Source organism: Phoenix dactylifera, unplaced genomic scaffold (assembly GCF_009389715.1).
Source record: "Phoenix dactylifera cultivar Barhee BC4 unplaced genomic scaffold, palm_55x_up_171113_PBpolish2nd_filt_p 001271F, whole genome shotgun sequence".
Classification (NCBI taxonomy): Eukaryota; Viridiplantae; Streptophyta; class Magnoliopsida; order Arecales; family Arecaceae; genus Phoenix; species Phoenix dactylifera.
The window spans coordinates 1-120,428 of NW_024068604.1; the positions used below are offsets into that span (position 1 = coordinate 1).

General features: G+C 37.7%; 8 protein-coding genes and 2 long non-coding RNA genes across 13 annotated transcripts; 4 read left to right on the plus strand and 6 right to left on the minus strand.

Moving 5' to 3' along the window:
* Nucleotides 1-7,724: 7,724 nt before the first annotated feature.
* On the minus strand, nt 7,725-16,268 carry LOC103720987 (26S proteasome non-ATPase regulatory subunit 13 homolog B-like). The gene is made up of 6 exons (XM_008810989.4): nt 15,937-16,268; nt 11,958-12,404; nt 11,406-11,486; nt 8,777-8,973; nt 8,556-8,655; nt 7,725-8,189 (listed from the first exon to the last, which is right to left on the minus strand). The coding sequence occupies exons 1-6, from the start codon at nt 16,087-16,089 to the stop codon at nt 8,004-8,006; spliced, it is 1,164 nt and encodes a 387-aa protein (XP_008809211.2). The 5' UTR covers nt 16,090-16,268; the 3' UTR covers nt 7,725-8,003.
* A 3,239-nt stretch (nt 16,269-19,507) lies between these two features.
* LOC103720988 (ATPase family AAA domain-containing protein 3-like) lies at nt 19,508-29,951 on the plus strand. Its single transcript, XM_008810990.4, has 8 exons — nt 19,508-19,942; nt 20,030-20,125; nt 21,021-21,131; nt 21,217-21,526; nt 23,095-23,185; nt 28,079-28,415; nt 28,508-28,656; nt 29,196-29,951. Exons 1-8 carry the CDS (start codon nt 19,634-19,636, stop codon nt 29,701-29,703), a joined length of 1,911 nt encoding a protein of 636 aa, XP_008809212.1. The 5' UTR covers nt 19,508-19,633; the 3' UTR covers nt 29,704-29,951.
* Nucleotides 29,952-30,642: 691 nt separating this feature from the next.
* On the minus strand, nt 30,643-35,726 carry LOC103720989. Its single transcript, XM_008810993.4, has 3 exons — nt 35,076-35,726; nt 33,734-33,904; nt 30,643-31,085 (listed from the first exon to the last, which is right to left on the minus strand). The coding sequence occupies exons 1-3, from the start codon at nt 35,139-35,141 to the stop codon at nt 30,858-30,860; spliced, it is 465 nt and encodes a 154-aa protein (XP_008809215.1). The 5' UTR covers nt 35,142-35,726; the 3' UTR covers nt 30,643-30,857.
* Nucleotides 35,727-38,990: 3,264 nt separating this feature from the next.
* Nucleotides 38,991-41,122, minus strand: LOC120108318. The gene has a single exon (XM_039121906.1). The coding sequence runs from the start codon at nt 40,567-40,569 to the stop codon at nt 39,373-39,375; it is 1,197 nt and encodes a 398-aa protein (XP_038977834.1). The 5' UTR covers nt 40,570-41,122; the 3' UTR covers nt 38,991-39,372.
* Nucleotides 41,123-47,463: 6,341 nt separating this feature from the next.
* Nucleotides 47,464-60,784, plus strand: LOC120108319 (secretory carrier-associated membrane protein 4-like). Its single transcript, XM_039121907.1, has 12 exons — nt 47,464-47,597; nt 48,400-48,510; nt 48,595-48,657; nt 48,912-48,945; nt 49,060-49,182; nt 50,562-50,624; nt 50,703-50,796; nt 51,160-51,205; nt 51,289-51,356; nt 55,498-55,546; nt 55,874-55,939; nt 59,856-60,784. Exons 1-12 carry the CDS (start codon nt 47,538-47,540, stop codon nt 59,886-59,888), a joined length of 810 nt encoding a protein of 269 aa, XP_038977835.1. The 5' UTR covers nt 47,464-47,537; the 3' UTR covers nt 59,889-60,784.
* Nucleotides 60,785-62,147: 1,363 nt separating this feature from the next.
* On the plus strand, nt 62,148-66,348 carry LOC103720990 (phosphoribulokinase, chloroplastic-like). Its single transcript, XM_008810994.4, has 5 exons — nt 62,148-62,857; nt 64,258-64,342; nt 64,431-64,515; nt 64,910-65,154; nt 65,853-66,348. Exons 1-5 carry the CDS (start codon nt 62,295-62,297, stop codon nt 66,102-66,104), a joined length of 1,230 nt encoding a protein of 409 aa, XP_008809216.1. The 5' UTR covers nt 62,148-62,294; the 3' UTR covers nt 66,105-66,348.
* Nucleotides 66,349-67,202: 854 nt separating this feature from the next.
* Nucleotides 67,203-75,879, minus strand: LOC120103789 (plastidal glycolate/glycerate translocator 1, chloroplastic-like). Its single transcript, XM_039121908.1, is given in 9 exon segments — nt 67,203-68,102; nt 70,447-70,576; nt 70,745-70,922; nt 71,096-71,205; nt 72,652-72,767; nt 72,862-72,986; nt 72,988-73,124; nt 75,127-75,442; nt 75,525-75,879. Coding segments are annotated over 9 exon segments (1,563 nt in total). The 5' UTR covers nt 75,825-75,879; the 3' UTR covers nt 67,203-67,951.
* Nucleotides 75,880-81,192: 5,313 nt separating this feature from the next.
* LOC103720992 (D-xylose-proton symporter-like 2) lies at nt 81,193-96,929 on the minus strand. Its single transcript, XM_039121905.1, has 15 exons — nt 96,731-96,929; nt 96,575-96,632; nt 96,319-96,410; nt 94,062-94,140; nt 93,395-93,454; nt 93,221-93,287; nt 93,006-93,130; nt 90,513-90,614; nt 90,056-90,424; nt 89,473-89,520; nt 89,319-89,381; nt 88,237-88,317; nt 86,846-86,944; nt 83,170-83,307; nt 81,193-81,695 (listed from the first exon to the last, which is right to left on the minus strand). Exons 2-15 carry the CDS (start codon nt 96,623-96,625, stop codon nt 81,564-81,566), a joined length of 1,506 nt encoding a protein of 501 aa, XP_038977833.1. The 5' UTR covers nt 96,626-96,632; nt 96,731-96,929; the 3' UTR covers nt 81,193-81,563.
* Nucleotides 96,930-99,662: 2,733 nt separating this feature from the next.
* LOC120108317 lies at nt 99,663-102,929 on the minus strand. Of its 4 annotated transcripts, XR_005509718.1 has the most exons (5): nt 101,780-102,929; nt 101,618-101,644; nt 100,911-100,993; nt 100,421-100,538; nt 99,663-100,033 (listed from the first exon to the last, which is right to left on the minus strand). It is a non-coding gene; the product is annotated as an uncharacterized LOC120108317 (long non-coding RNA). The 4 variants fall into 4 exon arrangements; XR_005509717.1 differs by having other exon boundaries at nt 101,618-102,927; XR_005509716.1 differs by lacking the exon at nt 100,911-100,993 and having other exon boundaries at nt 101,780-102,922.
* A 1,555-nt stretch (nt 102,930-104,484) lies between these two features.
* On the plus strand, nt 104,485-110,425 carry LOC120108320. Its single transcript, XR_005509719.1, has 3 exons — nt 104,485-104,556; nt 104,656-104,705; nt 110,366-110,425. It is a non-coding gene; the product is annotated as an uncharacterized LOC120108320 (long non-coding RNA).
* Nucleotides 110,426-120,428: the final 10,003 nt, after the last annotated feature.

Genomic DNA, 120,428 nt, shown 5'->3' on the forward strand with positions numbered 1-120,428 from the left:
AATTTTATCTAAAATGACTTAGTCGAAAGATATTTTTTAAATTTTTTAGTCTTATATAAATATTCAAAATTTTCTTGGTGAATAATCATTGTGGAACTAAATATACGCGGATACGCCCACAAGAATTCTTATATATTCTCCCTTATTTAAGCTCTAACGTTCTCGTTAGGCTAAATGTTCAAATCTATTTAAATTTAATTATAAGCACCGCTTTATGATCAGCTTCAACGAGCTTGTGCTGTAGTGTTTCTTAATTCATATGGGTTAAGGCCAAATTCGCTCTGATACCATTTATGATCTCATCCAAAAATACTAGTTATAAAGTATTATTTAAATTTTTTGATCCTGCATAAATATTCAAGATCTGCCAAATGAATAACTAATGTGGGATTAAACACACGTCTGCATAGGGTCATCGCAGTAATAGATTTGAAATTTTTTGTTTCTTGATCTTCAATGATACGTTTACCCGAAAAGAATATTTAGAAGTAGGTTTTACTGCAGTTCTCATTAAAAAAGTCCTATTAAGACATTAAACATCTTGAAAGAAAGGTGGAATCAAAGCTAATCACTACTATTCGGCAAATGAATATTACTGATATAGAAAAAAAGAAGGAAGAAAGAAAGGCTAGTAGCAGCAGAAACAGATTAGAGAAGAAGTGCCTAAACAACAAAATTACTTGAAATAGCTTGCAAGCTTTTTCTGATTTAGCTAGACCTGGAGAGGCCTCCTCCAGCGAATCCACCAAAGCATAAAATATGTAATAAGAGAGGGGTATTGAGAATATTAAGAAGACGTTCCAAAAGAAAAAGTCAAGAACAGATGATTGATGTCATCCTCTGTTTGAGCACCATGAATGCACACTACAGCTTGGGGGAGACCGGTTCCTTTTTTATTTGTTTTTTGCGATTCTCGACCATAAGAATCCTCTTTTTGGTGAGGATCGGCAATATTTGATCTTCTCCCGCAGAGACACCTCCAAAGTTCAAAGCTCTTTAACAGTTATTCACATTAAAAATCGAGATTATCTTTAGACCATCTCCAAACAGCAAAATCTTCTCTATTAAACCATCTTTAGACTATCTCCAAATAGCAGAGTCTCCTCTCAAGACATAACATATGTCATCCTAGGCCACTTGTTAGTCATATTACCTCTTTTAAATTTAGATGATTACAAAATTATATTTTAATTTTGTAATGACATTATCTTATGTTATTTTTAAAATATTATGCTAGAAAAGGCTTTTACGCAAATAAAATGACATGCATGTTACTCCCAATAAGAGGAAATAAGGTTTCACTATTAGATATATATTAGTTAAAAAAGATTTCCTTTATTCACACTAATTATTGACTTTCCTATTAAACTCGTATCTTTTAAGCATTTTCGCATGCAGTTCTAGCGTGGTAAAAAAATATCAAAGTTCTTGCTACATGGAGGTTCAGTTGTGTGGCGATTTAACTATACCTCAAACTCCTTTTTATGACTCTCGAGTTCTACAAGCAAGCGGACTGGCAACACTAGTACAAAAAAAAAAAAAACCTAACAGTGACGAGGCAAGTGAAAGCGTGCAACCAAAAACATACAGAACTGGAAATATTGGAATCCACTAAAACATGACAAAGTCAGGCAACAATTCAAAGAAGTGCAGGAATCTACTCTTGTATTAATCGTAGTCCTGCCACTTTTACAGCTACAAAGCATTTAAGTTTTCATGACTAAAAAATTAACCACCAGACCAGTAGATCAACAAAACCAGTATAAACCCAAGATAGTTCCATTAGATCCTAAGTTTGACAAAAAAAAAGAAGAAGACGACATCATTGATTCCAATCAAAAAGAGCCTTTGTTCCTCCAACCCACCCTCCCATGTCCCTCTCTCAACTAACCCCACACCCCAAAGATCTTCACCCTTTTCTACTCCTGCTGCGCCTGCGTCATCCCGGACACTGCCATTGCCCCGGATATTACCTCCTCTTCCTTCACCTCTGTTTTATATCTGAGGCCTGAACCGACTGTCCCATTCCTATTTTCCAGGCCCTCCTCTTGCCTGCGGGGGACTGCTTTAATGATGAAGTATATTCTCTGCCGTCCCTCTCGCTCCTGGCACCGGTAGAAGGTGACGGAATCCTTGGCCCGAAGCCCCTTCTCCTTCACAAACTTATTCTAACAACCCTGGCTGCTCTTCCAGTAACGATACCGGAAGAACCATGACCGGCTCTCCGGGTCCTGGAACTCGAGGAAGAGCTCGTCCGCCGACGTCCGGAGACCACCTCGGGGAAGAACCGCGTCGCCATGTTTCTTCGGTATCAACAGCCTATTCATCTTCCCTCACGTCGCTCGGCGCCAGCTCCTTGGTGAACAACATTTCGCAGAATATGCCGCTGCCGCCGCCACTGCCAAGGAAGCCCCTGAGAGGGGCCGCCACGGAGGCCTGTGGCGACTGCATGAGCTGCAGGTACTCAGCGAACCTCGACTCGTAAGGCTCACTCTTAATCATCTTGAGGACCGCTTCGGTGGAGAACTGCTCCTGGACCGGGGTTCGCGAACCGTGACTTCATTCCACGGGAGGTTGCGGCGCGAGTCACCACGGTGCAGCTTGACGTCCGCGCTGTCGTAGGACGCGGCCGCTGCAGGCTCCGACTTGAAGGTGCCGAGCCATGCTCTGTTGTGGTGGGGAACAGAGCATCGAGGAGCCTGGCTCGTCTCGAGGGCGCTGCGTGATCAACGGGGCCGCGGCCTCCGGTGCTGGTCGAGCCCTCGCCCTCGCGTGCCGCCGCCGCCATGGCGGTCATGGACAGCATGCTTCCAGCCGTGCTCCTTGCACCAACCACGCTAGCGGCCATCGAACGATACATGTGGATGGAGCTCGCAACGGAGAACAATCGAAAGCCTCGGCAGTCCTTGTCCTTGCGGAGAAACCTGAAGAGAGGGTACCAATGGATCCCAATATTAAACCCAGAGAAGCAATAAAAAGTTGAAGAGGCAGGCATGGATCAAAACTATATACACCAATGAAGCGGAGAAAGTAGCCCTAGTAAAAGTTCGTATCTATATAGCCCATGATAAGAAAGCAAATAAGAAAGAAGGATGCTGTTACCTGGGAAAAAGAAGAGACGAAGGGGAGGTGGCAGAGAAAAGGAATTAATGGAGAGATTGGATGGAGGAAGAGGGTGCCTAGGTTGGGTTTTATAATGGGGAGAAGGAGAGAAGGTGGAAAGAAGACCCGGCAAAAGATAAGTTGGACCTGGGTTTGGAGAAGGATAGGAGGGGCCGATTATGGGAAGTGAGGACTACAAGGAAAGATAGACCTTTGGGGGATTAATATGTCCTTAACATTAGGCAATTTAGCACGAATCCTCTCATTACTAAAAACGGGTTTTAATGGGAACTTAAATGTGAGAAGATCCACGCGCATACTCTCTCATTAAGTGATGGTTTGGGTGTAAAGAAGGGAGTGCTCCCTGGAAACAGATGCAGTATATGTTTATGGGAGTTAAACATATAAAAAAGAATGTCTTGACTCCGTTGCAACTAAAACTCTCCCCTCTCCAAACAACCTTAACCCGCGGTGCGTGGTTTCTATATACGGCTCCTAACACAAAGCATAGTGAGGCAGTTCTTGGTTTGGCTAACATGGGTTTAGCTTAAGACATAGGTTTTAATATCGAAGCAGCTCATAAATTAAACTTACTTAGCTTTTCGAGGCTTGGTTTCTTTGACCCAACACAAATCCAAATTAATTGCCTAATCTTGTCTAAACTCGTATCTCTATCTGGTCTAATTTAATTCAAAACAAATATCTAATTAAGTATTCTAGTGTCGCACAAAGAATAGAATGTTTCCGATCTATTGTTCCTTGCAAGATAGATATATATACATGGTAGTTTTCTTTTTAAAAAAAGCACTTGAAAAGAAATCTTCTAGCCAACAATTGTTTTAGTGAGTTTCCACAATGAATTCATCTTACATCATGGTCTAATATTAAGAAGATGTAGTAGATATCAACAGACTCAGCCACAGTTGACCTGGAACCACAATGCTAGGCGAGGATGAGTGTGGATGGGTTCAATTCTTTGTTGGATCAAGGGGCCACCTAATTGGTCAAGGATGCTAACCCTTTTTCTTAACCGTGTTCATGAGAGATGGAAAGGATAGGGAGTAGAAGAAAATCTACTGGGATGTCTTGTGAAAGAGTCAGTGGCGGCTAACTTGGGAAAGATATTGTTGGAACAGTCAGGCAAAACTTGGATCAGATCATCCCATTCTGTACGGATAATACAGTTGGTATGAAGTTTTGGTAGTTACAAAAGAATATAGATAAAGAGCATGCATCAAGTTAATTACAAAAATAAAAAAGAACATGCATCAAGGTATGGTTTTCCATTTTTTTTTCATTTTTTTTCTTCTCTTTCATTATTATATTTTTAACTCTTTTGAAACTTATAGATATCTTCTAGTATAGTGTTGTATCCTAGATACACAACTTTGTATTGATTTATTTCCTAAAAATTTTGTAAAAAAAATACTTTGATGATCTCATAGAGGAGCAATTAACTATAAGTTTTGAGAAAATATATGTTCGGATATTAGGAAAGGCATTATTCAATTCAAGAGGGGAACACATGTAGAGTTATGTATTGGGCCGAGATCTATCTACTAACTTGGGAAATCGGGCATATAGAAAGTTTGGTTTTTTCACTACCGAGAAAGTTCGATAAAAGGGTGGAGATTTATGTTGGTGCAAAATGAAATGGAGTTTGCAAAGAAAGGGATAAGTAAATAGTAAATCAATGAGTCGAGAAGAAAAGATGTTATGCAAAGAATTTAGATCTAGAATTATGAGAGCAAAGAGAGAACACTCGCCAAAGAGACATAGATTTACATAGTTCAGTCTATGACCTATAAAAAATTGGAAGGGTATAAGACAGAGGAAGATCTTCAATACATAAGCTCTCAATCTCACCAGTAATTATAAGTCTCAAAGCAAGATATTATCTCCCAAACCCTAGACAGAAGCAGAGCAGAGCAGAGCAGGGGATAAGAAATATTGGCTTGGGATACTTGGTTCATAGCTCGCTAGGATTTAAGTAATGGAATTAGAGACGTTGGGTATTTGTGGAATGCATGTATAGGATTTTTAGTAAGCAACTTGTACTTCTTTTTTAGTTATGAAATCACAACGGAATCCTCTTTTCAATCACTGAGTGATCGCCGCCTCGAAAATATTTGGGAAACACCACAAAGGATTTGATTGACACAATTTTACTACTTCAATTAAGAAGCAATTGTCAACAAACAGTCGCCGAATCTATAATCTATAAATGGTAGGTAGTTATTCTCTGAAAAATCCTAGTTTTACCGGGCCAATTCAAACTCGGACACGTTTATGATAAGATATAGGAGCTGAGTTAGCCAGATGAAACTAGGACTTGTAATGGATCAGTTTGAGATCTGGAGGATGCTTGTTGAAGGTAGATTCAGTCAGATTGGTTCCGAATCTTCACAGGATCGGTTGTTTTCAGAGTTGGATAGTTCCTGGGCCCTAATTTGGAACCCGGCGGACCGTTGGCCCATGTTTTCTTGTTCGATGGCACGTGAACCCGTGTGGCCGGCGAGCATTGAAAGGACCTGGAGGTCTTCCTCTCCATTGCTTGGCTTTCTATGGACCGCCGGAAAGAAAGTTAGGAGCCATGGGTCCTAAGAAGACAAGGAATATGGTCATCAGACATGGAATATTATATGCATCACATTCCTATTCAGGAAAGGAATAAAATGTCATCACATGATGTCGAGCAACGTCTTCTTTCGTAGTTACTTCTTCTACTCTTATTCCTACCAAGATTAACAAGCATGAACACACTCCTGGTAGGGTTAGGACTTCAATCTATATAAACACCTCCAATCCTGTCCATCAGATAACGTATTCACAGAGAAAAAGAGAGAGAGAATGTCGTCGACGAGCACCATGGCGGCGAGACCCAAGAAGATGATAAGGCTGAGGAGCATGGACGGTAGAGATTTCGTTGTGGAAGCGAAAGCGGCCATGTCGTCGGAGACCATCAGGATGATGATGGAGGACGGGCACTCCCCCCCACTGCATTCCAGTCGCCGGCGTGAAAGCCCACACGCTGGCGAAGGTGGTGGAGTACTGGACCACCCGCCCAACCGCCACCTTGAAGGGGTCAGACCGCAAAGGCGACGACGGCGATGCGCTGAGGGAGCTCGCCAAGTGGGAGGAGAAGTTCGTCAGCATCGACCTCGAGGCTTTGTTCGAGCTTGAAGATGCGGCCTATTTGTTGGAGGACGGGCCTCTGATTGAGCTCACAGTAAGGGCCGCGCTCACGGGGATCAGGTACTAGCAGGAGGAAAGGCGGCTCATACGTACTGCCCCGCTCTGAACTTCTTGTTGCAGTAGTGCTAGGTGTGGGTTTGACTGGATATATTGTAAGCGGGTCAAGTTTGGAGATTGGTGTGGATTCCTCCATTGCTGCTGAAAAAAAAGAGAGTAAAGTATAGGTTAGGCCTCTTTAACTGATTGATTCTGATTAGTGTAGACTTTATGAGTCGGGTTGGGACTTTTGTTTAGATTAGGACTTACTAAAAGGAAGAGTGGCCGTTCGTCTGTAATTTTTCTTTACAAGTAATAATATTTTCTCCTCCTTGAGAGAAAATAAAGTAGTAATATTCTCAAGTTTTTGTTTTACCTTGCCGTGTTTTGGTTTTTGTTTGTACATACGAACCATGATGAGGTCCCGTACCATATAAAAACAGACATATTTGTAGGTGTATTGGTGTCTTTTTGCAAGATTAAAAATCTGGGCAGTAAGAATTTTACTCTAAAAAGAGTGCCCTTGATAATATATTTTAAACCGAAACCATTATGTTCGAATCAACCGTTCTTTATATTCGGCAAGATGAAAAATCAGAATATTACAACTTTTCTCCACTCCTTAACACATCAGGCCGTATAGATCTTATAAAAAGAGAAGAGGCCTATAAGTTGACTTATTTTAGTTATCCTGTCTTGAGGTAAAGAAGAGGTCTTCAGTAGATGTGACTCTATAACTTATTTTAGTTACTTTCTATGTGCCGAAAGCTACTTATAAATAATCAAGACAGAATAGTATTATTAAATTAAGAGGATTTCAACATTCTAAAAGACATTTTTCGGACAGTTAAAAGGTTTGGCAAGTCTAGATGTGTTTCACAAATGCTTGGACTGCCAACATCCATGGCCATGATCATGTAGCTTTAGCTTTCTTAACAGTCACATGGGACATCCCTTGGTGGCTTATTTGTTGGAGCAAATTCGGAATACTAGGAGTGTGGAGGTGTTTCAAGGGGAACAGAGCACAGCTGACTGGTTCATCTCTTTTGTGAGGTTTGCCATCAGTGTGGTATCATGCCTTCATATATCACCAATCTGGGCTCTCCCATCAATAGGTTGTATAAAATTAATTTTGTTGCTTTAATTTGATCAAAATAGTTGATCAAATAGTCTGGTTTTGTCATTCGTGTCACGAACAAAAAAATTTAGTTGCTGCATTTATCTCGTGTTTTGATGGTCCAATACCTCTCGTGGAACTTGACGCTATTTGCAGGGGTCTCGCAACAGCTGTTCGAGATTTGAATCCCTCAACGGTCATCACCTGGTCGTATGGTTATAGAGACTCCAATCATCCATTCATCGTCCTCAAACTATTTGTTGGCTCAAAACAGTTATGACCAACTTCCATTACCATAATCTTGCATAAATATCCAATAACCTGAAAAATATGGTCCTTTGTCCCTGTAAGCATATTTCAAGTTCGAAGACTAGTCTGAAAAATTCAAAGAATACAGGCCTCAGGTCAGCTTTCAGCCACCGCTCCTGGTGGACAAAAGATACTTCGAGGCATCAAAAGAATAGGACCCGGAGAAGGGCCGCAACAATGTTTCCTTTGCTTCTGTGACGTAAGCTGTTACAAAGAGCATGTAAAGGAGAGGCTACGGAACGCATCACGATGCCACTAGATCAGGTGTCTCTGCTTCGACTGACAACAAAGCTTCATACACCTTGCCTACCCATGTATCCAGTCGATCGTGCAAGGATTTGATCTGGGAAATCCCCAAAACCCTAGGCTGCACCCACGAGACGTGAACTGTGCCCTCAACTTGATCTATTATGCCTTCAATAAGATGAACCTGTACAGGATTTTGAAGCATTAATACAATGTGATGAAGTAGCAAGGGAAAAAAAATATACTCCTACTGGATTTTTCCATACTACGCAACCACAAGTGAGTTAGGATACATCTAAACATCAGACTGATGAAAATGCTCGATTTATAATTTAATGAGACTATATTTCCTTTGGCTCTTCGGCTAATATGTGCCTTAGAGTGAATATAGCACCCCTTGTCAAAAGTCATCTCCCCCACCCTTTGTCTAGACTCTTTCCTTGTCGAGAAGAATTTCGAAAGATTGATCCTTCATTTCATGAGTTTACAAAATGACCATTCGGGCACATCTCCCTGCCCCGTCAACAAAAATACAGAAAGTATAACTTACAGAGAGGCTTTTCATTAGAAGATATTCCACATCTTCAATAGAGAGTCTGGTTCGTTCGGCAATAATGCTTAATGGAATTGTTCGATCTTCAGATGACCGGCTGCAATGAACAAGATTGCACCATGTAAAAATGACAAACATGAGCATAAAACTTGAGGTCCCTGTACTGTACTGTAGAAAAACTGTATCGCACATATTTGGCACTGCCTAGCAGACCTTACCTAAAGATGATTTCCATCAAACAAAGAATATTGATTTTTTCAATCAGCTTCTTCTCATTCTCTACTAATGCAGGCTGTGCACTCAAAGCAGCATCATGGACCTGGCAGAGTTCTCGATAGCGTATCAGATTGCCAGTGTTGAATGCCTGAAGTATATGGTAAAGCCACTCCACTTTGGTTCCAAGAAGACTACTGATCTGCAGAACATATTGTAAGCTCAACCTATCTAACTGGAAGTGGTACATTTGAATTCAGAGTTATTTAGTGGGAGATCAAAAGCCAAAAGGCACATCAAAGACAAAGTGCATCAACTCATAAAACAAAGAACAGAATATCGCAAGCAATAAGCAAAGAAAGAAACGTACATTTTACAAAATATACACAAATCACGTATTGTCTTCGAAGAAACCCATTATTGTATTTCTTATCATAGAATAAAAATTAGGACACTGAAGACTTTCAGATGTTCCTTCCTTTGCATGTCATATTTGGAGTTTCTACCAAAATCCAGACTTACTGCTAAAATCCAAAAAAAATTAAAGGTAATCTGCTAAAGTTTATACTAGCGTAATTTTCTCTCTCCTCAGACTAAGTTTATACTGGCGGAATTTTCTCTCCCCGGACTCCATTGAAGAATAAAGAACAAATAAAATACAACAGTCTGGCAAGAGTTCCCATTTCACTTTGATCTTTTTCAATGCTTCGAGATAATTTCACCTTCTATAGCCATTCAATATTATAAGAAATTGTGTTTGCAGATTCAGACAGTGATGCATTCAAGGTGAAAATTTTAGATATTAGAACTTTAATATAAGCATAATAAAACAATGGCAAGGATCAAGAACATCACTACGTGGTAGCTGAATAATGGTACAGTGGAAAATAATGCACATTGGATCAACAAGGCACACCGAATCAAAAGATAGCCCAAGCATTAGGCTAAGACTTGGATGAGGAGAATAACAAATGAGTGTAATACATAACAAAACGGGTAAATATGTGGTCGATACAACGATCATTAGCAATATATGGCAGTGAATTATTTGTAAGGAAACCTAATCAGATCAATTATGCAATTTTGCTGAGGTATCAAATTACAGGAAACTAGAGTTGTGCTTGTCAGAAAGTATACAAACAGTCAAGATCATACACAATCATGGAACTTTCTTTTGATGGTGACACAAGGTTTGTATATTTACTCTCCTTTTAAAAGAACATCTTGTAACTATCTACACAGTGCTCAAGAGAAGAAAGAGAAACAGGTTTGGCCCCCCTCCTCCCAGATAAACTCTACTTCAAATTAAAATTTCAACAGAGCTTAATCTATTAGGTACTCCAATTAATCTAAACAAATCAAAGAGTTCCTTACCAAAAAAGAAAAATCAATAAGAAAGTTGCCAAGTACCAGTATTCAAGTAACCAGCCACGCATCATCCGGATAGCTTGGTTTTTGTACAGCTGAGGTCAATATGGTATATACCAATACCATACCGACCCGGTCACCGGCCGGAACGATGCCTGACACTAGTTCGGCAAACCTTAATTTATTCTCTATTATTATTTCTCCTCTCTATCCTTTGTCTCCTCTATTGAGCCATTCCTTCTCTTTTCTTCTACCATCTCACTGTTTTGACTGTAAAAAAGGACAAATATTCAGATCTAATCAGATCTAAAATTTCTTCCTTCTACTTTCTCACTGTTTTGGCTGTGAAAAAGGATAAATATTCAGATCTAATCAGATCTGAAATTTGTTTCTGTGCATTCCTATTATTTGCAGCCCTAGAAATGAGGGGCTGCATTAGAAAGTGATTTCAGAGTTTTGGAACAATTATTGAAAAATTATCACAAGCAAAAACAAAACACCTGGAAGCACTGGACCAAGGCTAGCCTAAACATGGTCCAAAACATTAATAAAAAAACCATCATATTTATGGAATATATATTTCTTACTACATGACATGCACTGCATGCATGTGTGCATAAATATCTGTGCATGCCTGAACGTATATATAAGTGTACTACCATTCAATATCCATGAGTAAAATCCACATGCTTGGTATTACAATTCTACCCATCCGTGATTAAAAAAGGATATAGTTTTATGTGTTTCGTAAACTATCGATCATATACTCCAGGCATATATGACTCTAAACTACATATATATAGAGAGAGAAAGTCCACATCAAGAAAGATAGGTACATAATTCTGAACCCAGTAAAATTCCTTCATGTCAATGCAGTATCCAGATAGAGTAAATTTTCTTCATTGTCAATGCAACACCCAGGTAGAACATTGATCTAAACACACTTTTTTGATAAAAGTAACATATAAGGAGAATAAATAAATGCAAACAAAAGGAAAAGTACAAATTAACATGGGACTATGAGATAAATTACGAATAAAATCCCTCTAAACCAAGAACAAAAACCCTCTTGCCCAAACAAAAATAATAAAAATGCAACTAAAAGCTTAAGAAGTCCAGATGTATCGCTTCATACAGCATTATCAAGTGAATTCTTTTTTTCTTTACAGCAAAGAATAAAACAAGTTTCTCTGACACAATACAAACAATTAAGTGTTCAAAACAAGCCATAAAAACATGTAATGTTTATGTAAAACTTCCACTTACAATTGGATGGGCAAGCAATTCCCCAAAGTTATATATGTTATCACCCAGCAAAGCAGAAAGGGAAAGGTCAAATGCCAAATCCTGAATATGCAAAATAGGTAAAAAAGTAGTTAAGGACCACAAGCATTACAAGATTAAACAATTTACTTTTCAGCAACTTCTAAGTGAAAAACTAAATCAAAATATAACAAGAAATTTTGGTTGACTAGATAATAAAAGCTTGTAAAGGGACTGTGAGCTTATTTCACAAGCAGCAAGTATGGTTAGAGTAAAAAAAAGTGAAAAAATCATAATAAACTTGATGTCTGTTAAAGTAAGGCTCCCTTTGGATGTCTGCACAAAATATCTTCTGGGTAAGATCATGCAGGTGTTAAGTGGGAAGAGAGGAAGGCGGAAAAAAGAAGAACAGGCCAATCCAAAAATCTTGTTAGGTTTGGGGTGCTCAGAAAAGGTTGAAAAAGAACAGCATGAAAGAAATTTCTACAAATTCAGGAAAACAGAGCATTTCCATTTTATTCAACATCTAAATTATCATAGAGACAAAAACCTAACCAGCTTGAATGATTCTGAAAGCGACTCCACTGTAATGTATGCAAGATAAAGAAGTGCACTCTTGTAAAACTCAGCAAATTCCTGGCAAGATTTATGATACTGAGAAGATATCCAGTAATAGCTAGCATGTACAGAAGGATCGACATCAGACATGCTATCTAGCGTGGCCTTCCCCTCTTCTAGAAGTTTCTTACACTCCCTTTGATTCCCTTTCTCAAGATCAAATGCAGCTATTTGCAACTTCACATATAGAATTGGCTCTTCGATTCGTAACTCCCTTGTAGCATGCAACTTTTCAATTACACCCTGAAGATAGCTAATTGCAGCTTCTTTTTCTGAATACCGACGTGAAACTATCACAGCAAAATGTGCAAGTTTCAGGAGATTGATTTTTGTCTCAAACTCCGTAATGAAGTTATGATAGAGCTGTATGAGAGCATCACCTGCCTGATAGGAATAAAAACAAATAAAGAATGTGAGCAGTACAAAGAAAAACATGTATTCAGAGTCAAACATGATTAGAACACAAATAAACTAAAATAGGGCATGCACACGGAAGCACACACGTGCACACACACACACACACAGAGGGGACAATGTATCAAATGCACAAGCACAATAAAGAGTTTGAGAATATCTCAACCAGATTTTCCAGGTATCTCAACAAGCATGGGAACAAAGTTTCATACACTTAAAACATTCATTTCCCTGTCCATCAAATGTATATGCTAACTAGAAGACTCGCAGACTTTTAAAAAATAATAATAATGGTTCATGCCCTAAAGAAGCGTTCCCCTATCTTACTTCAAAAGAGATAGGACTAATTACACAAGGTGTCCATATAATCTTGATGACCTTGTATTAAACATATAAGGAACACTTTGCTTAAAGTATCTAGCAAAACTTAAGAACACTGAAAGTGTTTGACACTGAAAAGTAAGAGTCTCCTACATGACACTCCAAAAAAAGTGCAAAATGTCGGACATTTTTTTGTTAATGTCAATAGGACCCTTCAAAGTGGAGTATCCAGCCATGTCATATTATGTCCTACCATGTCAAAGTATCCAAAAGTGTCAACACTTCTGGATAGCTGAAAATGATGTGTCCAGGTAACAATCATAAACTAGGTATGACAAATTGGAGAAAGTTTGTCTCAATTATGGTCTTTGTGCAAAGTGACGCACTTGCTGCCAGCACTTTTGATGTCGGATAACAAAGCTAGGTCACTTACAGCTTTTTTTAGTGAAGTTCTCAAAATGTTGAATACCTATATGTCGAGTTCAACTAGGATTATCCCACCTATAAGAGCTAGAGGCATTCAAGAATGCATGAGGCAAAATCTCTGCTGAGTTTTCATCAATGAAAAAAGGAGCATAACTTGTAGATCAAAACACAATGTACATGCCAAGGAACAAGATGCACTTTAATTCAAATAACTGTCAAGAATGCAAGAAAAACAAATAGTGAAGGTGGTGACAGCTTGTTCTAGTACCAAGTGTCCAAAGCAAGAACTAATAAAATGCATACATTTATTCTTGCAAACCACCAGGAAGTGGAAGAATAATGATAGTGTGTGATCTTAGAAAATTGATGCAATCTTAGGGTTAAGTCTGCTCAAAGAGTGATTTGGAGGCCCCTTTCACAAAGACTACAAGGGGGTCACCCTGAATTTTCTCCAGTGCTAAACCCCCGAAAGAGTGTTAAAAACCACTGGATTATTGTATTCTAGGATTACATAGTGCAACTGTAACTAAAAAAAGGTTTTACAGTTGTCCAGAAATTCCAGCACACATCAAAATAGAACTAACATGCAATAAATATGGAAGGAACCCTAAATTATGATATAGCAAACATAAGGATAGTAAATCATGCAAAGAAAATCAGCAAGTAAAAGACTTAAGAATTAAATAGCATTATAACATCTGACTAAAAGAGGATTCTCAGTAAGTTATGCAGTAAACAAGTAAATATGTTAGATTCAGATGTAAAGCAGCAAGGAAAATAGAGAAAAGATAGATGAGAGAAACAAAGAGAGGAAAAGAAGAAGAAGAGAGAATAAGGAGAACGCCAGATCTCTTGGAATAATGTATTTGACTTTCCAATCCTTAAAAAAAATGATTACATATAATTAAAAATAAATTTACATAGTGTACATCCGTAACCACCTTTCTGGAATGCCGAAACCACCCCCACATAGAAAGGCTTCTTCTCCTGAGAGATCATGTCTTCTTAGTTTTCCCTTTTCTTCCTCTTCTCTTCTAAGAGACACGACCTCTCAAGAAGTGACAAGCCCGAAAATGCGAGAAAGTAAGAAAGAGGGGAAGAGGCATCCCTCTTAGGGTATACAAACACTCAAGGGAAGAGGGACTAGAGGTCATGTGCCTCTTCTCTCTCTGTCTTTTTTTAGTGATTGGCCTAACTATGGGACCTCATTAATAACTAATTAGGGCTGATTTGGCCTTTCAATGGAAGTCAAGCCACATCATCCCCCGTCTAATCACAGATATGGCTCCACGAAGATCATCTGATCACCAAAATGACTATTAGATGTTTTAAAGTCAGTTATATAAACTCTGTAACCAACTAAAACAGAAAAAAAATAGATTTAAAAGAAAGATGTAACAGATCAATTATTAAAATCAACTCTAACAAAAACTCCCTAGACCTGCAGCCTCCAGTAAACCATTTGCTTCCATTATGAGCCTCTTGTTTTCTAGCTAGATTCAGAAGTAGATCAGAGATATCGCCTAACAAACCCCTTATATATTATGGATCTACACTAGGGAATCTTGCCATGAAAGAGAACTAACTATTAGACACTTTGTTTTGGCTTTGGCTTTAAAGGACATGGACAATATCAAAGCCCGTGGTTTTCAATGGTGTTTTTGTTGGTATCGACATGTGAAGTACAACTAAGGGAATTCAAAGAAAACATCACCAACATCCATGTTAACTGCACAGAAAAACAGAGTCCTAAACCTAACCTTAAAATTGAATCTATACACCATTTATCTTTATAACCATGGATCGTGTATATGTGACAAGCCAATTCAAGTGACAAAGCTTTTGAGGATAAGGCTGTCAATGGGCTGAGCCAGCCCAAGCAACCCAAGGACCAAGATATAAGGGGGGGGGGGGGAATGCTAGGCCCCATCTAAGATTTTAGGCCACAAAGTGCAGATGTTGTTTGTGGGGGGGGTGGCAACATTAGGTACCAATTCATATATTCATACCATCCACCACACAAAGAAGATGGAAAGCATAATGGATAGCACCTGGACAGCCAATGGTGCTCTTTATAAAACATTGTAAAGTAAATGTTGTTTAATCTTTAGCTCCATATTATCACATGTTAAATCTATTTAAAGTATGAAAAGGAAGATTCTCTTCAGCTTCTCATAGGTGAAGGATTCATGAGCAATTCAGGTAACCAAATCATGTCAAGCGAATATTTAAGGATTGCATATGTCATGCCTAGGCCATGTTCATAAGATTTATTTTCTTTTCAGCTATACGCAATTCCATAAGTAGCGCACAGGAAGCCTGCCATTCTATTGTAGTATTAGTGCTCGGATTATATGACGGATGAACTAAACTTCAAACAGCCAGGAGACAGATTGTCCTACTAGGATATGGAACAATAATTACAGACAGCCCCATAATAGAACTACATGTAGAAAAAACCAACAACTAATCTAGTACAGGATCCAAAAACTTATATAGAGTACCCTTCATCAAACAATCAGAACAGTATCAAATGATTCTCTGAGTTGAAACACGATTCAATGATTGAATTAGTCAGAGAGAATGGGATGTCTTTAGGAACTACAACACCTTGTCTACAAGATAGTTCTGTCCCCCACCATACCTTTGTAAGGTTTCCCGTGCCATTTGGACTCAAGACAACGAACGCAACTAAAGAATAATCCATAAACCCTATAAAAAAGAAAAAACAAGAAGTAAGGGAGAAGGAACAGGCCTGAACGACGGCTAGGGCAACGAACTGCTCGAGCTTGAGGGTGAGCTGGTGCCAGAGCTTCCGCTGGTACAAGTCGGCCAGGGAACTGTACCAGTCAGCGAGGTCCGGCTGGGCGTTCCGCTGCGATTCTAAGTACTGGAGTGCCCCCGCCATGGATGGATCGACCTCCGCCCCGCCCCAGAGAAGAGATCGAGACGATTCGGGACGAAATCTTTAAAACCTAGCTCAGCCTCCAGGCTTTTCCTCGCCTCTTTCCTTCGCCTTCCCCTTTTTTTCCCCTCGGCGAAGAAGCGAGGAAACCGTCGATCCCTCCGAACTACCGCCGGCTTTTTATTCCGGGGTCGTCTCAGGGGTTCACCATCCCGGGGGCTTGATTTAGCTGTTGGGGAGTAAACATCGGACAGCCCTTTCAGCGAAAGGATTGTCGCAACGTTGGAATGAATTGCATGGGACCCACTGCCATTGGATATGTGGCATAGTGCCAGGGACAGTATCTGCGTCGGTTCAGGCGGCCGAGCGAGGCCTTTTTTTTTTTTCCTTCTTTTTTTATATAAAAAAATCTTTCTAAAAATTTAATTTTACGTACACTCCTTAAAATTTATTTTTATTTTTATAAAATACTATTTTTTACAAATGCTTCGAATATAACGATTTTTCTAGCAACGTTAATAAAAAATATATTTATTTTAATTAAAAATAAAATAAATTTTGAAATTATTATTTATTTTTTCTTATGATTGCTTTATAAATATTTTTTTCACAACTATTAAAAGTATTTTAGGCATTCTAATTTGAGATCGTTAATTTTTTAACTTCATTGATGGTATAAATATATATAAAAAATAAAAATAATAAAATAAATATTTTATAAATATACATGTAAATAATGATTTTAAAAATATGCAAGCAAAATTGGATATTTAAGATCCGCAAATAATTTTTTTTTACCCTTTATGTTCTTATCTCTTCAACTACCGCTTCTGGGCGACCTAGACCTACACGCCAAGCGATGCTGTACCAACCGTGATTTGGGTAAGAACTAAGAACTATGCGTCATGTGCGATGCATGTGATTCAGAACGTAGGCTGTCTTTTTCTTGCACTCTTCTAAAGATGAAATATTAGCAAAGTTCACCAACAAAAAATTAAAAAATATTAGCCAAGATATTGCCTACAAAAGATTTTGCAGTGTGAATCCATAAGTTTATCTTTGCAAAGGAATTATATTTAGTTTCTAATTTAATTTCAGAATTACCATATGATGAAGTAATTTGAGGATTTTTTTTTAAAAAAAAAAGTCATTATGTCTGCAATTTTCATGCAGGTTGTTTACTTCAGTAAGCTGAGAGCTTTCAATTTGTCATCACCTTATGTTTTGCAACTATTTGAATATCATGTATGTAACTTGCGAGTTATATAACATGCTTACTTTAAAATGAATCAATGCTATTATACTGCAGAAGGATGAGAAAAAAAGAAGAAGAAAGAGAACAAAGATTATTTCCTTTTTCTTGTAAAAAGGATAAAAAAAGTCTCATTTCATTGCCATCTTTTCATGATGCCACGACACATATTCTTTTTCTTTCTCTTTCAATTTTTAAAACATAGTCTTACCATCTAAATTAAAATCTAATTTAATCTATTGAGCTAATCCATATCAATTCTTTATCTCGCCCTACAATACCTAATTATTGGACTCATAGATTGATAGACTCCCCTATCTCTCTCCCTCCCTCTCTAATTATCATATCAATCTCTTACTAATGACCGGATTAAGTTAACAAATATGCCAACTTAGATATCTCTCTCTCTCTCCCTTCCTCGGGCTGCATAGGGAAAGTAGGAAAAAGGTTAACAATATATTTTTACGAAAAAAGATAACTTGATTTCAACCATCAAATATGCCAATCAAATTGGATGAAACACCCTTGAGAGTCATTGGCGCACCAAATCAATCAAGCCGATTAGTGAAGTTGTGGACAATCAGGCTAAGTTGGTTTTATGCCTTGGTAGACAAATTTGAAATCTACCAATAAAAAGTCAACTAAATGACAAAGGCAGAATAATATAGATATAGGATCAAAAATGAAATGGTTTGAATAAATGTTTGAGAATAAGGCGCTAATTCTCCACAATAAATTGATTTCTGGTCTGGAGGAAGAATCCCAAGATACAGTGGGTGATGCAGCATGAGAAGTACTTTGTAACGGTACAAATGCGTGATAGAAGTTGGTTGGAATGTGCGTGTGAGAGAAGGAGGGGCCGTTTCTCTTTGCTTTTTTTCATGGAAGTGTTGGAACTGAACATCCTGTTGCATTTATGGACTAGAAAGCCTATTTGAGCATTGCTCGTATCAACCCAACACAATCTTAGCCAGGATCTTGTGAAGTGAAAAAAGAGCTTCACAAATCTTTGAAGTCTATGGGTTTAGGATTTAGGCTAGAATTTTGGCGGGCTTTTAGAACATATTAGTTGGGTGGGCTAGGCGCAATTCTTTCTAGATGTCCATGCAGGAATTTCTAAACAAGCTCTAAATCTGGTGTCAATATCATGCTTATATCCATGTCATTGTCTGTGCTAGAAAATGAATTTTTCAGGTAAATGTTATTAGAGGAATAGCCCTAAAAACCGGATGAAGACATGCAGCGTAGCTTAAACAGATGTGCTTTGATCTCTCCGATGAGCCCGTGCTATATTATAGTCCTGCTCATCGGGCGGGCCAGGCCGCGTTTAGGCCGGTCTCAACCCCATATAAGACCAAAATTGGCCAGGCCTGAACGTAGTATTTAGTCAGGCATCGGGCTTCTTTTTTTTTTTGGTACAGCGGCAACTCATACAGTTCGTGTGTAAGTACAGTAAGAAGAATGAAGCAAAAAAAAATGACCTAGTAAAATAGGGATGGCAACATCACTCATGCACAGGATTGCACCGGAGTGCTGAGTAATAAATGAGGCAACCTAGTCAGCAATCTTGTTCGCCTTCTGGAACATATGGACTGCCTGGAATAAACCTAGGCTCCTTACCAAATCATGAATGTCGCACAATCAGGTGCCCACACCCAAAGCAGTCCCTACCCAAAGTGTTGGGCTTCTTGATAGCCCACTTCTCTCCAGACCCGATCCATGATGCGGCGGCATAGTTGTTAGTGATGCGGTGGTGGTGGAGCAAGGGTGGAAGCTCTTTTAGAAGGCAGCGAGAAAGTTGGCAGTGGCGACGGAGGGAGGTGTGGAGCTGGAGAGGATAGAGAGATGGGGGTGGGGGTGGCGAGGATGAGACGGAGAGATGGAGGTGGGGGATGGGGGCCTAAACTCGGTGCTGCCAACGGCCGGCCATTCTCTAATCCACACTTTTTTCGTTGCTTAGATCTAAACCCAACCCAATAGCTAATGAACTTTTCTCTACATCCGGGCCGAGATTTTTGGGTCAGCTTAAGGTCCAGCTGTGGCGGCCTAGTGAAAGCCTAGCCCATCGCTCATGCTTGGGCGGCACGACGCATCAAACAGACAGCCGCCGCACGTAATTAAGATCGACGGCTATAATTCAACAACTCCCTTCCCTTGAACCCTACAGCCTCCCCTCCAATACCGTCCCCTTTTTTATTTCAAGAATTTGCTTCACCAAAACCCTCCAACTTAGGGTTTTCTCTTCCCCAAAGCCTTCGAATTCTCTGCTCTCCGCCTCGCTATCTCGGAAGAATAATGACTAGTGCTCGGGCGGTAGCGGCTGCCGGAGCCCTGGCAGCGGCGGCGATGGCGGCGGAGCACGTCTACGCCGACGGCTTCTTCCATTTCCCCGGCTTATCCTCGTCCTCCTCCTCCACTCCGGCGGCGCCTCCGCCGCAGGCGTCCCCTGGGACCGCCCCCCCTCTTCCCGAGGTCGCGCCGAAGGAGGAAACTAGGGTTCGGAATGACTACCCTCGTACAACGGCGGCGGGGTTTGATCCGGAAGCGCTGGAGAGGGGAGCGAAGGCCATTCGGGAGATCGAGAAGTCGTCTCAGGCGAAAAAGGTTCAATCCTGGTACCGATCTGCTGCTTTTTGCTGGTTCTGTATAACAGGAGATCTCAAATTGGCTTTCTTTTTCCCTTGGTTTTAGGTATTTGACTTATTAAAGCACCAAGAAGAAACGAGGAAGGCGGAGTTGGCTGCAAAGAAGGTGGAGTTTGAGGCAATTAAAGCTCAGCACGAGACCGTAAGATTTAGTCGTATCAGTGCTTTTCTTTTTATTTTTCTTTCCCAATTCTAAATTTCTTAAGGCCATTTGGTATTTCTTTTCGTTTCTGTTTTTGTTTTCAAAAAACTCAAGAAGAAAACGAACGAGACTGAGCATCATACCCTTTTATTTTTTATAATTGTTTGTAAAATCTTGAAAGCTTTCGGAGTCAAAGATTTATTTCTCTCCAAAAAGAGTGAAAATAAAAGCAAGGAACAGCGGAAGTTTTGTGGAAAAATGCTGTCTTCAGCATCAATCTCAATGTGGTATTGCACTAATTTGCAGAGACACAAAACACAAAAACTACATTGACGCGAATCAGGTTCTAAATTCTTTGTTTTCAATCACCTATTCCCCTCCTAATGACGTCATTTGAATTTTATAACATAAATCTCAGTTAATATTTATCAGACCAATTGAAGTTGTCATTCTTTCACCAGTTATAACTGTTTATAACATTGGTGGCTTTGGGATCCAATAAACCCCCCCCCAATCCCCTCCCCTTCCCCGTGGTGCGCGCATGTGCATGCTCACACCATTCCAAGTGAGAAGGAGAGTGCCATGCATGCATGTGCTCACTCCAACCCAGGGAAGAAGGAGAGCACAAATGTTTGAAATGGATGTTACACTGTCATTCCTGACTGTTGCAAGTAATTTGGTGGAAGCATTTTCAAGTTGGCCTGTTAATGGAGGTGATTGTTAAAGTAACAGTTAAATTTATTCTTTGCAAACTTGGAATGTTTCATTTGAATGCACCTGGAAACATATTTTGGCTGTTTCTTAACTTTGATGCTCAAATTGGAATGTATCACATGAAGATTTGGGATGATGTGGGCTATTAAGTGGCTAAATCTGATATTATACTATCTTGCAGGACAGGCAGCGTGTGATCTATGAAGAGCAGAAAAAACTTACTCAACACCAGGCACAAACGAAGGCGCAAATGGCTCGCTATGAGGATGAATTGGCTAGAAAAAGGATGCAGGTATACCTCATATCATTTCGACTATAGGTAGTTTCTTTTTTCCCTTCTTGTGTAAGTTAATTAGCTTCTTTTTGCTATTTTGCAGGCAGAGCATGAAAGTCAACGAGCAAGAAATCAAGAACTTGTGAAAATGCAAGAGGAATCCTCCATCAGGCTGGAACAAATACGGCGTGCTACTGAGGAAGATATTCAAGCCCAGCGAAGGCAGACAGAGAAGGAGAAGGCAGAGATAGAACGTGAAACAATCAGAGTTAAGGCTTTAGCAGAAGCAGAAGGAAGAGCACATGAAGCCAAATTGGCTGAAGAGGTAAATAGAAGGATGCTGGTCGAGCGAGCCAATGCAGAGAGGGAGAAATGGGTATCAGCAATTAACACAACGTTTGAACATATAGGAGGTGCTAACCTAGTAATACATTTATCCAATGCCAATTTTTTACTACAAGAAAATGTTCCATGTCTTTGTACCTGTCATAACAAGTTTATATTTATCAGTTACACTAATTCATTTCTAAATTTAGACGCAGTGGGAATTCATGATTAAAATTTGACATAATGATACCTATTTATGTGTTTTTTGTGGTTGCATATTCATGTTTCTGAATGCATGCCACTGAGCTGTCAGTTTTGTTAATTGAATTAGTGAAGAACCATCGATTTTTGTTGCAATGTAATAGACAAAGATGGGTGTTGTTTCATGGTATGGTTATAGTCATATGATTGACAACTTCCAAAACTTAAACAATGATTGCATACTGACGTACATGCTTATTCTCCCATTTATTTTTATGGAAACATGTCAATTGTTCTGGCCTATCAAAGTTCAAATCATCTTGTCAGATGGAAACTTTATGTAACTGATGATCTTTAATCAATATATAGTATGCTAAAGTAGGGGCTTGGCAAGATTGACCTTGTCAACATGATTAAAGCAAGCTTCAATAGTTTTTTATGTTTGTTTGTCTACCATATCTCTTCCTGATTACCATTGTTGGAGTCATGGATCACGGATTATTGAAGTGTTGTGTTATCATGCATGTAAAAAGCATATTCGATGGACGTAATTAGCTAATAACTGGCCCCAGCCAGCCTGATATCTGTTGGATCAGGCTGGGCCTAGGTAAAAGGGGCTTTGGGCCTGGATCAGGCCCCAGAATCCAGGCCTGAATTGAATTCCTGCTGGACTTGAGCTGCCTCTGGTGTACCTCCTACAACGACTCAAGAATATGATTGACACTGCAGAAACTACACAAAATCAGTTTAGTTTTTCATTTCATGCAAATAATCGCCAAAATATTTCCTGAGTTATGAAAGACACAATTCTTCTGTTTTTTCATTAAATATTTGATTGTAACATGTTGCACACTTATTTCTCTTTCTGTTTAAGAATGTAGCACAATGTTACTTGAGCACCAAACCAGAATAGTTAAGATGATTCTTGAATTCAATGAGTTGCTGATTGACTGGCTTTCATATATTGTTTATACAAGATAGGCGAAGCTGCACAAGAATGATTAGTAATATTTAGCTGTACTTAACTGTACACGATGCTTTCCCAAAAAGACCCAGTTTCATTTCTTGTCACATCTTCTATGTATGCAACAGCCTTTATTTAGCTAGTAGTAGCAGCAGATTAACATTCAGCTTCGATTCTTGGGAAGCTAGTGTGTTTTCTCTTCCCTGCTTACCTTTTCCTCTCCCGAGTTGATTAGAATCGTGCATTGCCAACTTTTACATGTTCAAGTCATATATGAGCAGGCTATCCTGTTGCCCCATGGTTTATTATTTGTACATATTTGAATGACTATTTCAATCGCAAGCTTCTGTTTGTGTGCATAAAAACCATGCTGTCTAGATTATTGCACTTTATGTGCTAGGATTCTGACTAACTCTAAGCTTTCAAAGTTCGTAATGATTTATTTATGGTTTCTCCTTCTTTTTCTTTTCTTTTCTTAATTTCTCGTAGGTGGTTTGCGAGCAATACTCACTGATCAAAACAAGTTGGTCGTAGCTGTTGGGGGTGTAACTGCACTTGCCGCAGGGATTTACACTACAAGGTATGGCACCGACAAAAATCTGGAAGGTTCTTCTCCATTTGTTGCTCTTATCCTTGCATCTGAATGCATTAAATGCATTTCTGGTGTTTATAAAGTAGGTATTCAAGATTTGTATCTGACTTAGTAGGTGCTTGTATGCTCCAATTAAGTAGAAGTTAGTTCAGCTAAGCCTTAATCCCAAACTAGTTAGGGTTAGCCACACGAATTCTTTTTCTACATTCCAATTTGTTTAGGTCCACACTTTCTGAAAGATGTAGCAGTATCAAGTTCCTTACCACTTCATTCCATGTGATTAATTTAGTAGAAGTTAAAAGATTGAAAACCTAAGGATACCAAACATCTCATCACGAATTGGATCACATCACACCGCAATAGGGCCAATAGTACCTTTTTTTAGGTACCATGGCCATGGTTTTGTCATGTCCAAAATGATCTCCAAATCCTCCAGAGTTGTTCTTGGATGATCTTCTTTCGCATGGAGTAATTTAGGATGCAAACTTAAGTTTCAAAGAAGAGAAAACCATCGGTAGAAGAGAAGTTAGGAGTACCTCCATGCTTGAAAGAAGACTAGATAGCTCCAAAATCTGCATCTTCCTTGTGCAGGTTATTAGTAGGTCAAAACCCACTACCTCAGTAGAGAGAGCATTAAGTAGAATATGTCGGCGCCTTAGTATGCCTGCAACTCGATTCATCACATCGGACTTACATGTAGATGAGGATGAGGAACCGGCTTTAGCTCAAGTGCCAGCAATTGCGGCAAAAGATCCAATTGAACTGATGCTTAAGGAACAATCCATTAACATGGATCACATCCTATGTTCAATACTTAGTCGGATGGAAGAACAAGCAAGCCACTAAAGATCTTGGATGCCAGAAGTTGAGTTGATGATGCTCTCCTTGCTTTGTTGGAGAAATACAAGGCTTTTGACTTGGGGTGAGTTTTCTCCAACCTAGTGGGAATGATTCACATTTTAATAACTTGGCTGATATGTACTTAAACTTATATATATCAAAGGGTGGCCAAAGGAACAAAAGGGTTCGATTCTGGGTTTGAGCCTAAGTTAGTTCTAGAAAGCTGTTACTGATTGCTTGGAGATCTTATCCAATCAAGCGATGTTAAGATGAATCAGAGATCTTATTTAATCAAAGGACGTCAAGATGAGTTAGAGATCTTATCCAATCAGTCGATGTCAATATGAGTCAGACATATTATCCAATCAATCAACGTCAAGATGAGTCATAGATCTTATCAAGAGGCATAATATGGCTAATATTCTTTTTTTTCTTATTTGCGATTAACTATGTGGACATATTTGTAGGAAGGTTTAAGGGGTCCTACAATTATAAACAAGGATGCCTAACGATTATAAAAAGCATCTTGAATTGAATAAAACTTTTAGTTTTATTTTCCTTTGTTCTTTGAGAGTTACTGCATGTTGCTTTTTGCTCATATTTGGCTACTCTATTGTTGGGTAGAACTTCTTCCTCAAGAAGAAAGATCATTGTGTGCACTACATGGACGTCATAATGAGCACCAACAACTAAATAAATGCTATATGATGGTTGATGGTAAACATCACAACTTGGTATATAAATATTAAGATATTTATTTTTCATGAAATATTTGCTCATGTACCCTTTAGTATTTGAAATGTTCATTGTAGTTCTTATCCTGCTGGAGTTTTATGTCCATGCCTTGAGTAGCTCTTGGTGGTTCTGTGATGTCTTCTTATAGCCATCATTACCCAATTTCAAGAAGGACGAGAAGTTTAAAGGTGTTGAGCCTCTAGACTTGGTCATAAATATACACAATTTAAAAAATCATTTTAATGGTGCTGAGACTGTTTATGCAATAATCAGAATGTGTTTGTTTGTCAGTGGCTTTTCCTCATCTATAGGGATTTATCATGTTTAATTATGATGCTAGAGGGTATTGGCAAATACTATGGCAACAAAGATTAAAAGAACTGATTTCTTTCTTAAGCGGGAAGCATAACCCTCAAAAGTTACATACCAAGAATAATAATGAAAAATTTAGGGGATATGAAATGCACTTTCTCATGGATTTTTAATGGCAGACATGTTTTTGGTTCAAGTTCATCTTCACTGTAGGATTGATCCATGCAGTACAATCCTAAGATTGAGCCAACCTTTAATTTTGTGGGGGGAAAAATGATCTTGACAATACTTAATTTACATGGTCATGGACATAGAAATCAAATTTTTGACATAGACTCGGCCAAGCCAAATAATTAGTATTTAGCCCCTCTTAAGTATAAAAGTACTTTTCAATAGGAAAAATGCTAAAACACATACTTTCTAATTTTTTAAAATAATCATCTTTGATTACTTTCTTGTAGATGGCTATCATTTCTATGTGCTTAGGTATGAATTAGAAGTTTAACATCTTTATCCTTTACATTTCTATCAATTTAAACGTTACGAACTTTATATTATAAAATTTCGATTAGGATACTTGTTCTGATTCGCCTTTTTTGTTTTATGGACCTGAGAATCAAGTTGACACCGGCAATGAACCTGTGTCACGCTCCACATTTAAATCCAATATATTCCCATAAGCCTAACTATTTTAGGTCAAACATTGGCTTTGGACTGCATTCTGTGAAGACAGATTGGCTGATGATTGTAGAAGTTATATTTAAAGGGCTCAGTATTGTTTCAACTCCCACCAGGTTGCTGAGCTTTCCCATGCAGCCTATAATTTTCGTCAACCTTTGGAGGGTATGTGATAAGCAACCTAAATATTCATGGTTGCTTAGAAGAAGGCTTCTCATTAGATCATATTTGAATAAGCGGCAAGAGGTGTGAGCTACTCATGGTGTGACATGCGAGCATAAGGTTGCAGTAGGGATACAGCATTAGTAAACTATAGGTCATCTTATAGATGACAGATCGGTTTATGAAATTAAGGCGACCATGATATATGCTTGGTTGATATTAGTTGTATCAAGAGAAGGTTGATAAGATGGATATGCACTTGTTAGATGTGTCATGCTGTATGTCTTTATGGGTCAAAGTTCTGGAAAATGCAGTTAGGCAGGTTATGTTGGATAGGTTGGACTTTAGGCGATAAGTAGGTGCATGATGTACTAGAAAAAAAGAAAAAAGATAAGAGAGATCATACGTGAGGTTGTTTTTGTATGTTTCATCATAACCAGGGAAAACTGAAGATGGCACTAAATAGAGAAATGCTGAGGGTGTTGAAGATTGTTTTAGGTGGAAGAGGAGCCATAAGTAAATTTGGATGGAAGAGGTGAGAGAAGATCTGGTGAATCTTTAATGGAAGAACTAGTTAACAGAGCCAACCCAAACAAATCTAATCAGGCTAGCTAGTTCTGCTTATGCTGTAGTAATTAAATGTTGATCTATACACTATTAAACTTTCTATTATATTTTGTAGTTTTCATTTTCGCATTAAGTTTAAAAATACCATACCACTATGAACGAATGTATTGTCTGCAGAAGATTAAATGGAAGAATCAGTTGGTGAATTACTAGACCAATATGTGAAGATCTGTTCAGGCTTATTGGTCTTGTTTATCATGCAGTTATATATGATTACTGGAGTGTCAGCAGACATTTATATTTACTTAGCAGTTACATTTTTAGTACATTTTTTGGCCAGTAAATTCAAGATGGTAATACCATCTTGAGACGTGATAATTGCCTTTATACACACCTTCCCCAATTTCTTAACACCTCTTTATATGCTTCACTTTGCCAGTTATCCAGAAAGTTCAGCTTAGTGCTGCCAAGATGTAGTGCTGGCAAAAATGAATGTATTGTATCGGTTGCGTTGTTGGGTGAAAGAAGAATCTGTACAAATCCAAAAGGTTTAAAAGGGGAAAAAAACTAATTAGGACTAATCTGTTGGTATATGTGCAACTTTGAATCCAATCATGCGTTGCTGCACTAATTTAATTACAATATCGAAGTTTCCCTGCTTGACTTGAAGATTCTATGGTTGTATTTATGTCCTTGATAGGAATTAGGGGAGAAGGGTTTTAAAGCTGACACTGATACAAGGGATTAGACTTATAAAATGGTATATCATCTGCCTGCTGACAATGCAACTCGGAAAAGCATGAGACATTTGTGTTGAGCTATGTATTGTTGTCTTGTCAGTCTTGATGTATTATCTAGATACCAGGTGTATCAGTAAGAAAAAATGAGTTCTAAATTTGCCTTGGTTGTTTATTGCTTATAGTTGGATTTAGCTGGGACATGGAAGAATCACAAGGGCTGATGCTGAAAGTGAGTCAGCAATCCTCATATTTTTTCTTCATTGTACATGGTACTCATACAGTATTCATATGAAATAATAGTAAATCTAGTGTAATGGATATACTATGAAGGTTTTAAGGAGTTGTTTGTCTGTGTGGAGGTAGAAACCAAACTAGTCTAAAAATTGACAGCCTTCTATTGGTCTCCAATGAGTGTAATAATTGTCTTTTTGTTTAGTTGGTGGCGGTAGATGAAGAGGGAAGCTTGAAACCTTAAAAGCATCTGAAACCAGGGCCAGTCATTAAATTCTGAAGCTGAGCCAGTACCTATTTATCTAATAATGTTTGGTGTGATTATATACCCTTGGTTATGATATGTACCTCTGATTATTAAAACGAAAAAACAGATGTATCCAGATGGTCGAATGACCTGCCTTTTCATTCAGAATGAGACATACAATCACAAGGTTAGATCCCGAAACATTGAGGTTAGACTGTAACCTCAACCCTTGTTACACAATCTGGCAGCATGTCTTAATAGTCTTATAGTGACAATTTATTCTTGTTTTTATTTGTTTAATCTCTCAGATGCCTTTCTATTTGCAGAAAATTATCTGATTGATGCTTTTCATGTCTTTTTCCTCACCAGAGAAGGTGCTAGAGTGGTTTGGGGATATGTTGATCGTATTTTGGGCCAACCATCTCTAATCAGAGAATCATCCAGGGGGAAGTATCCTTGGTCTGGTTTCTTCTCTCGTGCCATGAGCTCAGCATCACGCAAAATGATTAAAGGAAAGAATACAGGAACAAACGGAAATGCTTTTGGGGATGTTATTCTGAATCCCTCCCTTCAAAAAAGAATAGAACAGCTTGCCAGTGCAACTGCTAATACCAAAGCCCATCAGGCCCCATTTCGTAACATGCTCTTCTATGGCCCTCCTGGTACAGGAAAAACTATGGCTGCCAGAGAACTATCTCGTAAATCTGTAAGTGACTATCTGACGTTGTAATTATTAATTATGAAAGAAAGCAAAATATTAGTTACTGTGCTCTAACTGATTGTTCTGACGATTCTTAGGGTCTAGATTATGCACTGATGACTGGTGGAGATGTTGCACCATTGGGCTCACAGGCAGTGACCAAGATACATCAATTATTTGATTGGGCCAAGAAATCTAACAGGGGTTTGCTGCTTTTCATCGATGAAGCGGATGCATTTTTGTGCGAGTAAGTGATCTACATATTTGAACATTGCATGATCAAAATATGGCTAGATCAAAAAACTTACTGATTTCCTGATGTAAGCTAAAATATGTTGCCATTTGTCATTAGTCACAATTTTGCCTTTTATATGTTCAGATATGCCATTACATTGCAATAATCTGATACGACCTTGCAAAAACATCTTACAATGTCACTCCACCTTTTGAACCTTTATATTCTTGTTGGAAAAACGGAATAATTTATCCACTACCTGGTTGAATTGTAGTTTTTCTCAGTGTCTAAATTCTCACTTCTCATGACCTCTTGAGGCCACTTGCTCCCTTTTATGAGGAGCTTTGGACACAATTTTTTGTTTTGAAAATTTTGCGTACCAAAGTTTATGCTGCATGCATGGTGACCTTGCCCACTAAAATTTTCTACGACAGTCTGCATAGGATAACATTATTACTATATGGTAAATTCATATATGCTATTCTTTACATGTGCTGGTAGATGCCAGGAAAGGACAAACTGAGCTGTATAACATACCTTCATTTATCTAGGCGCAACAAGACATACATGAGTGAAGCCCAACGGAGTGCTCTTAATGCTCTCCTTTTCCGCACAGGGGACCAATCCAAGGACATCGTTCTTGCCCTGGCCACCAACCGGCCTGGTGACCTCGACTCCGCCGTTGCAGACCGTATAGATGAGGTCCTTGAATTCCCTCTGCCTGGGGAAGAGGAACGTTTTAAATTGCTCAAGCTTTATCTGGACAAATACATCGCAAAGGCTGGGGACAGCAAGCCTAGTTGGTTCAACTTGTTCCGGCGCCATCAGCAGAAAATAGAGATCAAAAACATAACTGATGATGTGATTAGGGAAGCAGCGGTTAAAACTGAGGGGTTCTCTGGCAGAGAAATTGCTAAACTGATGGCCAGCGTCCAGGCTGCCGTTTATGGAAGCACAGACTGTGAACTTAACCCAGGCCTGTTCCGGGAGGTGGTAGATTACAAAGTTGCAGAGCATCAGCAGAGGAGAAAGCTTGCTGCTGCTGAGGGAGGTGCTTGATTTATTTTTGTTCTTTTTAATGAGTTTTTTCGGCCACATCTTGTACTTGATTGCTATATCGAATAGTTGTTTTTTTTAAATCTGCCTCTCATTCATATATTTCTTTGTACCCCTTGGGGGATTTTGGCGAAAATGTCATCATTATGTACTCGGTAATTGCTCATCGGTTACCAATAGAGCAATTTAAACTGGTGTTACACTATAACCTCTGGGTTAGAAATAAACTTAGAGGTGCTAATTTTCTTTGATGCTTCTGCCAATATGAATCCTGCATCTGTTGTTTGGATACTCTGCCACTTGTTAGCCCTCTATGCCCCTCTCTTTCCCTCCCCCCCTCCTCTCTCTATCCTCTCAATAAAGCGGAGCGGCCAAGTCAATGGGGAGAAAGCATTCCTTAATCTGTGAACGGAATTCCTATCACCCATTTTGTTGGTACCCCGCTACGTTGTCTGGGCGAACACCGGGAGGATGTATGATATGTTCTTTTTTTATGTTCAAAAAAAAATAAAGGATTAATTGTGTTTTCAGTGCTTACAATCGAAAGTTTACGATGAACCGGTCTCATCCGATTACCCTCGCAACTCCAACCTCTCCCAGCCCGACGTCCTCCGGCATCAGGACCGGCACTACGGCGTTACCTGAGCCCAAGGTTCGTTTCCTTCTTGAAGTTAAACTAGGACTCGGTTATGAATTAGATTTTCCCCAGGCAGGCTAAGACCACAGGTTCTGCACGCTTTGGAACAGTCCCCGTGTCTTATCACAAGGCATTGCTGCAGTATGCAGTAATGATATCTACGGCAAATGGACTGTGTTTTTTATTTTTTTTCCCACAACAAATTCAGTATAATGCGCATATAAAGTATGTATTCTTGATAATATCACAATTCTCCATAGCACAAGAATCCTAAAATCTGGATTGCAGGAGCACCAAGACAAGAATCATGGAAATTTCTGCAGTCTATATACCTCGTATAGTTAATAACTTCAACAAGGCAACAGTATTACACATTTCTCATGTATTCAAATTTCACTATGATACAACTTATAGTCAAGTGAACACAGGAAGGAAGGGGAAATATAAAACAATGTCAAGAATAAGAGGGAAAGATGAAAGCATGCATGAAGAAATACAAGTTTTATTAGAGCTCGTATGCTTATTCGCCTGTAGTCCAATTTTCAGCTGCGTTGCATTCTTCCAGCAGAGTCAGGATGTTATGTTCAGGGGCACTTATGGATGGTAATATGGTCCGTTTAGGTGGGTTGGAGTGGGGTTTCGTTCCACCAGCTTCGGATTCAAGATGCGGTTGATCCTTCACAACAGGTAAGTTGGTTCTCACTCTTGCACTTGCGGACGACATTCGCTCCTTCCATATTCTTCCATCCTGATATCCGTCATCCATAAGACCATTTATATCCATTCTTAGCAAAGATGGTAAGTCCACAATTTATCCAATATCACAAGCATTGCAAATAATCAGCTAGGCAGAAAAGCAAGAATGCAGGGAACTTTCAAATTTTATCGGATTAGTAAAAGGCTTCAAGTTTGAAAATCTAATGTAAATCTCATGCAAGTCTTAATATCGACGAGGCTGCTTTTAGAATGCTAGTCTTCACACCAGATGAACTGATAGATACATAGAATTGTTCACCATCCCTGTTTCTATTAGTGTCTGCCAAATTGGTGAGCTCTGAGGTCCTTCAAAGGCTTCATGAGAGACTGAATTCGATGTGGCTCCAAAATAAGGACTATGAATCAAGATCATATTTAGCAAGGTATTGGATAATATCGTTTGGGGATTTTCACTGATTCTGAGAGATATCAGAGACCGGGATATCTACCTTTCCCAAAGATATTGTAATTTGAACATTTGTAAAGGAATTACTGACAAAACTTTGTGGGCTAAGTATTTGGAAGATGCAATGCAGGAACTCTGCAAGCCAATCCACCATAAGGATTATAATCATGTAATGCTATCTCCACTGAGATAGTATCTGATATTATAACCTTTTAGCATATGAAATGAGGGCATAAGTTTAGACACCGGGAGATAGATGATTAGCATTTATTTGTACAATATGAATAACATACAATTATTACTAAAAATAGAGTATTGTTTTTCATTACCAGTTTAGCATTAATATTAATATGTTCATCTGTGCAATCAAAGTGAGGAGCAGTTGATCACCAATTGTGAAACTCAAATCCTACATCTTGCTTGAAATGCCCAATTTCTATGGTCCGCTGAATCGAAAAGGGAAGCCCAATTTGGTAGTACATGTTCATGCTTATATTGGGAGAAAATGATCTTATTTCAATGAAATATACAGTACCAAACAAAGGTATTTGGTGTTGAACAACAATAGACTGCCTTGAACTAATTCTAATCAAGAATAAAGAATAAATGACATATAATTGGTAAATAAATAAGATAATGCAATAAGTACAAAAATGTTAGTATGCAGTAGCAGAAGGCAAAGAGACAATTATATAATTAACATGAGAGAGACCAAAATTTCCTGCTCTTATTAAATCAATAGGAAAAAGGATTTCTCAAACCATGCCGAACATTTATGGTGGCGTTCTGTAAAACATGATGTGATCCTGTATGAATCTGGCCAGAGAGCTTAGTCGACAAGAAAATTTATATGCATACTTTCACGCAAAAAAAATGCAGGAAAACAGGAACAGTTAACAATCAGTTTTATCATCCCACCTTTTATAAGTTTACATATGCTTGCTAACTCTAGCAAGAATTAAATGTTTAGATTTCTTGATTATAAATATAACTCCTGTGAACATAAATTCTATTTCTGCAAGGGCACAAATGGTTGTGTACTAGAACACTATTATATTGGATGCTCAGCAAGAAAAAAATATTTGGCGGGATACCAGAAGATGTCACCTAAGGCCTGACTGCAATTTACTGAAGCGAATAACTATCACGCAGGGACTACTACAAGTTACTCTTTTAAATTTCACAAGGAAACAAAGAGAAAAAAAGATCATGATCTAACTAGCTTGTTTTTGGTATGATGTTAAGAAGAGTATAGCAAAGTTGAGAATGATTAGGCGGATGAGTAATAGAAATGGAAGGATGTTGGACAGTATACTTCAGAATGTTCAGAGATTTTGTTATAGTCATATGCTTAACTGCAGCAAGGGCAGCGGAGGGCTTGGTGAGAAAACAATGCCAGATTTATGTGAAAGTAGAAGAAGAGGAGAGACTTCAGAAACATAAAGTTCGGCAAAGGATCAAGAAGAATTTTAATCGAGGATACAGCAATTGATTATAAGAAAGCAAGGAAGGATTTATAAAACAACCCTAGATAACTAGAGAATAGTAGTTTAAAAGAACCCTAGACTTCAGAATTGTTCGACAAAGGATCAATTTTTCCGATAAATGATTAGCTACAAATAAAATATATCAAGAGTAAAAAGTAGCCCCCAAAAAAACAACCGGAATGTAACACAAGTCCACAAAGAACAGTAGAAAGGAATACACTAAAAAATAGAAAAATAACAATGTCCAAGAGAAGCAATCACATCTGATGTTATACACGACAGCATCCAGAAAACTATAAGGTCATGTCATTAATTTTTAATCGATGCACTAATGTACAATAATGATGATATAGATCAACCGCATTTTTTAAACAAGCAGACATCAAAATTATCTAAATTTTGATGATCTTTAAAAATGGGCAGACAAAAAATAATAAACAACACAGGCCCCTGAACATGGTACACGGGACATTGATTTGTACGTGAGCCTGGTTGCAAATAACCAGATCTTTACATGCTCGAATCCTTTTAATTGGCGTGCAAGAGAGAGAGAGAGCATAAGAAAAGTGAGAAAAATTAAGGAATAATGAAATCTAATTGCGCAACAACAAGAATTGAATGACTACCACCACCATCCAATGATTAGAAAACCAAGCATAACCGATGTAAAATAAAAAAAAATCATGAACTAAACTAAGGGAGCTCAAAGGAATAATTACATAGCAGCAAAAGGGAGCAAACACTTACATTAAGTATTGAAGGTTCTGGTAGTGGGCATTTAACTGGTTGGTCATTGTTGAGAGGCTCAATTGGGTGCTCAACTGGCTTAAGCTCAACTGCTACTTGGACTCCATGGGCAGCAGTGGGGGGTGTTGGACCTGGTACCTCTGCAATAGGTGCCATCGTTTCCCCAACCTCCTGAAAATAGGGAGTTGAGAGAGAGAGAGAGAGAGAGAGAGAGAGAGAGAGAGCAAGCTAGTAAAGTCTAAGGACTCGTTCGGTTTGCAGAAAAAAAATATTGGAATATTTTTTTTAGAATCTAATTTCTAAAAATATGATGCCTAAAGAAATAATTTTGGCATGTTTGGTTGACTATGAAAAAGTGGTCATTCCAAAGTGGCTTATGTTTGGTTGAACATCTACTTTTCTACAAAAAATATGTAAAATATCTATTATACTCTTAATAAAAAGAAAAAACTTGTTCATGAATTTTAATGGTTTAAGAGTAGTTTTAAAAACAAAAAGCATCACAATTTTCAACGAGTGGGAAAGTAGCTTTCCCAGATCCCTCATGGTTTTTCTTTCCTATGAAACATGAAAATCTTATTTAATGCTACTTTTCCATCTCTCTACTTTAAAAACTCCAATCAAACAAGATGCCTTTCTTGATGACCACACTCTTCCTCCTCCTTTTCCCACAAACCAAACGTAGTCCTAAACGAGTGTATTGGTCAATCAAGTTTTTCTTTTTTTTTTTAAAAGAAAACAATTAGCAACTTAGTGCAGAAAACTTAGTCAACCAGATTACAGGGAAACGAAGTTATCAATAACAAATAAACTATTGTTGTTTTCTTCTGAAAAGAGAAAACGGTTGCAGTGGTAGGAGCGGGGAAATCTTGTAAAATTAAGATTTATAAAAATAGCAAACACCATAACATATTATAAGAATGCCCAAAACAAGGGAAATGAAACCAATATTACTGAAATGACCAAACTAGCGCAATAACATAATAGCTGAAATTAACTCCAATGGAAACATAGAGTTTTCCAAAAATGTAAAACAGACGACAAGGCCAAGAGACCCATAAAAAGGTCCAAAAAAGGGCAGTGAATTCAAGTAACAACAAAACCAAGTTGGGTTATTTCCAACTTGAATAAATTTTGAAAGGAAAAAAAAGAAAAGCATCAAACAAACGAGATAAATCTCGACTAAAAACACCGAGAAATCCACTGCAATCAACTGATCCAACACATCTATCATATCACATCCTGACATGAATTTCCATTTATAAGAAAACTACACATAGTCGTTCTGAAGTAACAATAGAAGTGGGAAAAAAGGTTGTTTTCTTAGGTTCGATGTGCTTACGATCGCGCTGTTCGCCCGCCGGTGGCGGCTCCGCCTGCCGGAGAATCGAGAGAAGATTCCCACCATCTCTGCCGCCGCCGCCTCCTCCTCTCCTCTGGAACTCTTCTTCTACCGAGGTTACTTCGCTAAATCACGACTTCAGCTCCACGTAGAGAGAGAAGCTGCGGGCGCGGAAAGGGAGGTGACCCGACTTGACTCAATAACAAGTGGGATTGTGGAAAAGGGAGCTCAGCTCATCGCTGGATGAACGGGCAGCGAGGGAAGAGGTGAGCGGTAACTCGGGCGGACCGCCGTTTCCTCGGTTGGAAGGGGTTTGCCTTCGAGTTCTTCCTAATGGCTAACTATAAATAGAGGTGGAATAGAGAGAAAATAAAAAATATTTTCAGGAGAGTGGATGACGCAATTGCCCACTTCCAAGCCGGGGAGAATCGGCATGGAGGACTGCCCTATGCGGAGATGGCAGAGCTTAGAGGAAGCCAGAAATGCACAGCAGAAGAGCTCTGGATGTAGAAATCTCGAATACAGTGGATCAAAAAAGAGAGGAGGAGAATACTAGATTCTTTCTATCAGCCGATAATCATCAGAAGATAGAGGAAAAGGATTCAAAGCATGAGGAACATCAGTAGCATTTGTAGTTTTTTAGATTTAGATGAACAGCCCGTCTTAGGTGTAGTGGGGTCACTCCAGACCTATGCCGACTAAGTGGATCTTGGACTTTGAAAATGCTATACTCATCAATCCGATAAACAGGAGGTATCACCTATAATGTCTCGATTTCTAAAACGGAATTGAGGGTTGTATGAAAGGATATCACTATATTAAGAGCTGATAATGCCAACTTGAGAGAAATCCAGCAATGGTGGTTCGCTGGATTCAGAACCCGATGAAAGCAAGTGACAAGCATCCGTTATTGCAGGATATCTACAAGTAGGTGATGGGTTGTGTTTCTTCCGGATCAATTATGTATATCGAAAAGTAAACAGGGCAGCTGACTAAGCCATCTTCTACATGACTTAGCATTTTGATGGTTGTTTCAAGGATGGGCTCGAGACTACCACATTTCCTTCTTATCTTATTGTATTTTTTTTTTTTTGTCTTATGTGGATGCACTGATATTAGACTTGCGTGATCCATCCGTATTATTAATATATATATATATATATATATATATATATATATATTCCAGCCAGTGTACTTTTTTAGAGATCTCCCGCGTGAATCTTCCCCCACCAAGAAAACCACAGTCGACTTTTGGAGCAGGCTCACTGGATGGACGGTGACACGTGGCTAGTTTGGGAAGTCGAGCCGGCGACCGACGAAAGAGACGGGAGCGAAGGACTGGGATCCGGGGGATGTTCTCAAACAGGGAACACCGGACCGTGCGCTGCCACAAAGGGATGATGTCACGGCTTCTTTTTTTTGGTTTTTGGGTCCCCTTGATCTTAAAACGTGTCGGCACGTGTCGGAACAGTGTCAAGGGATTCGAGTCACGCTTTATTTTATTTGAAAATTGTGACTGGGATGTGATGTGATTGGAAGTCATCCGGCGAGCACTCCACGGCACGTGCCTCTCCAGATGTGACGCTTGGCAAAGTGGCGCGCCTTTGTTCTCCTTTATTTGATTCGGGCGTGCCAATTATGAGGCTGATACGTACGGCCTCCTCACGCTTGAAAGATACGCCACAACATAGGATCCAATGCTGTGTCATCTCTTTTAGATCTCCTGCGATTCGCTCCGGTTCTCAACAATGTACCTCGAGAGGTCCCGTTTTCAAGCCTCCCTCAAGGCTCAGGCTGTGTGATGCACAGATGGCTAGTGATTGAGAATTTTGACATCTTTTAAGATACATTAGTTTGCAATAAAAATCAATATCAAAATTAGAATTCAAGATATATTAGAATAAAATTTGAAATGATGGCATCATCAAAAATGTTTGATTTATGAATGAAATCGAAATCAGAATGAAACTGAAATTTGAATACTTTTAAAAAATTAGGGCATTTCTATTTATTTTTATTTCTATTTTCATTCAAAATCTAACTTTCTTTGATCAAATATAGTCAAAAATTAATTGAGTGCAAACTAATTTAGGATCATAGGTGGGGTATCTACATTGCTCACCAGCCGACCTTCGATATACCATGCTATTAAGCTGCCTTCTTCGAGTAAAGCTGCATTTGGGATCCAATTAGTTGGAGCTGTTCATAAAATGTTTGAGGAATTTTATGGGGTAGAATATATTGGATAACCAGAATTTAGCACCCATAACATGCCTTTATGTGTCCAATAAATCTTCTCTATCTATTTAAAGTGTCTTTTTTTCCATTGGTGTTTTGGTGATGCTGGGATGTTTTTGGTGCCTTGAATTGATTTCCCTAGCAGTTCTCTAAATTGAACAGTACGGCCAACCATGAAGATTTTGTAAGATTTTTCAGTTAAGTTTATGGTTTCTATTGGAGGCTCTTAGGTCATTTGATTAAGAAGACATGTTGGTTAAATTTGAGCATCTTGACAGTCGTTATATATCCCAAAAAATTGGCTCTCAAAGCTAGAGTCTCCATGGCTAAAATAAATGGTCTTATCTTGAGTATATTTACATTGTAGGATATGTTGCAAATTCCAGGGATGTGCACCCCGGCTCCAGCTTGAAGTCTTGTTATTTTTTGAAGCAGAATGTGCTTTGCATTTCGTGAAATCTTAAGGGCCTGTTTGGTTGCACACACGATTTGTGCAATGAAAATTCCCTACAAGGGAGGTGCTTGGAAAATGTTACCATTGGAAAGAAAGGATATTTTTTAAATAAGAGAAGTTTTAGGACCATAGAATTCTTAAAAGATGAGGATGATATAAATTAGCTTTTAGATCGAATTAATAATCATGATTATTTGGATCGTGCGGTCATGAGCATTTCTGATCTCAACCTTTCATCATCTTGGGTGTTCATCTCCTTCCTCTTGGGTGTTCTCTTGTATGAGGCTTATCCCAAGTATAAGCTGCTCAGTCATCTAAACACCCTCTAAGAAAAATGACTACTCATATTATTCTTTCTTTACCACCTTTATGATGCTGTATCATTTCATGTTGGTTGTTTGCAACTCAAGATATCAATTATTGGGTTTACCTAGGTAACTGTTAACACTAACAAGAGATTGGTGAAGTCAATAACTTTGGCAACCAAATCTGGTTACTTTTTAGAACCATCACAAAGAATGACTTGATCATGGTTTGAACTGACTAATTTTGTTAAGGTGGGGTACAATGGGAACCTCACACATGCAGCACACATTGCTTAAGATGTGATTACTAAAATTCCTCAGACTATGGGGGACAATGATTACTTGATGTAATTTTGTATTTTTACGCAACTTTATCGTCATATTTTCTAATACAAATCATGAAAAAATCATCAAGTTTGATAACAAGGAGATTACAATATAAATATACTGTCCTGATTTGTGCCTCAATCATCTTAAATCTTTAGGGGTCGCATATGGCTAGAAATTAAGATTGGTGCTCAATATGTTAATCATGTTGCAAGTTTAGCTAAATTGGGCTTAAATCTTTTAAACTCCAGGATTTACGAACCCAGAGCCACTTGAAGGTTTAGGCTCCGTGGCCATCAAGAGAGTTGCAACATGACAAACTTGCAACCTTATGGCCTGTTTGGTAGTGCTTTTTTCTTGTACTACGAAAAAAATTGAACTACACTGAACTAGTATGCATCAAGAAACCCTTTTATCATTTAAATTATTTGTAAAATCTATAGAGCCTTTGCAAGCAAAAGTTTACGACCGGAGATTTCAACAGATGGCACGATAGTTTAGGCAATTATACGTTCTTATCATAGTCGTTCAATTTGGTACAACTACACAATGGAATGAGGAAACTATGACAATATCGAACAAAGCTATGAGTAATCAAAACATCACATCCAAATGACTAATCCTATACTGAAAAATTGGTTATAGTGATACATGGCTAGCATGAAGAATCAGCCACGTAGAACTTAGTTACACTGAATTAAGTGCAAGTGTACAGGAAACACCACTGGAATTTGAACACCATCTAAAAAAACTGAATTCAAGATTTATACTTATTTTTGCCCCAAATGCTCACCCTTAAATTAGATCGCAGAAAAGGGGTTCTTTGTCCCCTTTTTTAAAGTAGCAGTCAGTCGGTCGGTCATTTAAAGCGGTCCCAGCACCATCCGGTGTCTAAATGACTCCAGCCGATCACCTCTTCTTCCTCTGCTTCAGGTCTAGTCGTCGGCCGGAGTTTACAAGATCCGGCGTCTGATCACGCCTTGGCGGCAGCGGCGGGTAGTGGTTTCTGAAGGAGGGCGGTGAGGTAGACCTCGCCGTAGCGGAGGCCGCCGGCGTCGGTCTTGTTCCCCAACGCCCACTTGATGATCTTGTACCCCAGCCGCCCGATCATCGGCGCGTATACGGCGTCCAGATCCGACCCCTTGCAGAAGAAGTGGTCCACCCACAGGAACCCCCCGGCCCGCAGCACCCGGTCCGCGTCGTACAGCAGGAACTCCAGCGCGGGCGCCGGGATCCAGCGGTTCACGGCGTGGCCCGTTCGGACCAGGTCGAGCACGCCGTCCTGGACCGGGAACCGCTGCTGGAGCGGCGCGTGGACGGGGATGACGCCGCGGAGCGCCGCCGCTTCGCTGTAAGGGGCTCCCAGGTTCATGGTGGTGGTCAGGACGGTGGCGTTGGCGAGGAGGCGGAGGCGGGCAGCGAGGGTACCGGTGCCGCCGCCGACGTCAAGGGCGAGGCGGATCGGCGCGGCGCCAGCGGAGCGGGCCAGGGAGAGAAGCTGGGGAAGTGGGAGGTCGAGGGCGGACTTGGCGGAGAGGAAGCGGGAGGCTTCGGTCCTGGAGTCGAAGCCGAGGGAGGTGGGGAGGCAGGAGAAGGAACGGCAGGGGGCGGCGGGGGGCCAGAGGACAGCAGCGTCAGGGAGGGAAGGGGGAAAGGAATCGGAGGGGAGGGACGAGGGATTGAGGGGCTTGGGTGGGGTAGGGGAGAAGCAGCGGCGACGGGGGAGCGGGTGGCAGCCGCGGAGTAGGAGGGGCTCGGCGACGGAGTGGAGGTCGCGGGGGCAGGGGGCGAAGGGGGTGTAGTTCATGTAGCGGTGGAGGAGGTCGGGGTGGTCGGAACAGGCGGAGGCGATGGGGCCGATGTGGGAGTAGAGGAGGAGCTCCGGCGGGGCGGCGGTGGTGGAAGGGGAGGAGGAGGAGGAGGCGGAGGCGGTGGTGGAGGAGCGGAGGCGGGTGAGGTGGGTGATAGTGGCGCGGATGGTGTGGAGCTGCTGAAGGAGGTGGTCGGGGACGTCGGCGGCGGCGGGATCTAGGGTTTGGGGCGAACGAGGGGAGTTGTTGCGGATAGAGGAGAGGTGGTAGAGGGAGAGGATGTTGGTGGCGACCATGGCCACTAGGAGGAGAAGATTGAGGCCCATTCCGATCCCCATCCCCATTCTCTCCTTCCTCATCCACCGCCTTTCTTCCACTCACCCTCTCTCACTCTCTTTAGTTCGGTGTACAGACCGTGGAGGGTAGTGGGAGAAGTTGGGGATTCTTGCATACGGTACACCGCTTTAATTTATTGATAGTAAAATGAAAGGGTATCTGGGTATGGCATTATTGTAGCTGGTCTGGTTGGAAAGCTTATTAAGGTAAGCTTTTACTCAGACCCAGGGGTTAAGTGGATCTTAAGTAAGCAATCATTTTTCTTATGAGCCAGACTACTGTCTCATTGGAAAGTTTATTTAAAGTAAAAGGTCTTAGGCATTTCACACCTTATGAAGGTGTGAAGATTGCCTGACTCTTTTATCTTTTGAAGTTTGGGAAACAAACCAACAGTTGAGATATTATATTTCAGAAGACAAAGCCCCCTCATCTTTTTTTGGTATAAACAAAGCCCCCTCAGTTGAAGATAATGATGCAACTCGGGAATTATGGAAGATTTATTAAGTTCTAGAGAATGTGAGGCGCAGAACTTCGAGTGATCTCTATCAACTAAGACGTGCTCCGGAACTTATTATTTTTTGATTTTTTTGGTGTATTCGTATTCGCTATGTCTGATATATATGCTTTAGCGCAAAAAAAAAAAAAAAAAAAAAAAAAAAAATCCTAACATCCTGTTGTAAGATTATGTTGCTATTTCTTCTGAGTCACTTATTCGGGCTAAATTGTAACTCTTAAGTATATAGAGAGGCTGGAGGTAGCTGTAATTAGTGCACCAAGTGCTTTTCCCAATGCATGGCAATTCTTCTTTGGGGCAATTCGCAAACTTTACCACGTTTCAAAAGAAGTGAGACTAGGATCTTTATCACTAGCCTACCTATCTTCATTGTTACCTCCATCTCTTCCTTAATAAAATTTGGTTGTTTATGTAAGCCCATTTAACCCTGCATCACTTGATATGATTTAATTGCACCAAAATTGACTCAACCTGATCTCTTGTAGTGTCCCCAACTCAAACCAATTACCTACTCTTGTGTCATCGAACAAGCAAGATGTGTAGAAAACCTACTTTTTCAATATTTAATGTAGCATAGTTTAAGGGTGATGATAGAATGGAGATTCAAGGATGAGCTTATGATTCTTTAAATATATGCATTTTGGCAATGAAGATGTGTCTTGGAAGAACAAAACAATCCTAAATGCATGAGTCTTCGAAGCATAAAACAATCCGAAATACATGTATAGTGGTTGATGGATAGTTCGACCATCGGATTAGATCCAACGGTCAATTATATGCTAACCTATATCATGATATACTTCATCAATTTCCAGCTTCGTCAAGCCGGGTTGTCTTCAGAGTTTGTTTGAAAGTAATTTTGAGCCTGCAAAGCACATAATAGTTTGGCTCAAGTACACTCAAATGGAACTTGATTCAACATTGTTTCAGGTGAAGCTCAAACCCGATTCGAGCTCTTCAAATCAATTCACGTCCCTCTTAGAATACAAGAGCTTAGAATGGTACCAAAAGCAAACCACTCCAAGCATACCTGGGACTCGGAGTGCTGAAATCAATAAAGAGTTCTTCAGAAGCAATCACCAAAAACTGAGTGGCTCGCATGGGCCACATTTTAGGCAACGGTCTGCAACTGCTTCTTGAAAGAAGTCTTTATTGGTCTTTCTTGAAGTTAAATGAATGCATTTGGATGCAAATTTTAAACTAGGTATACGGTGCACATTTTTTTTTCTTTTTACAATTTTTAGCCTAAATTAATATGCGCTTGGTAAGCGCTTCGCTGTAGCCAAGCTTACTGCTAGCCTATCGGCTAGAGCCAATTTTTTGAAATGTTCCAAATTCCACTTGAGCATCCAAATCTGACTTGTGTTAGTTATCATGGGAACAAGTTCTCTCGAGGGCTTCAAAGAGCATAAAATAGTTGACTGCAAAATCGATATTGAATCCATAGAGATTTGGAGTTCAAAAAATAAAATTGACGAGGGTGATAACAGTTCGGGCGAAATAAACCTACCATCCTTTTTTTCTGTATAGATTAAACTTGAGTTAAACCAATATGGCATTTAGGTTATGTTGTCGTCCAAAATCTGACTCGACAGAGATAAACGATTTGATGAGCGGTGATTGGTCGGCTTGGACCGAGCTGATCTATACGGCGGGATCCGACCACATAAAAAAAACTATCAAAAGTTGTCAGAGCTGCATTGGTGGTGGACCTCCGATGCTTAAATCACACAGGGCTCGTTTGGTTCGCGGGAAAAGAAGGGGGAAAGTAATGAGATGCCTCTTGTTTGGTTGGAGTTTTCAAAGGAGAGAGAAGGGAAAGTTGTATTCCCATGAGAATATGATTCCTACATTTCATGGGAAAGTCTTTCCCATGAGAAATATGAGAAAGTTACTTTCCCATGAGACGGAAATCACTCTATTTTTATTTTTTCCTAAAAAGTTCCTTCAGCATTAAAAAAGCATTAAAGAGGAATTAAAAACCTAATTTTTATTAAGAACATAATAGGAATTATACATAACTTTCCTAGAAAAGTGGATGGCCAACCAAATATAAGCACTTTAAAAATTTGTCACTTTTCCATGGTCAACCAAACATGCCAAAAGTACTTTTCTAGGCATTCTCTTTATAGAAATTTGTTTTTCAGAAATTATATTTTTGGGAGAAAAAATGCTTTCCCCAAACCAAACGAGCCCACAGAGTTTTGGTGTGATAAAGGGGGTTAGAGAGTACAAGCAATAACTAAAAAGCATAGTCCTCTTACCTAAAAGCAATAAGCTATCCGTGATCCTCGGATGAGGTGCTATAATTTTTTCTTATCCGTCGTCTGAAACGGTTGTTTTTTATCATTTGATGCCCGCGCTATTTATTGAGAGATTTGCTTGGCCGTTGATTGCGTACACCACATGTCAGTCAGCCATTGGTCGGTTGGGTTGGCAGCCGTGAGCATTGAATCCGAGCCGTATCAGGTTATATAGTGAGCTTCACCATAAATTCTTTCAACTGATAATTAGGGTATAACCTATGATTCTCCTTTCACTGTCCAATATTTCTTCATCACAGATCATATACTATGTGAAGAATGTCGCTTAAGCACATTGACTAGACAATTTATACTTAATAAGTCAACATCTGTTAGAAGTGCAATGCCTGAATCTACATGCAGTTGGTATAAACCGACGTTTTCATTTTTCTCTGCTAACTATATATATTTGCATGTGAAATTAGACATTCAGGTCACCATATATATTTGTTTACATCACTCAAGATGATAATTGTTTGTATTTTTCCCCTATCAACATCAAAGGATCCATTTTTCCTCTGAGGTTATTGCAAAGTCATTAAAAATGGGATATTGCTGGGTATCAGAGAAATTTTACCCAAAGAGCTTCATGTCAGCAGTGCACCATACCAATCATATTTTCTATTCCTATGAACTCCATTCATCATGTGGCTCATCTCTGTTTGTCGCCCCTTCACCTTGTACCAAATTATTTTTAGGAGTAATTAATCACCGGTACATTTATTGACCGGTCTCTAATGTTTAATCCCTGTTGACTAGTTGTTTAACAATCAGTTCAGCCATATTTCAATACTTTATTATGAGACGAAAACGCCCCCTAAAAATATTTTAATTCCTATTGCTTTATCTTCCATCCCATCGGAGAAGAGAGAAAAAAGGGGGTCGGGCCCGCCACGGCCGGCGCTGGCCACGGCCCGACCCCTCTCGAGCTTCCTACCGCGGCCGCGCCGCCAGAAATACCCTTGCCCCGGCCCCCTGCCGCGGCTGTGCCGCCGAGGACGCCCCCGCCCCCGCCCCACGGTGGGGAGGCACCGAAGATGAGGAAGAAGGGCGGCCATAGCGTCCTATGGCCGTCGCTGGCCATGACCCGCCCTCCTCCCACGTCTGCCGCGACCCGGCCCCTTTCCAGCGCTGACGGCCTCGTGCGAGGAGAAGAATTCTCCGTGGGCCATATGTGGGCGGCCCGGCCCCCTCCTGCGTCTGACACGGCCCGGCCCCCTTCCGATGCCGGCGACATTACGAGAGGAGAAGAAAGAAGAAGGAGGGAAGAAGAGAAGAAAAAAAAGAAGAAGAGAAGAAAAAAGAAGGAAAAGGAAAGAAAAGGAAGAAAAAAAAGAAAGAAAGGATATATATATATATATAAATGAAAAGAAGAAAAAAAGAAAAGAAAAAAGAAGAGAAGGAAAGAAAAAGAAGAAGAAAAAAAAGAAGAAAAAGGAAAGACAAAGAAAAAAAGAAAAGAAAAAGGAAGAGAAGGAAAGAAAAAGAAGAAAAGGGAAAGAAAAAGGGAAAAAAGGAGAATAAAAAGGAAAGAAAAAGAAGAGAAGGAAAGAAAAAGAAGAAGAAAAAGAAAAAGGAAAGAAAAAAAGAAAAAGGAAAGAAAAAAAGACAAAAGAAGAAGAAAAAGAAAAGAAAAAGAGGAAAAAAAGAAAAAGAAGAAAAAGGAAATAAAAAGAAGAGAAGGAAAGAAAAAGAAGAAAAAAGAAAGAAAAAGGAAAAGGAAAGAAAAAGAAGGAAAAGGAAAGAAAAAGAAGAAAAGAAAAGAAAAAGGAAGAAAAGGAAAGAAAAAGAAGTGAAGAAAAGAAAAGGAAAAAAAGAAAAAAAGAAAAAAAAAGAAAAGAAAAAAAAGATAATTAAATATTCTCTGTACACAATTAAGTCTTCCCCGCATACATACTTAATTGTGTCTATAGAATATTTAAGTGTGTACAAATAACACTTAACTGTGTGCATCACACAGTTAAGTATTCTCTATACACAATTAAATCTTCTCTACACACAGTTAAGTATTCTCTGCATCACACAGTTAAGTGTATGTAGAGAAGACTTAATTGTGTACAGAGAATATTTAACTGTATGCATCACACAGTTAGGTGTTCTCTATACACAATTAAATCTTCTCTGCACACAGTTAAGTGCTCTTTGTATCACACAATTAAACATTATATACATCATACAGTTAAGTTAAATATTCTTTGTACATAATTAAGTCTTTTCTGCACAGACGCTTAAATCTTCTCTGCACACAGTTAACTGTTCAATGCATCACACAATTAAATATTATTTTTCTTTCCTTTTTTCGTCTTCTTTTTTTCTTTTTTTTCTTCTTTTTCTTTCCTTTTTTTCTTTTTTTCTTTCCTTCTTTTCTTTTTCTTTCCTTTTTCTTCTTCTTTTTTTTCATTTTCTTCTTTTTCGTTCCTTTTTTTTCTTTTTCTTTTCTTCTCTGCACACAGTTAAATATTCTTTGCATCACACAATTAAGTGTGTGCAGAGAAGACTTAATTGTATACATAGAATACTTAACTGTGTGCATCATACAGTTAAGTGTTCTCTGTACACAATTAAGTTTTCTCTACACATACTTAAATCTTCTTTTTCTTTCTTTTTCTTCTGTTTTTTCTTTTTTTTTCTATTTTCTCCTTTCGTGAGGCCGGCGACGCCAAAAGGGGGCTATGCCATGGCGGCAGCGGGAGGGGGCCCGGCCGCGGCCATTTTTTTATTATTTTTTATTATTTTATTACAATATATTATATATTTATTTATTTATTCGTTCATTCACATATATATAGTGTATTTATTTATTTATGAATTTATTTATTTATTTATTTTTCTTTTCTTTCTTTTTTTCTTTTTTATTTTCTTCTTTTTCTTCTTTCCTTTTCTTTTTTTTCTTTTCTTCTATTTTCTCCTCCCGTGAGGCCGGTGGCGCCAGAAGGAGGCTGGGCCATGGCGGCCGCAGGAGGGGGTCCAGCCGCGACAGCTTTCTTTATTTATAATTATTTTATTTTATTAAAATATATTATTTATTTATTCGTTCATTCATATATATATATATTGATGCATTTATTTATTTATTTATTTTTTCTTTTTTTTTCTTTTTTCTTTTCTTCTTTTTCTTTCCTTTCCTTCTTTTTTTTCTTTTCTTTTTCTTTTTTTTCTTCTCTTCTTCCCTTCTTTTTCTTTCTTCTCCTCCCGCGAGCCGGCGGCGCCGGAGGGGGGCCGGGCCGCGGCGGCCGCAGGAGAGGGCCGCGAGAGGGGGTGGGGCTGCCGATGGCAGCGGCGGCTGGCCAGCGGAGAACACCTCTCCTCCCGCGAAACCGGCGGCTCCGGAAAGAGGCCAGGCCATGGCGGACGCGGGAAGAGGGCGGGCTGCGGCTGGTGATGTCCACAGGAGGGGGCTCGTAAGGGGGCAGGGGCAATCCTGACGGCGCGGCCGCAGGAGAGGGCTCGGGAGGGGGCGGCGCCGCGGGAGGGGGCGGGGCCGCAGGAGGGGGCTCGAGAGGAGGCGAGCCGGGGCCGGCGGCGGCTGCAGGAGGGAGCTCGGGCGGGGGCGGGCCGTGGTCGGCGGGTGGCCTTTTTCTTCTTCTCCTTTTGGGAATGGGAGATAAGGAGGGCAGGAGCATTTTCGGCTTTTTCAAAAAAATTAAAAGGGGCTCAAGGACCGAAAATTAAACTTAATAAAGATATTGAACGAAAGATTTTAAGACTGATCAACCAAGACTTTTTGTTATAGCGCAGCCTTTTGGAGGATGGGAAATTAATTGCCCCTTATTTTTATGGTGCACGTGGTTGCAGGGTATAATTTCTCTTGGTATTGGGCTATTGGCATGCAATAACCTGCTCATATGATAAGAAACCCGCATAAACGTTTCGCATCCGAAAGAAATCTTTTTTTTTTTAATTTAGCGTCGATAGGATCAGCGAATAATTCGCCGCAATATCATTCCGAATTCCGATCCCGTCGGCATTTATATACCGTCGAGCGCGTGGAGTGGCAAAGACGTAAATTATCGGCGTCATGTTTCCTCGTTTCTTTTGACTCCCGTCGCCTTCACTATATAGCCTTCTTGTCGGGGTGAAAAGGCAAAGAGGAAGAGACAGAGAAGGGTTTGAAGTCCACTTCCCATCGGCTCTTCCCTCCGAAAACGTTTTGCGCGATTCGGTCAAAGAGACTATGGCGCGCCGCGACGATACCAACCCCTTCGACGAAGAAGAAGAAGTCAATCCCTTCTCCGTAACGTCACCATCCCCTTCTTTCTCCATATAAATAAATATCCATCTCCCTCTCTTTCTCTTTTGAATTTCTTCCCTGTTTTGCATGATCTTTCTTTGATTTTTTTAATCTAGAATTACCGATTTTCTTGCAGTCGAATTGATACAAACGGAAATGAATAGATAAAATATTCCTGGAAAAAAATATATCACTCCCATTTTATGGAATCTCGTATAGAATATAAAAAAACGATCCAATTTCTACCTATTATTATGATACTACGATCGGATTGTGTACCCAAAAAAAAAGGACTCAGGGTTACGTCTGCTCTTTATGAATGAGATAGAGACAGAATAATCAGGAGCAGTATAGAATTTCCTTTTTTTTATTGGTCTAAATTGGATCTTGACCTCTGTTTTCGACTCGGGAGATTGGATATTTACATTGAAAATTCTTGAAGGAAACCCTAGCGTAAATCGGAACATAAAACCCTAATCCTCACCGTACTTAAGGTGATTCTGCGGTTGCCATGCACTCTTGATCGGTGGAATGTGATGATGGGACTGGGATTCTAGATATTCTCTATGGAAGAGTTCTTGATTGATTTTAAATTATATGGTTGTTTAACTTGATTTTTTATTGTGGGTATTCTCCCGCAAGAAACCCATCCTAGTTTCCCCATTGTTCCGGAAATTTCTGCAGGAGTGTGTAAGCTAGTGTGCTTTTACTATTTAATGTTTAAAATCTTCTTTTTCATTGTCTGAGATAATTTTGTTGTTAATTTCAATTCTTGTAATGGGGAAGCTGATGTTTTGCATTGCAGAAGGGTGCAGGTCCTGGTTCAAAATTGCGTTTCCCTTCACTGTCATCTCTGCCTCTGGGTTTTGGCAATAAACATGATGCTACTGTTGACATACCACTGGAGACAATGAATGTATGAGATGCTGTTTCACAGGTTTTTGGGGTTAACTTAGCTCTTTGTCGAGCTGATTGTGGGATTTTGTGTTGGTCTGTGTAGGATACAAAGAAGAAGGCAAAAGAACTTGCAACATTGGAAGCGGATCTGAAAAGGAGAGAAACGGTCAGCCTATGACTAATTCATTACTAATTTCATTCAAAGTCATTTATTCCATTTTTGTTGCCATCAATCTTCGGCCATTTCCTTTTGCTTCATTTTTCTTGTTAAAATAAATCCCCTAAAAATCAGTGTTATACATAGCTGAAAATATCACATTGTCATCAAGCTTTTGATTTCTTTTTCCATTTTCTTTTTTATATAATTTGCAATACATTATCTTGGTTAAAAGTTAAAAGACATTCTGTGTGCTATTTCAGGCCATTAAACGCAGGGAGGATGCTTTATCAAGTGGTAGGTTTTGAAGTTTCTAACCAATTTATGCGTTAACGTGACTGGTGTAGAGTAGGCACTTCATTTGATGATGGTTTATCAGTGGTCATATGTGCCTGTATCTTGTCAACACAGGTGGCGTTTCTACGGAGGAGAAGAACTGGCCTCCCTTTTTCCCAATCATTCATCATGACATAGCTAAGGAGATACCGGTACATGCTCAGAGGTTGCAATATCTGGCTTTTGCAAGCTGGCTGGGTATGGGATTTACTTTATGCTTTCCCAAATAGGTCTTCACTCCATATTTTTTTCACTGAAGTATATGACACTTATGTATACTCAGTTACTTTTTAGTTCTTTTTGACTATTTCTGAAGAAGTATACTCAAGGTATTCTCGCTTTCTTCTTCATTAAGGAAAAAAGCTACTATATAAGTGTATCGTGGTTGTAGAGCTGCACAACATGATAATTATAGACTTTATTTTTTTATAACTTAAATCTATTCTTACATTTTATGTCCAGCTTTCCTATTATTATGTCATTCATATACTGAACTATTTTGATTTATTAATTGCTTAATTAACCAGGATTTTCTTATGATTGTTTTATAATACTCCTATCATCTTTTTGATACCCTTATTGATAGGTGTCACTCTGCTATTCCTTTAATATTCTTGGATATTACTAGAGGGCAGCATTTTAATATAGGCAAAAGTAAGCAAATAAGTTTGAAATCCTCTTGTTAGAGCAGTTTCTTGGGAGATTTGGAGGGAAAAAAAAACAGATGATGCTTATTTGAAGATGCATTGTCGATGATGGTCAAATCTATCTAGATGATAGAGTTGGATAAGACTTCTTTAAGTTCCTATATTATTTATTCAAATGGCTATAGGAAGAATGTGACTAATCTCTCTTCTAGATTTGTTACACCTGAATCAACAAAAGCACTGTAGCCTTCAAGGTTTTCGACCTTTATCTCGATGAAGACCCTGTATGTAGAGCCTTGGTAGATTGAGAGAGATATTTGTGATGCTACTAGGCTGAGTGACCTAGTGTACTTTGGTTGCAATGGAAACAAAATTTTCAACGAAGTCAAGCACTTTTCATTAATGGATGGACTTGCTATGCGGTAGATGATTAAACTATAAACTTGGATTAGAAGGTTTTTATAACAATCTTGTTTTAACAGTTAATTCCCTTTGGTGATTCTCCACATTTAGCTTTTGATGGCGGTGGGTGGTATCTTTTTGCTTCAGTTTTGTGTTATTTGTTATTTAGTTACGGATCTTGCATACAAGTTAGTTACTTCACAGAATAGTATATGCATTTCATTGGTCTAATCTCTTATGACACTTCCACCTATTTTTGGTTGCTCTTTGAAAAATGCCTTTCCAGACCAGTTTGGTGCTAGTAAGTCAGATGTCAGCCAATCCTTGATGCTTGTTGATCTTCATCGTTTTTCCGGAATGTCTTCTTTAAGTATATAATTCCTTATACTCAAACTTGGGAACATATGGGTGTTGAAAGATCTATTGCACAATCATGGTTCACATATGCTATCAATGCACTACATTTATATTATGCCATTCTTCTACCCATTATAATTCATGAGTACGTATATATACTGGCACTTTCAGGGATAGTTCTTTGTCTTGTATGGAATGTCACTGCAGTGATCGTCTGTTGGATTAGAGGTGGAGGTAAGCTTGAGAATACTAGTCTTGTGCATTTATGCTGTAGTCTTCCTTATAGGTTTACTTTACTGTTTCTATCTACAGGGATTATAATCTTCTTCCTTGCGACTATTTATGCTTCACTTGGATGCCCTCTTTCATATGTGCTCTGGTACAGGCCTCTTTATCGTGCAATGAGGTAGGCTGTTAGAAGTTACTAGTGTCAGATTGATTATACTTCCAATTCTTGTTGTTGATGTTGAATTCTACATTAGATTTTCATGGTTATATTATGTCAAGCCAAGCTTATACAAATTGAGGATTTATCTTGGCTAAAGGGAGCTATTCCTGCTAGTGATATGGCATCTATTTGGTAAATGACAGGAAGAATAGATTGGTTTATTTAAATCCATGCACGCACACACTAAATAAATTTTTGGTATTAGAAATTAATGGAACATCTGATTTTTGTCTTGATTGATTGGCTTCATTTTGCACTGTTGCATAAATCAAAAGGAGTTGATTCAATTAGTTGTTGCTTATTTGTTGTTTTTCTAATCAGGACTAATAGTGCATTGAAGTTTGGCTGGTTTTTCCTTGTGTACCTGGTAATTCCTATTGATGACCTCTTGTGAACTACCAACTGATTTGTCTCTTGCTGATATTTTTTGCTCATGTTGTCATTGTGCAGTTCCACATTGGTTTCTGTATCTTTGCTGCTATTGCTCCTCCAATTTTATTTCAGGGAAAGTCATTGACGTAAGTCATCCTGCTTGTTTTTGATTTTCATAGTGAAGCAGTTTTAGTTTGGAATCTTTGCTGAATAGTTTCATCAAAACAATATCTTTTATTTTATAGAGATTGAATTTTATTTCCTGGCTGATTTAAAAGAGTAGTATGGAAGCAAATATATTTTCACAATAGACCATAACTTCTTCATCAAACCCAATGCTTTTTTAAAATTAATTCCATGATTGTTGTTGTATTAAAGAACCTTGGTTTCATATGTTTGTAAAAGCCTCTTTTAAATCATATCCTAATAGATTGAGAGCACTAGAATTACAGCATATTGTTTTTACGTTGGTCAATAACCATGATACATTTCCATACTATATCATGGTATGCTAGTCAGATGCTAGGCCACATGCCAGGCTCATTAGAAGGGGGTGAAAAAGGAGTGTGCCTGTGCAGAGTGTCATGCATTGGTATGGACAGCATGATACATAGGTATTTATCCCTTGTACCATGCCCATGTTTGGGCAGTAGGTAAGCAACATATAATACAGAATGGTGCAAATTGACAATTAATTCCCTACGAATGCAAGAGGAATGGTGCATGTGCTAATTTTCATGTGTCTCTTTATATCAAGGTTTTTAAGTTTTGGTAGAGACTGAACTGAAATGGAACCCCCAATTTTGGGTTTTGGTTTGGCTGTAAATATGGGTTTCAGTCCAGTTTCAATAGTTTTGGATGAAATTAACTGAAACCCGCCATGCATGCTTTTTCTGTTTCTTTTCTTGATGTTTCAATCTGATTGGGGCCATTTCCTTATTTATTTTGGGCTAAATAGTATCATTTTTCTATGGTTTCTTTCTTTTCTTGAGTTAAATGAGGGAATCAGTAACAAAGATAACTGGGCTAAGGCTTTTGAAGATGCCTTTATTATAATATTTTATATAGATTATTGTGAATAATTAAACACAATGCCTGTCATAGAAGTAACATCTTTTTCTAAATAAAACAAAATATCATTCTGTAGTATACGTGCGAGATTAAATAATCACTTTGCCTCAAAATATGAGAAAGAAATGTCTGAATTAGATATATTTCTGAGTTCTCCTAAAAATTGAAGAAAATTATTTGAATACGCTAGGCTCTAAAAAACTTATTATTTGCTAAATATACTGAATTTCAAAGAACTGAAGTTCAACAAGTAAATTCAATACATGAAATGTTTGCAATATGTAATACTCGTATATTTAATGAATTCCACTTATATGCAAGTCAACTTCAACCTAGAATTATCAAATATGCTCCTATATGTGACACAATATTACCCCAAAATATTGTAGAATTACTTTTCTTGGCTTCTTGTATTTTCCTTTTGTTGTCAAGCTTTTTTGATTTCTCTTTTTATTTGACTTTAGAATCGAGAACAGAACTTCCTACATTACTAAAATTGCCAAAATTGAAACTCCATACCTAGCCAAAATCGAAACTGACATCGAATTTCCTAACCTACCTTGATTTGACTGGTCTATATTTAGAAACTTAAACCGAATTTTCAAACCTACTATGAATCTTCCTATTTCTTTGGTGAATGGTTGCTCATCAGTGTAGAACTCAATGAGACACGACTCGGTACAAATGAATTAGAATAACTTGGATCGAGAACAACCATCACTCAGTTTTTGACTGCATGATTTGACATCTAATATGCAAGTTGACATCAAGATTAGCCAAACTAGCGCCAAAACTTGTACTGGCCAGGTACTAAGTCAATACAGTATGCTAAGTAATTAGTGTACCAACATAGTATGCTTGACCATGCTAGTTGGGCTTTGCTCCATGCAAAAGTCCTATTCTTCTTCTCGTGATTCTCTCCATTAAGAACTCAACGGGGAGGGGGGGAGAGAGAGGGGTACCTGATGGCATTAGCATCGAGGCCAAGACACTTGAGGGCCTTTGAAGGCTTGGCCTTCGTCATTGTTGTTGGTTGAAAAGGCCAAAGATGTGGCAGAGGTGGAGAAAGTTGAGGTTGTAGGAGGGAGGTGGAATGATGACAAAGGGCTCGATGAGGTTTGGGGCAATTGGCAGGGGCAGGTACGAGCATGGAGATTAATGCGAAAGAGAGGGAGGGAGGGAGGGAGGGAGGGAGATTTTGAGTTTAGGGAGCTTATAAGGAGAAAAGACTTCAATTTGGCCCTTGAACTATTTGAATTGCTTAGAATCGGGCGGAACAAGTTGGTTCAGCCTAATTTGGGGTTATTCGGCCTTTGCCCAAATTGGAAGGGCAAACCATCCTAGTTCCACTTTTGTTTGGTATGCTCCGAATCGGTTGGTTTGGGGTGGTTCAACGAATCCTAGTCAAGATAGATCTGTTCCCTTATATCCTTAGTGATAATAATCTCTTATGGTGCAGTTTGGTGACCTAAATGGGATCACCGAGGTGATCTCAGAACACTAGTGATCCTTATTTCGGAATAATCTGATCTCCAATGATCTAAAATTACCGTATTTTGTATGATATGTTTTAGCCATGGTACATCATACTGGCCCGATAGTACAAGGTATATCATACTGTACCGGTTCGGTATTGGTACTCGGTATGGGTGGCATACTGACACTCGATACGCCAAAAAAATTTCGGATATCCTTTTAAATATCGAATTTTGCATGAATATCCTTCCAAAATTGATATTTGCATGTATACCCTCATAAAACTCTGTTATTGTATAAATGTCCGTAATATAACGGTTGTTTTAACGGCGTTAAGAAAAATCACATTTATATTAATTAAAAATAAAATAAAATATTAAAATTATGCTATTGTCTCTGTCTTCTTTCTCTGCTATCGGGATCGCGATCTATTTGCATGTCTACCCATTAAGAGTATTTCAGTCATTTTAATTTGAAACCGTTAATTTTTTAACGTCGTTAGATAGCATGGATACATATGCAAAAACAAAAATAAAAAAAGGGTAGAATGACAAAACAAGTGTTTTACGAGGGTATATATGCAAATATCAATTTTGGAAGGGTATTCGTGCAAAATTCGATATTTAGGAGGATATTCATGCAAAAAACCCTATTTATTATGATAGAATTAATATATTTATTTATATTTATAATATATTATTTTTTAATAACAATATTTTGATTAGGAAAATAAGCAAAATAGAAATCATATATTAAGTAATTTCATAATATAAATATAAAGTACAATAATATACTTATGTTATAACTTAAATTATAATCAAATAATAATATGATTAATAATACATTATAATATGATATATATTATAAATACAATATATGTAATATTGATATAATATAATATATATAATATTGATGTAATGTATTGCGTATATTGATATACTAATTATTTTCACTGGACTAAGGGGCATTTTTATCTCCAAATTTCAGTCCACGATCACTGCCCTGTGGTGATCTTGCATACCTGATCTCATGGATGAGTTTCTCGTCACTTGATTGGGCGGTGATTTGAGGAGGGAGGGTGATTTGGGATCAATGCCATGTAGGATTATCATGGTGTAACTAAACGTGGTGATCTTATTACTTCCACCCACATCACCTTTGATCTCGAGATGGTCGCCCCATACTAAATGCCCTCTATGAGTGGGGGAAATAGCATGTCCATTGATCAGCCACAGGATGCCATTCACAAATTTAAATTCTGGTTCATGAGAAGCACCTATTAGGTGTAACTTTGGCCCACAACTGAGTAAATTTTTTGAGGCACAACTTGTATACGTCTAATACATAGAAGATAGTATTGTGGATTAGATTTGTGGACAATTGGCGCTAGATATAACAGTCACCAGATGAACATTTATTTCTAAAGCATGCACTTGCTTGAGCACATTATATTATTGAAAGATGGTTAAGTTTATGAAATCTTCTTAATCTTATTTTCACTGGTCATTTTCTGTTTAAAATGTAAAAGGAAGAAAGGAGATGAACACGGGGAGAAGATAACCTTACAAAGAGAGTAGGTTTTTGTTTTGTTATGCAAACATTATCTCGTATAGCATTTTGACACTAAATATGCTTATGTGCGATTCTTCAGTTTATCTGTCAACATTTTAGTGCTGTCTTATTCCGTGAAGATGTGTTGGCCTCTGTGTTATTAATGGGAAGTTCTTTTTCTGCTATCAGGGGTATCTTGGCTGTGATTGATGCTATCTCAGATCAAGTGTTGGTGGGGGTAAGTCATAGTACATGACTGAGTGCATAGCTGTTATTGTTTTCTTAGGAATGTTATCTCAGCTGTAGAAGGTATGATGTTATTGAAAAACATGAGCCCGGCATTTTTTTTCCTCCAAGTATGCCTATAGGCCTTATACCTGTAGCCTAAAGTAAAATTTTATATTTTTGTGATGTTGATTATTTCATAATCTCTTTAGTAGTAGTGCAATATAAAGAGCAAAAAAAAATTTCATCTTATGTGTGTAATTGTTAAATTAATTATCCTCTTTCTAATCAATTCATGTTTATGTCAAATAAAATTTAATCTTCCTTGCTGTGATTGCAGGTCTTTTACTTGGTCGGATTTGGCTTATTTTGCTTAGAAACACTTATAAGCCTGTGGGTACTTCAGGTGAGTGGCAAAACCTGCATTAGTTTTGTTTAATGTAACAGGCCACACCCATGCACATATATGAACCTATCCACATGCATATGTGTGTACATATATGTATATTTGTATGTACATGTTCATGTACATGTATATATATGCATCTTGATGTGTTCTATTATAACTGCTTGTTAACATTAAACTTGAAATTGTATATGTAAGTCGAGACACAAAATACCATCCACTTGAGCTTCAATCTCAACTCAAACTATCAATCACATGCACAAGAAGAGAGCAAGAGTTGAGGAAGGGAGCAAAACTTAACATGCCCATAGCATGGAGTAGGGAAGGAAGGGAAATCGAATCTGTCTCTTTAACTGTATACAATGTCTTTTGGAAGGAAGAAAGGGAGTGGGAATCTCCATGCAGTTCATAAGTTCTCCTCAACAATATCAGACCATAAAGGATGACATTAGGAAGAAAGGATTTCCTAGTTGAGCGCCTCTTCCCTTTGTCCTATCAATATTTAGCAAGGAAGCACAGGGCTTTCTTTGTGAGAAATGTGTATAGGAGGGATGACCAACTGTACTTGCACAAAATGGAGACCAAGATGTCTGCCTTATCAATCTCGTTCCTTCCATGTCCCTCTCTTTTAATAGTACAATGATGAGCTTTTGCTATGTAAGAATTTAATGATGGCTGGGTTTAGAGAAAAAGCTGATTTGTTTGAAGTGAATAGAATCAGTAGGAGAGGTTTCTTCTTTTATATATCATGTTCTGAGTATTGTAAGAGCATGGTTCAAAATAATAATATTGTTTAAATGCCTTAAAAAGTGTTCTGTATGCCTGTCATACGGTTCAGTTTCCACCAAACATGTAGGACTGAAAATAGGCCAAACCTGGCCAAACTCGTGTGTTGGGTCCATCTCCAGGTTGGACTATAAGACTTGGGTTAGCTAGCGTCCATAGAAAAGTTTGATGGTCACTTTCCAGTCTGTATCTGAACCAAGATTGGGATTAGTCCTACCAACATTGGCCTATCTCAAGCCTTGCCATTACCAAGGATTCATGTCAAGTGGAAGTAACCATCTTTTGGCCATCTCCTAGCGGAGGGTGAGAGAGAAGTACTAATGTTGGCAATGATGAAGAAGAAGCAACCGATAAAGAAAGCAGCAACAGATGAATCCAGTGTTTAGGTGGAGGGCGTGGAGGAGGGTCAAGAAGGGAGAGAAGTAGAGGATGAAGAAGACCTCTTGCATTGAGAATGCCAATGAAGAATTTAAACTTGTTTGGTTTTTGTAGTAGATCAAGGTCGTAGATCAAAGAAGAGAAGTGGGAGCGGGGCAGTTGGAGAAACAATGAGAGGGGGTTGGCAGTGGATAATTAAGGAGAAGGGAAGGGGAAAAGATGGGTGTATAGAGAAGGTGTGGTTCAACTATTGAGAAAGGATAAGTGAGGGTTGGTAGTAGATGAGAATGGAGAAAGGGAGGAGAAGGATGAAAGAGGGTTGGTAGTGGATGAGAAAAGAGACGGGAGAGGATATATATAGGTTTTATTTTTCAGTTGAGGGGTTAATGTATACCTGTAATTTGAACCAAGTAAATTGAATGGATAATGTGTGACTAGATGCATACTCATTTAAATCTGGGTAAGTGGGTCAAATTCTGGCCCTTTGGATTCCCTAAACACTCCAAATCCCAACTTCTCGGGCATGGACTTTATCGGACATGGGCTGGACCTGGGTCCATTGACAATCCCAATGAAACTTTTTGTAGAATTGCTTTTGCTTCTGTTTCTTACAGATATAATCTTTGAACTATCTTTTGTTTCTACTGCAAGGTGTTACTGCTTACTGCAAAGAGTTCTTGGCGTATTCATTCTTTTGCTTATTGTTTTAACATGTCAGGCATTCAGGTTGTAAGCAATATGGTGCTGTGTGCAATTACTAAATGTATAAGATAAGAGTCCCTTATTTCATTTAGTCAACAATTAAGTTTGGAGAGTGTTGTTAAGATGATGGATTCCTTGGCATATGGCTGAGCTATTATAGTAATTTCATTTTCATGTTTTTCCCCTCTCTTTTTGTAATGTGCACCAGTATTCTAAATTGAAGTTGTTTTTGCTCTAATTAGGTGTTTGTTGCCCATACAGGTTCTTTAATAAATTCTTAACTAAATAAGCTCATGATTGTAATAGATATAGCCAATTCTCATGATAGGACCAAGATGATGATTTACTTCGGTTTTTTCGTTTTACTTATTTGATGGGTTTTATCTGCAATCTTAACTAAGTTGCAATGATCTTTTCAGTGTAATGTATTGATATTTAGGACAAATGAACAATGCAATTATATTGTTCTTATGTCTTGTATTTCTTGGGTTATCATCTCCCATTCTAGAAATTTTAGACCATCGCCTGTTTGATGGTCAAATAGATTTCTATAATATTCCTTTATTTGTAAAAAAATGGTGAAATGGTCAAATAGAAATTCCAAAATGTATAATCTCCCATTCTAGTAAATAGAAATTCCAAAATGTATAATCTCCCATTCTAGTAAATGAGGTAGGAACATGAAGGTGGAGCAGCTGGTTTCAAGTGTATCAAAACATGATGGAAAGCAACTAATAATCATACATAAAATAGATTTTAGATATTTAGAAAATTATTTGGAATCTCTGGGCTCCCTCCTTATGGTGTGATTATGGTTATGCAATCAATCACATTTCTTATTGGTATTTATTATTAATTTTTCCCCGTATGCGCTTCCAAATATTGGGAAATTGATCTAATTTTAAGGGATTTCTTGGGTGTGCATTTGATTCAACATTTTGGCTTATACTTTGTACTTTGGAGATGAATGCTATCCTGTGTATTAAATATTCTTTTTCAATTGTCATCTAGAGTTACCAAATCTAAGGGAACCTTAGGGTACTGCTCTAGCTGCATCGGCTATGTATAACCAAAAAGGTAGGGTTTTTACAAGCCAGTTAGCCTTTTAAGTTTCTTGACTGGCTTCTCTCTGGTCAAAAAATTTCTTTGGTTTGGATCTCAACACTGTCTTAGGGGGTTGACATTAGGGTAAGATATATGAGATGAGACTTCTTGGTTAAGGTCCTTAGGTTTGATAATGCCTGATTGCATGGGAGCCAGGTTTTCTAGCAACATGGGTTTCGCTGAACTTCTTGTTGCCTTTGATGCATTTATATAATTCTACCTTTTAAATTCAAATGCTGTAACTGGTTGTGCATTGTTAGGTTTGGAGGAGGTTGGGTGCATAAATGTTCCTTGCTCATTGGCAATCTTGTGTCTTTGCACATATATGTAGGCGGCGGTGCAGATCTTGCCATGAATTTCTACTCTTTGCTGTTGTCATAAACTGTAATTTTGCTTCTTTTGAGGGTTAGCCCAACATCAGTGTCCATAATTTCTTTGATTTTCTTGATAACATTTTTCATATTACTGATTATAAATGAATGATATGTGCTGATAAATCCTGTATATCGTATATCTATCAACCAACCTTGTGGCCTTTTTATCCATCTTTTTTTCTAAAAAAAAAAAAACTGAAATATATCAATTATATGCATGGTAAACAGGATCTTGAAACCTCTCGTTATAAATTTTCAAGTTAGGCTATTTGATTGGTATGTTATGTAGATTCATTATGCTCTATGGTCAACACTAAATTGTTGAAAACCAATGTTTAACTGTCAGGCATCAGCATGCCAAAGCTTGTGCATCTTTGCACTGTGAATTTCAAGTGTAACTATTAATGAAATCATGCTTGTAGATATTCACACAGAGACCATTACATGAGAGTGTACATTGTCGTGAACAATCTGGACTGCATTCTTAGAAGCATTTGGATATATACTGGATCATTTTTGACTGCTTCTATATGTTTCAGCTGACAGCTGTTGGCTGTTTTTGCTGTGTGCAGAAAGTTTACATTCATTTCAGAAGGCAGAAATGAAGATGGTGCTGGGAGCAAACATGAAACCTTTAATTCATTATCCTGTTGCTTGAGCTGTCTACGCCACATTCTTTCTTATATTTTCTCTCTCTCTCTCTCTCTCACACACACACACATTCTCTGTTATTCTTTTTCCGTTTTTTAGAAAAAAAATGTTGTTTGATGAAGGGGTGCAAATGCTTGGCAGAGTACAAAATGATTCCAATTCTTTCTTCTGTTATTTTTGTATCAATAAGGTCTCCTCTGCTTTTTGCCTGAGGTCTGGGGTTATTAATATGAAACATCATGTTTCTGTTGCATTTTCCAAGATCTTTATCTGGTGAAGGTTTCCAGAAGTTGCGGGTTGAACTTAATGTCATCAATTATCCCCCCTTTTCTTTGGGTTTTTCTTCTTTTTTTTTCCTTTTGTGTGTGACTGCAGCTGTATGCTCTTTGGTTTTAGTTGCTGCGATTTGAGGTTTGTGAAGTGGGATTTAGGGCATTCCAATGACAGGCATATGGATTGTGTCAGGATCAAGCATTGCCTCATTACTGGATCCTTGGGTCTCCTTTATGACTTTGTTAGGATCATCTTATTAGTCTGATAACATTCAAAGACCTCAGGCAACCCGTAAGTGGCTTTCACGATTCTTTAACCAACACCCAGTTGTTTTCATGGGTAAAAGCGAAATCTATTACCAATATCACTATTGTCATTACTGTCGAATGCAAATTATAATTATTAACAACACATTGTGATCATAGTTATGTTTACATTAACAGTTCCAATGTAAAGGTTAAATGTGGGGGGTTGTTAGTTCCTTCTGTTGTAATGCGAAATATAGAATGATCTTGAAGGTAAAGAAGACTAATGAGACAAAAAGATGCCTTGAAATTTTGTGAACCACCCTCCAGATGCCGCTGCTCTGACTTTGTATTTATCCATTTAGATGGGTTGGACAGCCCCATTGAGGAAGATGTGGTGGTTCCCTTGGAGCCTCGGTAAAATCATGGATTCATGAAATATTGTTCCTTGGTATCACCTGAGGCAATGGAGTTCAAGTTTCTTTCATCTGTTTCCAGGAAAGTTATGCTATGACTGTAAGTATCTGAAATCTTTTCCATATATTATTTGTTGCATGCACTTGAAGTGCGTCTGCAGATGTTTCTAAATGCAACTAGAATTTGAATGGGATGCTGCTTGCCTGCACTTTCTAAATGTCTGCTTCACCTTAAAATTTAAGAAATCAGCTGTCTGAATTCTTTCTAAATTATCAGTGCCACAATTCATTTATTACATCCATACTATCTCCAATTATCCGCTTAAATACAAATTCTAACAGCTAAATCATGGCTTGCATTTGTAATAATGCGATGTGTAGTGTAGCATGTCTCCTAACCCACTTACTATCATCTGCAGTTTTATGAATCATTTATGATATCAGGTTTATAGACGGGCCCTCAGTGTAGAATGTTTCGATCATCAACCTCCAAAGTTTTTGTCTGTTAACAAGAGACAAAAGAAGTAACATTTCTACCTGTATCAAACATTCTTCTGGCGGGGTGGGGGCCCAGTGAGGGCTGCTATGCGAGGGTGGGCTTGTCCCTTCCTCCCTCCTTCCTCTTTTTTAAAGGAAAAAAAAAAAAAGACTTATCATTTCTGGTGGCCGGGCCTTGGGTACAGGATATGGAGATAGGGCTTGGGCCGGTCTAATCTTTTGCATGGCATTCACGAGGTGAACGGAAAATGTATAGTTTCGACATTTGAGCTACTAGAAGAACTGGAAGGAGACTAAAACTGTCATGCAGGCATATTCCTACAGATCAGAATCTGTGAGCATGATGGTGACTTGGGAGATGCCTGTAGCCCCAAGGATTGCAGCAAAATATTCTAAGATGGTACAGTTCTCCCTCTGCAGCTCTTGATCTGAATATCTATCGCCTTGGTTCATGGACCCTGTTCACCTCACTTCCCCACCCTTCATTCCCTCATCTCCAACCAACCATCCTTCTATCGCCACGTGGCAGACCATATCTAGGCTAGTGAAACAGCCGCCAAGCTCGCTCCATGCTACAACAAACAAGAATAATCATGCTACAATTGCATTAAGCAAAAAAAAAAAAGCAATTATCCAAATCAGTAGGTTTCAGTCACTAAACAAAAACATTTACAGCGAGGCAGAGAAAAATCCGAGGCCACAATGACGGCTTCTTGAGAATAGAGTACGGAGCAGATAATTCGGTAGGAAACAAACTTTCAGCTACTCAAAATGGCCCTCGAAAACATCAAAAATAAGGGAAGGCACACCACAACTCCCTTCCCTCATCTTCGTGCCCTCTTCTTCCAACTAGATTTCCCTCTCCACCTCTTCTTTCCTTCCCCTGGAGGAAAGCAGAGCCACAGACCTCAGCTGCCACCCTTGAAAGATGGCAGTTTGCGCAGCGAGCACCACCCCTTCCCTTCGCTCCCCCTGCTGCGCGTCCAACCCAACGAAGACTTACTTCGGATTCAGCCAGAGGCAGCAGGTCATCTTCTACACCGGGGGGAGGAGAAGCAGCGGGAGGGGAGGAAAGAATAATTCACAGGCCTTCTATTGCTCTGCCGAGGCTCAGACGGTGGTGATCGGACTGGCAGCAGACTCGGGGTGTGGGAAGAGCACCTTCATGAGGAGGATGACCAGTGTGTTCGGAGGGGCAGCAGAACCACCCAGGGGAGGGAACCCAGACTCCAACACTTTGATCAGCGACACCACCACAGTGATATGTTTGGATGACTACCACTCCTTGGACAGGACTGGGAGGAAGGAGAAGGGAGTGACAGCTTTGGACCCCAGGGCCAACAACTTCGACCTCATGTATGAGCAGGTGAAGGCCCTCAAGGAAGGGGTGCCTGTGGAGAAGCCTATCTACAACCATGTCACCGGTCTGCTTGACCCCCCCGAGCTCATCCAGCCTCCCAAGATCCTCGTCATTGAAGGACTGCATCCAATGTGAGTTTCCCCGGGTTTTATATGACGACTCCTCTTTCGTTCCCTTAGTAAATGTGGTTTCCTTGGTTCTTTTTAAGTTTTCTGAACTTAATCATCCCTCTTCGTTTGCCTTTATCGCTTTGTTGGGCGAAAATTGTCCAAGAACTCTGGCCGGCGATTATTTGTAGTAAATTTCCATGCAGTTTAGAACTTGAACTTGTGATATTTCCTAATTAATTATTTATATTTTCTTTTCCTTCATGCATGCAGGCATGCGCACTAGTCTCTGACTGTAATTCATGACCATACTAGTCTGTTACGTTAATCGTGTTTATCTTAATTGATTTAACTAACTGCAGGAGTATTCGAAATCTGATCTATATATTATTCTTTCAAGTTATGGTGATTGATGTTCGTCCCCTGCTTTAAAGCATTACATATTTCCTCTGCTTGTATGATCATGTGTTGTCGGTTGGGTGGCCATTCGCGATTCGTGTTCCATTTTTATGCGGAGATTTTTCTTTTTTCTTATTCTTGATTTAGTCTCTGCAACGTTTCTTATCTTTGATAGGATGACCATTAGATAGATGATTCATGCTATGTCATGATGTGAAGGTGCTTTTGTGTTATTTTTATGCTTGAACATGATGAACGTTTTAGCTCTGATCTGTCTTAATTCCACCTGCAAATGATTCAGACTGATATTCTATAAAATATTTCTTGAAATATATTTGATAGACAACTTGACGAGAATGCTTATAATTCTATTTTATGTTCTTCTGATATCTAGATATATAATTCTGTTATTTTTTGAGCTCAAGACGATCATCGCAGACTAGTAAGCAAGCAACCTGTGTATGATGAGTAATAAGTGCCTATTGGGCATAGTTGCTTCACATAGATGCTTCCTAAAAACTAGTTGATGCTGATGTTCAATGAAGGGTGCACAGGAATGCGACTCTCGTGCACTCTTCATTGAAGTGCTAGATATTTTTGCAGACATTTATAGTATTATCTCAAGACTGAAATATGTTCACAGAAAATGTCTGATACTGCAGCAGCATGTCCCCAATTTTTTAGATCCTACAAGTTGCCTTCCTTATAGCATAACCATCCAAAGGGGATGATTTTTTCTTATTTAACATGTAAAAAGAAAGTGGAATACCCGGTATGCACATACAAAAAGTTCGGGCCAACAATTGCTGGTTTGGCAACTCCATAATCAACCAACTCCGCATGTTTGGCAACAAATCTTGTGAGTCGCACCAGTTCCCTCTCGCCACAGACAAGATTGTTCATACTCTTGGTGATAAGATAAACAATTGTTTCTGAATCTTGGGGCAAAGCTATCTGCTTTTGGGAAGCTGTTTCACCTAGTATGAAACTTGACTACAATTCTTGATTTCTTCCTCAATCTTCAGGTATGATCCTCGTGTGAGGGATCTCTTGGACTTCAGCATCTATTTGGACATCAGCAATGAGGTCAAGTTTGCATGGAAAATCCAGGTCAGTGACTGGAGCCCTAACTGATTTCACTACATATTGTAGATATAGCTTGCATGTCCTTGAATCAGATTAATTTTGTGAATTGCAGAGAGATATGGCTGAACGCGGGCATAGTCTTGAAAGCATTAAAGCTAGCATTGAGTCTCGAAAACCTGACTTTGATGCCTACATTGGTACTTTTCATAGACAGCCCAATCTCTATTTCTCCAATTGCTAGTGCCAAGTGCTCTTGCTTGCTTAGAGAAACCGAACTAGTTGTCATTATTGATATATTTGGAGCAATTTGATGTTAATGTGTCACCACCAAGGCAAGGTTTGAATCCTCATCGTTAGTGATTTGTGATATATGCTGCAAATAGAACCTCACAAACGAAGAGTGACCTTTGCTATTTGGATCACCTGTAAACTAAATGAGGCATAGTCAAGACTGTAAAACTTGATGGCTTACTGCCATTTTCTGTGTGATGATCATAAGATAATACGTATAGATATGACTCTTGTTTATATTTATGAGCATATTTTCTTTCTGGCACAGTCCTTACATCACTAAATTGTCACCCTTTGCAGACCCACAGAAGCAATATGCTGATGCTGTGATTGATGTTTTGCCAACCCAATTGATTCCTGATGACAATGAAGGGAAAGTGTTGCGGGTTCGCTTGATTATGAAAGAAGGGTCGAAGTATTTCAGCCCAGTTTACCTCTTTGATGAAGGCTCCACCATCTCTTGGATACCCTGTGGGAGGAAACTGACTTGCTCATACCCCGGAATCAAATTCTTCTATGGCCCAGATGCCTACTTCTCCCATGAGGTAACTCTTGAGTCATGAGAGCTAGAATCCATCCCCCAACCACACACACACAAACACACACACACACAAATCACCATACAAATGTCTGATTTGTTTCAATTAACTTGCGAACCAATCAGAAAGTCACAAAAATGATGATTGCAAAACCAAATGAAACAGGAGAAATGGATCCATTTTAATATGATTAAAGGTTGTGAAAAGCCTGCGCTGATGGCACATATAACTCTTAATAAAAATACATGGCAAAAACAAAATCTTAAAGTTGATTCAAATAGATAAAGAGGAAAGATTTCAAGTTTATGGTCTGTTTATTAGCAATTCTGAAATTGGAGTGCTGAGGAGGTTTTTTGTCTTGGGAATCAAGCCAAGTATCAAGCCCTCCAATAAATTTAAATATTATTAGATGGAAAGCCTCCATAACTTCATGACACAGCTCCATTTCCATTTTTTGCAGCATTTTTATTAATATGAATGATAGCTCCCAAAATTGGGGCAAATAAATGTAAAATAAATGGTGAAATAGTTTCTACTATAGAAATTCGACGTCAAGAACTAATCTGCAAGCTGGGCCATATAGTAACTAGTGTATAAAACTCTAATACACAACCAACTCACATGAATCAACACAGAGCTGGTTGGATGGTGGGATTCACAGTTTCTACAGTTGATCAACCTCGTTTTGGATTTGGTTTCCATAGGTTTCTGTGTTGGAGATGGATGGGCAGTTTGACAAATTAGATGAGCTCATATATGTGGAGAGCCATCTTAGCAACATCTCAACCAAGTTCTATGGGGAGGTGACGCAACAGATGTTGAAGCATGCCGACTTCCCAGGCAGCAACAATGGGACTGGTCTCTTCCAAACTATCATCGGTTTGAAAATAAGAGATCTGTACGAACAGATCATCACAGAGAAGGCAGCTGCTCCTGCAGAAGCAGCAAAAGTTTAATAGTCCATATTTGCATAGTCAAATTCAAATTTTCTTCTCATATTTGACCTCCTAAAATGACATAACCAGTATGTTTATCTCATGCAATTTATATAGTATCTGTAACAAAGAAGCAGGAGAGAAAGTAATGTGGCAAATCCCCGTCTGATTGTAAGCATTGGGGTTTATCCAAATCCCCACTCCCTGAGTGAATTCTGATCTCAATCACGATTTCCTTAGAAATCAAATGCATTTTTCGATGGAAGAACTGTGTGAGGTTCCACTTGGCCATGCTGATGGTTATTTTATAATTTTTTTTAAATGGTTGTATGATTAAAACAGTGTCTTTTCTTTCCAACCACTTATCTGAAAGGATTTAGAAAAGCTTGCAGCGACAAAAAAGACAACCTTTAATGAGAGTGGCTGCTGTACAAGAATTTATTAAAATAGCCTACTAGGAAGAAGGCTTGATGGTTATGGTTGTCCTTTCTTTTAACCATGTTGCACACCTCACAGAAATATTAAGTGATAAATACTTTAATAAGAGCCAAAGCCACAGCCTACAATAATTTTATTTTGCAATAGTAATGAGGGTTCTTTTTCTCAATCTTTCTGACTTGCCCCTATAGAACCAAGGACAAAAGATTTAAAAAAACAGTCATTTATATAGAGTTAAGATTTGTTCCATATATTGCCTGTGAAAGGAGGAAAAAAATCCATTTCAAGCAGATTCATCTGGGGAAAATCAGAAATACTTTAATCCTGTGTATACAATATTGTGCATGTAATGTCCCCATCAAGTCACAGAAAATAAGAGAAAAAAAAAATTTGTGGATGGAACTTCACCTTCAAGATAGAGATTATTCTTCTCTCCCTCTTTCTTGTCTCTTTTTGTTCCATCTGCTTCCCTCGTTCTTCTCTTTTATTCAGTTCTTTCTCCCACCAAGCAGATTTAGTGTCTGAAGTGACAGGGCAAAATGATCATTAAATATTACAAGAAGAATCTTTTTGAAGCCGTCTTTGGATGATTAGGCAGGATTTTTACACTATAGATAGGAAATTAGCCTGACGTGACCTGAAGAGTAACTCATGATTAAATGCTCTCCATTCTATCTGTAATGGCTCTAATGCCAGCAACAATTGGGTGGTTGCAAGACTGAGAGAAGGATGTGCATACTTCATGGGATCGAAGCAAGAGACTGGCAAGAATGGTGCGTCGCGTCTAGGTTGGCACCTTTCCTGCAACGGTATTAGCCTTGGCACAAGAGAGAGCATTTCGGTAAACGGATACCAAGACTGGAGAGAACGACCAGGGAAACAAATGGAAGTCTAAGATAATATGGACAAAAAATAAAAGAAAAGGCAGGAAAGAGTATTTAAACTGTTAAACATGTAATTCCTGTTCTCTCACCTAAGTAATTTCTTTTCTTTTTCCTCTTCCCTCTCTACATAAAAGTTCGGAAAACCACGAGGTGAATCCATCAGAAACACATGAGAAAACAATCTCTCTTACCTTGCTTTTTCCGGCAGCTTCTCCTTGGTCTTTGCCAAACTTTGCTTTGCCTTCGGATGAGAGACATGCTTCATTGCTTAAGTACATACATACATACATACATACATATATTTGACATTTGAGTTATAGCCCTTTTTTTTAGATTTTCTTTTTTTTAGTTTCATGAGTGTCCATAGGCATATAGCACCTTCCCCTTCCAAACTTCATGCTTTCAAGGACATGCAAAAAGAATTTTCACTTGCATAGTGAAATATCTTTTGTGCAGTCAATGATTCCTCCATTAGAGTCTCTCACACCCCAAACGAATAGTTTGGGAATTTACAGCCAAACCACTTATATAAGCAACATAAAGAGATTACTTAACTATCAAAAGTAAGCTTTGCCTCACAACAGGGATGGAGCAGAGCAAGGAGCCAAATATTCCAGTCAGTCCATAAGCAATGGCGCAGAATGGAAGAGCCTCAGGTTCCTTTGCTGACAACGCTGCTGTTCCCAATCCATGAGCACTGACAGGAAAGAACATACGCAGCAATCATTTAGTCCCATGAACAAGAGAATCGAAAAAATTATAACAATTCCCATTAAAGGTTATTGCATCAAACATTCAAGCTGTCTACATATTTGTCGCTATGCAAGGTTGATAAAAGTATTTAGTTTATTTCAAAGAACTAGCCTCCCAGGTTGCACATTGTTTATAAAATTTCATTACCCCCTTTTTTTTGAGAAAATGGTAGGCATTCCATTAAAGACTTAACTGAAAGTGTAAGACGGTACACATCGAAAGAGTGACGTTAAGGTTGGAGAACCTTAACCTCAGAAGAGCAAACTAAACATATATCCAGGAAATCTTGCAAGGATAAGACACCATTAAACTTGACTGTAATTATTACTAAAATCAACAACAACTATTGTTCAAGTCCGCCAGCTCCAATTTGATGCCCCATGAAGTTACGTTTGGTTGTTACAAAAATGGGTAGACCATCCCTCGGAAATCCATTCCAAAAATTGTCGGGAATGATTAGTTCGATTCCTATGTTTGGATAAGTCCAGATAAATCACTAGGAAATGAAATAGACCTGATAGCATATAATATAATTTATACTTATTAATATATAATTACTAATATTCATCTAATAGCATTATTTCATAATAATATTCTTAATTGAACAAAAAATATTATTAATAATATAATATCACTAATATTGTAATATTAGTGATAATATATTAGTAATGCTAATAATAAATATAATATATTAATGAAATAATGTAATATATTATATACAATAATATATATTTTATGTAAACTATATATATACACTAAATTATTTGATATTTTAATATTATTAATATAGTAACATCGAAACTAATGTTCCAACAATATTTTAATCTTCTAAAGTAATTATATGGTCAATTTTAATATAATATGATATCACAATATTAGTAATTATTAATATTAGTAATATTATAATAAACTACCTTTTGTTCTTTAAGGGTGCATTTTGGTGTTTTGCAAAATCAAGACATTTCATGATTTTACTTTTTTTTTTCTTTTGAAATTACAAGCTATGGTTTTTTAATATCATGTGTTTTACTGTGCATTGTAAACTTATAAAAATCCTTAAATCACAAAACTGAAAATTTATACTCGAAAAGAATTTTCCAAATTCACATTTTCAACCCTTATCATCTTAGGTTATCCATCTTTCGAACCTCCTCAACTTTCAGACCTCCAAAAAAATTCAAATTTACAAATGATGGAAATTATGATTTTGATAATAAAAACCTCCAAATGCAGCATACTTCTTTTTTATTTTTATTATCGAATATAGAACAACCAGAAACCATTTATAAATGGTCAAGTCATCTTCTTAATAGCATAGCCCATAATTCATTTTTTCTGCAAATGCTGGATCCTCAATCTTCAAGGTTTCTGTTCTACAAACAATGTACTATAAATGGATCTAGAACAAGTGGCTTCGCCATTCATGATGATTACTGCAAGGTAACTAAAACATTTTTCATAAACCCCCTAAAAAACCACATCTTTGATTTTCCCGCAGAAAGATAACGTACATTATTAACTCTTATTTTCTTCAAGAAAAGCATCAAACCTTTTAGAGGAAATCCTCATAAAGGAATCATCCTGAAATATGTAAAATCCATAAAAGGAAACCTGCAGATGATAACAGATGATAACATAGGACTCAATCTTCCTCAAGAAACAACTTATTCTGTCTAAAAGGAAGTCCTTGAGAAATGAATTACCCTAAATTAGAGATGCAGTGAGGAAACTTCACATTGCTCGGAGCACTATAAATCCAATAAATTCATGAGAAAAGAAATAGAGAAATCCTCTGGAAGATAAGTAACTACACTTTTTTTATTCCTCCATTCTATTCAAGAAAAACAGCATAAGCTTAGGCAGGTCTAAGTAACTAAATAACCATCTACACAACTCCAAGATTTTTGCAGATAGCATATTAGATTAATGGCTTTCATGTGATTAAATTCATTTGTCTTACTAGAGAACAGTAGTTGACCACTCAAATATCTGAAATCCCATTATGTAACAGAAACATGTTTTATGACATCTGGCTCTTAAATCATGAAATCTAGATTTATCGACTAAAAATGATTCAGTTGAAACTAAAATTTATTTATAAAGATTTTAGCAATTGCAATTTCATACGCTAGTCTTTTGCTCTAACTTGTTAAAGAATTGTTGATAGCAAATGTGAAGATTTTTTCCCTGAGATATTTGAGTTCCTTTTGTAGAGTAAAAAGTATAAATTGGCAAAACTATGAAAGAGTTGTAGATCACGCAATTTCAGAAGAAGAGAATGGAAATACCTAGAAGCTGTTGCTATTCCTCTGGCTATAGGATCATGCAGCTGAAGTTTATCCATCACAGCTTGCACAAAATTTGCTCCAACAAGACCAGTGACAACAACCGCAGCTGCAGTAAGTGATGAATTTGCACCTACAACCGCATAAAAAGAAGGAAATCAGAGAAATAGAAAAACAAATAGCAAGACCTGCAACCAAGTAGAATACAATAATGAAATTATTCCATTCACCATTGAAGAAAGCATGTTGCTGGGTATTTATCAAAAAATTCAAGCTTTATGCAATGAGTCTCAGACATTACCTTCAAACAAGGATACTATGCTGAGAGCTAAAGCCACAGTAATACATCTTGGTAAGATTGATATGGTAAAAGTTGATTCTAATCCAACAGCACGTCCTATGATGGCAGTTGAATACAAAGAGAAAGTAGTTGCTATAATCACTGATGAGAAAATCTCAGCTGCATGCCTCTTCACAAGCTAGAAGGCGAAAGAAATAACATAAACTGTTGTCATATATTGGCATATGATGTGGGAAAAGATAACAGAAGAAAACATTCTTGAGTTATGTTTGTAACTTAAACCAATATATAATGAAAACTTACAGCAAAAATTGACTTGCAAAAGTATAATCTCGGAATCAAAGAGGTTACCTTTCTCTGTTTGAACATTGAAAAAGCAAATGAAATAATGACAGATCCCAGAAAACCCATGAGAATATCACCAGCCCCAGGATTTGATGACACTTTGGTTAGGTAGTCAGCTGTAGAAATATATAATTAATCAGCACACACATAGTGAGCAAGTCATAAAATCAATTGATCTTTTGTGCTGGTTGTAAAGGAGAAAAAAATTTGACTGTGTAGTGGCTACACATGTATGCTATACTTTAGGAAAAGTGTGGGCAACTGAAGTCATGGTCCACTTCTCTTATTTGAATTCAAGTCGGAGTGTATTAGAATCCTTGGTATGTTTTGGATATACGTCCTCTCTTTCAGAATCCCTTGGTGTTTCTTTTATATCTTATGCCAGAATATGGAGAAGCTAAAACTTGTTCACTTCCTAGTGCCCTCTTTCCAAATGTGATACAATGCTAATGAACTCAATCATAAGACAACAACATTATGGCAGATGAATAAGTTTTCATTCATCTACAAGAAGAGAAAAGCCTATTCATCTCACATGATGTAAAATGTCTATGCCAACAGGACTTGGTAATCACCCCTCTCCTAATAGGCAGAGGTCCTGGGTTCAAAACAGTATGGCAGCTATTCCACCATATTTCGACAGAGAGAGGGGAGGGGGGAGGGAGGTTGTTCCACAATTGGACTTGGAATTCAATTTGGAAGATAGGGGGGCAAAAAAACTTAATGTCAAAGCAGAAGATGACTTTGTTTAACAAATGTATGACAAAGTGCACAGCCAATAAATAGGTCAGCATGTATTATATTAAGCTAGGCAGGTTCCTCGTCGGTATCTGGATAACTTATTAGTGCCTTTAAAAGGGCATATATACTGATAAGCATATCATCAGAGATGTTAACAGTAGTTCGGACTGCTGTATTTGATATTTTGATTGGCATGTCAATTGACACTTATTTACAATATAATATTCTCAGATATGTTAACATTTATCAAACTGTCATACCATATTCCTTTTGAACTTGTAATATAGCTCCAGACCCAATCATTGACTATTTAGAAGCCAATTCATTCTATAAATATCACAACCAATCCAGAGGCATCATAATAATTAGAAAATCTCATAATTTTGAGAAACACAGGAAATTAGACCAAGTTACATGATTCTTCAACAAGAAAAACTGGAATTTGTACGTGACATCCTAATATCCATGCATGTGCATCCGTACATATGCTTGTGCTTTCATATGTACTTATGTACGTAGGTATATCTGCTTGTTTGCATGCATGTAAGTATTAAAACATCAACTCCCTGATGTTTTGCGAGCCGACTGCCAATAACATACCTCATATGATACAAAGTTTGTGTGCATTAGAATAGTCCCTAATTCATTGTGGCAATGGATGCAAGATCATCCAAAGGACCTTACTGTAAGTGTTGAAATGGAAGATGGCTAAAGTAGAAGATAAAAGTCATTTAATGCATCTCCCACATGCTTCAGTAAAATGTCACATGAATTTCGATACAATAAGGTAAGGCAATCTCAAATAGAAGTAAGTTATTAACCTAGAACAGCATCCATTCCAGACCGTGAGAAATACCCATATGCCAGTGCTGCCAAGTCTGCAGCAAATGCACAGCAGATAATTGGATGGAATACCTTCTTGACATTAGATGGCAACCTGAACAAACGAACAACAATAACTAAATAATTGCCCAAAATGTTATTAGTGCAACATATACTTTATGATCTAACAAGTATATGAAGCATATTACCCAGAACCAAGCATGTACCCCAAAACTGTAGCAGCAAGAAGGAATGGAAGGCATGTTCTCGCACTTGTACCAAGTGCTATTGGGCTTACAAGTGCAAGAATAAATGTTGAAATATAAATTGCAGTCCCAAGCCCAAAGTTCAACAGATGTAAATGGAGAAGGTTTTGTCATGGGTTCTGCAGGTATCATTTCTGTCTTCACAATTTTTCTTACAGTTATGGCTGTGTACCCAGCAACACAAAGCGAAGCCAACCAGCCACCAACTGGAGAAGAAAAAGGAAACTGGTCTGTTATTCAGAAAGAGATCCCAACAAGCCACTACAGATTATATTTGCCAACTGAAAATTTTTGTTAAAAGTTCCTATGAGACAATATATCTACAATTCACTGATATTGTTAGAAGTTAATGACATTCACAGTAGAAGAGAAAGTAAAGATACAGGAAGAAAAGGCTGGAAAAGTTGTGTACACTCTCTGTGTTATGTGTTGTAGATGTTATATTTGATTTTACCTTTTCATGCTGCTCTATCCTCATACTGGTCCAGGCTTGAAAAGATATCATATTAGCCCTTACTGTGTGTAAATATCATAAGCATATACATATGTCTTTTGCCTTTTTTCTCTCTCCAACCAGATGTTGTCCATCCATATCTACATTCTGCATATAATTAGGTACATATCTTCTGCATACAGAGATTACAGATGAATCTAGACATTGTATGACAACAACATTATCTAAGTGCAAGTCTTGCATGCATATTGTCTGCATGCCTTCAAGTTAAATCAACATTAACACCAACACTCCCCTAGTTATACTATACCAGAACTCAGATGCTTGCAACCAGGGACCATCATGATGCTCTGGATACCATTCATGTGACATACGCTCCTCTATTTACTATTTATGCAGAGTCTAATCATTCTTGTGGCAAGCTTCTAGTGGATGATTATTCATCTTGCCTTTGAGAGAAGAGTGTTAGAGATAACTAGTACAATAGCCCCTAATATATATATATATATATATATATATATATATATATATATATATATAGAGAGAGAGAGAGAGAGAGAGAGAGAGAGAGAGAGAGAGAGAGAGATCCACTCAAATCCGGTCAAGTCTAGATTGGACGATGGAGGTCCCACATCAATGATCTAAGCCATTAAATATGATATACTACCTCTACATTGTTTACATACCAAAAATCATGTGATTTGGAGGTGCTTAGCCTGTGCATCAAGTGGTCCAAAATGAATAGTCTAAATAACACTAAATTATATATTTTTTATCACTTGATGCTTAGGCTAGAGATCTCCAAATTATATGACTTTTAGTATATAAGCAGTTTAAAGATAGTAAATCACATCCAACAACTTGGACCATCGATATGGGACCTCCATTGTCCAACATAGGCCTATCTGGATCTGAGTGGAGATCGATTCGAGTGTAGCCAAGTCCAACTTGATATACACACATAGAGCACAACACAACATATAATGTTAACCATGTTGTTTTTCGAAGCATCCTTCATTTTTTTTTTCATGATTTTCATATACTATGTTAAAAGAGTTCATATAAACACTGCCCTTTTTTTGGTGACATGCCCATTCATGCGTGAATAATCAAAGAATATATATAGGTTGTGGCATTTAAACTAAAGCCACTAGCCACTAGCCACAGCGCGCACTGTGGCCTTTTCAAAAAGTCACAGCAATCGCAAGCTGTGGCTTTGGGCTACCAAAAGCCTAAAATAAATGGAATCGCTGCGAACCGAATTGCATTCCCCGGTAAGATGTTAAGCTTTTGTTTCAACAATTCTTCTCTAAGCATCTAGATTAAGGCACTCTTTGCATTTTGCAACATATTGCCATCCTAATTTATTATTAGATTTCATCTTCCAAGGTTATGATATTGATTTGTTACAATATACAACTTGTGTAACTATGGTGACAAGTTATAAACACAGGAAAGAGAGCATCCTAAACAGGCCATACAAGTAAGAATCCTAACAAAATAAAGATGATTATTTCAACATCTTGTTAATGCATGAAAGCAAGTTTGATGGGACACAAGCATTAGAAGAAAAAGTTCTAATAAGATATGGCAAAGGATGCAGTGCACTTATATGGAGCCATATTGAAGCGAAAATAACTAGTATAAAATCCCAATAATCTCTACAATTATTGAAGATCATGATATAGCAGTACCATTTTATGTAAAACAAACTAGTTGTACTACGAGCATAACTGACGAATAGAATCACGAACCTAGGATAAAGCAAATCTTAAGCCCCGAAGCCGCCGGGATATCCCTCACGGCAAGAGGCAATACCACCAGCGACGGGACGTAAAACAGCGGAAGCCACCTCTGGATGAACAAAGTCGCCGGGTCAAAGAAACCCATCAAGCCCATCGCGGCAGACGGAGCAACATAATCCAAGACCATCAGCACCGAGAACACGCAGAACATCCCGAAAAGAGCGCTCGGGAATTTTATAGCGGCGGCAGCAAAAGCCTGCTTGAGAAACTTATCGGCCCCAAGAATTATCCCGAGCGACGCCGCCAAGTGCAAGATCCCAAGAACCTGGCGAACAATATCCATATCCCAGATATGAATCAGAATTTGATATCCGGCATCCACACAGCATAGAACGGAAGGCACTCACATTGGGAAATCCGACTGCGGTTCCCCCGCCATCGGCGCCGGCGGATCTCGGGGGAATCAGGCCCTTGGATTTTGCGCCATCATCATCACACGCGACAAGAAATCGGAAGCGCGCCGCCGGGATTGCTGGGCCTCCCGGCGGCGGCCGAGATGAAGGAGGTCTGAGACGGGAGGAGAAGGGTTTGTGCGAAGAGGCTTTTGGGAATCTTTGCAGCAAAATTGAGGGTTTTTTCAGGGATAATTTGGAGTTGCGGGAACGTGAGAATGGTGTGGGGGCAAGTACTAAGGAGGCGGTGGCCATGGAAGGGAACCGTTGGAAGTCCAGGGCTCAGCAACGTTGCCCTTTGGGATGGGGGTTGGGTTTTAAATTGTGCGGCATGTGGACAGAAATACGAGGACTGGATTTTTTCGCTTTCGCCCGCGGGATCAGGAATCCATCGATTTTTGGGTTATTTTTCGATGCACGCTAAAAAAAATAAAAATTCATAGGAGATTTATTTTAATTTTTTAAAAAACTTTTGATAAAATTAAAATAATTTTTTATTTTTATCAAATATTTTTATTTTATTTAAAAATATTTTTAAAAAATAAGAAATTACTTTATGTTCCATCAAAAAAATCTGCCAAATAAAACTTTAGTTTTTCGATGGTAAAATACAAAAAATGCCACAGATCAAATTTGAATTGATTAAAAAAAATTAAATCCAAATATACTTCAATTTTATCAAAGACTGAATTCGGTTTGATCATTAGTTTTATCAGCACATCAAATTCTTAGGATCAAATTGAATTAATATTAGTTCTAGCAAGATTATAAACAATATATAAAAATTGATTCACCAATTATATTGTAAATATATATAACGTATAGTACGTTAGATATTATAAAAATAATATTGTATATAAGATTTGATTGATAAATATATATGATTATAATCAGAAATAAGTATTATTGAGTAACTGCATGAGGAGGAGGTGATCGTGAGGCTTTATATTGCGACAGAGGAGCCTTACGTAAGCCTTACGGTCCATTGCCTAAGATTCACAAACTCAAGCGTGAGCTGGGCTGAGATGAGCAACAACTTTGATCCAAGAAAAAAAGAAGATTTGGCATCAACACAAGAACTTTACGTCAAGTACAAAACAAGAAATCACATCATCATGAGATTGGATGGTCAACGAACTCATTGCGAAAACATCAATAGAAAGTCCCAATGTTAATTAGCATATGTATGTACTCCTATTCTCTTAGTGGAGCAGATAATAACAACTAAAAGCCAAGATGAGTTTATATCCTGGTACACATCTCACGCATGCCAAAGGAATTGCGAATACCTGAGAGTTCAATCTACCAACAAATTGTAAGAAAATATAAAATATATAAATAAATCTACCTCATCCTATAAACTTAAGTTTTTGGGACAAATGATGATTTCAACGTATTATCAGAGCAGAGGTCCTGAATTCGAACCCTGTCTCCACAATCTTTAACCCCATTATTAAAAAAATTTCGCATGTTGGGGACAAGTGATGATTTCAAAACAAATTACACTTTAGCTTGAAACTTAGGCAACTTTTGATAGAACAAATATCAAAAGATAAATGCTTGCAGCTTCTTCAGTCATGCAACATTCGACATATGCTGATCACAAGCCTGCTCTACTGCTTTAGCAGTGGTGACAGACTCATGAGATGAAAGATGGGAGGCCGAAGCAACAGCAACCGCCGCCCTACATGATCTCACCTGAGGATAAGATAGCATAAAGAATAGCAATTATGATATCCATATCTCAGTCATTTAGCTATCCATCTAAATTTGATATCAGAGATCATAATGATGTTATTGGTTCCTGCAAAAGGTTGGCACTCATTTCTTTGCTTGACTGCCTCCTCAGTCTCTCCTGAATGCAGTCTCTAATGGCAGTTTCCTGTCAGCAAAACACCACAGACAATTGAGTGCAAGCCAGATGTAAACTGTAATTACAACAGAGGCAGAAGGTTAAACTCTGATAACCCACCATGATATGACATCCTCAAATTTCTCAAGAAATCCTGCATCTGTCACAATTCCACATAATGTAACACCTCTATGAATTGGGGAAAAAACAGGAGTCAATAATACTATACAGAAAAATTCTCAAAAAATTACACTATCCAGGAAGGGGAAATAGTCATTCTTGACATTTCCAGAAAGCAAGATGCCTCTGTTGAAGTTGGCAAGGACCATTTGCAATGATGGATCAAATATTTGAATGTCACACCTTGATAGATTTTTATGTTACAATAAACACGTCAGGCTTCACACTGAGAAAATGATTTCTTGACTTCCATGGATATTATTAACATCCAATGCTGTCCACATATATGCTAGAACACAAGACCTGATACAACCAGCCATACAATCACCTAGGATAAGATTCTTTTTGTTGTTAAACGTACTCAAATACTGAAGAAAGTAAGAAACATGTCAAGAAATATGGAGGGAGGGCAAATGCATGAATTTAGTCAAACCTAGGCAATGTTGAAAAGAATGTGCACATGGGAGGGTGCTTCCTGGATTCTCTAAGCGGTTGAAAGGCATGACCTTAGATAGAGCTAATGGAGTGAAATTGTAAAGCCAAACAAATTGAGTAAAAAGTAGTGTTGTTTGCTATAAGACTTCATTTAATAAATATGCTACTTGGCTTGGGCATGTATCATTTTTTCGAGGTTTGAGATCCACAATTGGAAACTACAAATAACCACTGATACTTGTTAAACAATTACAGAAATCCACTTGTCTGTAAATCTTTTATCCCACTATATCAATATAATTTTTGAAAAGATTTTCTAGGCCCTGTATGCTCTTCTGGTTGTCCAGAATGATCAAAGAAAATTCAGACAATGAAGAATGCATTAGGAGTATCAGGTTAAGTGTTCTCAGTATCTGATATTGCGCATTTGGATGAGGAGCCAATGGAGCAGTCTGAGGCAGATTAGAGTAGGACTGAAACTGAAGTAATATTGCATTTGTGGCATCTCTTCTTGAGAGAAAATAAAGAAGTAATAATCTCAATTTTTTGTTTTGCTTTCCGTATTTTGATTTTCCTTTGTACATGCGAACGATGAAGAGATACCACAATACAAAAACAGCCATATTTGTTGGTCTATTACAGTCTCATGGCAAGATTAGCTATCATTAGTGCACTTGACAAAGATAGTATATTTACTTTGCCACAAAAAGAGAAGCAGCCTATCCTAATCCATATGTTTTTATGGCTATGGGCAATTGCTAGGCTCTCGGATGTGAAGTTTTCGATTTGCGAGTCCTTGCTTCTTTAGTCATTACGGTTGGTTTATTAATAATATATTTAATTCAAAATTTGATGTTAACATATATATATATATATACACACACACATACAAGCGCACGCGCGCGCGCGCGCGCACACACACACACACACACATATATATATATATATATATATATATATATATATATATATATATATATATATATATATGCACATGTGTGTATGTGTGTGTGTGTGTGTGTGTGTGTGTATATATATATGCTGGAGAGTAACTAGTTTCATTTATGTGGTGAATAAAGGTGTAGCAACATATGAAGGTGTGAAGGCATAAATTTGGTGGGAAGGCATTAAGCTACCATGCCTTTCTTGGTCTATCCATAATGTGGCTACAGTGAATGGATGAGTGGACCGTGGCAAGTGGTGTATTAAAGAGCGTAAATAATGCCTCATTTATCTGTCATGAAAGATAATTGTAAGCAAACCAGCACTTAAGTTGTTCTTTTGTTATTATGTATTCCTACAGTAGGAATGCCTTAAAAAACTCTGCTTTTGTAAATATTCAGTGAAAACACTGAAGTTTGTCTTACAATCATCTTGCCAGGAATAGGCCCTCTATTTGTCTATGATTCTTTTCCTGACTCAAACCCAAATAATTGGAATAGGTTGCTTTGCAATCATTTTGACATCCTCCATACATGAATTTACTTGATATTGCAATCCATTTTCTTAACCACTCCAGCTTGGACTGTGAAAATATGATCTTCCTCTGAATTATTCTTCATTTCCACCCGGTCAGCTTTTCCTCAAGCTTATGAATCCCTGACCCTGAAATTTGCCTTCAGGAAAGCAAGAACCCTGTATGCGGTACAGGTTCTTTTGGAACTTACACGAGTTGCTCACCTCAAGTTGCTCCTGTATTGCTTATTTCCATTTCTATTCTACCTCAGGCTGGAGCAGTAACAGTAACATGTTAATTTAGAGCCTGGCATAGTCTGGAACATTCAAGGATAAAATCAAGGTTCTAGATCTCCGTTTCCCAGTCACTGGTCAATTTCCATATCTTCTAGAGCAACATCTTCATCATTCACACATCACGTTTATATGCTGCTTCATGAGCAATTTTCATTGCCATGCAGTACTATCATTCAGATTATATTCAGAACATCATTACTTGATGACTTACGAGCCCTTAAAAACTTTTTGAGAGTCAATAGCAAACTGAGAAGACAGTAGAATTGCATCGACACGGATATTAAGAAGAAAGGGGCTGCTATATTTGTTCTTATGCTTCATTTAATATTGTATACTGGCCTGTTCTTTGTCGTGGTTCCGCTGCTACATTCATCTTTTTCTAATGCTTGTATTGCCATCATGCAACAAAAGATGTCAGGTTTTATCTTTTATGTGGACATCATTCTTTTTTTGGTTACATTGGCTTCCATCTGCTATGATTTCTTCCTCATGCTGCGGACTGTTGGCTTCCGCGCTTTCTTGCTGTTCTTGCGGCATATATATCGTTCAATCAAGTGTGAGCAGAGTGTGCCTTGGCAACTCAATTTGGGTGCCTGATATTTTCTGTAACTTTTTGAGTCATGTGGAAACCCACCACCATTGAAGCTGTGGAGTGGCTGGCTGCTTGCTGGTCATCCTTCAACTGCCAATAGTAAGAAATATTCCTCAGCGAGGGTCAGATGATTTCGTTTACATATATCCTTGGCTAAATGTACCCTTTATTTATGTCTTCAGTACATGATACATTTCTAGAAATTGCCAAGATATGGTTAATGGCGTTATTTGAGGGCTGTGTTATGCAAAATTTAAGACCCTTATCTCCTGGTAAATAATATTTTGTTTTTCTTTGGTTTTATTAGCTCAAAACCTACAAAGCTGCATCAATTTGGCATTTCTACCATCATCAATGCCCTCGTTGTCAACATTTCAGCTGTCTGCTTTATTGATTCACTAGCTGATCAAAATATGCCATACTGGGGAGAGCCTTCAAAGAGAACATAAAATGGATTCCATTTGTTCTGTGCTGTGAAGTATCTTGAAGAAATATGCCATTTGACATAATCAGAGCTGCAAATGAGATGAGCCTTGCTCTGCTGTACCAAGAAGAAGTAAAGGTTTAGGCCACCATCTCATTAAGCAAATCTTTGGACAAGTCTGTTCTTGCACTTGTTCCTTTAAAAGCTGGTAACTGTTCTGGTGGTCACACCATGTGCGTATTTAGCACTTCCAATACATATTCCTTTAAGCTGGCGAATGTTCTGGTGGTCACACCAAAGGTCGATGGGTGAGCTAGACCCGAAGCCCCAACAGAATTGTCAGAGAAATAGAATCATGTGTGCACAACTAACAATAACAACCACCGAATAGCCAACATATTATTTGCATTCTCCTAGTATTATTCGATTTGTTGTTGCTCACAAGGAATACTTCGTTGACAACTCAGACAAGTAACTCAAACATCTAGATGTAATTTGTGACAATACGATGGATACAGAAATGTAATTTGTGACTGTACTGATTAGATGCATCCAAGCTGTCGTTGATGATACTTAAGTTATTGTTGATTAACAGACAGAAGTAGCCTGAACACATATAGTTGTTTTAAATATAAGTTCTCAGCAAGGGGATATGATACCCTGCAAAAGAGACATTTAACTGTTTAGAGGACAAAATAGGATTCCGTCCGTCCAAAGCCCTCAGTTGCAGAATATTAACATGGCGTGGATGAGAGATCTCTATAAGATCTTGGTCTCAATGTCCTCCAGAGTGAGCCCTTTTGTTTCTGGTACGACAAAGAATATGAACACAAGAGAGGCTACTGCAATAACCCCAAAACCAGCAAAGAGGATACCAGTTCCTACCAAAGCCTGTCATAATAAAAGGTAAAGCAAGTGACATTAGATACATGAGGACTTACAGATAGAAGAAAAAAAAAGAAAGAGAGATCTGGCCGTCGCAGCTAACTATGACATATCAAAATTCCTGCACAGCAATCTATGCAGTCAATAGAGTCGATCATTTTTTTCTCTCAAGTCAATAACAGCTACCTGTATAGCACACTACCTCCCAAACTAAAAGTGGGAGAAAGCAAACACATCTGGGGAGGAGTATCTGCTTTTAAGAAAAGGCGGACAGCAGATATCAGGTGCCTGCAAGTGCTGCAGGCAGTCTATATAATTACTATGCAGTAAAAATGACATCACAAAGAGCGACACCGCGATTAAATAGTATGGAATCTAGATAACTGCCTTCAGTCAAGATGACTGCCAAAATTAGTCAGACTAGTCAATCAGTAACAACAAGATTATATTTCTAAATCTAAGCAAACCTTTTGAATATAACAATTGCTCTGTAGCAAGTGCAATGTCAGAAAAGTGGCAGCCATATTGAGCAGTCTGGCATGTTAATCACTACATTCAATCAAGATGGCTGCTAAAGTTGGTCAAATTAATCAATCAATCGAGACAGATGATTTCAAAAACTTTGGTTGGTTGCTCACTGTTACTGAAAGACAGTTCATAAGTGCGAGTACCATCCCAGCATTCACCAACTCGACACTGGATGACTGCTATCTCAACAATGTAACTAGGACTTTCATGCCACAAAGACAAACATGTGCTAATTAGAGGGGAAGAAAAAATAATTTGCACAAGTAAATAATTACACAAGTGCCGATGTATTATTCTGAGAAGGGACCTTTTCATGCTAATCTTTCTGAACATACTGAACTTACACCACACAAGTGAGAAATGCACAAAGTAATGTCCATATATACAACACATTATCTACATGCAGTATATTCAATGATGCTCCCTCCTGAAGTCTTAGCTCAGCCATAGTGTACACACAAAAAGTTTCTGATTAGGTACTTAAAGTAGTGAAAAGGAATTTTATACTTAGACATGCCTTTCTATTTATCTGTTTTGGAGCTTCTTTCATCTCTTTTTACGTATGAAAAGGCCTTCCTAGTCCCCTCAAAAAGAAAAGGCCTTTCTAAGTACCTAACATTGTCAACAATTCACTGGTGCCTGACAATTTGCTTGGCATGGTCATATGAAGTGCTGGTCCAAGTCTAACTCAGTCAACGGATTAGAATGCAACCAAGTGTTAGTGGGCACAATCATTAGTTCTCCATTCAATAGACAGATGAGAATACAGTACACGTTCAACTGATTTCTACCAGCCCAATGACATTATACATGTGCACATGCATCAACGTTTTTTAAATATGCAATCCTAAACACAGATTATTAATCCTGGAATATTTCTTAAGTGAGAAATTTACTAAGTCATGCATCATATAAAAGAGTGAAAGGAAAATCAGTTTAGCAGTATAAGTACCTCCAATGGTGAGAACGAAAAAGTCACCAATGCATTTGAAGCAAAGTTTACGAGCACTGCTATACTTAATCCACGCCCTCTTAGTCGTAAAGGGAAAATCTCTGAAATCATCAGCCAACCGATTGGACCAAATGACAACTGCAGAATGAATCTTCATAAGAAAGTTGCACGCCTAAAAATTCCTGACATGCAAGGATACAGAGACAGTAGCTTGCATGCACACATCCTCTAATTCAAACAAGCATTTTGTGTATTGATGGTACTCAGATATACAACAAACATCATCAACATTATTAAAGGTTTTGCAGAAGAGCAAGTTTCACTGTATATACAGATGTGTGTGTGTGCACCTTCATGGGGAACTACTGTTGTTTTCAAATATGCTTCTTGCAGGTAGGTTTGCCAGCTGGTTGCGAGTAGGTCCATTGCTCAACCAATTCCTCTTGCTCTACCTAAAAGAGGCTCCTAGCTAAAGTTGTCCTGTCCTACTTCAAAACCACAGGGCGCGTGCTATGGCTTTTCTACTTCCATTTTGGTCGAACTGGAATAGTTGAGAACAAAGTGGCAAATGGGTGCATAATGCATGATCTAAATTCATGATCTATATAAATATGCATGGTTGGACTACATACTTTACATTAACTCCTTGAAAAAAGTAGTTAATGATTCAAAATCAACAATAGTCTATCCAAATTCACGATCCAAATCATTGAACATGATCTAAACTATAAACAATGCCTAGAAACCAAAATTCAAGTATTTTTGTGGTCCCTAAATGGATGGATATGATAGCATGATAATATATTTTACTATGATTTGATCATCAAAACCTAGTGAATTTAAATCTAATCCTCTTAAGATATGTAGATCATGATCCATAAAGTGGTATATTATCGATCCAAGATGTTAATTCTGTTTGATTAAATAAAACTGCACAGAGCTATTATTGTTTGTTGATACATATTTTTAAAAGTACTAAATGGACATGCAAATGTGCACAAAACAGTGCACTTGCAGCCCCATGCTGCTGTGCATCCTACAATTAATGTGTTAAAATGAAACAATATATATACATTAAATTTGGGATGTGGCAACATGAGCTTGCAAGTGCAGTGCTTTGTGCACGAGTATGTGCATCTACCACTCCTCTATATAGTTTAACAAAAGCTGCCTTTTGTATTGTAGGGGTCCCTTGTCCTGTATAGTAACTTTATAGAAGTTATATAATTATTGTTATAAAATTTGATAATATAAGTTTTACCAAATATTTTCATGGGTCGACTGCTTATTTCTTTTATTATTATTATTATTATTATTTTACTCTGAACAATACTTTGTAAGTTAGGAAAGGGAAAGACAGACTAAACCAATACTTCAATGTACTGAACATTTTGAACTTTTTGATAGATTAAGTAAAAAGATAACCAGACATATATTTTGGGATGTAGAAAATAAACAAATTGATCGGAGAACATAAAGATTGGAATTGAAAAAAAATCATGCACTATTGCATATATTATCGCAGCAAAATATTCCATAAGAGTACTTCAATAACACATAAGATAACATCTAAATTGAATGTTTGATCACTTGATCACCCTCTAGAGCTCTGGTTAAGCTTTCCTGACATAGTCATTTAAAAGTCTCCTACTTATTACATTTCACAGACCTTCGTTCATATCCTTGCTAAATTCATCTTGCATAAGGTAGCCTCCTCATCTTGCAATAAATGTTTCTATTCAGATGACAAAACACAACCTAAGAAGATTCTAGAAGCATTTCCAAATTATTCAATCTAATCTTATTTTTGGTAAAGAATCTATCATCATTAATGCTGCCATCCTTTTCCTTTTTGTGCTAGAGTGTAGAAAGCAATTGCTTTTGATGAGCACTTAACCAACAGATTTATTAAGGTCATAGTCAAAAGCATCTCCACTAAAATTGCAGACTGCACACACTAATTGAGAGAAATAGTGCGGAGAACATAATTTTCAAAAGCATATCGATCTAGTTTTTCGTAATCCCCAACAATATATATGAGAGAAAAAAAAAATAGAAGTGGAAAAATGGATTTTGCCTTACATATTTTGCCTTTCATTGCAATATGATTATTTATCATACATTCACCAGGTATTGGATAATGCATTTTTTCTGCATCTGCTGCCCTAAAATCCACATAGTTTCAGGATTAGACAATTCTTACAAAAACAAACTTGCCATAGATCATCTCAAAACTCTTCAAGATTAGAAAATTCTAAATCTTAAAGACAGAGGTAGACCGTTTCCATATGCCTTGCCTTGCTTCAGATTCTTAGCACCATATGCACATGACTTTGCACAATTACAACTTCCAATTGCCATTCCAAGCCTATTTGCTAATTTATGTCTTTACCAACTGATTAACTATTCTACTTTATTGCTTGTTAACTTCATTATTCAACTAAAAGTGAACCTACTTTGAGCATTTGGTTTACCTGAAGAAGTCACCATTTTAGAGGTTCACTCAATATCCAAATAACCCCCCATGGACCCTTAAGAGGATGGGTCACCTTCAACGTCGGCGGAACCGGCCCGAACCAGGCGGTTCCACCCATTTTGAACCGTACCCGTGGCTTACCGGTACGGTTCCGACTCCAAAAAAGGAACGCGTTCCCGGAGCCGGAGAAGGAGAAGAAAAGAGAGAGCGAGCGGGGGAGGGAGGGCGAGGGAGAGGGAGAGGATGCCAGCGGAGGGCCAATGGAGGCTGCGAGGGGGCTGGCGCTGGGGAAGAAGGCCTGCTTAAGCGGTCGACCCCTATTTCGAACCGTCGGACTCCGTCGGGCTCCGCCGGCGTCCCTCCCTCCCCCGCTCTCTCTCTCTCTCTCTCTCTCTCTCTCCCTCTCTCACTCTCCCTCTCCCCTGTCTGTTCCGCTGTGTCGGTATGGGCCCGAAAAACCGGTATGGGTCCGGTACTGATTCCTCCAACCTTGGTTACCTTTACAGTGACTTATCATATTGTATTCATTGTCCTCTGTGGCTTTATTATGGCTGGTATTATGCTCTATTTACTCTTTCCAATATCATATGAGTCTCCTTTGCACATCCCATATTATAAGCATAATAATTTCATGCCTCCTCTTTAGCTTAGCCACTTTGGCGCTACTCAGTGCCATAACCTCTCCCTAATGGTCATGTCCCATTAAACATCATCTACTCCTATTCTTTAATTTTAACACCTAAGCCATCATTAACCAAGTCATTCTACATAGTTTACGTCTCTCATATGCCATCCCTCGTCCCTACCTTTTGAATCTGTTACATTCACTAAGACCGTTGCTCTTTCTTGTCGAAATTTCTACGTGCACGATCCACCTTCATTTTCAGAGGGAGGCATCCTAGATATCTTGTAAAGTATCCTACAGTGTTATATCAAGACTAAGTTGCCACATCTCTTTTAACAATAACAAATTATTTATTATTTAAGGTGCATGCCTCAAGTTACATCATCAATTTAGAATGCACTATGTAAAAGGAATCCCATGAGCAAGAAACGACTTTTTGCTGAGGAATGTAGTAAATTTAACATAGAGGAGAAGAATATCCAGACAGATAGCTACAGCCAATGAGCCCATTTATGAAGTAGACCATCAGAAAAGTTTTCATATTTTCAGGCAATAAAATTGGCACAAATAAATACCTGATAGCAACCAACATATAGCAGCAATGCAATTACGGCCACGAATGCTGAATCCTTAAATAAGGTGTAATATGAAGATAGTAAGAACAAAGAGATTACCTGCAGCATCGCAAGGTTATATCTTTAACAACAGATAAAAATAGTGTAGCCAATGACATCTCATAAAGTATAATAGGATTTCCACTTTTCTTTAGAGATTTATTCAAGCAAATACAGGACATAGCCCACTTACTGACATTTGGACAGATTACAAGTTTTAGTACCTCAGAACAGGATACCAAGATGGTGTTACAAAAGTTCCAGATCCTCATTCGCATGTGGGCACTATGTGTCAACAATTAAAAATGCCAAGTTCTCTAACACAAAAGTGATCTATGCATCAGGTGATTTGTCTCAGCCTTATGCAGACCACTTGTACTGTTGTGTAACAACTCATTCAAATATAGTGAAACATGAAAGCTTAGTATATGTGCATGCATGTAAGTATAATAAAAATATCTTCAAATTATTCTCAATAAAGGAATTGATCAAGATATTTTTTCTATAGGTACTTATTCTTAATCTATTCATCATTTTTACAACTTATTTACAAACCAGTCGCAATTAATTGAAGAAAATTTTATTAATTATAAGTGTTATACGTTGTTGCTGGGGGTGTTGTTTTTGTGGTTATTTATTGTTCTCACATCTCTCATATTTGCTTTCATCTTTAATTATCCAAACTTCCAAAGCATTTCCTTGCTTTTAACAATTTTTCCACATTTTTCCCAAATTCCAAATCTTTACATAATCAGTCAAACTGTTCACAAATGCTGACCTTGTGAGTATTTATGTGCATGTAGATAATCAACTCTAAACAAGGTATTATTAATATAGTTTACAAACCCACAATAAGCATTGTTTGTCTCTGAATATAAAAAAGGCGCAAATATCACTGATCTATTACTTCACTTGAAATCTTGAACTTATAGAAAACAGTGTTCACTTGATTGAAGAGCAGTCCTTTATACTTAACTGTGATTACATAATTGCATGCCTGTGACTACATAATTGCATGCACAATTTACACAGATCATAGGATGATTTGAGCATCTTATTAGTCAAATGGTTTGCATAAAAATTGCTCGGATGAAATGGCCATGGCAGTTGTTGCATATTTCGAAATCAACTTTCCATTGACATGATGGATTTACATTAATCTGTCACATTATGGCATTGGTTAGTTATAAACTTTCAATTATTTTCTTTTTTTCTTTTTAAATATATGGATACAAGACTTCACTTCAATCTGAATCTCTTCCTCATTCCTCAAACATGAATGAAGTTTGAGGAGGCCTTCTCGACTTAGACTCATTACAACTATAATATAGCTGTTAGTCCAGGCAACTTACTATCCCACTAACACCTCCGATCAGTAAAGGCCTTCTGCCAACTCTGTCTACCACAAGAACAGCAATCCCAGTCATAACTAGCTACAAAAACGAAAAGAACTATTAGAACCTGGCAATAAAATAGAGACCAAGCACAAATTAATTGTGTTTGGAAAAAATCAAAACTTGCGGAGATAATTTCACAAATAATATCCTAAAAGAAAATTTTAATTTTCACAAAATAAACTCACACACAGACTACCTGTAAGTAGAAGAAGAAGATGGCCTTCAGTTTGACAAAAACAGTTAAAAGGCCAATAAACCAATATCACTGGTTTTGACTAAATTTAAACCAAGAAATTTTAATGCAGGCTTGTAGTACACCAAATAATATGAAGCCATCAATTACATATAAAAGGTTGGACATGTGAAGTCAGGGCTCACGAAAGTGAAGCCTCCAAATCCCTGTGCTTATCTCATGGGAAGGGAGTCCAAGTGACCTCCTCATTTTTCCTTCATGTTCAATGTCTAAAAAACTGGGAGTCCCGCATTTGCCGGACTCCTCTGAAGCCCCCAATATACCCCAAAAAAATATTTAACTCGTGATCAGGTTCTCTTAGAAAAAAATCTGCAAGTGCTGACAAAAGCTAGTATATTTTAAGTTTGCGCCAAATGCAAGAAGCCATCAAAACAATTGATTGTATGGTATAACCAAATTTAGTGACTAACCAAAAACACAAATGCACAATTAACTTTTTCAGATATCATGTTTATCCATGTCAAAATTTAAACCAGTAAGATAATTCACAGATATTACAAGTTTCAACAAGAAAATATTGCTATATATAAGGAGAAAGGCAAGCCAGGATAAAGCAAAAATGCTCCAGCATAGCAACCATTGCTTTACGACTTGCTGGTTAATTGTGCAACAGAGTGAAACCATATCTAATAATTATTCAAGCAACTACTCAACACATTCTATGCACAAGCAAGGTGCTTTAAGCTAAATAAAAAAATGCTAGGCATACCAGGTTGCCACTGTAAAGTTTTGTGAAGGGATCAATATGCAGTTATTCAGTTTTTCTTATCCAAGAGGTATCTACCTTCAGGAGACCAAGAAGAACTGAGACGCGCGTAGCATCAGATGCTGCAGAAAACCCTGCACTCTGCCAACATAAAATGCATTAGTTTGAACAACCTGTAAATTTACAGAATGACAATATTCCCAAGTGATAAATTAGCACAGGGTGGGAATACCTGAAGGATTGTTGCAGCATAGTACAAGACACTTGGTTGCCCTGTGACCTGATATGCAAGAAAATAGTGGGCAATCATAACTTGATAGGGGTGGTAATTTATGTCCTAACCCATCAACCTGACCTGCAAACAACCTGATTTAAGCATGTTCGGGTTTGACATAAATGGGTTTGGGTCATAAACAGGTCAACCCATCTAGACCAATTTATAAAATGGGTCAGGTTGAACTTCAACTTGTTTAACCCATTTTGATCCATTTAATAATTGGGTCGGATCATAACCAAACCCATTTAACTCATTTAAATCCATTTAATCCGTTAAAATCCCACTTAACCTGTTTAACTTTACTTGACCTCTTTAATAAACAGGTTATGCAGATCAGGTCAGATTTAGATCTGAATTTTTGACTTGTTGAATAAATAGGTTGCGTTCGGGTTGATGAATTTCTAACCTAACCTGCATCCAACCTAACCGGACCTAATTGCCACCCCCACATAATGACTTTTAATATTGGAGACGTAGAATTGACAGATCAACTTGAACATTTGATATCAAATTAAGAAATGTAAGAACTGTACAAGACCTGCTGAAAGAAAACCAGTCCAGCACCAATTATTAGGGCTTTCAGGCATTTTCCCTGAAAAATCTCACTTAATGTTACTTGTTTCTCTTGATCAGAATAAGAGAGTTCATCCAGAATTGAATCAACTTGTTCTGAAGCTGAACTATCAATAGCTTGACCCCTCAGCTGACACAAACAACAAACAGCAAATTCTTTAGCCTCTGGCATGTTTCTTTTGCCCTGTATAGCACATAAAAGCAGCCATCGAGGTGACGGTGGCAGCCACCACATTCCAATTCCCATTATCAAAGATACTGGGGCACTAGTAGCATACATATAGCGCCATCCAGCTACCAAATCAACAAATAGGCTGCCAGCTATGTAACCAAACTGCATAAAAGGCCATAATGAAAAGTATTCATTAGTTCAATAGATTGAAAATTTAACTAAAATACGACTCCGGTATCTCTATACTTACAAGCATTCCAATAACTATAAAGAACTCCTTCAAGGAGATAAGTATGCCTCGAATTTGACTTGGAGCAGTCTCCGCAATATACATTGGAGCAGCATGCATAGCCTATAGAATGGCCAATGCTATTGGTATATTCACAAAATAATGGATGTGTGAACAGCATTCCAAAAAAAAGAAGTAAGGATAATATCTGCTTTAGTTGTTGATATTGCTAATTTGCATTAGTAAATAATAAACAAATGCTATTAGTATATTCACAAAATAATGGATGCATAAACAGTGTTCAAGAAAGAACTAAAGACAATATCTGCTTCAGGTATAGATATTGCTAATTTGCTATTTGCATTTAAAAATACCTGATATCATCTGGGGAAACAAATCAAGAAAATAATGCATGCGCAGTCCAGTGCTTAAAAAAGTACCAAGTTTAGATATTGCCATTTGTTCATCATTGAAAAAAAATCGATATGTTATGGTACTTAGACATTAAAATTCTCTGACTTAGTTACCTTATGTCAGAAAGCAACTTCAAGTTATTCAAGTTCTGTGAATCACATGAGCATTTTGTCTTGAGGAACAAACCATTGGAGTGATGCATTAAGAATCAATTGATGGGAGCAGCAGATCAAACAAAGCATTACATATCAGCATTTTGTCTATATCCGACATCTCTAACAACCCTTTTAAAACTTATAGCTAATAGATTTAGAGTTTGCTGAGCATTAATTGAAAGTGTAACAATTTATCAGTATCTGCAACAATGTCTAACCAGTTGGATGGGAACAAGAAGTGCTTTGACACTATAAGTGATATCAATCTCACTTTTATTTTAAGAAAAACTACTTCAAGTAAAATGGATGGCACGAGAATTATAACAACTAACAGGCATGAGGACAATGAGGATGATGCCCAAACCAAAGTGTGTGCAACAAAGCCGAACAAGGTATGAGCCATCAGCGATTATATAGCACCCAGTTGTAATGTAAAAGCAAGATTTCATATCATTTTTTTTCCTTCATAGAAATAATTTATCAATATCACCATCCAATCAACACAAGTAAATACATAGAGTTCCAGTAGGAAGGGGAAAGAATCATGAGTAAGTACCAATTCCATGAAAATTTCGGAGTATGCACATGAGGCTTCATAATGAACATAGCAAACCAGTGAGCAGCATGCACAAAAATATACAATGTTTAGCCTGCTATACACACATGAAAAGAAAGGCCAGACATCAAGTGACAACACTAAGCTGGATCTTGAATTTAGTGAAGGGTCTGTGTTTCTTCATCTACAACCGATGTTGAAGATGTTCCAAATGAGTAGTGATTGCAATGATGGCGCTAATTAACATTAAGACAAAAATTTTAATGCTCCATAAGTAGCACAGGTGATAAAAATATTATCATACTGCTCTGGGCCCAGCATCAGCCCTCCAATTTACTGTTAGAGTTTTATTTGAGACCATAAATTGCATGACAAGGGTAGAGTGAGGCTATATGGGCCTCTTCAAACAGAACACCATGAAAACAAGGCATTCTTCATCTCCATCTAGTAAGAAGGCTGAGCAGGGAAGAGAACATGGTTGTCTCCCACTGTAAACCTATATTTTCAAAGAAAAGACCCTGGCACTGGTGAAATGATTGCAAGAAAGAATAAAAGTATCAAACAAAATGCATGATAATAAAGATAGCAATGGATCAGATTAGGATAGAGACACAAGCATGCAGGGAGTGGCAATAGGACCACGGTCCAAGGACGGGAAAATGGCTAGGAGCAATGCATCAGAGGTAAAATCATGAGAAAGGAGAGCCATTCAGCATAAATGAACAAAGTCATAAAAACAAGCACAAGAAAAAAAATGCAACATGACCAGCGAACAGCACAAGGAAAACAATAAGTTAAATTCTAAATCAAAGAAGAAAAAAAGAAGAATGAAGAAATGGTATAAATGGAATACCATATAATAAATCAAAATTACAGGGAAACAAGCCTGTCCCAGCAAGTATTTCAATGACAGCTTAAGATTTCCAATAAACCAAACTATAAAAGTCTTCTAATGTAGACCTTAGATATACAGAAACGACACCATATATACATAAAACTATCAAATACTGGGTGAGACAAAATTACATAAGAACTGGATAAAGTTTGTCCAAAAAATATACCTAAAGCCTCGGGTTACTTGCTAACCTCTATTTTACAATTTAGCACCAAAATCTTAAATAGATCTTTGTAATAATAAATCGTATAAACTAATGTCCACGTGTCAAGTTATGCCTTCTGGAGACTTGCTAGTACATTTTGATAGTATATAACAGACATCTTTAACAGCATCAGATGGAAACATTCTATTAATTAGGAGGAAATCAATTAGCCAAGATAGGTAACTCCAACAATTAATTAGCATCTTGGAATTATCCCTGCATATTTACTTCAGAAAAGATAAAAATGCGTACATAAATAGCTAAGCTAAAGGATGATGAGCTCAATTACCAATCCAATTCCTATACCATAGACAAAGCGTCCAACCACCATAACAGGGAAGTCAGGAGCCAACGCTGTTAGTAGAGCTCCAACAAAATATAGAACAGAAGAGAGAATTAACTCCCTTCGTCGCCCTTCAATTAAATTTAACAGTTTATTAGATTCGACTATATAGTAATATTGGTAATAAAGTATCAAAAGCATATGAAGCAGAGGTGACAAACCTAAAAAATCAGCTACAGTAAATGCCAAAACAGAACCAATCAAGGCACCATAGAGTGAACCACTGACCTGCAATGTTCACATCAAAGGGGCTATTACATAACAAAATTTTAAAAAAAATAAATGAAAGTACAACTAGTCTTATGATAATGTAATATAATATAATAGCAACTCACCACAAGCCCGATTTCCAATGAGGATAAGTCGTACCATGTTGTCCCGCTTAACGTGGATGACTGCAGAAAGAGTTTCTTAGTATACCAGGATTTTGAAAACCACAACAAGTAATATGACTTGAGGTTTGGCAAAAAGAGATGTAGACTAGATCTTGCATCCCTCTTCCATTGAAAGGAAGTTCCATGTTAGAAGCTTCAGAGGTTTTACCCAACCGTCTGGCATTGGTTATGTTTCTATTGTTTCTGTAAAAACAATTTGTGTAGCTCTCACCAGCATTCTCAAAAAACAAAAAAGCAAAAAGAAAAGAAAAAAAAGGACAGGAAAAGAAAGGAAAAAATATTTGAAGATAAGAGTTAGGACAAATGCACTTTGAACAAGGACCACAGTGCAACTCAGTACAGCTGAAAAGTGAGATATGAACTGCTAGTTAACTAGATATAAACAGTTAGAGATATTGATTACAAAATTCTAGTAAACTTTGTATGTTCTGTAATATGGAATAATCAGCATAGAAAGCAAATTATTTACAATATACAAGACACATGACATACCCGGTAAAAAGCTTCTCATTCCAATACTACCTAAATAAGCCCAGAGAACACACTATTTGACTTTCTATTACATTCTAATGAATATAAAACTTAAATGTCAAGGACATAGCAATACCTCCACAGAAATTGTAGCACCAGATGTAGCACCAATGTCATAACCATAAAGTGCTCCTCCTAAAGCTGGGAATAAAAACCTAAAAATTCAAGTAGTCACTTATAAAATTATTAAGAAAGAGATATTTTAAGAATGGCATGCTAAATTTTTAAGTGAACCAATAAATTGATCATTTGGTCCTAAGTTAATAACCCTGGCAAGAAATGAAAATGCAATTTATTGATATTTTGAAAATTAAAACCCACCCCTTCATTGTATGTTATTGCATAAGGATTTCTGATTCTAAAGCTATCAACCAACGTATGTCACACTCACCTGATAAAGATACGACTTTGGTAGAGCTCAAGATTAGTGAGACTTTAAGGAACAAGAGAAAAGATGAATATTCTCATCTACAATTAGTAAGCATTATCCCTTTATGAAAGAGAAGATAAAAAGAAGCAAATTTTCTATGAGAATAGAGAAATATAAGCTTGTAAGAGAATTGAATTGCAAAAAGCTTTTACCAGAAAGGACATGAGTTTTTCATTGAAGAAAACAATAAGAAATAAGAACTCGGACACTAAAATAGTTTAGAACCATTAAAGCTAGTAAAACCTATAAAATATACAGGACTTATTAAAGTTTAGCTGATGCATGCCTATATGTGGTGACACATGGCTGTAAGACTTGATATGATTTGTCATAAGATATGGGCTTGTATGTCCATTCTATTGTAGTATATAACAATGTGACAACACTACATTGGTATACCAAATAATAGACCACGTTCCAGGAAAAATGAGAATGTAGAATAAGTTGGATAAAACTTTGCTTGTTGTTTTAAAGGAAACTCTTCAGTCGATCCAGGAATTATTTTAGAAAGTGTTAGAACAATCAAGTGACTGAAATTCGAGAGCAACCCCAAACAGTTGATACAAGGTAGTTATAATTATTGTTGTACATGAATGGTCAGAGGAGGAAGTGAAGTGGAAAATATAAGTTAAAAACAACTCTCCAGCTAAGGGTGTTCATAATCAATTTACTTATTAAGATAACCCTTTCCCTCATATTCAATTCGACAAAGATCTCCTTTCATGGTTGATACTATATTTGGTTGAACTAATATTTGATGAAGAATGATGACCATGAGCTCTTCCCTCTTTTGTGCTCAATGGAGTTAAGAGCGGTAGACTATTTTTCCACCACAGAGGGGGTGCTTAATGTGCATAGTAGTATTAATGTAAAACAGACCCCAAAAACACATAAAAGCTGGAAACAGTCATAGCCTAACCAAAAAATAAAAAGAAAGAAAGAAAAGAAAAGAAAAGATGCTAACATGTTTAGACAGACCTGCCAAGGGTTGAACTTTTGCTACAAGAAGCTGCTGTGGACAACGTTATATAATTCATAAGTGGTAACAGGAACACTAATTGGAGTAAGTACATAGAAAAAATTTGATACTTAAGATCAAGGAAGAAGATGTTTCATTATAAAGTCAGAAGGCAGATGACAGTGTCATAAAATTCCCCACCCAACCCCTAACAAACCAAGAATTTAGGGTGCCATTCATAAAAGAACTAACATCAAGTTGACAGTCTCATAAACGTGTTCTCAATCCTCCTGGAGCTTTCCTTAGATTGGGATCCATAGAGGTCCCAAGATTGATTGTACAGAGCCTAGTATCATTAAGATGGCAATAATAGACATAAAAAAGGAAAAATGCATTAATTATTGTTCTTGTGGAGCTTCAAAAGACCACCTGATGCATGGATCCAAAAGAAACTATCTGCTAGTATTATCAAGCTGGTAATTTTGATGCAAAAAATGGATGAAGAGTGCATAATGACTAAATTTTTCACTCGAGGAACAGAATAGATGAAGGATTAAATCACACGCCGGACAGCACATTAGTGCAACATTAACAAAAGCGAGCATCATATTCAATCATCTCAATATTATCAAGAATGCACCAAATTATCTAATTTTCCACTTCAGTGATACAGTGTTACTTCTTTAGCCCAAGCAAAAATTACTGGTCAAAGAAGCACTCAAGAGCTTATCTAACAGAAACGAAGCACTCCAAAGAACTAGAAAAAAATGTGTTTCCATTTGCAAGAATAAAGATCCAAGTACAAGGAGCGATTCCCTTTCAATTAAATCAAAGTACTCATCACATACGATGCGCAAAACTAATCAAAACTCAAACCAAGAACCAATAAAAAGAAATACTGTATCAAGCCAAACAGTAATCACCAACAGAGTTTGATATACTCACGGAAGAATTGCTGCACGTACAGAATAGCTCTCACAGGATCTATCACTATTAATTAAAGGCTCCGTTGCACTGTCTATTTCCCTCCCCGTTACCTATTCCATGCATTGAGGAAAACAAAAGGGGGAAAAGGGAAAAACGTGAAACCCAAACTAAGTATTACCTAAAATTGAAACCCCAAGAAAGTATAAAAGATCCTACAATCTAATCCAATCAGAAAGAATTCAAGAAAATCAAGAAGACAAAAGGGTACCCTTACGTCTTTTCGATGAACCCTAGGCAGCTCAGGATCTGAGGTCGCCGATGCCATTTCACGGCTGAAACAGAAGGGAGGGAGAAAGGAAAGGAAAAAAAAATGTTAGCACGGATAGATCGATCGAGAACGGAAGAGGAGAAGGCGAGGGATTCGACTCACGGCAAAAGAGAAGAACTCCGACTTCTTCTGGATGGAGCTACGGTTGGTGGGGTTCGAATAGCTCGAGAGGGACGACGGAGAGTGGAGAATTGGAAAGGAAAGCTGGCATGAGCGCGGCGTTGTTTGATCGGACCGCTCCATTTAAAATGATCGCCTTTCAAGAATTAAACATACGCGGCCCCCGGCGTGTCCCATGAATCAGTAATCAGCTTTATCCGTTACTTTTTGGGACAGGAAACGGGGCCGCGCGGCGTTACGTGGCCTTCTAAAGTTTTAAGGCATCTGACGAGCCACACCATTAATGCTTCTGGGCCGCAGCCCCACGGCCTTTCTCGAAGGTTGGAAAATCGATGTGTGTGAAAGATAATGGGGTGGGACCCGCAAAAAAAGATCAGCGTGCGGAAGATAGAGGGGGCACGTCGGATGGGTTATCAACGCTATCGATTTCGTCGGGTCTCTTTAGATATCGAAATTTAGGACCAGCGAGATGGTGACGGGGAACTAAGCGTCCAAGTGCAACCTAACAAGAATCAGGTCGTTCTTCTGCCGGAGTGCAAACACGGATCTCCAGGCGCCGATAGAGGATATAGATGGCTGAGATTGCGCGCCTAGTGGCTTGAAACGGTAGCGGCTAAGATACGACTGATTAATCTCACAAAAAAAAAAACCGCAAAAAAGGAATAACATCCAAATTATAATATCTATTTATCTAGTCTACTAAATATAATAGTAAATATTTTAAAAGTTATCTCATAAACCGATTCTAAAACCTTACACCAGTCCTCTTTAAAAATTGAAAATAATAAATAGTTTATATAGAGGGAGAATATTATAAATATGTGCATCATATGTACTTGGCTCTAGTCATTATAAATATTATAATGAAAATTGCTTTGTCAACTAGTCCACATTAGTTATAAGTCGGATCCACTCTGCTCCCATTTGTAACAATTTAGGACCTTACCTAAAATAGTTAATCAGAAGGTATTATTTGAGTTTCTTCATTATGTATAAGTACCTAAAATCTATCCAACGTATAATCGATATGGGATTAAACACACGCCTGCATGATTGCCCCCACCCTATATGCCTTATTTGTCTCCAAAACCTCTCACATTTGTTGGTTGTTTCTAAAACATCACTCACATGTCTTGGAATTATTTTAACATTTATCTATAGTTATGCAGCATGTTGAGCTTTCAAGTAAATCAAATTATTCACTGTCTCTCCCTTAAATATTATAGACATGTCCGGTTGGCACAACATTCTACGTTACAACCTCCTATCCTAACTGCAACTCTAGATGGCTCCTGACATCTAGGGCTGTTAATGAGTCGAGCTGCTCGAGCTCGGCTCGGTAAAAGCCCGACTCAAGCTCGGCTCTTTAGTCAAACGAGCCCGAGCCCGAGCCCAATATGAGGCTCGTTTACATCCGAGCCCGAGCAGCTCACGAGCCCAAACGAGCTCTAGTCTCCCACTGAAAAATCTTATTTCAGCACCATAATTCATAAAAATCTGATCACATAGAGAAAAATAGCATGTTATCGAGCCCGAGCCCGATTACGAGCCCGAGCTCGGACTCGTTCTGGAGCTCGTAATGGAAACGAGCTTTATGAGCTCAAACTCGAGCCTTTGTTTTGCCAAGCAAACTCGAACTCGAGCCCAATACAGAGCTCGTTACCGAGCACAAGCCCGAGCTTCTGTGAAACGAGCCGAGCCGAGCTCTCCCAGGCTCGGGCTCGGCTTGTTAACAGCCCTACTGACATCTCATATGAAAATTCCTTTTTCACTCAAGGCTCCAAGATATGCCACAGATTGCACCACAACCTTAACGCCTTAGCGATTGATAGCAAGTGAATTATAAAAATACAGCAGACAATACTAAACTTCTATGCAAATCCTGCACAGAGTTTTATCCCATGCAACCTGCCAAACCTTACATTTTGGTTTATGATTTTGTGATATCATGTAGAAAGGAGATGAACCCGGAGAACTTCGAGACTTTTTGTTTTCTGACTATATTGGATGTATTCATACCCGTGATGTATGAAATGCCTGTTTTAACAAAAAAAAAAAAAGAAAAAAAGGAGATGAACAGCCGGAGGCAAGCTTAAAACTCGACTGGTTCGTCCTAGAGATTTTAAAATGGAGTCCTGATAGATCGCACCTTTTATAAAAATGTGTGGTTAAGACTGGTATTAGGGGCCTATTCATTTTTGAAGATCAAACTTTATAGTTATTCAATCAAGATTATGTTTGTGAATCCAATAACTACTACCTGACAAATTAATGACCAATTGTTAGAGATCTTGCCCATCATGAAACACCAATAGTGCACTGCAAAATTAACATACTACGTCGCTAATGATAAATAAGGACATTGCCTTAATGGGTGTCCCAGTGCACTCTTTACTATTTCTCATACTGTTGCAATGTCAAAAGCAGCTCTCTTCCAAGGTTTAAAACTTGAATTCCACCAAAAAGGATACAATTAATAGATGCTTTGAAGCATCCGTCAGTCACATTTACTTTTTGGAGAATTTTACAGCAGCAAAATTGAATTCATTCTGTTTTTTTTTTTTAATATTTTTCTTTTATTACATGCAAGAGAGATGAGATTCAATATATGATGCTGCAAAACCTAACAAATCTAAGAAAATGCAGAAATAAGATGGAGGACAATGCCAGAATGAAAAATCCTATGATGTGGCTAAAATAAGTTACATAATCATGTGCTTCATTCGAAAAGCTCACCGAGTAAATTGTGGAACAAAGGATTGAAAGACTCATGAGAGGAAGGAGTTCTGATGTTACAATACCTGTCATAATCTAGAGTCTTGCAGCTATCCTCATAGGCCCTGTCATGAAGGCTCCATTTGACCAATCCACAAGACCAATGGCCATGGAGGAGCAATGCAACCAAATCATTCTGAAAAGCTTATTTAATGTTGCAGAAAATCATAATCCAAATATGCAGTAAAATAATCGCAAGTTGCTGTTTCAAAAGGTAAAAGTTCATTACATTTATTAGCACAAAATCATCCAGCCTGCACTAAAATTTCGGTTCAAATGTCTGGTAGACATGGCTAGAGGATGATCACACAGCGAGAAAAGCAATGCACTAAATTTTTTTTCCATGCCTTCAGCCTACTAGGGAAAGGAATTTTTTCAGCTTCTGGTGGGTTGCCATGGCTGTCCGGGTTTGAGAGCATGACCCTTGGAATGGTAGATGTACTCATCTCCCTCTCCTGAGAAGTCCTCTTTGTGCTCTACTCCATATCTTTTAGGTTTCAGCATCAAAAGCTGCCAAGAAATATAATATAAGCTGCTCAGCATTCATTTTGTATCACAGTTATTACAGTGTATTTTTAGCCTAAAAGATCCTTTTCTAATTTTTCTTACATATTTTGAGATGCAAGCGGACATGATTTTGATTTTTTAAATTGTATTACACTAAAAGATTAAAGCCTATCTACCAACATTTCCAAATGCCTGCATGTATCTGTACATTTGTGCTAGCCTTCTGACAGAGATGATATCTTGTGTTATAATATCCAGTTAACAACCTAAATAGCATAGAGTTGAATCATATAAACAGCAATAAATTCTAAAAGTTTTTGAATTTTGGGATGATAAACATATTTAGGATTTCAGTTGATAGAATCAGTGGATATGACTCAGACGACTTACTTCATCCACCGTATGGTCAGTGATGTGGCGCAGCCAAGTAGCCAACCATGCCACTCAGGTGGCACTTGGGATGCATTATAACGGCCCATCTGTGCATACTCCACCCATCTGTGCCATCCTGCACATTCACCAATTTCATATTCTCATCATTTCTGAGACAAGATTTTCAGTGTTGAATGCTATGAATAATATATTCGCAGAAAAAATCAAGTTCGACTGCTTATACAGAAAGTTCTCAGCAATATGGACCTCCAAACTAGACTCATGGACCTCCCGTTGCATTATGGTTGGCAGTCAAGCAGAAGTAACGTCAGATATAAGACTGCATGATTTTTCAGTTTATGCCTTCTATAAAGGAAAATTCTGAGACCCTTTGAAGAATAAATTAATGTGCAAGTGCAAAACAATATCTTATTAACAAGTAATCGAATTAAATAAATTCAGTTATCTTCACTATGACTCGATGAATAACATAACTTGAGTAACCCACCATCAATATTATCCACTAACTGGTCCCAAGTGGTAGACTTGAGAGGGAGAAAGGTCATTTAGAGAAGCCTATCTGCTGCGAAACTATCCAAAGATAAAATGGATAAAGTGTCATTGTAAGAACGTAATCCGCTCGATTTATATGTAAGGATGTGTGTACATACATACACACATTATATACATATTATATTGCGAAAAAATATCAATGGAAGAAAAATTATCAACTTGAACAATATTTGTTACAAGTACAATCAAGAAAACTATGAGAAAGAAGTCATAAACGTATATGCACATCTTCTACTATACAACATCAACCTCATTTTATCAGGCCTTATCAAGTGAGAAACGCATAGAACTGACGATATTTCTAGGATATAGAATTTATACCTCATATGAAAAAAATCTATGCATACTTCTATAGGCAGATATTCCAAGAAGCATTTGTGAAGACTATCTATAAACAATCATTTAAGTTAAATAATTAAATAGTATTGTTTATTGAATCATGGCCTTCCTATGATATAGAATGGCAACACGCTGACATAGCAAGTTCAGGAAAAAGCAGCTTTCTTTCACATGGTTATTCACAAAATAAGTCTGAAGTAAAACATATTGATTATGACAAAATTCAACTACTTTAGCATGAAATTGCATATATGTTGCATAAACCTAATAATAGAATACCATGATAATAATAAAGGTACTTACAATAGATTCCCATCCAGAAGGCATTTCCTGTAAAAAGCAACAAATGTGGAATATCAGAGACTTGTAATTAAAAAAAGACAATAAGACAAGGTTAATTGTTATATGCTTATACATAAATGTCAATAAACTGCAATGTAAGGCAACTAAGCATAATGCACGTACCTAGAAAGTAAATGAACAAAATATTTATGATCTCTGGCACAGTTGGGCCTCCTTTCTTTGACAAGTGTCAAAAATAAGCCTAATGCACCTATGAGGTCCAAGAAAAATGATTATAGAAAGTTTGTCATAAATAATTTTTTTATTCGTCATATGACATTATCTTGCCAGTTCACTGAGAATGAATTGTTTGGTGGTCTAGGGATCCTGTACAGTCGTGAGAGGAAAAATTACAAGTCATTAACCCAAACCAACTCAGGGAAAATATGTTTAGATTTTGGCTATGATAAATTCTAGAAAATCAATTAAAACATCAATTGTTGCATCATGAGTTACGCCCTAATCTTGAAATAAATTCAAAAAACAGATTTCTAAGTCATACGAGTCCAATGCAATGTCCCAAACTCCTGCCTTTACAAAAATTCCGAGCGAATAACATAAATGACACCAAAAAGAACAATTTTTTAGTAAAAAAATCGAATTGATAAAGATGATCATGGTCATTTAAGCACAAGAAATCATCAAGCAAACTTTGGCCTCCATCTTTCCGAACATATAAATCTCCTGGAATAGCTGGGGCGATGCAAACCCCTTTAGAGAACTAACGTGCTTCCAATTCTGGCATTTTCTTGTGCAGAAATAAAATGATCAAGTTGAAGAGAAACCTAGATAAATTCAACAAATCAATAAAATCCCAGGCTCCAGATTGATGTGGAAGGGGAAAATTAACGGCCACGCACTGAAATAAAATGAGATTTCGCACTAGGAGAAATAAATCCATCAAATAAAGGTTGATTACAAAAAAATAAATTCGACAAATAAGAAAATCATGCCAACGCCCAGATGAAACTTTTAGGTCCTTATTCTTTCCTTAAAAATTCAACAACTATGGATTTGCGATGATGATTAGAGGGGGAGGAGACTCGCGTATAGCCCTCTTCTCGAAGCTGTTTGACGAAACTTCCGATGCCCTTCTCCCCGATCGCCTTGAAGACGCCCCGGACCACCGAAGCCATTCGCCTCCTCCCTTCTCCGAGAGCGCGTGAAGGAAGCCCCTCTACCCATATAAATCGCCAGTTTCGGCTGGGCTCTCCAACGACGAGTCGTTTTGCCACCGAGGTGGTAGCACGGTGGGCATGAAGCTTTAATTTTGTCAGAATGATCTGGGTTCGAAATATACGGACGCCGATTAAATGCATGAATTAAATGCTCTTCACCTAATTTGTCCAATAAAATTATTATTTAGTTTGTTATTATTTAGATAATGTTAATATGACGTATTCATACAGAAGATAGAGCTGCCAGGCTAATAAGCTCTGTCATGAATGGAGAGAATATGAGAAAAAAAAGTTCTGCCCGCATCAAATACTTTTCAGAGAAAACCAGTTGCTATGCGGATAGGATTTTTCTCACCCCTCTCTTTTCTTTTCCTAAGCACAAAAAAAAAGTTAGTTCGTTTTTTTTTTTTCTCTTTATGATGATAAGTTAGTTCGGCTTAAAGAACGTTTGCTAACGTGTGAAGCACGTGAAGCGCGGTGGGTGTTGATGCCTTGATGGATGGCTGTGATCCTGTCTGAAGCCGGAAAATAACAAGAAACGTCTGTGAACTGCACGATGGCTTGATCTCGTTCCTTGAAATGGTTTCATCACATAACCGTAGAAAATATGTTTATATTAAGTTATTTTTTCATATAATTTATTCCTTCTTAAAAGGTTTAGAAGTCAAAAACTAATTTCTAGACTCTTCTGCAAATATCCTTTTTCCTTCTTGTGAAAATATTTCTTTAAAAAATATTGTTAGACTTTTATTCTTAAAAAAAAAGCTTTAAATTTTTGTTGCTGACAGAAAGGTTCCTAGCTATACATGGTAGATTTCGAGACCCAAAAATAACTCAGCACCAAATTTCCAATGCACCATTTAACCAACGATGTTACTTCAAGATCTTAATCAAATGTAATAGGCAAGCTCAAAATAGTAAGTTTTGCTAAAATATTTTCTAATTTAGCAAGACGTATTCAAATTTTAAAGAAGGATATTCAATATAAAATTAAAAAATAAAATTTGTACACCGCAGAATGCTATGCATCTATAGATTATATATATGACGTGTATTGTTTGATAGTTGCCTATCTTCTGGTGATGGCCATCCACACTAGGTAGGGACCAGCTCATTTTCAAAGACGGCTTGACTACAGTGATTGATTGGATTTAGAATTAGAGTTGTGCAGATAAGGACAAACCGCTGCTATTTGACATTTGTAAACTACTACAGACGTATGGTGTGGGCTACACGTATATAGTGAACTAAATGGTGCAGCTGATTGGGTTGCTTCTTATGCGGCTCATTATTCTGGAGGTTTCGTTTGGAGGAAGTATAACATAGTACCGAGTTTTTATCTGTTTTGTTATTTTCAAATTTTGTTGGCCACATCCATATTTGTAGAGTGTGAGCCGTTGTTGTACCAAAATAAATAAATAAATAAATAGTGCACCGGTAGAAGATGCAGATCAACCATCTACTGCCAGTTTATTTTTGAACTTAAAAATAACGTGAGATATTACTAGGGATTTGCTGATAATTTGTACCGAAACCCGACAGCAAGGCAATGGCGGATTATGGTTAGGTTTTCGCCAGTAGCCAGGAATCCATCCCATTCTCAGGTTATAAGAGAAGAGGGCGAGATGCCGAGGAGCAGCAATCGCTCGCCCCAATGTCGATGCTGTTCGTCGACATGGAAAACCCTTCCTCGCTTGGACGTTCGACTCAAAGATCGTTGCCGTATTCTTCTCCAATCCCTCCCCATTCCCTTAGGTCATATCAAAATCGAGAAATTTATTCGAGCAATTATGACATTCTCATCTGTTCATTTCTTCCTAGGTTGCGGCTTTGGGGATAGCCGCGGAGGAGACCTCTCTGCCTGAGAAAAGGTTTATATTCTCCTTCATTTTTTCTTCTGAGGCTTAATAAAATGATGGTTTGACTATAATACAACCCGCTGTAATGATAGTCAAAACTTATATATGACAATTTATAATCTGTTTTATGTGCTTCCATGCAGTGAAGAAGTATCTGTATTGCTGTTATAATTGTCACGAAGTTGTTGTATAAACATTTCTTTGTAGCATTCTCATGAATGGCTTAGTGAAAAGTGGAAGGGTTATGAAAGCGAAAGGGTTTGGGGAAAAAAGTTGAGAAAATATTTTTTTGAGTAGGTTTACATGGTACAACCAAAGATAGGACGTCATAAAAATTGGTTATCTTCATTTCTTTATTCTCCAATGTTGGACAAATTTTTGATTTATCTATTTCTATAGTTGTCCCTCAAGGGAGCAACTTTCGTAGAGGAGAATAAGGATGTGTCTGAACTGTCGCCATTGCCTTGAAAGAAAGGGGATTACCACCTCCTAAACCATGATGACGATGGTAATTCACGCTTTACAGTAAAGGTGATTATCGATTTTCTCCTCCCATGTGATAAAGAGAGATACGAGGGGGATGGAGAGCAAGAGAGCGGAGAAAGGCCAAGGGACATGGCCTGAGGACTTTTCTTTTAGTGATCACAATGACTTTTCCTATCAGAAGGGGACTTCTGTTCTTTCCGGTGATGGTCATTACCCTTGATACACACACAAAAAAGAAATTTATAGCATAAAGGCACATCAAAACTTCAAAGACAGGAAGGTTGTGATGAGGAGCTTAGGGCTTGGGCCTTGAGAGTTTCACCATCACTCCTGACCACCATTTTTCTTGGCAAAGATGATCAATTTCGATGGAGAAAAAGGAGAGCAGCAAATTGGAGTTTGGAGAGTTTTGGGGCACAAGATTGAAGATTTTGGGGCCTAATGTTGGTTTAGATTTTTTTTTAAAATCCACTTTGATTGGTGCAAGTTAACCAAATTGTCAAACTCAGGCAGTCTGAGGTATCAAGCCAGCGGTTCTTTACACTTTTTTTTAAAGTTAAATTGGGTCATGATCTAATTTTGCTAGCAACATAATGGATGGTGGGACAACTGTTGACAACCCTAGCATCTGGATTTTTAGAAGATTTTGTTATTGGGACTATTGGTGTGTCTAGAATCTGTCCGTAAAAAATAGAAAATGGCAATAAAAAAATATATCGAAAATCTTGGCATGGAATGTATGACAAATGGTGTCTTAGTACTGGATTTTCATTAATGCTCTAGTTGCTCAAATTATGTATCTATCCTTGATGTTGCACTTCAAACTTCAAAGTGCTGGATGGGAGTATGAAAGATCTGAGTCACCTTGCATTGTGCTAAGGTGAATGTGGAACAACATGGGGTTGCATTAAGTGTTTGGAATTTTTTATATATGAGAGAAGAAAGTTGTGGATACGTCTATCTTCTCAATAGACAATCCCATACCAGCAATTTTAAGCAAGTTAGCCCGTGAAGGAAGCTATAAAGACCAAGGAATTTAGAAATCAAATTGAGAGCAACATGGGAAAAATTGTCCCAAACGGGTCTGTAAAAGAAGGTGCAAACTGAAGCTTCAAGAGTGGGCACAAGTAGATGAATGGACGATCTATAAGGACTTGAACAAATCCTTGGGCTGTTAATGGAAAACTAGGGTTAAGACCGCAATAATATGACTTGTCAAAACAAGGATCATGTTGAAAAAGGAACGGGAAAGACAAAGCTCATAGCTCTCACCTTAAGGTACATACCTGAAAATAAACCTCACTTGAAAAGCACACCCACATGCACATCATAAGCAAATCTCACCTTCTTACCATAAATGATAAGTCCCTGCCGCAAAATAATGAAAATAGTAAATGAATTATGTAATGTATGTTGATCCACAAAGAAAACTGCAATAATATGACTTGTCAAAACAAGGATCATGTGAAAAAGGAGCGGGAATGACGAAGCTCACAGCTCTCACCTTAAGGTACATACCTGAAAATAAACCTCACTTGAAAAGCACACCCACATGCACATCATGAGCAAAATCTCACCTTTTACAATAAATGATAAGTCTCTGTCGCAAAAATAATGAAAATAGTAAAATGAAATGATGTAATGTATGTTGTTCCACAAAGAAAACCATAGAATACTTATCCATAATATTGTAGTTGAAAGCGTTAGGGGCATGCTTCTATTGATAATGTATTTCATATGCATATCACATGCAGGTTCATACTAGCATAAGTAACCAAGACTTGAAGCTTGCACAAGCAGCAGTTCCATTATATATCCATCATTTGAATCAATATACTATACACCTCAAGATTCAAAAGTTTATCATAGATATCAAACAAGTAATACCTTCTTCACAGGTTGACTATAATGTTGTAAAAATCAGTCATGCCAACAATAATGAATAATAGCATGAAGGATCTAAGAAAGCAAGTATGTTTCTCACTTTCTCTTAATATATTTCAAATTGCCATACTCTTCATTCACATGATCTAGATAATAAAGTTGGATTATGCAATCCGTTGTGTGAAGAGCAGAATAATATTGTGCCATCTTGTATTTATTGAGGATTGTGATTTTCTTATTTTGTGAAGCTTGCAGTTTCTTGACTTAATTTAATCTTCATTCAATATTGGAATTGAGTCACAACCGTCAGCATAGAGTGACTAATTGTTGACTGCTTAATGCAGACGAAGCACCTTACGCATACCAGGTGCCCATTTAATTCTAGGTTTACTTACACAATGCATCACCTTATGGCATTTTTGCATGTATATCTATTGACCTTACCACTGTGTAATCATGATTCCGAACTTTGTCATGGTGCCACACCATTGTTTTAAAAATCCACATGCTGAACTTTGAATATCTAGGAATGGTTTACTCAAGTCAACATAAAATCTGATTATCTACTACCTCTTTAATGTACGAATTTCATAATTAAATTATGGTAATTTAAGCAATGGCCTAAATGATGTTTACATTTCTTTAGTATGTAAACAACAGAACTGAAAAAAATCTCACTAGAAAACACTACATTGCTAAATGGATTAGTAAATACAACTCATAGATCTATCATATATTATGAAATCGTATATGGTGGATTAGTTTTAACCACAGAATTATCAGGTAGCATGCTTTTACTGGTATTTTGGAATTCCTATGAACCTTTATACTTGTGTGATGCCCAGTTGTATGAGCTTATCATTTTCTGTGGCTGTTTTATCGGTCTCAATATCTGCCCTTTGGTTATAAATACAGCTCCTTTTTCTACCACTTTTTGACATGCAGCCTCTTGTTAAATTATTTTAATAACTGGGGTCAATGCAATATGCAACAAAAGATCCAATGCATTAACTTTGTCTTCGTCTGATGTCTTCTAATTGTTAAGCTATAATTGCCTGCTTGCTGAAAACTTACCTTGTAACTATTTTCCATTGTCATCACATCTCCATTATTGCCTCCATCGATCTCATCTTGAAAGAAATGAATATTGTTGTCAGTTCAATTTCATCTTAATGTTTTATCCTTTCTCTTTCAGTATTCCCTTTTTTTCTCCTTTTTCTAGTGGCATATTCTCAATTTGGCTGACATTCTTGCAAGCATCAATGAAAGTTCTGCAGTGCTTCACTTTTTTTGCATTCTTTGACAAGTTCTTTTAGAGCATCCAACAAATATGTCAGACAGAATGTAATCTTCTTGACATGCTGTCAACCTACAAAACCTGCATCTGATACAGTTTATCGAAAAAGAATTGAAATATTTATAAGTACTACTGTAAGCATAAATATGTGGACATGCACAAGTGTGTCACCGTTTCCTATGTCGCAAGTTGGGTCACTTGCTTATCAAGTTCACACAGACCAGTTTGGTAAGTAGGATCAGACAACGTCTGTCTAATAAAACAATCTAATACTTCAATATGTTCATCTTCTTGTTCTGTTAGAGGGCCTTCTTGATAGTTTACTGTTATTATTAAATTCTTAGTGTATCCTCATTGCTTAATCATTAATTTTTTGATACAATGAACAATCCATAAACTGCTCATTTATCATAACATAAATGATCATCTAGTCTATGCATCTGTTGTAGTTTGTAACCTCTTAAAATTAGCGAACGCAATTGAGTTTATGGTTTAGATTGGAGAATGAACATCAGAATAGTCACTGGTCTTATAGTGGATGAGCTCAAGAAGTTGTCTCATGTAGTAAGAATTGACAAATTGAGAACAACACTGGTTATTTTAAATGTTCTCTCATGTTTGTACTGGTGGAATGAAATTGTATGACAATCAAGGATGAAATAACTCCTTTTTTATTATATTCTTTCTTTTCCTTTTAAATGAAATTGTGAACTACTTAAAAATGATCATCTCATGGTTAATTTCTCAGCATAGATCTCAGAGTCTAGTCTTCTGTGAACTAAAATTGTTATTGTTTCAGTGAATGTGGAGAGAGTAAGTTTAGGATATCCCTGTGATTGTGGAAATTCATGAAGCAACATTTATGGGGTTGAATCCCAACTGATTAGGATGAGGCTTGTCAGCTAAAGTATGGTTGATGGCTCAGCACTGAACAATTTCAATATTGATTGCATATGAATCTCCGCAGGTGATCTTGAATCATAGTCCATATTCATATATTGTTTTACTAGTTTATCCTTTTTTTCTCATAAAGGAAGTGGATATAGGATACAGCATGGCAGGTTATTTTCTCTTCAAGATTCCTCTGTTGCTGTCACAGGCATGCTTTTTCATATGATTTCCCTCATAAAGCTTCCCCATGCTGTAGATTCTTGTTTATATTGCAAACATGATATTTTCATTTTATCTTTGGATCATCTCAAAGAATTAAACTCGCATAGAACCCATCATGATTTATGCCTGAAACATGATAGCCAGTGAGAAAACTTCAGCTGGTTAGACTGTGCTCATCACACACTGGTGCTTAGGATTGCACGGGTCTTTTGTTAATGGCAACCTTTACATGTAGTCTGAAGAAAAAGGAGACTTATATAGAGACTTGGCCTTAGTTTTCCAACTAAAGTCTGATGGGAGAATGGCATGCAATGCACATGATTTTCGATAGCTATAACATTTGCTTAAAATATGCAGAAGTTTGATTGAGTAAGCTGTGATCACAGTTCAAACACTCTTAAGTCAGTCAATGCATCTAATTCTGAGGTTATGCCTGAAAAGATATTAAAGATGCACAATTATCATAGGCATTTATGTTTTTGTTAAAGTTGTTTCTGTGATTTTTTAATAATTATTTTGAGCTAGCAAGATAATATTTTGGCATATTCTTACCTGTGACTTGAAGAAAAGAAATATTACCCATTTCTTGTCTTGTGACTTAGTTGTTATGTGAAATAGATTCTCCTGCTTTCTTGTACAGTTTTTTTTTTTTTTGAATTATTATACTCACGAGTTCTTTGAAATGGTTAATGACCGTCATGGCTAGCATTGGTAACTCTCCATACCTTGTCATCCCACTATGTTTACTACATGCATTCACAAACATAAAAAGATTATACAGCTGCACCGATCAGTAATCTCTCTCTTATTAAGTCCATTTTGTTCTATATTCTTCTTGAAATTTTCTATTCTTTTTTGCTGACATTAGTTATATTGGTTAAATGAGCACCAGAATGAAGAAGACCAACACATCAAAAGAGGTCAGCAATCAAATCATTTTTGGTATTGAAATCAATCTTTTCAAATTCTGGCCATCCTTATCTTCCTGTTGCATCAAGTTCACTGCTTCATAATGCCTAGTTGCACAAATGGAGGCTGCCTCTGGATCAGCTTGTCCGTGAAAGCTCCGCAAACCTGTTGCTTTACTACAAACGTTCTCGAAAGCTCTGAGCCAAAGCTTTAATCCACATCTAAATATCCATCATATGATTCATATCAACTCCAAAACTAGGCAACTACAACAATTTTGACAGCATCAAAGTAATGTCCATAGTCCAAAGCAAAAAGAAATTGTGGTAGAGCTTTCCCACTTCTGTTTCATCTTTTCATATTATTTGATTTCTACCAGGATGCGTCACATTGTTGTTTACCTGATCATTCTTCCTCCCTATTATACCAGGTATGAAGTAATGCCCTCTGTCGTTAATTCATGCTTACTGCTTCCAGCAAGGTTGAAATCAACAGACCTTTTCAACTGTCATAGGAATTTAGCCATGGCCATGAATATTCTTGTTTTTCCAGAGGAACCAAGTAAAAAAAAACTTGTAGTTGGGAATATGTTGAGGCATTTGTAAAGCCCACCTTGGTGGGAGAATGACATGCACCAGTTTGACCACACTCTTCAGGCAGGGAAAGGAAGAAAGAGGGAGGGATATTATGGATGCTGAGGTCAGCGAGCACTTGGAGCAGGGTGTGTTGTTGCTGGCTTTTCACCAAAGAGGTCTTTTAGTGCATGGTCATGCTCCTCTCTTCCCACCTCACTTCCATGCATTAACTTGGTGAAAACATCATTCCATCTGAGAAAGGACCCGAGGGAGCCACCATGCTAGAGTCTGCTGAGAGAGAAAGAAAGAGGGGAAAGTGTCCATTTCCTCCCCCCCCCCACCCTTTGATCCTTGATACATCTTATCATATCCATCTGGTCATCTCGTGCGATCCTCATGCCTGGGCACTCAAATTCTGGGACTGTGCTCACAAGAGATGTTGTCGGGCATAGCCACGGTATCGTGGGCAGTTGATGGGACTCCATACTGTTCTTTGTGCTCTCACCTTTGTATCCATGATGTGACCTGATACTCTGGAAAATAAATATTCAGTAACATAACTGAGACTGTTCGTCCAAGTGTTAATATTTCTAGCAATTGTTATGCCTGTTCATTGTTGTAATGCATGAGAATTTTGGTTATGATCTGGAGCTTCTGAAAGAGCTCACTGAAATTTTTAGGGTCATGTATTGATCAAATTATAAGGAAGTGATAAAATCTCCATCAATGTTGGCTTTTTTTCTGCCTATTAACTGATCTTGGATAGGGAATTTAGCACAGAGCTTTCAAACAACAGTTGATTTCAGGCCTTTGTTTTATGTGAAACGAGCATGAATTTGTCTGCGCTTTCTGTTGAGGTCCAAACATGTTTGCCCTACCAGAAAGAATCCAAGAGAACATGACCCAGCCATTGGACAGGATTAGTTTTCTGTAGTTCATGGATGTTGATCTTGTCGTTTACTTGTGGATGTAGAATCTTTCAGCCATGTTTTTTTTTTTCAATGTAAGTTGTCAGCTGCAACTCCCCATGTGCTCTTGTAGATGGCCCTTGGGCCCATGAAATTCTAGGACTTGGTTCGAAGGAAATTTAGAGCTGGAGAATGAAGCTATTTTGGCAAATAAAATGGCTTTAAAAGAGTGAAAGAAAATTGGTATCATTTTGTATCAAGAAATTTGGATAAAGATGGTCATACGAAAAAATTCTGACTATTTCATTTCCTATTGTTTACTTTCAATAGTTTTAAATAATTAGTAATTAAAATGTAGCTAAGGCGGATTTATATTTAGAAATTTAAATATTAATGAGCAGAGTGCATGGATATTATACATGAAAAAAAAAAATCTATTGTTACTGAGATCGATAAGTTTGCTGATTTGGGTGCTGATTCTCTCGGGACGATAAGTCTACAAAAACGATCTCCAAATTTCTACAAATTTTGATGAAGAAAATGGATTGCTCCATATATTCATTACCAAATTCTAAGCAGATTTAGTGAAGAAAAATACCTTTACTATATTTTATACTAGTGCCTGATTTTGAAATAACTGCCTCAGGTGGAGATTATGATGCCGCTGGACGGAAGGTTCTCAAAGTATCCATAGGAGAAATTTCTTTCTAACTTCCATAGATTCTTGTAATTCTACATGTCCCCCCTTCCAAGGAACACCTAATAATAATGATGATAAACATCTTTCTGAAACTTAGGCAGCAAAAACAATTACGAAAAGAAAAGAAAAGTTTATCTTCTCAAGATACGGTCTGCCATGGCACACGACCTCTAAATAAGAGTAGAATTTTACTATCCCTTGTCGAACTTGTTCTACAGATATGAGCAGCTCTCATTTGTTGCAATATCTTTTATCTGTTTCCTTAGCTCTCAAGTATGTCTGCCATGACAAAAAAAAAAAAAAAAAACTTAGAATTGGAAAATTCCATCTTAGAACTTGATGTTGTTTGGTGAATATCTGTTAATTTACAGTAGTGCTGATCCCTCATTGATTACAAGAGCCGTATCTTCTTTCCCCACCACCAATGAGGGGCAAAAAGCTCACCAAGCTCTCATTGGAGGCAAAGCCCTCCTTATCCCATTCAAATCATACGTAGAAGGGCCACGTGCCACGCCTTCCAAGGCTCTACCATCACCCTTGCACTAAAATATAATCACTTGCAAAGATGGAGGAAGAAAACTCGGATTTGGAGTTCCCAAAAGGCTTTTTTTTTTTTTTAAGAGAGTTGGCCTCCCTTGGGGATGATGCCCATATATTAATGGAGACACATGCTTGGTACTCCAAGGTGACGAACCCTACCAAGAGTTCTTGACCTCTTAGCAAGCGTAAGTGCAGACAAATCTCTTCAAAGGATTGTTTGGGTTAATCCCAAATCCCAAGTCCACTTGGTTAGGATGAGACAATCCTTTTTTTTTTTTTTTTTTTTTTGCTAAAGGAAAGGGTAGGGGGGAGGAAGGGACAAGCCCAACCCCGCGTAGCAGCCCCCACTGGGCCCCCGCCCCGCCAGGAGAATGTTCGATGCGGGCAGAAATGGCCGTGTGTTGGGCACCCCGACCGGTTTTACTCATACCCCTCCACCCATGGGCCCGGCTCAGCTACCCCTCTGGGCTCTGGCTCGAGTCCCAAGTGTGAGTACGTCACACCCGGCACCACCCCGGCTACTAGCGGTTCAAGAGCGGTCCTATACCTCAAGTCCAAGCAGTGGCCAAAGTAGTGAGCTCCGGTCCACAATTTAATCGTCGCCGCAGCGATTCGAACTTGGGACCTTAAGGTTAGAATTTCTGCCAGTACACTAGGCTACCACCTTGGTGGCGATGAGACAATCCTTTGACAATAGAAATTAGGGCTCCAGGCCAAAAAGAAATGATATTCTTTTACCCCTTGCAAGTTAATTGATGCCTATGAAAAAGAAGAAATACTGCAGTAAATAATGAAAATGACGAGGAATATGAGTAAGATTATAGATAATCTATAATCCACGTTTACGACATGAAAAAAAACTATAACGAACTTATAAGTTGAATATTAGTAATGAATAACCTTTAACTTCAATATAATTTGTCAAATTATGTAGTCAACAAAGCAACTTAATATTAATGAACTAGTTTTTCGCTATTCTGGAAAAATTTGATGGCTTACAACCTTGATCTCATGGTTTGGAGAAAATTGTTGATGTCATGTTGTGTCATGTATGATGCGTGTGGATCGACATGGTTGTCGCCATGCAATGCCCGGTACGTGCGCCGAGCATGACTATAAACCCTGCTGTATCGGATTAATTTAAGCATCACAATGCCTGCTGTCAGGATTAGAGGAAGTGGTGCAATTACGATTGCATAAATATATAACCTTGCAGTAGGTGATTTGAATAAGGGTTTGGTTCACATGGGTGGATGCTTCTGATTCCAGCTCTTGGAAGACATGAGTTTCTGAAGGGAAACTAGGGGGAGGCTTGGAGAATCCCAGTGAAAGCCTGTTCCCTTCCCTAGTGGGATTTTTTCTGAAAGAGCATTGGTTCATGGTAATATTGTTATAGTTGAGTAGGAGGACATGGCCAAGTGGGCACTTCATTATAGGTGATATGTAATTAATGCCATGTGAAAAAACTTGCTTAGTTCAAACTTTGGCTGACTGAGCTTTAGTTAAGATTCCAATATGATCCTTAACTAGGCATCATCATGACAGAAGGGATTTTTTTTTTTTTTTTTTTTTTGAGAGAGAGAGATAGCACCATGTGGGTCATTGATTTAGGCAGCTTTTGAATGTTTGATTAGCTTAGCATCACAAATAACAAAAAGGTGATCATTTAGTACTTTTTGGTGATCTCTGTACCTCTCACTTAGTTCTTGCACCGCCAAAGAAAGCTAATGAGATAGATGAATCTTGAGTTGGTATACCGAAAATTTATCAAAAAGGGTAATGAAATTGGATCGGTGGCATCATATGGGTCTTGATTAGTATGTCATTGTGAGATTTATAGCTCTTGCTTAGGTGGTAAATCGATCATATTGTTAGAATCCATTGATTGATTGATTGATTGTGTCAAATTTAGTCGGTCTTATTAAACTTTACCTTGATTGATTTGTGATGGATTGTGCCAAACTTAGTCGGCCTTACCAAATTTCACCTTGATTAATTTATGATTGATTGTGTCAAACTTAGTCGGCTTTACCAAATTTCGTCAGCCTTTTAGTTTATATAAAGGCTGCTTCTATACATTATAACTGACAGGTAGAAATAAAATTTTCTTCTCTCATTCTTCTATTTCGACACACACCATTCAACTCCAAAAAGAACAAAGTGTGGAGGATGTGAAATTGTGAATGCTTAGAACAGAGGCGATGAGCTAGAAATTGGAGGCCGAGAAGGCTCTGTTTTGCACCCATTTGGAGTTTTAAAGGGTCCTCAATTCCCAAATCATCAAGAGAAAGATGTTTAAAGGTCCCATTCATGATATTTTAAGAACTTCAGACTCCCAAATACTAAACAAAACTGCAACTCATGCTCACCTCCACACCAACACCTCAGGCATATTACTCCACAATGCATTACATGGCATAAATATTTTTTTAAAAAATAGAGACACCAGACAATACATAGCCATCAACGACAATTAATAATTGGTGACAACGTCTAATCACATATGACATCTTTCCTTCCCTTGACCTCTTTGCTCTAAGAATATGAGATTAAAAAAGGAGCACTACTTTTAACTACTCGTAGAGGCCAAACAACCTTGATCAAAGGTTGATTAGAGAGAGCAAGTGTCCTCTGTATCAAAGTCTTATATAGGAAAACTAACATCCCACAAGAAAAAAAAATCTCACTCTTATCTGTCTTTATTCTTCATAGCTTTAAACTGGAAGCCTATTAGTAAACTGAAAAAAAGCACTTATCTAACATTTAGCTTCTAGGTATTATATTTTACGAAGGCATCATTCTTTAAGCTCTCCAAGAACCATGACGGGTGTCCCTGGCCCATGCATGTCCTTAACACTGAAAACAGGTCTATAATATTGCCATTAGATTCAAAAGGACTCGCCTTTGAAAGCGACTTTCGCTCAGCTTTGATCTTTTATCACATCACACCCTGAGCTGGTTGATTTTGTTTGTGGTACAAGCAATTTCCTTGCAGTAGCATAAGGGTGTTTCAAATGACCAAGATGCCCTTCTAAAACCCTAAGGTGGTGTTTGGTGACCCAAAAAAGATCACCAAGATAATCTTAGATCATCGATAATTCTTATCTTGGAGTATCTTATATGATCTCTGGTGATCTAAAATCACCGCATTTGATATGCTATATTCCAGTAATTAAAGATTCTTAGGTATCTATGAGTAATCTATTTAGTATTCCATGTAAATCCAAGATCATTGGCCATATAATGTCAAAACTATTCCTAATATATTCCAAAAGAATATATTTATTAGTCATATAAAATATATTATAATTAAATATTAACATATTTATTAATATATTTCATAAAAATATTTATTAATCCAATAAATTATTAGTCTTATAAATATACATTAATTGTTATTATAAAAATAATATTTGTATTTACACTTATAACATATTATTTTATACTAATATTTATTTTGATTAGAAAAATAAGGCAAGTAGAAGTAATATATTAAATAATTTCATTATATAAATATACAGTGCAATGATATATTTCTATTATAGTTTTAAATTATCATTGAATAATATGACAATAATATTTGTAATAATATTATAATATCCTATACATCATAAACACAAAATGTGCAATGTCAATATAATATAATATAATGTATATAATATTTATATAATATATTAACAATATATATATACTTTTTTTTTTGCTGGACCGAGAAATATTTTTATCTTCAAATTTTAGTCCAAGATTACCGTCCTAGGATGATCTTGGATACCTGACCTCAAGGATATATTCCATCATCAGATCGGTTGGTAATTTGAAGAGTTGGGATGATTTGGGATCATTGTCACTTAGGATCATCAGGGTATGATCAAACACGGTGATCTTATCACCTCATTTATATCATCTTTGATTTTGGGACGACCATTCCATATCGAACGCCACCTAATTAATAGAGCAAAATTAAAAATGTTAGTTTGGTAAGATGGGACTTGATATTGGAATTTAAAACAACGTTGTCCTCAGTTTGCATCATTTGATGGTGGAGTGTTCCGAAGAATAAGATCCAAAAATTGAATAAAAGAAGGCAAATCTATATTGCCTTGAGCATATATAGCAAAGCTATATGTACTTGTCATGGAGGTCTGGGTTGCTTAAATGGATACACTTAGTATACGTAATGATTTTGATTATTGCAAACTCTGTTGCATCATCAGCATTGTTAGGTAATATCCTTCATTCCGTCTAGCTATTAATAATTGGTTTTCAAATCAATCAAAAGTTTTTCCTATTTAAAATAATGACAACCGCTACCATTTCAGAGAAGATTTGAGCCATTCATCCATGAATTGCTCTTAAAGTGTTGCATCATTGAAGTGACTTTAGATGGAGTAGTTTATGCCATCAATTCCATGTTGGCGGGCAATTCTTTCTTAGGAACAAAAAAGAGCCATCGATATGGTAAATTGTATAAAATGGGTGATTTGAATTTTAGTAGTACTTGATATCTTAAACAACGAAAACAAGATATGTACAAGACTTAAAATTACATGAATGTTTTGTGAATTTAAAAAGGCTAAAAGTTTTTGTAACTATATGTACTTAAGTTATCATTAACTAAAAATTTTCATTCATGTTTTCTTCGAGAATTATTAAATATAATTTAACACCTAAGAATTCATCATCAATACCTTTGCTATTATAATCCCAAGTTTCTTTATAGTATTCTTCTCTCCTTATAAAATTTCTCTTTAACCTTTCCAAAATCTTGATCCATTTTGTCTTATCTCTTGCAAGAAAAGGTTATAGGCTCTTTTTCTAGTTACATTAACTTGCTTTTCTCTTTTTCCTAGTAAAATTAACATTGCAAGTGTCAAATTTAGAAACTAACCTTTTTTAAAAATTCCAGTCTTCATTTAATAAATGCGAGAGCTATTTGTTCTTGAAAACTAATAGTTATGGTTGCCATCAGTCGAACTTCTTATCCAACCTAGCCAACTTACTGGTGCAAAAGTAGTACCACGGTAAACTAACTTGCAAAATAATTTACTCGATATTTTTCTTACTATTTTAGTTAATTTTTTGCGTGGATTAATTTAGAATTACATGCACCTGTAGAACAAAAGCAACTGGCCACATAGTTATGGTTCTACATGACAGGCCATGTAGGGCTAGCATGCTTATGAAAATTATGAGACATATGTTTGTATAGGAGTGGCTTAGGCATCCCTTTTACGGGAAAAAATCTTTGCATCATCAAATGCATACATATTGTACAAAATTCTTTAGGTTTCAAATAAGATTATATCCTCTACACTGTAGATATTACATGCATTGCAATATAATTGATATTGTGAATCTAATAGTTAGCATTACTATGCAATAAGTGCTTCAATATAATGCAAATCATAAAATTCGTATAATTTTCCATGATTTTACTCTTGTAATATTTATACTTCAATTTCTTTTTCTTCTTCCCTTCTTTGAGAGAAAGAGAAATTCTTTGGAAGAATTATCCGGTTCTAATAATTGGTAGACTCGAACCTAGAACACCTTCTAAATGAAATGCATGTGCAGAAGAAAAGTTCAATTACTATAAGAGAGATAGTCGTATAAATCACAAGAAAAGTGATTGATGGTTAAATTGCCAAGCAAATATTAGTGAGGCTAGACAACTTTTCGTGTGCACATAATTGGCCTCCAGCATTACTCATCTCAAACGCAAGTGGGTGCTACCACAAGGATATAGCCTGGTTTCTATATTTCTAAAATTCAAAAACCAAAAATACTCCTCAATTTGAGAAATCTTAATTTACTATATTTGTTAAAAAATTCTCTCATGCAAGTTTTTCTCATTCGTCTCATGTTTCCTTTTATAGCTCGATTCTTTATAGCAATTAGCAACCAAACTATTCCTCCTTATAAAATCAGAAATTCTTAGTTCATTCTTCTAGTAGTAGAAAGCAAGAAGGAAGGCGACCTTGGAAGTATGAGAACCTCCGAAAGAAGCCATCAAGTGTTTCATCTCATCGTGATGTTATGCAATCACATGTCCATGTCCTAAGCCTTCGACATGCTAAAATGGCCAGAAGGATTGAAAGGAGGTCTTTGCGTAACAGAAGAGAAAAGGAGAGCAAGAGTCATGACCATCTTTTCTTTTATGTGCATCGAGAAAAGCATGATGCATGCTAAAAGAAAATTATCACGAAGTTAGCTCGTTGTTGGAGTATCGGCTCTCGTGTGGCATGGTGCTGCAGAGAATTTGGCGTGTGCAAAAAATTACAATACTTCTCGATAATTTGGAACCCCTAGTGATAAAATTGGGTGGATTTCTCATTAAGGTATTGAGGAGAGCAATAGTTAACCGAGATATAGCACGGTTAGGCATGATATCAGAAAGCTTGGAAACCATAATATTTAGCACGATGATGAGCAGTTAAGATATATGTGGATATTGAGAATTTTTTTGGGTTGAAAATTAAGAGGTGCAAATTTGGGTTGCATTTCTCATTGCTCCTCCAAATCTAAAGAAAAAAAAATATTAATAGAGTACCAAAGCCGAGAAATGCGGCTGCTTGCCGCGTCTTTCTCTTCCATTCTTTTTTTGATGAGACCCCTTCCCTTTCATTTCATACATTATAAAAAGAATTTAATGGACAAGTCTCCTTCCTCAAGAATAACCAAAGATAAGAAGAATTACTTTTTCTTTCATAGAAACCGATCAAAGGAGAAAAAAACAAAAGCAAAAAGTTGTATGGATTTGGACCCTTCGATATCCCTCCGTCCTACCATGTTCCATGATAAAACCACCCCATACTTCATATTACATCCCTCCCCCAGTTCTCTCTCCCCCTTTTGATTTCTACAATCCTATTAACAATCTATTCTTCCCTTCCTTTCTCTTTGTTGCGTATGGAGAAGTCTCCACATGAAAAAGTCAGCGTCTTTGTTTATATAAAATAATCTCATCTCTCTCTCTGTGTCCCCCTTCTTAGAAACTATTTCTGTGCTTATTTAAAACATCTTTGAGTTGTAGCCTGCCTCCCATTTCTCACCTAAGTATGTCTTCGATGCTTCTGTGGTGCAAAGTCCATTAGACAGTGCAAAGTTCATTAGACTTAGAAAGGCTAAGCTTAGATTTCCACAGTTTCAAACATTTATGAGATATTGGAGAAGTTATGTGTGACTTCTTCGGGGAAAGGATGGAGAATGACCAGGGCGACCTAGCTGACATAGTCCGCGCCGGTGTCGTGGCAGTCCGTTGAGCACCGAGTTCCCAATCACGGACTGGCAGCTTCCTTCGGAACCCATCACCTTCCCGCCGTC

What these genes read in the sequence shown, in the direction of transcription:
- LOC103720990 (XM_008810994.4), top strand. Translation starts at nt 62,295, where the DNA reads ATGGCAGTTTGCGCAGCGAGCACCACCCCTTCCCTTCGCTCCCCCTGC. An exon ending in ATTGAAGGACTGCATCCAAT is followed by an intron (nt 62,858 to 64,257) that starts GTGAGTTTCCCC and finishes CTCAATCTTCAG; the next exon opens with GTATGATCCTCGTGTGAGGG. An exon ending in AGTTTGCATGGAAAATCCAG is followed by an intron (nt 64,343 to 64,430) that starts GTCAGTGACTGG and finishes TGTGAATTGCAG; the next exon opens with AGAGATATGGCTGAACGCGG.
- LOC120108319 (XM_039121907.1), top strand. Translation starts at nt 47,538, where the DNA reads ATGGCGCGCCGCGACGATACCAACCCCTTCGACGAAGAAGAAGAAGTC. An exon ending in TACCACTGGAGACAATGAAT is followed by an intron (nt 48,511 to 48,594) that starts GTATGAGATGCT and finishes TGGTCTGTGTAG; the next exon opens with GATACAAAGAAGAAGGCAAA. An exon ending in GGAGGATGCTTTATCAAGTG is followed by an intron (nt 48,946 to 49,059) that starts GTAGGTTTTGAA and finishes TTGTCAACACAG; the next exon opens with GTGGCGTTTCTACGGAGGAG.
- LOC103720988 (XM_008810990.4), top strand. Translation starts at nt 19,634, where the DNA reads ATGACTAGTGCTCGGGCGGTAGCGGCTGCCGGAGCCCTGGCAGCGGCG. An exon ending in GCAGGGATTTACACTACAAG is followed by an intron (nt 23,186 to 28,078) that starts GTATGGCACCGA and finishes TTTCCTCACCAG; the next exon opens with AGAAGGTGCTAGAGTGGTTT. An exon ending in GCGGATGCATTTTTGTGCGA is followed by an intron (nt 28,657 to 29,195) that starts GTAAGTGATCTA and finishes TCATTTATCTAG; the next exon opens with GCGCAACAAGACATACATGA.
- LOC103720987 (XM_008810989.4), bottom strand. Translation starts at nt 16,089, where the DNA reads ATGGCGGGGGCACTCCAGTACTTAGAATCGCAGCGGAACGCCCAGCCG. An exon ending in TTTCAGAATCATTCAAGCTG is followed by an intron (nt 11,487 to 11,957) that starts GTTAGGTTTTTG and finishes TTGCATATTCAG; the next exon opens with GATTTGGCATTTGACCTTTC. An exon ending in TTGATGGAAATCATCTTTAG is followed by an intron (nt 8,656 to 8,776) that starts GTAAGGTCTGCT and finishes TGTTCATTGCAG; the next exon opens with CCGGTCATCTGAAGATCGAA.
- LOC103720992 (XM_039121905.1), bottom strand. Translation starts at nt 96,625, where the DNA reads ATGGCATCGGCGACCTCAGATCCTGAGCTGCCTAGGGTTCATCGAAAA. An exon ending in CATTGGAAATCGGGCTTGTG is followed by an intron (nt 93,288 to 93,394) that starts GTGAGTTGCTAT and finishes TGAACATTGCAG; the next exon opens with GTCAGTGGTTCACTCTATGG. An exon ending in TATATGTTGGTTGCTATCAG is followed by an intron (nt 83,308 to 86,845) that starts GTATTTATTTGT and finishes TTCATTCTGCAG; the next exon opens with TTGTCATTTGGTCCAATCGG.
- LOC120108318 (XM_039121906.1), bottom strand. Translation starts at nt 40,569, where the DNA reads ATGAGGAAGGAGAGAATGGGGATGGGGATCGGAATGGGCCTCAATCTT.
- LOC103720989 (XM_008810993.4), bottom strand. Translation starts at nt 35,141, where the DNA reads ATGGTGGGAATCTTCTCTCGATTCTCCGGCAGGCGGAGCCGCCACCGG. An exon ending in GGCGGGCGAACAGCGCGATC is followed by an intron (nt 33,905 to 35,075) that starts GTAAGCACATCG and finishes CCCTATTTTCAG; the next exon opens with GAGGTTGGGGAAACGATGGC. An exon ending in CAGAACCTTCAATACTTAAT is followed by an intron (nt 31,086 to 33,733) that starts GTAAGTGTTTGC and finishes GACGGATATCAG; the next exon opens with GATGGAAGAATATGGAAGGA.